We start from the raw sequence: 144179 nt of genomic DNA, 5'->3' as shown, positions 1-144179 counted from the left end.
AGGAGACCAAATTCCTACACATAAATCCACATTTCTGTGCCAATGGCCATCACAGCACCATTACATAAGGCGCACGTTGTGCTTGTGAGCTATAGCTTTACTCACTGTATGGAGGATTTTCTGGGCTGTTATGTCCACCCAACATCCTTTAGGTCTGCTCAAAGCCCAGGTCCCCAGTACTGAGACAAGAAGTCACCTTGCACCTGAAGTTTCTTGCATGTTCCTCATATCCATGTAGACAGTCCTGCATAAAACACACCAGCACATTAGAGAAAGGAAAATAAACTCTAGTGTGCAAAAGGGGCTGAGGCACAAATTCATTCAGAAAATACCACCAACCCCACAGCACTTGGGTTCCTGTCCTCACTGAGGGAATAGCTCTCTCTACACTCCAATCCTGCTCTATCCCAGATTTTTTTTCCCTCCCCCCTCTCAAAACAGCTCCTCAGAGCTCAGTTTTCAAAGCACTGAACAGGAGCACCATTTGATGGTGTTAATGGGAATTCTGTGCCCAGGATGCCTTTCAAGAGAGCACATGTGCTGAGTTTATACCAAGTCCCCCAGGACACAGCCTGTCTCATGTTGTTTGTGCAATGCCTGTCATGCTGACCTCCATCTCCATAGCAATCCACAGAAGCAAATACCTGACTAGAAAATGTGAGGCAGAGCTCCCCCTGCTCATCTCAGTGGGACAATGAGATGGACTGGGCAAGGCAATGTCCACTGTGGGCTGCTCAACTCATCTGGGGCAATGAAGTAGGTAACTGTGTCATAGAATCCCAGAACCCCAGACTGGTTTGGTTTGGGAGGTACCTTAAAGCTCAGCCAGTTCCAACCCCCTATAAAACGTCCCTTTATATTTAACAGCAGCTTTTGGAACAAGGAGCTAGATCTTGCCAACAGATCTGTGGAAGAGATCAGGGAATATCAGTTCAGGTGTCTACCATGAAATTAAATCTGTACTTTTGGTGTACTAGAACCTCAGTGATTTATTCACGTGACAAGAAACCATTAAAGTTTTGCCTCTCACACTTTCTTGTACAGCATCCTAGAAAACCATCCAGCTTCAGATTCTACAAGCAGTTGCAAATCGAATTCCTCAAAGCCAGAACTGTGTATCCAACGTGGTCGATGGCCATGGGTCAAAGATTCTATAATGGCTTTCACAGCTGTGAAATCCCAGTGCAAGGCAAACCGACGTCAGATCACTTATATAAATGGTTACCTAATGCTATGTCTTCCTGTATCTGCATCACGGGGAACTGATACACAGCAGAGTAGGCTCCAGTAACACCTTGTGGAAGACTCATCAAGAGGAATTAAGAATCCTGAAGACATCAGAGGTGAAGGTGCTGCCTCTCTGAGCCCCCACAACCAGGCCCAAAGGAGCATCTGTGAGGAGGCCAGGCAGTGAGCTGGTGCACTACTGACAGACACCGCTCTATGCACTTCTTACTGTCTTCTAGATTTGACCTGCCAACCTTTCAAAACACAGTCTGAACACATCTCCAAGGCTGTTTTTTTACATCAGCCCCACACTCTCCTGTTCTAGCATCAACAAAAACCCTGGTTCTCAAAGCAACAGCTGCTTTACATGATCTCAGTTTCAAGCCAGCTCCTTAACAGATACTTCCCTCCCCTTCTCCCCACTAATTTTAGCTGTGTTGCTGTTCCATCTGGTCCCCCTGTGCTTGGAGGATTGCCAGTACCTCCTAGGAAAAACAAAAAGCTCTCTTCGATTTGGGATTGTTGGGATAATGTGAGCAGAAGCGGTAGCATCTGCATCCATTTCCAGTTCCGACTCTGGACCATGCCAAGAAGCGGCAAGCAGCTATGAGGCTGAGCTCTTCCTCCGGTGGCAGTGCAGCATGGATGAGACAACTGCATGTTATGTCTAAGCATGTTTTCCCCATGGGTTAGTCTGAGGTACAGGCAGGGGCTGATGTCTGCAGCAGAGAGAGAACTGAATCACAGAAACATAGAATGGTTTGGGTTGGAAAGGACCTTAAGATCATCCAGTTCCAATGCCCTGCCGTGGGCAGGGACACCTTCCATTAGACGATGTCACCGTAGGCTCTGTCCAGCCTGGCCTTGGACACTGCCAGGCATGAAGCATTTATCACCTCTCTGGGCACCCTGTGCCAGTGCCTCCCCACCCTCACAGGGAAGAACTTCCTTATATTTAACCCGAACTTCCCCTGTGTTTCTGTTCCTAGATCACACAGTACATGAGCAGAGGTCCCCCTTCCAGTAACCACTACTATGGGGAATCAGTAAGAGTTAGAAACTTACATTTCAGAGCTGTCAGACCAGACAAGCATCCTGGAAACCATCAGGAAGCCTGGTCCAGGATGAAGTAAAGGCTCTTGGGCACTTTGCATTGTTGCTGGTACTTCCGAGGAAAAGTTCCTTTGTTTTAAGGACAATAGATTGCCTGCCTCCAGGGATCCAAGTGTGGGTTCCTTTCTTGCCTGTGTTACAGCTCAGGAATGAAAAACAAAGAAGAAATTGAAGAAAGAAGCTACAAGTAACCCCAGGAAAGGGTGGGTTTGTGTTCCCCTGAGCTCAGGCTTTGTTTGGGCAATGAGGGCGATGTGAGGTTCTGACAAAGAGGCTTTTCCCTGGTGATATCAACCACCAACCTGCATGGGTCCAGCCTGCCTGGTAAAGACCTACCACATATTAGTTAATTCCCTGTGATGCAGATACAGGAAGACACAGCATTAGGTAACCATTTATATAAGTGACCTGACTTTGGCTTGCCTTGCATTGGGATTTCACAGCTGTGAAAGCCATTATAGAATCTTTGACCCTTGGCCATTGACCATACTGGATACACAGTTATGACTTTGAGGAATTAGATTTGCACCCACTTGTAGAACCTGAAGCTGGATGGTTTTCTAGGACGCTTTACAAGAGGCAAAACTTTAAGGGTCTTGGTGTCTGGAGCTGCCCTGGTACCCCTATGGTAGGTGTGGGCTTGCTTGATGACATCCATCAAGCTGTAAGGCCAGGGCTGCAGGGCCATCTCAGGGAACTGCAGCCCTGGAAGCAGTTATGAGCTAGCTCAGCTCTGCTCTCTGCTCCTGCAAGTGGGAGGAGCAAGCATCCAGCTCCTGTCCTGAACTGCCTAATCAGAAGAGACAGCAAAGAGATTCATGCTGACAGCATCTGTCTGAGAGCATGGCCATACCTGCAAGGGAAAAAGCTCTGCAGCACTTCTGAGCTCTGGGAAGGCAGGGGATGCCCTAGAAGGTGAGGAGGCAGCTGGCTTATGCCTATGAACAGCATCTTCCAAAGGGAGACCTCCTGCAGCAGGCAAATGACTTCCTCACTGAGATTTAGGTATCAGGCTCATTCAAAAGCAGAAGGGAGCCTAGGGACTTCCTAAGACCAGCAAAGAAAAGGATTACCTTGTGCTTGGAAACACAGTGACATAAGGTAGTCTTTCATTAAAACCAATATGCCCCCAACCCTTCCCCAGTCACATTTTTAGGTCCAGTTTGAAGGGATTCACAGAATCCCAGCCTGGTTTGTGTTGGAAGGGACATTAAAGGTCATCCAGTTAAAACCTCTGCCACAGGCAGGGACAGTGAAGAAGCCACAGCTTGTGAAGCACTCAGCAGGTTCCTTGCCCTGTCTATTGCTCACCTCCAGTGTGTGCTCATGAGCAGGAGGGGGCAGGATGCCACTCTGCCACCCTCCCTGTGTAGGCCCAGCTTCCTCAGGAGCAGGAGTCACTTGAATTTTCAGCAGCTGGATAACAAAACTGCTGAACTTCTCCTGAACAAACTATTCCTTGGGGGTTTTGGCTGAACTGAGTTGTAAAGTGACTGCAGCAGGGCTGCAGGTATGGGTTTAGTGCAGAGAATTCAGATGGGCAGTCAGGCTTCTTACAAGGGGCAGATGAAAGCAAACTCACTAGTCAAGAGAAATGAAACTCCTGATGCACCGGAACAGTGGGGATACTTGAAAGAGGGAGAGATTATGTCAGGAAACAGGAATGGAGGAGCTTAGCCTGAATATACATAGTTGGGTGAAACATGACAGAGGGACATGGGTGGTTATAGCTGCAAAATCTAGCTGGCATGCTGAGAAGGTGCATGGCTCCAGATGCTAAATTCATGCTTCAGTCTCAATGGCCAGACCCACAGCCTGCTGAAGGGAACAAAAAGGCTCATATTGACTTCCACAAGCCTTGGATCAGAGATGAAGTTTTAACAGCCCTTTTCCACCACTGATAAATTGTTCATGGGAGTCAGTGAAATGAATTAGGAAGCTTTAGTTATGTTGCCTTTCTCCAAGAGAGAGGAAAGCATCTGAATAGTTTGGGGGTCTTGTGTCCTCTGTTGCCAGCAGTCCGGTTTAGCTGAGTTCAACACCCAAGTTACATCTGATCAACCATGCTGCTGTAACCTGGAACTCTGCTTCACTCTACAAGTGTGCTCCCTCACACTCAACGCACTGCTTAAATCCATCAGGACAGAGCTATTTTCTGAGTGCCAATGCTTTTGCTCCTAGTTCACATGCACAGTGAAGCTCAAACATGGCTGACAGCAGAGTCACAGAGGCTGTTACACTCCATCTGCTTCCCTAATAACCACTCCAAACAGTCATTTATGAGGACTTTTGCCTTGGACTATTGCATTTCTTCAATATATGTATTCCTCCCTCACCTCAATAGCTGCATTTCCTGCTTCCTTTTTTTGCATCTTCTCTCAGGCATCCCTGCTGATGCAGAGGCTTTAGAGATGCTGGTGTGTCTCCAGCAGACTCACCCTTTTCCTGGGCATCCTCACCCAAGCACATAGCGGAGAGTTATTGGGTTTGGTTACAAACAGGACATAGTAGAGGTGCTGTTTCAGCAAGGTAACAGACTTACTATGGACCCAGAGGAGGTCATGGAGAAGCTGCAAGGGCTGGAGCAGCTCTGCTCTGGAGCCAGGCTGAGAGAGCTGGGCTGGTTCAGCCTGGAGAAGAGAAGGCTCCAGGGACATCTTAGAGAAGCTTTTCAGTACCTGAAGGAGGTGACAGGACAAGGAGGAATGGCTTTAACCTGCCAGAGGGGAGATGGAGATGAGCTCTTAGGCAGAAGCTCTTCCCTGTGAGGGTGCTGAGGCGCTGGCACAGGGTGCCCAGAGAAGCTGTGGCTGCCCCATCCCTGGCAGTGTTCAAGGCCAGGTTGGACACAGGGGCTTGCAGCAACCTGCTCTAGTGGAAGGTGTCCCTACCCGTGGCAGGGGTTGGAACTGGATGAGCTTTAAGGTCCCTTCCAACACAAACCATTCTGTGATCCTATGACCCAGATGTATCAGGGTGCTGACTGGCTCTCAAGAGCAGATCACACTGCCTGTGTGTAGGCAGCACTGGTTTAATACGCTGGAAGCAACATGGCTGCTCCCCCTTTTATGCCTTAGAAGCTACCTTAAAACTGTATCTTTGCTCCTGTCAAACTCTTTTATTCCCTCTGCCCTTCTCAGCAGGTATCTGGCACACCTTGCCCTTCTCTCATCAAGGTCCCTCGTTTATCCTGTGCCAGCCACTCTGACCTGTCCTTTGTGGTATCCCTGGATGTTATTTATGTGCCCAGGTGCTCCCTCCTTGTCTCCCCTTGCAGGGAGGATTGATCCTTCTCTTCTACCATCTCCACAAGTCAAACCTTGACAGAGGCCACAAGAGAAGGAGCAGAGCTGAGGGTGTCTGCTGCACACACAGCAGTGCTGGGGGCTCACCGGGTGATAGCATAACAGCTACCCCAGCAAGGAGCAGCACTGAGTCCTGCTCCTGTTGGTTCTGCAGCTCCTCTGGACTGCAAATAGCATTAAAAAATGAAGTATATGCAGCACACAGGCACATTCCTACACCCATCCCTTGTTTGGAGGGTTGTGTCTGCCTTGCGTTCATGGCAGCTCCCTACAGACAACCTTAGGTCTTGGTCCAGTCTTTGACAACATCAACCTTTGGCTTGCTAGATCACCATGACACAAGTCATTATTCCAGGTTCCTCTTGCTTACACCTCACCCAAAAGCATACACTTGCACTGCACTCATCCAAACAACATTTTGCCTTCCTATGATCCATACCCAGCATCCACATGAACCAGATGCAGAAACGCAGCCCCAAATCTTGCACAATGAGACATTCAAGCAGCAATGTCCATCAGGGCCACCCTTGCTGCCTGCCTTCTGCTGCTCAGGTGTACAAGCTAGAGCCCTCCTTCCCTTTGAGCCACCTTGGAATATTCCTTCTGCTCCACATGAAGCATGACTCCTTAATAGATTAGCCTGGATCTGTCACACAGTGAAGCAATACAGCAGGCAAACAGAAGGCCAATGCAGTTGTGCAGAGACAGACCCCAGCCTGTGCAGTGAGGAAGTAATCCTTCTTCTCTGTAGGACCCTGGTAATTGCATCTGGATTTCATTGAGCTCATGGCAGGCCATTCCCAGAAAGGCTGACAAACCCAAGCAAGCTCAAAGCTGATTAACAACACACAGCCAGGGTCTTGAGGGATTGATTTATGTGGAGAGATTCACAGAGCTCAGTAGGGCTTGCTCAGCCAAGTTATGATTAAAGGAGATAAGAGTCTGGAAATACCTGTGGGCTAAAAAACTGATGACCCATCATCGTGGGGCTGCCCAGAGGTTAACTTGAAAGCCTGGAGATAATGAAATACACCGTGTACCAGGAGGAGCCTGCACCAGGCTAGGCCCTGCTGAGAACTGAACACACATGCAGCAGCACCCATGGGTCAGAACATGCCCCAGGGGACAAAGCAATAGGGCCAAGATGGGGAGGACCCCTTGAATGGTCCCAGAGGGGCTGTGGGTAGCCACTGGGGAGGGAAGGGTTGTCTTTTCCACTGAAGGGTGAGGAGAAGGGCATTGGCTGTCATGCAGCTCTGGGACAGACCATGACATTGGAGCTCTCCTTGCTTCTCCTCTTGGTGTGGTGTCCCCCAGATATGGCCAGCTGTAGACTGGTGCTGCCTGCTCCATTAGCATCAGCAAGGCTTGAGCTGGCCCAGCAGTGAAGACTGTGCAGCAACTGGACAATTCAGTTTGCAAAGTGATTCAGCAATGTATTGATTTAACTCTCTGCAGACAAATGACCTCTCTCTGGGCTCCAGTCATCAGCATTAATATCTTAATAGATTTACTGTGTAGTCACTTCTCCGCAGGGCGAGGGAAATGTGGGCAGCAATGGGGTGAGGCAGGAGGGGGCTTGGGCCAATCAACCCCATCCCTGGCAGTGTTCAAGGCCAGGCTGGATGGGGCTTGGAGCAACCTGGTCTAGTGGAAGGTGTCCCTGCCCACATCAAGGGGTTGGAACTGGATGAACTTTAAGGTCCCTTACAACACAAACCAGTCTGGGATGAACAGAGCACAGGCTGCAAGGTTGGGGTTTTCTGAAAGCAGGCAATGAAAAAAAGGGGTGTCAATATAAAGAGGCACCACTTCCTCCTGGTCTTCAATTAACATTTTCTTAACCACAGTCACAAGAGCAACCCACTTGGCTCAACTTCTCCAGCCTGCAGCTCAGAGGAGGATGAGGGACCAGGACTAAATGGTAGCAGACACCAACTTGGACTGTGCAGGGGGCACAGCCAACAGCATCCTTGGTGAGGATGGGTGAGGAGCACACCTCACCCAGACAGCTCACAGGCTGTTGTTCAGCAGCACAAGAACCCTGCAGTGGGGGTCCTACATTAATGCAGAACATGTTTTCTTGTACACATACAACCAGCACACAAGCCATAAGCCAGGATCTAAGCTGTTATCAGTCATCACAGCCCTGGAGAAATCCATGCTGATTCACACCAGCTGAGAGCATGCAACTTCATACTGCAGGTATTTCATGACCACATAGCTGCTGTGACAGTTAAAGATGCCATCTTGTACCACAAGGGATCAGCTGTATCCCAAATCCAAACAGTCTGTATTATTCTCTGCATCAGAAACCTATTGCTTTTCACTATGAGCTTTCAGACACCATGATTTAGCTCTCTCTTGCCTCCTGCCAATCTATAACCAGGATAGTACAACTGTTCTGCTCGGAGTAACTGTCATTAGGATACCATGTAGATGTGATACATCAGCCCAAACTCCCAGTCCAACCCTGACTCTCACTACATAACCACACATACACATAATTATACACAATTACTCTTCCAAGGAGCTCATTTCCAAAGTAAAAAATAGATGTTTGGGTTTTTTCAGACTGCTCTTTCCTGGGCTCCCACAAGCCTCTTCTTTTCCCTGGGATCACTCAACCTTTATCTCCTCCACACAATGGAAGGGATCCCAAGTTGCTTTTCTCCCCCCCCCCCCCGAATAGGAATCTTCCACAAAACTTAGGTGTAGCTGAGACCTTCTAATGTAATAACCTTCATTTTTCAGCACACTTATGGGACTATCTGCTGCCACATCCCCTGCAGGCTTGGCCATCAAGCAAATGAGCTTTGATGGAAGAATGAGGCGGGAGCTCTATAGTTATAGAAGCTCAAGTCACCTTGAGAGAGCTCTCTCCTAACCCTTTCCTTACATTGAACCAAATGTGTTTCCTCACACACAGGAGAAAACAACACCATCCAGCTCCATTACAAAGAATGCTACTTGGAATGTCCAAACTTCCTAAGATACTTGCAGCATCTCAAACCTGTTCAAGTCATCTCAGCTCTTTACTCAAAGCCAGTCTGTGTGTGAAGCACCAGCACAACTTGTTGTCCAGCTCAAGAACAAGGCAGTGGGGCCAGGGAATCACACCTCTCACCTGCTCTCCTATGCAAACCTTCAAGGTTTGGAGGAGAGCTTTAATAACAAAGCAAAAACCCCAAACCTGAAGTGAGAGTCACAGATAAACACTTATGGCTCCTTGGGAGTGACACAGACAGGTTGGAACGACAGCATTTTCACCTGTTACTCCAGCCTCATTCAAGGCTGCTGATAAGGCACTTACCCCACTCCAGGAGGTACAGGTAAAGCACTTTCATGACACAATTGCCCTGGATACACAACACCAGGAAGACTGCATTTGCTCACAGATTTCCAGGAAATAAGTCCATCAGCATATAAGAAACACTGGATTGAAGAGGAGAATGGGAGTTCAGAAGATTTCTTTTAAAGACAGCAATCGGAGAAAGCTGCAGAAGTTACTCAGTTTGCCCTTAGGCTTCAGTGAATGAGTAGTTTTCCTTTTCTCTCAGTATTAACATCATTCTTTAGTGACTTCACCTTCTATTGTAGTTTCCCTTTCTCTGCATAGCCAGAAGGTGAAGTGGCAGGTACTGTTAATAGACAGGGTTTTAATACAGTAAAAGGGCTGGTGGTTCCCTGTCAGGTGTTTATTATGACATGTTCCTCCTGTGTCAGGCACTGGGAGTGGAAGGATCTTAGAATCATAGAACCAACTGGGTTGGAAAAGACATTTAGCTCATCAAGTCCAACCTTTACCCCAGCACTGCCAAGTCCACCACTAACCCATGGCACTGAGGGCCTCATCTTCTCTGCTACTTTGGCTGGCAGGATGGAAGGAATGCAGGAGGACTTCCCAGCAATTCCCATCAACTTCATCTTGCTGATGCTGGCCTTGTAACCCAAGGTCCAGCTAAAAGATTTTCCCATCTAGATTTCAAGCATGCTTGCTTCCAACCCGGTAACTTGAATCATAGAATCATAAGATAGTTTGGGTATGAAGGAACCTTCAAAGGTCATCTGGTGTAACCCCCTTAAATGTTGATAACTAGTCTAACCCCCTTAACCTTTCTAGTGAGGGTCAAGTACCAGAGCTGACACAGCCTCCAAGTAACTCTGATTGTTGCTCGAGGTGTTAATAGAGATGCAGACTCCAGCTCTGGGTATTTTACAGCATCATCTCTCCCTTCCATGGCTGAGAGGTGTTTGCCTGCACTTTGGCTTCAAGCAGGCTTAATAACACAATAAGCTGATATGCAAAATGCGTGTCTAATCCTGGACAGTTTTCTCCAGCTGACTTTTAATGCAATGTGGTCACCCTCCCTGCCAAGCCCCCTTTTAGGTTAACTTTGTTCTCGCCTGACAGACTGAATCCCCTCATCAAACACATGTGAGAAGCTGCTGCTCTGTGGCAGCAAAGGAAAGGCATCCTAGAGAAACACACTTTCCCCTCCACATCCATGGCGTTCGCATGCAGAGCACCACCACAAGCAGAGGGAGGCAGGGAGAAAGCTGAGCCCTTTGCTGGAGGAATCACTGGGCACTTAATTGCATGCACTGATTTATCCCACGTGCACACAAGTACAGCTCCTGCTTTGATGCACCCGCCCAAGAAAGCAGAGCAGATGTGCCTCATGTTCTGCAACCAGCATTGGGAAGCTTTCAACACCATGAGGCCTGCAGGCAGGGAAGAAAGCTGCCTTTGGCTGAGGATGAAGGCACCTTCTTGCTCTGGACAATGACAGCTGGACCCAGCTCACGTTCCCTTCAACTGCTCTGGTCTTTCAGTCCTTGCCTCTCTAGACAAAGCAGTGTCTGACCTTACTTGAGCAGTGACTGCTGTTCCTCCTTCCCCTGGAGATGAGACTCCCATTTTAACTCCCAGCCCAGAGAAGCTGTGCCTGCCCCATCCCTGGCAGTGTTCAAGGCCAGGTTGGACACAGGGGTTTGGAGCAACCTGCTCTAGTGGAAGGTGTCCCTGCACATGGCAGGAGGGTGGAACTAGGACTGACATAGTGTCACAGCCACAGCTCCTCTAGACCCTGCTGGTGGATGAAAGAAATCCTTTCTCTACATGGCTATGAGCTAAGGCAAACTCTGCTCCTCCCCATCAATGTTCAGAAGGGAGAGAACTGTATTAAGTTTTGCAAGAAGGAGGATATTCCTTTTCCCCTGTTACTAAGACACTATTTCAGTATCTGGGGTGACAACACATGGGACATAGATATCAATGAAAACTTAGCTTCCCAAACTTTCTGCTTTGCTCAAAAAAGCATTTTCCACAGGGAGAAGATTCAGTTGACTCGAGCACAAGGTCTCGCATGCACACAATGTCCTTTCTAATGTTAACATCCCCTGGTTCCACACACACAAGGCTGCAGACATGGATGAACAGAGGTGGATGGACTCAGCTGCACGTGCATGAAAGGAACTTAAGAGAAACATCTCACAAATAAGTATGCAGGTTCCTTCTTGCCCATCACAACACCTAAGTGCAGCCTTGCTCCCCACCTCCTGGCTACCCAGCTCACTGCAAGAGCCCCTGCAGTGGACTGATTCAAGAGAAGCAGGAGTTGGCTTTGCAAGAGTATTTCTGACAAGGGCCTATCCTGATTTCCCCATCACTAGGTTGTAGTCCACTTGCCCCCTGTAACAGTTAAGGCTGCAAGTTCTCCAAGCCAGCCTACCTGAGCTCTCCAACACCAGATCCAGCTGTGGGACCCTCAGTCAAGACATGCTCACCTCAGCACCCAGATGTGCACTGCTCCAACTGCAATGCTATGGCTGCCCTCCTGGCCTCACAGAGCCACTGTAAGTGAAGGAGCAGAGCTTCTCACAGCACCAAGCAGAGGCAAGAAGAGATGTTCCAGGAGCTGCCATCAGAGTGCTGAGAAGTGGCTCAGGCACCAGTATGACTGCAAGCTCAAGACCTAGAGCCCATCTGACCTTATCTGCAGTGGATCTGTGGAGAGAAACACACAGGTTTGTATCTCAGAGGAGCAGAGAACAGGGGCTCCATCCCCTCTGTGCAGCCTGCTTGCAGCCTGGCTCTCTTTGAAACACAAAATACATGGCTGACCTTCATGTATAAGTATACAGACTCCTCTAAAAGTACTGTTTGGCCTGGCTTTTGCAAGAGTTTTAGCTACTGCACCAGCTTCATAACAGTTTTCTTTGGAGGGGAGAAATGCCTTGGTAACCTCCAGAGTAATTACAATGTTCAGCTTCCACGTCTTGCTTCCTAAAGGCTAAGGAAATTGCTAGGGGCAATAAATAGCAAAGGGTGGCCTGGCAGTCTGGTCCCCAGTGCAAAGTCCATCATTTGAAACTGGCAATGAGATGCTAATCTGCCTTTTTTTAAGGACCAAAGAACATGGATGCATTTGAAGTGGTTGTACTTAGAAGTCCCACACCAAACACAGCCCACTCTTTTCTTCAAGACAAGATCTTTTGGCTTTGATGTGTCCCTGAAAAGCTTCCTCCCAGCCACTGTTTCAGCTTGTGGGGGTAGGGGATCACTTGCTATCTCAAGAAGAAAAAGAATTGTCTAGGTCTGAGCTCTCTGTAACTAACATACACTCACAGGACCATCCACGCTACACCTGTACATGCCTTAGTACAAGACAGCTGCCCAGAAAGCTATACAGCTCCAGAGCCCACTTACCTGTGGGTTTCCAGATGCTGCTATATATAGCTCAATACAGGAGCAGCTCTCAGGGCATCCCTATTTTACAGAGAATGTGAAGGGCCAAGTGGGATTTCTCAACCTCTGCCTTACTCCTCCAGTTTCCAGCAGCACACCCTATCCATAATGCAAGGCTGGTTCCTCAGGAAGAATTAGGAAGCACCGGAGATTTCCTCAGCCACAAAATACTCTTTCCTCCATCATATTGTATCCCTGGGCTCCCAAGCAGGAAGATGCAGAGGCTGAGAAGCCCGCATGTGGTTTCCCATAACAAGCCTGGATTTCAGGCTGTGTACCCTGCAGCAGGTCAGAGAGCCCTGCCACATCTCCAAGCAGGAGCCATGTGTCCCCTTGTCACACAGCAATTCCCCAGTGTCAACAGGAATGGCCTGGATGACGTGCTTGGTGTTGGGGAAGGATTACATGTGGTTGCTGGCAGGTATCAATATAGAGCAGCCATACAATTACTGAACAGGCTGCACTGTATGGCACAGAAGAAATAAAAGATATTCACAAAGCCACTGGCAGCACAAAGAAAGCACTGAAAGGTGCCAAGTCAGAATACAGGCCCATGGAATTTGAACTTCCATTACAAAGGACCCCTCACCTTTCAGCAAGATAGCAGGATGAGCCAAGCAATTTGCTACCTTCGAGATTCTCCTGCTTGAAGATGTGGTGGCCACTCAGGCTGGTCAGAAAGCAAATGTACTTAAGGACATATGCTTAAATAGCTTTACTGCTCTGCCACAAGGACTTCTTTTAAATCACCTCTTTTGGCTGGAAGCAGGCCTGAAAACATGAAGGTTGCTCTTGTCCACCAGCCCTCTGTGGTTTAATGTCATGGGTTAGTGGTGGCCTTAGCAATCCTGGGGTAAGGGTTGGACTTGATGATCTTAAAGGTCTTTTCCAACCTCACTGTATGGTGCCAGCACTTGTGCTGGGTGGGTTTGCTCCTCTTTCTGAGGAGAAGCAGGTGCTTTAGAGCATAGATATCTTCCTCTCTTTCTGTTAGATAAGAACCACTTTCTTACCTTACTGAATGTGCATTCCCCCCCCATCTCTGTTCCTTTTTTTCCCCCACTATTGGCCTAATTCCATCATCACTCATTCCTGCCAGAGGTCACAAATACAGGATGCAACAGCGAGCAGCATTCTTCACAGATCAATGTAGAGATTTCAGCGATTTGCTGTAACATCTGACCATCTTACATTGCATGTTACCTGAGAAGTTTACACCAGTAAACACCTAGTAGTAAAAATAGCTAATACCAGTGAAGCACCAATAAGAGATCAAAACCCACAAGGAAAAGGCTAAACCATGCTCTGGTCTATGTGGAAAGGCTGGTCTGCCTTATAGCCTTCCAAAAAATGCTGCTTGTATTGAAAGTCTGACTGGGTTTAAAAATCACTTTAGTTGAATTAGTTTTAAGTAAGACAAAGTGTCTCACAAAAGTAAACATGACTCTTAGTGAAAAATAGGACCCTGTTAGTCTCCATGGGAGGGTTGTGCGGTCTCAGCATGCCCCCAGTGACTTGGAAGTCAAAGAAAGTCAAGAGTCAGTTCAGGTTTTGCTCCAACTTCACAGGAACATTTACTGGTACTCGGGTAGGAGTTTGCTTGCCAGAGTCACTCTCAGAAGGAACAGGCTTGATTAGACCATGCATCACTCCAGTGAGGACACGAGTCCTCCCGCTCAGAGCTTGTCATTAATCTCAGACAGCATCACCCATATGTGGCACAGAGCAAAGGACCAGGCTGGGGGAAGCACAAGCCTGTCTCATTAGCAAGAGCCATGGTTAAGCACAGCAGTCCCACTGCTGTGAGCACTTAAGGTTTGTGAGCACTGCTGTGACACTTCCCTGTCCCCTCAGCTGACTCTCCAGACCTGCAGGAGGCAAGAGGCCTCCTTTGGAGCCAAGCTGGCAAGTTGCTCTCTGCTGCATTCAGCATTTAACAGCCTCTGGTTGTTTATTGCACTTAAATGCGATCTGGGCGGGAGGACTCGGCCCATTTGCTCTCATTGTGCCTGCTCTTTGCTAGCCTCCTAACTGCAGCATGGGCAGAAACATGCCTTCAATGCAATTAAGACACAAACACAAAGCTTGTTTTATTTGAACCTGCTGCAGGAGAAATGCAATAAGGTCCCCCAGTGTTTCATGCTGGGCAGTAGCACTGGGGCAAGCACAGGAAAGACCCTTGCTGTTGAGATCTGCTTTCACAGCAGGAGTGAAGAAGGATTTACACTTGGTTAGGGATACCCAGGAGGCAGACAGCTTGGTTCAGTCCTACAGGGAGTCAGTCAGCGGCAGTGGATGGACAAGTGGGGCACTTTACAGTGGGGGATGAGAAGAGATGCTGTAGAGCAGGGCAGTGGTGGTATCTCAGGGATGGTGCAGTGTACTCTAGATTTAGGGTCCAGCAGACCTAAGGTGAGTACAAAGCAATACAGGGTCTTAGATTTGGGGCACATGCAGAGAGTAAGGCAGAGGCCCTTCACAGCATCCAATGCACCTAGGCTGTGTGATTAGCTAAGGTCTAGCATGAGGCCAGCCCTCTGCTTGCTGACAGCACGAGACAACTGCTTTTTCAGCTCCTTCAAGGACAGATACTCAATCAAGTCGTGCATATGAAATAGAAGGATCCCGATTAACTGCATCTTTGTGAAGGTAAGGATGTAAGGTAATCATAGTAGAGGTTTTGCAGGAAGATCAGAGCAACTTCCAATAAAATCCCTGTGCTTACAAATGAAAATGGGACAGACTTCAAGAGGAAGGAAAAATTTCTTGGGCTCAGTCTGGAAGATATTGACTTTAGTAGTCAACAGCCACTGTTGGCCAAAGCTGGACCTTGGGCAACAACGACAGAGTACTGGAGGGGTTCATAAAGCTGGGGTTGTAGTCTTGACTTCCCATGTATAGTAACAGTCAGGTTTTCTTTGGAAAGAAGCTGCCTCCACACCTCGCCTCAGAGGGTGCACCAAGACCCAAGAACATGGAGAAATTTAGTTCAACCAAGAGTGCTTCTACTTCTCTCGTGAGCCACCCCCCCCTTGCAGCACTGTGTGCAGTTCTGGTGTCCACAGCATAAAAAGGACATGGAGCTGTTGGAGCAAGTCCAGAGGAGGCCACAAGGATGAGCAGGGGATGGAACACCTCCCGTATGGAGACAGGCTGAGAACATTGGGACTGTTCAGCCTGGAGAAGAGAAGCGGCATGGAGACCTCAGAGCAGCTTCCAGTGTCTGAAGGGGGCCACAAAGATGCAGAGAGGGACTCTTCATCAGAGACTGTAGTGACAGCACAAGGGGTGATGGGCTCAAACTGAAACAGGGGAAATTCAGGTTGGAGGTAAGGAAGTTCTTCCCTGTGAGGGTGCTGAGGCGTTGGCACAGGGTGCCCAGAGAAGCTGTGGCTGCCCCATCCCTGGCAATGCTCAAGGCCAGGTTGGACACGGGGGCTTGGAGCAACCTGCTCTAGTGGAAGGTGTCCCTGCCCATGGCAGTGGTTGGAGCTGGATGAGCTTTAAGGTCCCTTCCAACACAAACCAGGCTGGGATTTTATGACTCCACTGTAAAAGAAGGCCAGGTCAGCTTATGGCCAAATTGTCATGAATGAACTTTGAGTGCCTTTGTTCTGAAATATGCTCAAGCCCTATGGAAAACTACAGATCTGTATAATTAGAGGGGACTGACAGACGTGCTATGGCTGATGGCAAGTTGAACACCCAGGAGTTCTCACTCATTCCTGCAATAATCAGCACAGCTACCATACTGCTGCAGGATTTCAATACGCAAAAGGCCAGTTTTTAGTGCCGATTAAATTCCCCCCTCCCTTATTTTTCCTTTCTCCAGAATCTCTCGAGGCTTCAAAGGCACCTTTCACATCACACCAGGATATTTTCTCATTACAGGGAACAAGCTTATCAAACAAGTGCTACTTCAGTCCATAAGCACTGACCCAGATTTCGGGTCTCTGTTAGGAGAAGTCGTCCCATAAGTATTTCAGCCTGGATAACAAGGACATGGCACAGAATAAGGCAGAAGCACATGCATCAAAGGAGCCCAGGAGCTTGGCCTTCATGTTGGTCGCAGCCAGGTCAGATGCATAGAGATGGGCTCATCTCCAAGCCCAAGGAAATAATGCCCCATACAACAGATGAGATGTTTTTCACATGCTGCTGCAAGCTCAGACCTAGTTTATAAGGGCTGTAGTAAAAGTGTGTGGTGCGATGTTTGAAATGGGCTGGGAATGGCATCAATTGACTGGTTGGCTAAGCCTCCTCAGAGTCTAGCTTCCAGGTTGCCAGGCTCAGGAGGGGAACATGGAGTGTGAAATAAAACATTGAGAAGTCATAAAGAAACCCAAGGAGATGAGCAAAGCAACAAGATGGGTTCCTCCCACCCCAGCTCTGCTAACTCAAAGGCTGAGCTACAGAGGACGAAGTGCTCCAAGAAGTCTGGGACTCATTTTCTCAGAGCAGTGGCCTTTTTCTCTCAAACAAAAGCAAAACCCACAAGAACATGGGGGTTTTGGCACTGGAATTGCCTCTTTTTATCCAGAGTCTGGCACAGGAGCACTTGAATAGATTGCTGCATGAGTGCTAAATAGCTCTTTCCTAGAAATCCCTGCTCCCTGAAGCCTTGCTCGAGATACTGACTGAGCCCAACGGAAAGGCTATGAGGAAACAGAGCTATAACATCTTGTGACTCGTAATTGCCAATGCTAACCTATCATTTAGGGATATCTGCCCAGGGCTGCAGGTCTCCTTCTGCTGCTCTCTCTCATCCTGACTGCCTGCTGGCTAGCTTTGCTTTTGTCATCTGCTGCAACTGAGGTTCTGCCCTGCCCCATCTCAGCCGGCACACATGAAAAGCTTCTTCCTAACCCATTAAAAAGTGTAAGACTGGAGACAGAAACTGCATATTTGGAGGTTTCTGGGGAAAGGACAGTTCAGACTTGCTAAATCACAACATTCAGCTACTGGTGAGCAAACTCCTGTTGCATCTCCTAAGGTCCAAGTGACCCACCACAGTGAATATGGCCATGGTTAAATCCTCTCCAACTCATCTGCAATGCAGCCCAGAGCACACAGACACTGCCACTGCAGGCAGCTCACCTCCCAGAAAGCAGGGCTTCAACGTCTGCCCAGTTTTCTTTCCACGTTACTCTGCATGACCCTAGAGCATCTTCTCTTACTTTGACAAGTTGTCATCAGCTCTGCCTGTCCCTCCAGGAGCACTTGGTGCTACCAACCAACCTTGCATTTTGCTGCATCTTCATCTCTGTCAGGCTGAAAGGGATCAGTCAGGACTTATTTGGAAGCTACTTACTCATAAAACACAGCTAGCACAGAAGCATTTACCATAGTCCTTCCTAAGTCACCACAGATGCAACACGACCTGGAGAGAGGACTGTATTCACTCTCCTCTCTTGCATGCAGCACTGCTGAGTGCAGCATTGGGCAGGGATTAGAGTGGGACCAGTGGCAGAAGGATACTGGTGTTACCTTGTGGGGCACTTGTTCATAGAGGGCCCCTATTCTGTCAGGTAAGGGCAGGCATCTTGAAAGAGCCACCCACAAGGAGGTAACAGTAGTAAAAGCCTGCCAGCACCCAAGGAGAGGAGAGCAGGGGTGATCAGCAGCTCATCACTCCCCCTCTCTGCTCCAGGACATGGCTACACATCTGTATTTCAAAAGGCAATGCAAGGCCCATGAGGTCTCATGGAACATGCCACTCCAGCATCCAAACCCATTAAAGCAACCACTTCATGGTCTCACCCAGCACATGGGCAAGTGCTAAACAAGCTGTTCCATGCATAGAAACACAACCACTGGGCTCTCCTGGTGCCTTTTCTACTTAGATGTCACTCCAACCAGTGATTCAAAAGAATTAAAGTCGAAATGAAAGGGGAAATACTGATCAAAAGAAGGAATATTGACCTGACAGGCTCTGTCTGCCACCCCGTCTTGAGGAGCTTAGCTTGGCTTCTTTGAGCTGGCTTAAGAGTTTCTCAGCAAAAGAAAATAGCTTTGTGCTTAAGGACCCTAAGTAAAAGTCCAGTCACTCCTGGCTTGGCAACACCTTTCCATGGCTTAGACATGACAAGTAACTTTGATGTAATTTCATGCCCCATGTCCATCCCCTGTATGTGTCCATATAGGGACTCTTGGCTGCAGAAGGAAGACTGTACCATCAGACAGAGCAAGCAGCATGAGACACAAGTGTCTGGGGGTGGAGGGACTGGATAGCATCCCCTGGACTCTCCTCTGTGGCTGCTTAACAGCCTGCAAATCATCTCCAAGTGCACCATAGCCTGCTGTGACCCTGAGTGAGACCCTGAGGTTTTCCAGCTCCTTGCACACTCTTTTGGCAGAAGTGGCACTGCACAATGTGGGCAACCAGCTCTGTTCAGAATGTCCCACATGAGCAGACTCATTTTGCCCAGACAGGATACTGTCTACACTAAGCATGTGTACACAGGGAATCATTCATGCTGATGCACAGTATCTGATGCTCCTGGCTTTGACCCCAGATCTGGAGAGCTGCTTCTGCCACCTGAGTCACCAGAGGAGCAGCCAGGCACAGCTGCCATCACCCCAACACACAGGCTGGAGACACTGCAATAGCAGTGACCCTGATTCTAATAGACCATGTCACCCAGACAGGCCAAATACAGTCAGATTTGTCAGCACAGCTAGAGCCAGGATATAAAGAAAACAAATCCTGAAAGTCCATGGTGGATCACAGCTGGGCCCTGCAGTGAAACAGATGTCCAAAGCTCAGTGAAAGGATAGGCAAAGCACATCAAAGCTTCAAACAGCTATTTTAATAAAGCCAGTCAGCTGCCTAATGCTGTAGCAACCCTTCTGAGGCATGGGAGGTGAAATCCACCTCCCAAGAGCCAGCAGACACAAGCTCCTCCATCCTCACTACTCATCATACTTCAGGAGGCAACATGCTGTTCCTTTTTAAGGTCAGGACAAAATTTGGGATGGGGGTGAGGCCATCAGGACTGCTCATGTAAAACAGAGGCAACTCTCCCTTGGCGTTGCTTACCAAAAGGAACATATTCCAGCCATGGGATCCATGAACCAGCAGAGCACACATCAGACCAGGCAGATAAGCTCCCAGCAGTGCATTCAAAGACACTAATGCTACTTGGCATTAGTTTTTAGGACTCCATTGCTGGGAATCCCTTGTATCAGCTACTGTTAAGAATCTGGAAGAGGGAAACTACACAGCAGCTCTGATTGCCCAGCTCAGTTTGGATGTGATGGTACCCAGGTGTGTTTGTATCAACAAGCCTTGGAGCTCTGCTTCAGGGAGAACCTCTGATGTATCCCAGCACTTCCAGTTCCCCGAAAGACACAGATACCAGTTTCTGACACCTCAGGACTAACTGCATAGGAAAGATGGATTTCCCTGTGAAAGAAGACATGAGAGGGGAGCAGAGCCCAGCAAGTGAAAGACAGGTCTCTGTCACTATTCGAGCCCCAGAGCATTTCATCTGCTTCCCTAATGGCTTGTCTACAATAAAGTTTCCTTGGAAGACTGCTCACTGAAAGCAGATAATTGCTTTAAAGCAGCCAGAATTATTCATTTTGAATACCCAAGCTATCCTCCTCCCTGCATCACCATGCACTTCTGACCACCCCCTGGAGCTGTCATTCCCTCTCCTGCCCCAGCAGCAGCAGTCTGCCTTTCCCTTCCCCCCCCCCTTTTCCTAGAGATACCATTCTCCAGGCTGAGGCCAGCAACCCAGAATTCCTCCCTGAGGCCACCTGGGGCAACTCCCCCATTGCACAGTGGTAGAAGACAAGTATCCAGATTGCTGGAGGCATCCATGCATGCCAGAAACAAAACCAGCCATGCTGGACCCATACTAGGATTTGTCATTCCAGCTTTGTCTGGCATGGGTCTCCAGAGACCTGGGGGAAAGGTTGGAGCAAGGAAGATGTACTTCTGATGGAAGAGGATCAGATAAAGGAATACTAAAGCAAACTAGACATACATTTGTCCATGAGCCCTGGATGGGATGCACTCATGAATGCTGAGGGAGTTAGGAGATGTCATGGCAGGGCCACTTGTTACCATCGATGGATCATGGTGACTGGAGAAGTGCCCAAGAGAAAAGAAAATGTCACTCCTACCTTCAAGAAGGGCTAGAAGCAAAACCTAGAGAATTACAGGTCAGACAGTTTCACCTTAAACCTTGGAAAGGATGGAGCAGCTAATCCTGGAAACCGTTTACAAGCACATAAGGACAAGAAAATCATCAAAAGTAGGCAGCACAGCTTCACCAAAGGGAAGTTAGCTTGACCAGCATGAGAAACTTCTACAGTGAACTTACTGGCCTGATAGATGAGGGTAGAGTAGTGAATATTGTCTACCTGGACTTCAGTAAGGCCTTTAACACCATTTCCTGTAAGGCATGTTGGGGCTGACATTCCACAAAGCAGCTCTGCAGATAAAGATCCGAGGGACTTGATAGACACCAGGTCGAAAGTGAGCCAGCGATGTGCCACTGTGGGCTGCATTAGACAACATACAGCCAGCAGGACCTACTGAAACACAGGAGGTTCCCTCTGAATCCTCGAATATTACTCTATCTTCTTCAGAATTAAAACCATGCACTAGCTCATCAGTCTTCATGCATTTAACTTGCCAAGCCACCAGCCACCCTCACTGCTGCATCCTGCCACTGATAACTGTTCAGAAGCACAAGTGACACTTCATGCCTGAAGATTATGTCAACCAGGACACCTGAATTGTCTTCATCATCTGATTTATGGTGTTTGCAGTGGTTGTGCTAAATCATTAATGGGAGGTTAGCACTGAATTCATTTGAGGAGTGCTGAGCTGAGTCACTGTTACTCTCCCACTTCACTTTATCCTTGCAAATCAGCTTCACTTGAATGGATTCCTTATTCTGCACCCAAAAATAACACACAAGTAGAGGTTCATTCGTGAACTTTGCTGAGCAAGTGCTGATTTGTGGCACCAAGTACATTCAAGTTGATAGGACACATTCAGCACTTCACAGGCAAAAACACTCCACGAGAAGCAAAGGTTTCCAAGCAAGACAGATTTGATATTGGGAATTACCTTCAGCCTCTGGAATTCACCCAGTGAGTCATACAACTCCCTCCTATCCCACTGGTGCCAAGGAAAGCGTAATTCTCTCTTCAAGGGGCTCCCAAAGGGTTTGCCATTACCCATCCAGACTTCATGGCCAATGAAGAGGACTCTCTGTAGGGCAAATCCACTCCTGATGGTGAAACAACTAGACATGCCCCAACAGCCATTATGGCGGTCACTTAATCATGCCATGTGCGTGGGGTCAGATAAGCTGACCTGGAGAAGTCAGCCACAGATCTGGAGACATGGTTTCACTGTGAGGTGCCAGAGTTGACACTGAACAAATAATCAGAATCCCAGCCTGGTTTGTGTTGGAAGGGACCTTAAAACTCATCCAGTTCCAACCCCCTGCCATGGGCAGGGACACCTTCCACTAGAGCAGGTTGCTCCAAGCCCCTGTGTCCAATCTGGCCTTGAACACTGCCAGGGATGGGGCAGCCACAGCTTCTGTGGGCACCCTGTGCCAGCGCCTCAGCACTCTCACAGGGAAGAACTTCTGCCTAAGAGCTCATCTCAGTCTCCTCTCTGGCAGCAACATCACCATCATAGACATAATCATCAATAAAACTATCACCAGTCACAGCAAAGAGCCCATCAGATTGAAACAGGAACTTCCTCCTTTCTCTTCCAGCACAAAGCTTGGTTGCAGCAGGCTGTGAGCAGACAGCAGGGCCAGCTGCCTGGTTACCCACTGCTGGCCTCCAGTTTGAACCTGGAATTGCCACCAAAGGTTCACAAGCTCCAGAGGCAACAGTTAAGATCTAGCATGTACCCATTCATTCACACACAAGTGGGTGCCTGCTTCTTGGTCAGAGAAAGATTAAACCCAAATCCCAATAGCCTCTTTCCCACAGAAATGACATTAACATAAGGACTTGTAAGAGTATGCTAGATCTATCCCAGAAACTCATGTGGTTACAAGGATCACCTTACATCAGCATCATTCTGAAACCCTGCTGGGGACCAGCTGGAGCTGCTTCAGTTGTGTTCAGAGCACACTGCGCACACAAGCTCCAGTCATTATGCCTCTAAATGACTCAAGTAAAGACTTGTTGCCATTGCTACTTGATTGGATCCCTGACCCAGCATTGGGCAACCACCAGTACATCCCACTCTTTCAGTGTCTGTCATGGACAAAGAGCCTTTGGAGGAAAAAAAGCCTTAATATTCCCCGCAAGAAAATCCTGAAGAGTATCTGCTGTGCAATCATTCCCTGCAGGGATGCTATTAGGAAATAAGTGATCATAACCCAAAACCTACTGCATGGAAATTATTGATCACACAAATATCCTGGCATTCTCAGGCAATACGTGCATAGATACTGTCACACCAGAGCTACTCCAAAGAGCAGCTTTGCTGCTTCCGTAGTTGCTTCACTTCTTTATTACAAGTTTCAGTCTTGTGTGTGACTATCAGAGCAGAAGTCTGCAGCAGGATGGAAGACAGAGCTCTGACTTCAAAGACTTGTAAGGACAGGAACCAGCCCAGCACTGGTGCAGATCCTGACTGCTGACAGGCAAGCAATCCTGCTGCAGACTGTTTTGATTGCAAGGCCAATGTGACTTCTACTTCTGTAAACACAGCTTATTTTTTACCCCTCTTAAATAAGCCGAACAAAAGAAACCTCTGAAACAACCCAAAGTAAGCAAGCTCCAAGTGATTCTGTCACCAGTTGATAGCTCTTAGGGCACATGAGGAGTTGCCAGGAGCCATGCAGCAGGATGCCTGTGGCTCTGCAAGAGAGCACCTGCACCCGGAAGGATGCAGAGGAGCATCCCAAAGCCAAACAGAGGACAATTCCAATCTGTCATTGCAAGGCCGGTAGAGCCTGACCTAAATGCAAGTTAGCAAAGAAAGAACTGCAATAGAGTCTATCTCCTCTGCAGAGTCCAAGAAACTCATGGGAAAGGAAAGCCTTCCAGGTTTCCTCCAGCAACAAGAGCTGCTGGAGAGACAGCACAAGCATGCTTATTGCTTTCCCCACATCCTGGTTCTTGCATGTTCTTGAGCACCATCTGCTGGCATTTGGTCCATGAGCTTTCCACACAGCTGGCACGCAAGGCAGGAGATTTGGGCTGAGGATAACCCACACCATGAGCAGTAGCCCTGACACGGCAGTGTGAGCACATCCCTGGCAGTGTTCAAGGCCAGGCTGGACACAGGGGCTTGGAGCAACCTGCTCTAGTGGAAGGTGTCCCTGCCCGTGGCAGGGGAGGTGGAACTGGAGGGGCTTTAAGATTCCTTCCAACACAAACTAGGCTGTGATTCTAGGCTATAGCTTGCTGCTTTGGAAAGCACAAGTGTTCCCTCCCTGAAACCCCTCTCCATGTAGTGCCCATGCTGCCCTCAGAGGGCAGGCTCATACCAAGAACACGCTGCATGCCTTGGCTGATGGATGGTTGCAGGAACAAAGGATACCAGTAATGTGCAGAGCCAAAAGCAGCCTGGCAGCAAAGCTAATTTATCACTGATACACTGCTCTGCACAACAGCTGGAGTTAAATCACAACCTGGCTCTTCCCTGTTACAGCCATACTACTGCTGCTTGCCACCAGATATATACGCATTTGCAGTAATTTTCTTTGAGAGTGACACTAGAAATTACATGCACAGTGCAGATAAGGAGCCCTTTGCATTATTATAGATAATGCAATGACAGAGATACTGGAGAATCTATTCTCTATCATTAACCAAAACAGCCTGGGAGAACACAAAAGCATAAGCACATTCTCTTTAGGAACAAGTTCTCTGTGCTTCAGGAACAAAACACCTTTGAAACATTACAGTGAATGAAAAAGAAATCAGATGTGCTGAAGGAGGAAGGGGAGACCTGCTTTCCTTTCCTGCTTCTCTGGGATATTTTAATGGTAACCCTCCCAGGGTAACTCAGAACTCTTCAGTAGGATAGTTCAGGACAGTGGACTGTTGAACCAGTAAGGCTTCTACTGCCATGGGTGAGCAGTGTGAGGACAGAGACACCTATGAGCATAAGTATCTCCTCCCCATGTTAATAATAGCCAGCATAGCCAAAGGGAGAGGAATTGCTATTGGGACTTAGAAGTTTCAATTGACTTTGCAGTCATCATATCAGAGAGGCTCATCAGAGGCTTGTCCCTGCCTTCTGAGCAGTGTGGTCCTTGCACTGTGAGCTTACACATCATGGGCTTTTTGCCATCAGCCTCTGGGTGACATCCTTTGTCTGCCACATGTGTCCAGAGACTCCATTCCTCTTCATGCATTTTTCCTCCTGGAAATACACCTTTGTAGGGTACGGCCTGCTATGCCCATTCCCCTGTGATCTGCATGTAGTGTGACCACAGCTAAGACCAAGGTGGATAAATGCACCTTTGATTTCCTCAGCCATAAGCAACCTCACATCTCCATCCTTCAGAAGGCAGAGAAGGTCTCCATCCTCCTCACCTCACAGACTACTTTGCTGAATAAAAGCATAGACATTTGCTGAGGCCTGAAGCAGCGTCCACAGAATGAGGAACACATCTAAAATCCCAGCCCAATGCATGCTGCTCCATGCCTAAGGCTCCCTTGCTACCACACAGATGCTGCTCTCTTGGTTTTTAACCCTAATTCCTCTTACAGATGCCATGAGGCCACATAGACTGGAGTGAAACTGCCTGTGCCACATTTCCCTTCACCTCAGCAATAATTCATAATCCTCAGCTTGTATCTTATGTCATGGGGGTTATGAAGAAAAGACAGGCAGAGGCACCATCAAGACCTCAACAATCACAGACCCTGTGTGTTTTACTACTGTTATTCTAACTCCCCAGGCATATACTATACATCCATGGCCAACAAGGTTTTGTATTCCAGTTCTTGTCATCTCTTGCTATTGACTTGAGGCAAACCCATGTGTGGATGAATGTAACCCAAGTAACTGAAACCCACTGCTCTCTCTTGCAGTGATTTCCACAAGATAGCTCTGTACTTCCATAAATAGAATAAATGAGTTCAAAATTGCAGCCATTCAGATGGAAATTACTGCTGGACAACGACTATGTTGTAGTTACTATGTAGTTGTTACTATGTGTAACCAAAGTAAAGATGGCAAAATTCCAATTTCACCAGAGCAGGAAAACCTGCATGTTTCCTCAGCTCTAGAAACATAAAACCCCTGGCAACATAAAACAATGAAAGCATATTGGGATCCAGACATTTACACCAGTCAAACCTGAGCCACATTTGCTTGAGTGCTCCTTTACTCTGATGCTGAGTAGGAAAATAACATCCAGCTGCCAATGGTATGAGAAACCTGGGAAGAGAACCCATGAGAAGAGCTCCACTCACACACTCCCTGATTAAACAACAGCCCTGAACAAACAGCCTGGGCCTCAGTTGCTAAATGATACATCTTGTTCACCAAATGGAAAGAGGACACGAGAGAGAACATTGCTTTGAGCTCATTATTTCCAGGCTGATTCAGCTGTCAAAACACTGTACAATATCCCTGTCATGTGAGGAAAGAGCTAGAGAGTTCAAGGTCCAAGTTCCCTAACCATGCAAAGTCAGAGTCCAAGACATCAGAAGTATCTCATCACCTAGGACACATGTACTCACCTACACACACTGAAGCACTAGGCCTAGAAATGCTCTTCAGTGGGATTCTTGATTTCCTGTCCCTGAGGGTCACTGCTATAACATTAGTCTCAATGTCTCAACAGAAACAATTCTCAGCAAGGAAAAAAAGAGAGAGAAAAACCCACAAAAGGATGTTAAGGATGCTTAACACAGGCTCTTCTTCAAATCCACCAAGTTATTTTTCATCTCTCGGTTAGGGTATGAGCACTACAGCCAGTTTCAGGATCTTGTGTCCTCATCTCTGCTGGGAGCAGACCTACAACACAGGCAAGGTAAATAAAAGCCTTGCGAGCCAAGGGCTAATGGAACTTGGGCTCTGAGAGATGGGTTTTCATGGTTACAGCTATAACAGCTTCATGTGTATGGGGTGCTTCTTGTCTCTTCTCTATGTGGATTTGCAGGCATGGAGAAAAACTGGAGAGAGTAAAGGATTTACGCAAGTGTGGTTGAAACTAGTAGCACATTTATCCTGAGCTTGTTTATTCAGGCTTTTGGCTATGAAGAGCTCTGTGGATGGTACTGGTTTTCAGCAGTCAGGACAGACCCACAGCCTTTTCAGTCCTGCGGCCTGGTGCTATCCCTAGAGAGGAACATCTCCATCCTCCCCTGCAGCTAAGCACTGAAGTGAGCACAAGCAAGGTGGCATTCCACAACTACCTGTGTGCCTGACAGGCCCTGCCCGCTGCTCTTCCCATCTCCCTGCACTTCTGGAACACATCTGAAGGCCCACGGGGTCTGCTCTGCTCCTCCGGCACTGTCTGATGAAATGCATATCCATTAAACATATGCACACAACAGGAGGAAGGTGTGGAGCAAGCAAAGCAGCTACCTGAGATGTAAAACACAGCTCAGCAAATATTTGCTAGGCTCGAAAAAAGGTGACTTTCTCCTAGCAGCAAACCAGAACTCAGCCAGGGAGAGGAAATGTGCTGCACTCGCCTTCATCAGCCTCCACAGGCTCAGCACTCTCGCAGGACTTGGAGGCAGCATGAGCTGCTGCAGTCCTCCAACAGCACTTGGAAGGAGCCTGGTTTTCCCAAGGACTGCACAGGAGAAAAGCAGGAGTGCTGTGGGATCAATGCTGAGCACGTCTCTTCCCCAAGCTATAAATGTGAATCATTTCTCTATTATCATGGCCTGGAGGAAGTAAATGCGCTCGCCTGAAATTTATGTCCCCAGATCTCTGTACCAGAAAGTCTCTAAGCAATTGTCTGCCAGGACACAAACTGGAAAAACAGACTTTAAGAGATACAGAAAGGGTTACATTTGATCAGTTGGTTGTTCTCCAAATCCAGCCTTTTCAGGCTGGGATAATAGCACTGGCAGTAAGATTTGGAAAGGATCAGGGAGATCTCTCCAGGGAAGCAGCAATGGAGCAGGATGTCCAGTCACACGATGGACACAAGGCCATAAAGAAGGGCCTTGGGATGGGAATTGCAGATGATTACTCTTCCCCACTGGTGAGAAGGGTGATGGTGGGCCACCTGGAGAGGGACAGCTTACAAATCTGTGTTTCTAGCTCAGAAGAAATAAGTTCAGGAGGTGTCTATATTTATTCACTGGGAATATAGGCCTGAAATTTACACCCAGAGCAGCTGACAAGGCTTGTATTAGCTTAGGGCTAATGTGCACCATCTGTCAAAGTCAGAGCAGAAAACAGCAACTTGTCTCTTTTTGGGTTGGATTGCCTTACTGCTGCTGTGGCTTCATTGCTTTGCAAAAGTGCAAATCATGCTCTTTATTGCAAAAAGCCATGTTCTTGACTCCCTAAGTGTATCTGATACCTACAGTGAAGAAGCTAGTCCATGCAATATCATGACAAACCCACGCATTTAGTGCAGCTCTTCTGGGCTTTTTCACCTTGGATTCACAAATGCTTCCACCTCCTTCTCTCACAGATATGTCCTTCCCTGAACAGTCCTGGCCATACTCCAGGATGTCATTCTGAACTGGAAATCAGCTGGAAGACCAAACTACCTGCATCTCCCTGCCCGTCACTGAACCATAGTCACAGCAGGGGCTGAATACATCCTTCAAGCATCAGTCAGCAGGTTACTCATCTCTGCACTTAGACCTGCACAGCATTCAAAGTAAGGCAGCCTCCAAACAGGTTCTGCATTCCCTGGCTGGAGCAAGAGCTCCTATTTCTATGCTTGCCCTAGCTGTTGGTCAGAATTCAGTGGTGCATTAAGATCAAGGCTGCTCTGAGCACCTGCATGGCATTCAGAAGAAGAGGATTTCTCCAGAGGGAGTTTTAAAAGCAACACTTGCAGTATTGGTCAAGTTGAAGATGGCCCTGTTCATTGCACAGGGTTTGGACTAGATGACCTTTAAATGTCCCTTTCCAACACAAACCATTCTATGAATCCATGATGAGTGTATACTAGAATCTGTTCGGAGCACTCAGTTTAAGATCCTGTAATCAGCATGAAGTACCACATCTCATGACAGTGCCCTGCAAATTCATTTGAGCAGGAGAAAGCAGGAGGAAGGGCTAGACAACCTGCTGGTAACTGCTGCTGCACAAAGGCACGCAGGTATGGGGTGGCGGATGACAGGCTGGGTTTGTGGGCTACTCCAGTCAAGCTGCATGAGGGAGGAAGGACTTTAAATACCAGGAAGCAAGGAATGAAAGTAGGGAGAGGAAGGAGGAGGAAGAGAATAGACAACCAACAACTATTTATTTAGCACAAAGAAACCAAGATGTCAAGAACAACATCAATCAAGTCATCAATTGATGAGACAAATTCTGTAATTGCCTTTACACCGATGTGAGAAGCTTGGGTAATAAACAAGAGAAATGGGAATTGCTCATTTACAGAGCATCAATTTGACCTAGTTGGTACCACTGAAACCTTCTGGGAGGAATCTGCATGATTAGAATGTATAAAAGAAGTCAGTGCCCATAACCTGTTTGGGAAGGGGAGGGATGACCTGTGATGGCACTATCCATATGAGCCATGGGTGGTTGGAAGGACATTAACTCCAGGACGTACCCTGCCCTGTGCTGGCTGTTCTGGAGCTGATGGGAGAAGGGGAATTAAGCTCTTCTCTACAAAACACAAAGTAAACTCTTTCCAGGGGGCAACCCAAGTGATTCATCCTGACATTTCCAAAGCCTCTCCCCAAGGCTGTAAGTCTTATCTAAGAAAAGCTGTTCAGAATTGACCACAAGTGTCTCTAAAGCTGCCCCCTGCAGAGCTCTGCCAACACAACCCTTTGTCTGTGAAGAGAAATAGGGGAAGCAAGCTGAACTGAAAGCCAGCCTTCGCTTCAGTGCAAGCAATCAAACTAATCTTTTAATGCACAGACAAAGCAAATGCCAAACTAATGAAACACTGGCTTATGTGTTCAAAGGGGGAAGTTTCAGAGTGAACATACTCAAGGGAAAATAGTTGTGAGAAGTTAACAAAAGTCAAACTGAGGATATTTCCCCACAAAACCCCTCCAAAAATAGAGCTAGACAACCACAAATACCATGAATCAAGACTGCTGTTCTGAAAAGCCTGGGGCTGAGAGGCCCGTTGAAGTGATGGGCAACATGTAATCTTCATGAAGAGAAGGAAAATTAAGGAGGGATTTGATGCAAATCAGTTATTTCATTCCTAGATCATAGTCATTGGGAAGGGAGGGGTACTCAATTCAACATCTAGGAAACTTCACAAGAGCTTAAAGAATCCTTGCAATAGAGATGCTATTTCTGGTATGCCAAGAATAATACAGGGATTAATGATTTGCTCTGCATTTGGGAACAGGCACAGGAATTGCCTTCCCTCCTTATGGCTGACATCCCTAGAAACAGCCACTCTATTCCATTTCTTTTGCACCCTCCAAAGAACAAGCAAGGTTTTCTACATGCTTTGGGGCCATATTCTCTTAGGAACCAAACTCACTTCCAGCACTGCAGCCTCACAGTCCCAATCTTGGTACTCCACATACAAACATTCCCAGTTCTTGTACCCCCATTCAATAAAGTCCACAGAGAAAACAAACTCTCCAGCCCCTTTTGGTAAATTCTTCTCTGTGAAGGTGCTGAGGTGCTGGCACAGGGTGCCCAGAGAAGCTGTGGCTGCCCCATCCCTGGCAGTGTTCAAGGCCAGGTTGGACACAGGGGCTTGGAGCAACCTGCTCTAGTGGAAGGTGTCCCTGCCCACGACAGGGGTTAGAACTGGATGAGGTTTAAGGTCTTTTCCCACCCAAAACCTATTCACTGAACGAAGGACTTGTACATTTATCACATGAACTACCCAGAGTGTAATCTATCTACTTTAAAATGTGTCTATACAGGCATGAGCTCTACATGGTAAAGCATTTCCTACAAGCCCAATGAAACTTTACAACTGCAAAGGATTTACACTGCTGCAGCTGCCTCCTCTTCTGCTTTCCAGCCTTTCACTAGAGCCAGGGTGACAGATCAGGGAAGCCCATCATGTTCATGGACTTCAGCTTGTGAGCTCGTCATGTACAGTACCATCTTTCTAGCTAACTGATGCCTTGGTGAAGCTACTTTGCTTCTGAAGCTTAAGACCAATCCAAGCAAAATAACACTGCCATGGTTAAATAATCCCATAGTGGTCAGAAATCCTTTGATGCTCAAATTCATGTAGGAAGAGCCTTAGAAAAATTGGTGGCTTTAGCTTAAAAAGAGTCTACCCAATATGCTAATCATCAAGTGATGAACAGATAGTCTTGCCTCTAAATCATGCTGATCTGAAGAGACTCCAACTTTATATATGAAGACTCTTGCCAGCTAATTTAAAGAAGCAAAAGTGAACACAAGCAGAAGTAGCTGCAGGAATGAAAGACTACTACACATCAATTCAAAGAGCCAACATTTTAATAAGAAAGGAAAAGCACTGGATGCAAGAGGAAACAATAAACATCGATCTAAGCATAATAAATACACCAAGTCATAAACTGCAGCAGAGAAGCATGGGTTAACGTTTCAATGAGTCTGGATCTCCCAGGATGCATAAGCCCTGCCCTGCAGACGACTTGTGAAAATCAGGTTGCCACAGGTTCTCAAAAGAATCAACTGTAAAAGAGCATCCCCATGAGAACTGAGTCCAAGTGTTGGTAGCTGGGCCAAAAGGGTCCCACAGCTGTAAAGGAGTAACTGAAGACAAGCACTAGAGAAGCACCAGGAATGACAAAGGAACACTTAGAAACATACTCTCTCACATTCAAGCACTTGCAGCAGGCATGACCAACCATCCACTTCGTCCTAAAACAGAGTTTGTCCCAAGACCAGCAGGAATTTACTTTAAATCAACCACAGCCTTTACACTCCAGAGCAACCACTCTGCAGTCATGTCTTGACTTGCTGCAGGTATTACTTGGTGACAGGAGCTCTGCACCTCCTGTTGTCCAGGGCATGGGACTAGATGGCTTACCATCTTCAAAACTGCAACTTAAATATCTTCCTGGCCTGACAATCTTCACTTTTGAGTCAAGAAAGAGAATGAAGAGAATATGTCAAAAGACACTTCAATTCTCTCTCATTATGCTGCGAATGCAGCTGCATGTTTGGTGCTTCATTATTCATCTCCAGAAGACTACCTACTTACTGTCCCTTCACATATACAGCCCATGACATGAAGGAGGTATATTACTTTAATAACTTGCAGAAAGAAGTTCCTATATATGCCCTTGACTACCCACTTTGCATTATGCAAGCTGTCCATGAGCTCGATAATTTTTCATCTCTAAGCTGGTTTAAAGGGCTCTTATCTCTTCCACACCAATTTCAATTCACTTTCAGCAGCATTGCCAAAGATGTCATCTCACAGAAGGCTTGGCAAGTGAGTTTTCTACACAGCTATGTGGTTTTCAGCCTCTTAAGCACATTTGTTCATTTGAAGATCCAGGGATGCAGTTATTCATCCAAATGAGCTATAATATTACATAAAAATATGGAACTTCTCTATTGACGGAGGACAGCACATCTGAAAATATTTGTTCCAGATAGTGACATAAATTTTTCATGATGCAAAGTAAATGGATTCACTTAAACACCTCAAAGCCAGGTTGGACGGGGCTTGGAGCAACCTGCTCTAGTGGAAGGTGTCCCTGCCCATGGCAGGGGGGTGGAACTGGGTGAGCTTTAAGGTCCTTCCCAACCTGTTATCCTGCTTGTCCTGGGAATACTTTACAACCCCTGAAGACAGATCCTTAAGTCTTGCAGTTCATCATCAGCAGCACGGCATCTCAGATCCAGACAAAGTAAATACACAGATTCTCTAACACCTTTTGCCACTAATGCAAGAAGGGTACAAGGATGAGGAGAGTTCTAGTTTCTTCTCTTTTAGTTCTTTAGTTTTACTCATAGAGTAAAAGTTTTATGCATAGAGTAATTCAAATTCATCTATACATCACCACCTGACAGTCCTGTGCCTTTCCTCCTTCCCAAGATGGTTTTCGGCTGTATCTTTACTTCTCCATTAAGGCATCTTAAAAGCTCACCATTTCATTTTGTAATTTATGCATGTTAAAGTTGCCCACCGAAATTCACTACTCTCCATCCCCACTGCTGTGGTGGTTTATGGGGCAATTGCTTTGATATACAGCAGCCTAGCACAAACAGAAGTTTAGCAAGCACAGCAAGGCACCAAGGTTTAGAAAGAATTAAAAGAGTCTCAACAAGAAAGCTCCTCAGAGGCAGGCAATTCATTTTCCACTTCTTCTACTACTATTTTAATTAATATTTATCCTACCTACTTACATGCAATAATCTGTGCAATGTTAGCACTAGAGTATTCAACAACTGATGCTGTTAATTTTACCCACCGTGGTGTCTCCCTATTCCAGATGCAAACTGAAGCAAACACCAGAGAACATTTATGTTTTTGCAGCCTCTCACTGTGCTGAAAAAGCAGCACCAGCTGTAATAGCATGCTAAAGCAGATAGACATTACAACACAGGAAAGCTTCCCATGTACATCTTTAAAGCATCAGCTTTGTCTTCCCTTCATTTGCAAGAAGTGCCTGCTGTCAGCCTAACAGCATTTCAGTAGTGCTTTGCAAAGCAAACAGCTAAGAGGCCACTGAAGAGCTCTTCAAAGATTCAGCTTGCAATGCTCCACAGAATCATAGAATGGATTGGGCTGGAAGGGACCTTAAGATCATCCCGTTCTAACCCCCTGCCATGGGCAGGAACAGCTCACACTAAACCATGTCGCCCAAGGCTCTGTTCAACCTGGACTGAAGCTGCGTAACTCCCAGAAACAAGGAGCTGGTATAAGTCAAAGCAGCTGTTCTCAGGGTTGCTCTGGCAGCCATCTGACCACGTAAGACAGGACGTTGGGAGGTGTCCCTGCCCACGATGAGCTTTAAGGTCCCTTCCAACCCAAACCAGTCTGCCATCCACAAACCTTGTTCAGGTTTCAAACTGTAGAGCATTAGAAGCAGAAGAATCCTGATATGTATCAGGGATCCCTATCAAGAGAATTATTTACTATCAGAAACTCTTCAGGCAGCGTGCAGCCTCTTCTAAATATAGATCCATTTAAAGCTTTGAGGGTACAAGAAGAGGAGGGGGAGGAAACCAAAGTTAACTTGGGATGAGAAGCGGCATGAAGACAGAGCCACAGCAGCACAGACAAGGCAAATTACTCCTCAGGATGGAAACTGCCTTGCTTAGGTGCTCTACTGATAACTAGCACATAATAGCTCATCACTTAGCCCTTGACCAAAACCAGTTTCCTGGCCTTATGCACCCCTACCAAGGTCTCTGCACTATAACAGTTCCCAAGAGCTGGGTGCCTATCTTTTACAATTGAAGTCAGCAAGAGCTAGATTTTGTGGACTGCAGCGTTTACCTCTAACATCACCTCAGGTGAGAGGAAGCCTGAAGGGCAGCTCTCTTTACTTACATGTACGCTGCTGTAAATATAACTCCTCTGTTCACATGCAAGTCCAAAGGACATCCAGAGAAGGGTTTGTTCAGAGTATACGCTTCCATAGACACCATGGGTATGAAGATCCTTTTGAGAATAGCCACTTTGGAAGCCAATTAAACTAAATCAAATAAAAAGCTACTCTGATTCCAAAACAGTGAGTTTAATCATGTTGGGTTTCTCTAATTAAAAAAGATTCATTTCTACTGCATACATAAGATACAGTATCCTTATGTCAGTGTATTACCCTCACTAGTCAAAAGATATTAACATGTCCATGGTAAAGCTCATTTTTTTCCCCATATCCAGCATAAGAGTTTAAGCCCTTCCTGGGTGTCAGGAACTTGCAGATAGGCTGTAACTGGAATCGAACCCCTTCTATACTAAACATCCACCCAGCTGGGTCATTCCTCTGTGTAACTACATGATGTTTAGTATCAAGTCATATAAAATCACCTGGTGTTCCAGCAGCCACTTCTCTCTTGCCTACCTATTTCTTGCAGAGGGCACTTTGGCTTTGCACTACAAAGTGAGCTGGCTTGCTTGCCTTCAGCCTAGGAGAGCTTATGGTGTAAAGCTCACCCTGAGCTGTACCCCAGGTAAAAGTGTAGTAAGAAGAAAATCCATTTCACCCAACACAGAACTGAAGTTCAGCAGCAAACCAAGTCACTCAGCAGCCATCTCTAAGGTGGTTTCAGTGAGAAGAGACTTGCAGCAGGGTTAGTGATGCTCTCTATAGGGCTGCAGGCAAACAGCTTCAGATTCTTCCAAGAGGGACAAGCAATTCTAATTTGGAAGATGCTTCGTAATACAGTTGTGGGGCCTTTTTTTCCTCCTGCTTTTTAGAAGTCTGGTTTGAGACTAAAGGAAGGCTTTGAAGCAGCACTGAATCTTAATTGGCCTTGCACGTGCAGAGGCAGCTGCTCCCTGCCACACTAGAGCTGCTAAGAAACATGTATATACCTTTTCCTTCAAAAGACAGTTAAAAGCAGCCTTAAATGCCTTTCTTTATTGCACACGGAACAACTGACTCTGCCAGTCCAAGACCATCCACCCCACTGCAATCTATCTCTCTAAAGGAGAATAAAACCACTGGATCAAAACTGAAGACAGGCATTAAATCACAGGAAATCCAAGCAGCTTTGTGGCAGAGGAAAACAAAGCAATAGAAAGGTCAGTACTGTTCTCTCACTCCAGGAGAGTCATAACTAGCTGGATACCCTTACCAGTCTTAGGAGAAATTATATAGCCTTATCCTGTACCCAATGCAAGGAACAGCACGAAGGTCCCTTCCAACCCAAACTATTCTATAATTCTACAATTCATGTCACAGATGAGGCACAGTGTGAAGTGAGGAAAATGCAGTTAATGAAACTCCTGGTTTAGGTCTGCCAGCAGGAGCAGAGGAGAGGTGATGCAGAGCTCCCGGAAGAGTAATCAAAGCTGCCTAGCACAGGATGTAGTCTATTTCTTCTTTAATGAGCTGCCCCATTCCCAAGGGATGTTTCTTTGCTGCATTAGCTGCAGTAACTAAAAATCAGCTGCCAGATGAAACCAAGGTCTTTCCAGAGTACAGGCATGGCAGAGGAGCTTGGAGAGGCCACCACACCTGCATCACACCCTGCAGGGATCACCTTGCCTGCATCCCCTGCCCTGTGTGAGCTCAGCCTTCACACTCCTGTTTTCCTAGGACAACTACGGCTACTGGTACCTCAGCAGCAGTTACAATGACCACTTGCCAAAGGCTCTGCAGTTCATGCAAGGGTGCCCATGCTTCCTTCAGCATGGCTGCAGAGCTGTAGGACCGGCTGCTCAGGACCTCAGCAGTCTCACAGGGAGGACTTGGGCTCCCAAGTTTTCTCTAGAGATGTCTGGTTTGCTTCCCAAAGCAGAAGCCACCCCTGAGGATGTTCCAGCTCTTGCATCCAAGTGCAAGAGCTCTTCCCTTGTGCCCAGTACTGAAGGGAAAGGCCAAAGCTTGGTGTTACAGAGTCATATGATGTATTGCAAAGTGAAGAGTAGCTGCTCTGACACACAAAGCAGAACAAAGAGGATTTCTCTTCACAGATGACAGCTATGAGAAAGCCTGGGCTGCACTCCACTGTTTGTCCCCATTCCCTAAGCACATCCCACCACTCATCTGGCCAAAGCATTTCCAGTAACCATGTGCAGAGTCAGCATTCCTGACAGCCATCGTAGAGGCAGCAAGCAAAGGGACAGCACCAGGGGCTGGGGACTCCACAGCAGAATGTGGAGCATTGCTCAGAAATGCATACAGAAGCTGTTGCTCAGGAACTGTTTGCAAGCTGGCATACATAGAGGTACACAGGACATACAGGTACATGTGATATACGCAGTACAATGTCAATTGAAAAAGTCTACAGATGTACAGTGGTGCAGCTCACTTTAAAACAAGATGCTACCAAATAAAATAGACCTAGGGAAGAGATCAAGTGATCCAAGAAATCCTTAAGTATTCTCTTCATGCTAAATGCAAATGTCACACATCTGAGAAGCCAGTGGCAGCTCAAGTTCAAAGCCCTCTGCAAATCATTTGTCATTTGAGTATAAATGATACTAAGCTCTATTTCTGAGCCAAGTCCCAGAGCTGGCACTGATGACATTCAATTAATCCTTAGAGTAAGAGTCTAATATCACATTTTAAACCCCACAAAATGAGATGACTGAATATTTTCTAATACTTGTACACAATACAATTTATGAAACAGATAACAAAACCCATCCATCTTCATTTCTAAGTCATGGCTTGTGCCTTTGTTAAATTTAATTGCTTCCCCAGTGGCTTTAAATCAAGGGCAGATTCTATTAAAAGTAATTACTTTGCTGTGCAGCTGACATAGCAAAGTTGCTTGATAAAGGTTAATCTACTAAGTGATGGCAGCTACTAAATGAGGATGATGATTTCCATTAATAACTTCATGGTAGAGATGATGCTAGAACTTCCACATACATTGATATGATAGCCACAGTGACAGCTCCAGAGCGTCTGCTTAGCTCTTGTATCCAGAAGTCTTCACCCCAGCTAAGTGGTGAAATGGGACACAAAAGACACTGCTACCATGGGGTCTTGCTGCAGATGCCAAGCTACTTGCAGAGGACAACCATGGACCAAGTGCTGGCAGCTTGCTTGTTGCCCATGCGGTTGCTACTCACACTTAATTCCAAGGATGTGCAGCCTGGTGTGTAGTCTTGCCAGGGTAAAGGGATTAGTACCTTGCTGCTAGTCCAGTGTAGAAGCATGTGATGAAGTTGCTCCAAGGCATTTGCTTTTTGGGGTTCAATTTTTTCCATGGGAATAAGTTTCTGCTGCAAGGAAAGCAGGGGCAGGAAGCTCCTAATGACCAGGAGATGTAGTGGGACAAAATGCAGGAGAAAGGAGGGAGTTATATTGCTTCAAAAACAAGCAAACACCTTCATTTTACTTTCTGTACTTCCTTCCACTTCATCTCTTTTCCTTACAGAGTAGCAGCCATAAACATCCAAATGCTGCAGCAAACCCTTTTTTCTAATACAAATTTCCAGCTATTTCCATGTCTCCTGGGGGATTTTGTCACTTCTGCCACTCCTGACCCAAAGGAACAGATAGGCAAAAGCACTGCCATTCACTCCAGACTAATTCTGCTTTTAGGCCCAGCATCCCACCCAGGACATGGCTGTTCAGTGCCTACTCTGGCAGGTTTTTAATAAAGCAAGTCTTGTCATGCTCTTAACAGGCAGCTCCTGGAAGCACAGAACCTGGTTGTAGAAGGAAGATGCAGAATGTCATAGAAAGCTAGACTAGCTCTCAACTGCAGGGAAGTTTCACACTGTAAGTCACAAACGACTCTGAATTCAGAAGCACAAGCAAAAAAGTAAGAATTAGAAGTTTAACACAGTAGCTATTTTTAACATAATGCTTAGAGTAACACCCTGCAAGTGACATGCACACATGTTCTATGAATACAGTCAAAATACAGCCTTCTGCACATGCCTGCCCCTCTGCAAAGGGAGCTGCATGTTGAAAGGATTCTTTTCCATATGTCATTGGGCACCACTGAGAAGAGTTTGGCACCATCCTCCTGGGACCTGCACATAACATCTCCAAGCTCCCTGACTTTCACAGAATCACAGTATGGTTTGTGTCGGGAGGGACCTTAAAGGTCATCCAGTTCCAAACCCCTGCCACGGGCAGGGATACCTTCCACTGGAGCAGGTTGCTCCAAGCCCCTGTGTCCAACCTGACCTTGAACACTGCCAGGGATGGGGCAGCCACAGCTTCTCTGGGCACCCTGTGCCAGTGCCTCAGCACCCTCACAGGGAAGAGCTTCTGCCTAAGAGTTCATCTCAATCTCCCCTGTTCTGGCAGGTTAAAGCCATTCCCTTTGTCCTGTCTCTCCAGGCCCTTGTCCAAAGCCCCTCTCCAGGTTTCCTGCAGCCCCTTTAGGCACTGGAGCTGCTCTAAGGTCTCCCCTTAAGGAGCCTTCTCTTCTCCAGGCTGAACCAGTCCAGCTCTCTCAGCCTGGCTCCATAGGTGAGAAAAGGTGTTTCAGACATGTGTTAAAGCCTCTTTGTTTCTACAGCCAGGACAGGGTACACCAAAGACAATGCACCTTCCCAAATCTCTCCTATGGTAGCAGGGACAGGCTGGAGACTTCTATAGCCACACATAGGTTTACACAACCGCATCTCTCGCAAAGCCCTGCAGTTGCACAAGCAGCACATCCAAGGCCATGCAGAAAAATGTGTGTTGCAGCAAGACATACAGGTGGAACTCTTATTTTCTCAGCATGCCCAGCATCATCAAGGGCTGACTAGAAACCAACTGCATGTGACAGAGAAAGAGGAAAGAAGTTCAGCAGGGAAACAGATGCAAATACTTAAACCAAACTACGTTATTTCACACAACAGCTCCATTTGCTGGCACAGTAACCCAGTTGAAAGGAACCTCCCTGGAGATAACATAACACTAATTGCAGCCCAGTATTTCAGGGTCTCAAACAGTGCCCTGAGGTTGGACCTCACCAGAGAAGCATCAACTAAAGATGACACTTTACCAGTGCCTATCTCAGGAATAAACAAAACACCCCAAAACAACCACCCTTCAGATCTTCAGCTACAAACAGCATATTAGATGGAAATTCTTCTGCAGTCTGCATAAATCAAAATGAGAAAGAGTACACCCAACCTCATGGTAACCCACAGAGTGGGATGCTCATGAACACGAAATCAAGATTTAGGAACTAACTCAAAAGCAGAGCCTCTAATTCATCACTCTTTAAATTGGTTTCAATCCCACAAGAAATGCGTCAGGAACAGTGAACTGAACCTGGCAGCCACACAGGGATAGCAAAGAAGCACACAGCACTTCTAGAGAGAACCACAGCACTAAGCCTTGGACACTTGAACTGCTTTCTGTGGAATAGCTGTAATGAAGTTTTATGTCTCCTTTACAGCCACAATAGGATTGGCTGGATTTCAGCAACCTTCAGTGAAAAACATACATAAACCAAACCTTTTTAAAGAACAAAGCTTTCTGCTTTACAGATGATGCAGTGAGAAGTTAAAGAGAAACTGGAAAAAAATGCCCTTCCCCTTAATCAAAGGGTTTTTTCCTCCCTTGAGGCCCCAGAAAATAAAGATAATAATGAAAAAGCTGAATGAAGCACAAGTTTGGTGGAGGTTCACATGTGGATTTGACCTACATACAGTCACTTGCTTGGGATTCATTTGTAGGTTAGAATGTTATAGCAGAGTGCTCGAACTCTGCCTCTAAAACAAATGGGACAGAGCGTCCGATTTCTCTCTCACACCCCTTGATAGACCACTCAATATCTGCATATATTGAACAGATCAAAATTCAGTCTTTTCCCTTTGAATCCTGTATGAAGATGGTTTTCTTTCATGCCCTGCAAATTGCATTTGACTACAAAGGGACTGGGATACTAAAGGAATATGAAACCCTTTGCCAACATGTGAAAAGGCTGTGGGAGGCACCAGGTGCTTATACCCACACTGAACATTCCACTCCACCTCAAAGATTGTGTAAAGCTCTTCAAACCAAAAAAGCAGGTGAAAAGGGTTTAAAAAGAGAAAAGAGAGCAAGTGAATAGAACCATAGAATCAGCTAGGTTGGAAAAGACCTTTAAGATCATCAAGTCCAACTGAATAGCGCTATTGCTTCTTGAGTTTCACCCGCAGGTGTTTTCACTAGTCCCAGAGCTCACTGAGACCCAAACACACAATACTTCCCCACTTCTGCTCCCACCCACAACTGGGTTTCTGCTTTTCAAGAGGCTGCTTCTAGTCTGTCACTTCCTTATGCCACCTTAGAAGAGCCCATTCCCACCCATGGGAAGGCAGCTTTTGTGGGTCTCTGGCCTGGCATCACCTCACCTCACTGGTAAGTGGAAGTTACAGCATTCCTTTAGCCCGCTTCAGACACTGGAAGCTGCTCTGAGGTCTCCATGTAGCTTCTCTTCTCCAGGCTGAACAGTCCCAATGTTCTCAGCCTTTCTCCATACAGGAGGTGCTCCAGCCCCTGATCATCCTTGTGACCTCCTCTGGACTTGCTCCAACAGCACCTGAACTTATTTGGCTCCCAATGCAGCTATATAAGATTGCATAGCTGGCTTCTCTTATCACCAGGACCAGCAGCAGGCCAAAGACAGACATTTGCAGTAGATACAGTAGGGAAGGAGTGAAGTAGTTTTTATTAGAAGAATTGAGCCTCCTTAGATATCTATTAATTTCCTATGAGACACGCTCTCCAAGATCTGAAAGCAGGGAAAATACTTTGCCCTCCCTGATAGGTCCCTGGTGATACATTCTCACCATGCTTTAGGCAACCACATCATTAATTTAGATGAAAAATAACAAATGAGAGCATCTCTGCCAGGGCAGAGGTAATCTAAGGCTGGTTTGAAGATTAAAACCCCTGCTTTGGCTTGACAGATGCACGCATCTCATCAGACCATGATTCTTAACCCTTCTTGAGCTGACTGCTGAGGTTTCCTTCATTTGCACCAACTAAGCTTTCCCGGCTCACCTATGATCATTCCAGGACTATTCTCCTGGTTCTAAGTCAGCCCTGGATACTCAGGTCATGTTCCACAGGTTTCTGCAAGCAATTAGTCTCTTGATGCCAGCCTGAACAATCAGGACACCCAAAGCCTGGCCAAATAAACCAGGTGCTAGCATCACAAGCATCTCTTTCTTCCTCCCCCAGTGCCTCAACACCCTCCTTGTGAACACAGCCTCCTTTTCTCCCACTGGCCACAATGACACTGTTTGTGCACAGTGAGAAACAGGGCAGGCAACTTCACTGGCAGATACCTCTTGCCTGGTGAGGAGTAAGCAGCTGTAGACAGGGCTCATCCCTAAGCTCGGAGTGGAAGACAGGAGGGAAAAAGTGCTATGAAAATTTACTTTATGTTAATCACCTTCATGGCTAAGGTTCAGTTACCATTAGTCTCACCTTCCAACTTTGCACATATTTGCCTGATCTCAGGAAGATGAAACCTCCCAATGGTCTCTCTGCTTTGCCAACATGCAGCCCAAGTCTCCCTTGGTGTAATTTCAAAGCTCAGATATCATTTGATTTGCCCTATGAAGAGACCCAAACAAGGGAAATCCACAGATTTCCATGTGAAGCAGTAACACGGAACTCTTCGTGAGCTCATGAGCTTTGCACCACTCTGAGGTTGCCTTTTGCAAGATGCCATTTGTGGGCACAGAACAAGGCTGTTTTGGAGAGAAGGAGGCAATATCACAGCAACAGGCAAGGTACATGAATACCTATACAGGTATCTATATCTCCCACATGCTTTGCAGGACCAGGTAGCACTGTTTAAAAGCAGGACAACCACCCCATTTGGCCCCTTCCTCACCTGTTTCCACCAACAAAACAAGATGGGACTCATTGCTACCATAGTCTGAAGCTCATCAGCTTTTCTGCACTATAGCCTGATTATTTGGCCAACCACAAACAGGAGAAGATCCTGAGCAAGACATGCCAAAGAAAGCCCATAAGCTCAGGGAAAACTTTTGCTCAGCTTCAGTACCAAGGCACTCATTGGCAAAACACAGCAGAAAGAGGAAAGGTGATATTCTCTACTGCTAAACCAGCATGGAAAGTTGCATTTCTTTCTCTGTGCTGTCTCCTGCGCTGCTTGGCTTTCTCTTTCAGCCAATAGCCTGGTATTTATGTGGGTATCTCCCTCGAGGTTCTTATGGAGAAGATTCTTCAACACTACTCTCACCCTTTCCATAGGGAGCTCAAAGCCTTTCTAATTCTCCTAGCCCACAACCTGCATGGCTATCCAGCTGGGAAAGCGATGTCTGTCAACAAACCACAGCAAAGGCCTATAGATCTGACCTTAAGGACAAAGGATAGCAATGGGAAGGAGACACTGATGTCAAAGAAGGCAGCCAACTCACATCGGCATCTTCACGCATTTCATGCTTTCACCTGGTATGGATTTGTCTTGCCCTAGAGAAAAGCATTTTGAATAGAATAGACGAGAAAGTTCCACTTCTTACTACTTTGTGCCCAGAAGGCCAAAATCAACATATCCCTGAAAACAGACTGGAACAGGTACTTAACAGCTGAAGAATGTACTTTCCCTTAGGCTATATATGTCTAAGTGACATTTGATTCAAGTAATGGCAGACTCATTAGTATTTAGAAAAGCAAGTGTGAAACATGAGCTTATTTTGAACAGAGTCAGCATTGTGGTAGCCAAAGCTCATTAATTATGAATTTTATCAACTGCTCACTGAAATTTGTTCTGCTAGCACAGTGTAATTGCCTGCAAAAACAATGGCTTTGCATGAAGACATACCATGCTCAAAAATAACACATATCCTTCCTTCTCCAATAGCTATCCCATACCTGTTCCAGAACAATTACAATGTTGGGAAAACCGTTGAGGTTCTTTAATCTTATCAGAGGAACCACAGCAACAAATACTGAAGTGCATAAATTCAACGCCAGGTTGGACAGGGCTTGGAGCAACCTGCTCTCATGGAAGGTGTCTCTCCCCATGGCAGGGAGTTGGAATGGAATGAGCTTTACGGTCTTTTCCAGCCCAGACTGTTCTGTGATTCTATGATAATCTGGCAAAACATGGATGCAGAGCACTGGAATGAACTTTCCTGATTGTACCTTAACTGCTACATGCATGTAGCACACACCAGGGTCCCAGCAGGCTGCTTGGCATGGTAATGTAGTCCCACCACTCAAACATCATGTTACGCTCACTCTTAAGGCTCCTGTTTAAGCACTGAACTAACAGAAAACAACAACTGACAACTCTGCAGGACACAGGCAGCATTTAACATTAAAGTTATTTATAGACACTAATTTTAATCAGCAAGCAAACTCTCACTAATTAATTTAATTTCACATGCACACACAGACCTACCTTTAGAAAGGGAGTTCAGCATTTTGGTAGTGATGAAGATCACTCTCAACAGAACAGCATTTTTACATTAGATGCTTTGGGAATGCACAAGTACAGCACTTGCAAACACCCCTAACTCCTTGAGTGATTTGATTTGAACAAGTTGCCATCCAGTTCAAAGTTGCTTCACTAATAAATTACGCCTTACACATAGGCTGCTAATTAGCAGCTTCTCCCTCCACGCCCTATTGCTCTCTGGGGTGTTTGCCCTTGCTTTAAACACCATTTACCCAGAGGCACCCCTCGTGCCAGCATCGGGGCACCAGGACACCTGCACCCAGTACAAATCACTTATAACAAAAGGATAAGTAAGTGACTCATCTGTATTCAAAGAGAAGCTGGTGGGCTAAAACAAATTCCTCCCATCTCAGAACTAATAAAGGGTATTCAGTGTTATCCCAACTGGAGTTAGTGAATTAAATCTAACCTGGGTAACAATGATGTCAGGAGTCTTGGATGAGCTGGCTGAGATCTTCATTACCCCCTTAGAACAGCAGGAAAGCTCTAAGTGTCTTGCTGATGTGGTGGCACCACTTCAGATTCAGATTCATCATGATTCAGATTAGGCTACTGAGATGATGACCTTCACAGTGACATTTCTATTAGACAGGGACACTGGAAATGTACAGTGAGGTTTAACTTGCCTCCTTTGTTACCCTAATGAAAGCGTTGACACAGCTGATTATTAGAGAGGCCTCAGACAGGAATGCTAATGACTATGAAAGAGTTTCTGTTAATCAGTTGTCAATGAACAATGATATTTCTAGGATCATTTCCAGGTGCAAAGCTGTGAAAGAATATTTTCATCGATGCTCTGCATTACATTTCTTCCTAATCAAGTTCCCAATGATATTTTGATTGGGATGAAAGGAGACATAGAGTATTACTCAAGCTGAAAGAGATCTATTTCTCTCATTAAGTGGAAACACTTCAAATAAAAGACATGTAAATGTCATGAGATGCAAGCCACTAGGACACACATCCCACCCAACATGGGAGAGAAAAGCAGTGGGGAACCAAATTTGAGCTGACAGTTCATAGAATCATAGAATCACAGAATGGTTTGGGTTAAAAGGGACCTTAAAGCTCATCCAGTTTCAAGCCCTGCCACGGGGGCAGGAACACCTTCCACTAGAGCAGGTTGCTCCAAGTCCCTGTGTTCAACCTGGCTTTGAACACTGCCAGGGATGGGGCAGCCACAGCTTCTCTGGGCACCCTGTGCCAGCGCCTCTGCACCCTCACAGGGAAGAACTTCTGCCTTATACCTAACCTGAACTTCCCCTGTTTCAGTTTGAACCCATCACCCCTTGTCCTATCACTACAGTCCCTGATGAAGAGTCCCTCTCCAGCATCCTTGTAGCCCCCTTCAGATACTGGAAGCTCCTCTGAGGTCTCCACACAGCTCAATGTCACTATAAAAAAGAACTGTGGTGAGAGCACTGGATATAAAATGTGCTAAAATGAGACAGATTCACAAAATACCACCAAGCTACAAATACTCTGTACTTGAAGGAAGCGACTGCAGAATGGGCAGCCATCTGTGCTTGGTTTCACATGCCCAGCCTGCCAAAGCCTGTGATTAATGCTGTCCGGACGGATCTTCTCCTGTCTGCTGTCAGCAGTGCTGTCTGTTCCAGAGCCTGCCCATGGCACTAACAACAGATGTCCTTAGCATTTCAAAAGCTTGCCTCAAACTCCAAGTTTGCATTACAGTTTCTACTGCGTAAGGTCTATCACTGGTAGAGATGGGAAACTTGAATTAAAAAGAAAGTAATTAGTTAAAAATCTTCTTCCTAGTGTATTAATAATTAAGCTAAAATTGTCCACTTGGCATCTTCTCCACGCTGGAGGAAACCTCAGCAGAATTACCACCAGGTGGGACACTCAAGAAAGCAGCACAGAAAGGCAGACAGGGCTAGAGCTGAGCTGTTAACGTGAAACAAGGATCTGACGTGTTGGATCCTCCTTCACAGGCAACTCTCAATGCTCCCTACTGCTATTTTGGTAAGATTACAAAGGTTATGCCTCTTCTTTTCAACCTAGGATTTTTTTGCAGCTATTCCTAGAAGGTACCATACACCCCATTGGCATTGCTGTTAAAACATAGGAAAGATCCTGAAAAGCATCACAGGATGGTTTTTACTAATTACACTGCTTTCAATTAGTGCTTTTCAATTTGTTGCCACAGCAGTGTATTTGTTGCCACAGCTTCAAGCCCAGCCAGGATAGATCTGACTTGTTCAAGCCCATGTATCAAGGCACTGATGTGCAGAATATGCTCTCCACTTGCACTCTCCCAGAGAGAATTCCACAAGTAAAGAGAACAAAGAAAAGATTCACCATAAACCAGTCAGCTGAATAAGAAATAAACAGGCCAGAGGTATGGCAATAGATAATGCATATCTGAAACACCCAACAGCTACAGGGTGTAAGCTGTGAGGCCAGGTCTCAGTAAAACCTTCTGGGAACACTCAGTTGTATTAGCTCAAAGGAGCAACCATGTCAGCAGCCTGACAACACACATTCATATGAAAAGCCTCTACAAACCCACTGATAGCTGTCAAGTTTGAAAGGAAGCAGGAAGCAAGCCAGGGGCAAGTTTGAGCGGATGTGCAAGTTGAGAGGTCCTGGGAAGTATTATGTTAGTAAGCAAAATACTCATCTTCAAATGCAATTGGTTGCTGCTATCGATTAATAAGTAGTGTACTTAATATTAAGGTCTAATTTGAGTAGCAAGTCAGAACATTAATAATTTGGCAAATGGAAAAGCATCTCTAGCTATGCGCATTACAGAGGGCTCACTCTCCAGGTACACAGGTAGGTAGCCAGGTTAGTCTCATCCCCCTAAGTGCTCAGGAGACAATATGAGTTTGGTGCTAAATTGATTTGAAGGGACATGAAGAGTCTCAGGGATGTCTCTCAGAAACCTGCTGCAAACTGTACCAAACCCCTGATTCCTGTCTGACAAAACACCCACAGGACACACAAAACATCTTCCCACCATTTGCAAGATACCACACTAGAACATGACTGTAGGTGGCAGAGGTCTCAGTATTGAATAAAATGAAGGAAAGAACAAGGATGTCCAAAGATCCAGCTGAAAACCGTGGGAGACTGGAGTTAGGAATGGAGTCCAGAGGTTTGTACCCAGCAAGTGCTTTTCCTAGTCAGGAAAGAAGCATTCTGGACCATAAGCTGACTTTGTTTCATGCTCTTCAGAAGTACTTGACCATGTACCTCAAGCATGCAACTCCCACTGGCATTTATTCCAGCCTACATGAGGTAACAAGAGCATACACCCTCCTGCCTGTTTGCCAAGTTCCTCTTGGGAAAACTGATGTCTCGGGCAGCTTTTACAACCTTCCATACAGAAGGAACCCCAGCATATCAAAGGTGATTTCAAGACTCCTGGCAGGCTGCTCAGCCTTGGATCCTGCAGAATCCAACTTCCCACAATTACTGCTCCAAAGAAAGCTTTTGAAATCCCTGTCCAAGTGCATTTTATCACCTTGGCTGAAAAGCGACAGGCAGCAAATCTGACCCTGCGTTTTGAAATCCCACTTCAGTTTGAAGTGTAAAAACCTAAAGGTAGCTTTTTTATTCCCACTTTTCTGTGACTTCCTGGAAAATCAGCAGACACATAATCCAAAATAGGGTTTACATGTGACACAAAGTGCTTTGCTTTCAGAAAGCTGAAGTGCAATTGGGACTGGAAGTGTAACAGGGTATTTGACAGTCACTCTTCCACACCATTTCCAGATCAGAGTAATGATGGGTAGTACAGTCAGACATGAGCCAGGAATGTCAGCAAAGGGTGGTGCTGGCTTTGTCCCTGGGAGTCAGCATCTCTATTGCCACAACAGCATTACTGTTTGCATTCAAAAGTCGCAGCACTTCTTGGTTTATATAAGGGAACCAAGCTTGGTTTTGCAGAGTTAAATTTTAGCTGGTATACAACTGGGTGGTAAAAACACTTCTGGAAATCAGGTTAATTAAACAGTGCCAGAAGCTTATGTATGCATGGTCACTCGCCATATGATCTCAGCACTTTACAGGCTCCTACAGAATAGGAAACCCTGGCTAGGGGTACTTTCCCCTACTTCCCAACATAATTGAATTGTATAGAGGGACTAGTAGCTTCAAGTAATGTTTTGCTCCATTTGACAGCCACTTCTGTTGGGGTTACCAGCATATGGCTGAAGGCAAACAGCAATGACTCCCATGTTGTGGGTCTGCTTGCTTTTACAAGGACAAAACTGATTCATTCTACAAGATAAACATTTCTCTCAGGGCAGAAAAATCCTGAAGGTTGCTAAAGACAGACAACCTTGATAGCTCTGGCACTATTTTTGCATTGAGCCTATCTCTGTCCCAGCTGTTTATTCAAGTCACACCATTTACAGTAGCCTCTATCACCCACCCCTAAAAGTCCAAGTCATACCACTACTGAAATGACTATTAATGCTACGAAGACTTTAAGAAATAGTAACCACTGCAGGAAGCTTCTGAGGGCTATACTGCTCAGAGCCAAGACCATCCTCTGCTGCACACATTGGGTGTGAAAAGACTGGAAATAAGAGAACGTGTTATCGTGCAGTTGGAGACCAGCAACTGATGCTTGGTGCCACCTGCCACTGACTCTCACTGAGGTGGTAAGTGGCAGTTTTCCAAACACATTGCTCCCACAGCATATCCAAAGCCACAATCCATATTGAAACAAGGTCAGCCCCTCTTGCTGAAGGTAGAGACACCCTACACATAGCCCAGCCCCTCCTGTGAGCACAGCAAACCCTTTCTCATCTCAGCCTGACAAAAACTAAATATTGGAGAAAGTGTGCAGGCAATGCAGTAGTAGATGCCAGTGTTCACGTTGTTACAATCACAATCTGTCACTGGTGGATCAGGAAGGATGAAGGGAAGGGAGAGGGGTTTTTCTTCACTTGTGACTCAAACAATCACCAAAATTTCCACTTCCACGCAGGGAATGTTCATCTTTTAATCCTGATGAAGGCAGAAAAAGTCAAACACGTACACTGAGGCTCACTTACTTCTCAAGTTTCTGAGCCACGGGTCAAATTTTAGTGTCTGCTTAAGTCATGAGGTAATGACTTAAGTCATCAGGGTAATGAAACAGGAGCCCTTTCTGGATGTGCAGGAGTAGCAACACTGCAGCAGCAGTTGTTGCTGCTATGGAAGGGCACTGATTGCTCCAGGGAAGCAAATGGGAAAAGGATGTGGATAGGCTTGGACTGTCACATTTTCACCCCTTGTTTTTGTATCAGGGTTAGGATTAAAGCAATTTTAAGGAGCTACCACAGTGCCACCAGCTCTCTCCTGCTTTGCAAGCACAGATCTCACTCTCTAACTTCTTGTTGTTGAACTTCTTGTTCAACAAGCTACTATTTCATTCAGCCTGAATAATTTAGAACCAGAGAACATGAACAGCACCGAACACACACATGCAAAATAGGAGAAATACTTCAAGCCTCTCTAATTGAGCAAAGGTTTTGCAAGCATGATCAGAAGATAAGACGGGAGCTGTTTCTAAAATGATCACTTCAACTCTCAGCTGCTTCCCATCCCTGCTCAGTGAGCTGCTCTGATCAGTGCCCTTCTTGCATGCTGCATTAATTCCAGCATCTCATTAGCTCCTTGGGTTCCACTTCTGAATTGGATGCGTGGTGTTCACATTTACATCTGGTGTGGCTAAAGGGTATTAGTCTGTTTTCATTCTCCAGATTCCTCCAGCTGCTGGCTTCACCTCTGCTTTTCTCACTCTGCCCTTACTCTCTGAACTGCAGAAGTCCCCAGGGGAGCTGCCTGTGCACAGCAGCTGTGACCACCCTCCTCACACAAGAGCAGGGAGCATTTTCCTGCAGAAACCCAAAGATATCTCCTTCCACAGCTGGTGCAAAGTGGAAGTGTCAAGTTTCCTCATGGCAATAAAACCCCAAACAAGTAAAACTGAAGAGTATTGAATCTGATATTGGCTCAGTCAGATGTTTTGAGGCCAAGAGGAAACTAAAGTGTCTCCATAAACAGAAGGACTGGGTTTAAAAGAGCTTTCAGAAAGAGCTGTGTTTAAATGTGGGAAAATGGTCAGAAACCAAGACTACAAATGGGCTCTATCCACGGTGTTTTTCTCACTGACACCTGCTGTTTCTAGAAATAAACTAGGAACTAGAGGAGTTTAAGGGATCTGCCTTAGAGTAAGAAAGGTACTTGCTGTTTCTAGAAATAAACTAGGCACTAGAAGAGTTTAAGGGATCTGCTGTTTCTAGAAATAAACTAGGAACTAGAAGAGTTTAAGGGATCTGCCTTACAGTAAGAAAGGTATCTACATATTTGCATCTATAGGCCAAATAAAGATGCTTACTGTGAGTTTTAGAACAACTGAGATGAGCCTAGATATAATGCAGTGTAAGAACAGATAACAGGGACAAGGGGAAATAGAGTGCTAAATACTTCTAAATACCGTAGGCAGGCAGGCAGGGGTTTGGGGAAGAAGTTCTCCTCTCAGATTAGCTGACAAAGGTGATCTCAGGCAAATTCCAGATAAGAAAATCTGCATGAACAGGAGCTCAACATCCATTCTGTAACAAAGGTCCTTTCTCCTCATTTCTTGGCAGGCAGAAAGCATCTCGAGCCCTGTGACACAGAGGTACACTGCATCATCATTTGGAGTGCAGCTTCTTCTGCAGTCCAGCTATGAGAACTCACAGTTCCTCTTGCCTGCAGTGCTTTCCTGGTCTCCTCCTCTCCATCATTTCAGCTGTACTACTACTGTCAAACTGAGCACTCACTGTCTCACCCAGACACCATCAAGATTTCATTACAAATCCTTTTTTCCCTGCTATCTAATATGCTTTAGAAGCCTTTGTGCAATAGGAGATGCTTGGAGCATGCATCTTGTATCACACACGCCTGGTTTAAATCAGGGCACTGTGGTTACTCAACATGTTCACAAATCTTTCAGGAAAGGAACCTCAGCCAGTTCTGACTGGCATAGCCAAAAACCTCCTTCCAAATAGAAAGCGAGGTCTACATCCAATATATTACAGACTGTTCTCTTAAAACACATCTTCCTGAGCAAATGTGTCTGCTGCTTTGCAAGCTAATCTGAGAGAACTTCTTCCCCAAGCCCCTGACTACCTGGCCATGATAGTTAGAAGTATATAGCACTCTGCTTCCCCTTGTCCCTGTTACCTCTTATTATGCTGATCGCTTATTAGGGAAAACAAATCCAGGAGGAGGATAAACAGGTTCTTTTTCCAGATACCCAGCTGAAGTACTGGCAAGTTCCAGAGACTTGGAGGCTTTGTTCAATGAGCCATCCATCTTAACTTCGTATGATGTGACATTTAACACAGATGATAAATAAGGCCCAGATTTCTCTGTTCTGGAACAAGATCTCAGCTGCCTGGACTGGAGAAACAGCTCGTACAGCAAAGGCCCATGAGCAGCTGCTAGTGCTGTAGTAGCTGCCAGGAAAGAAGTGGGAGGACCACAGACTTGAGTCAGCTTCAGATACACTAGCCTGGCTGAATCAGAAGCAGCCTATTTTTACCAGCATGTAGCTGCTCTGAGGTCTCCACGCAGCTTTTCTTCTCCAGACTGAACAGCCCCAAAGTTCTCAGCCTGTCTCCATATGCGAGGTGCTCCAGGCCCTGGTCATCCTCGTGGCCTCCTCTGGACTTGCTCCAACATCTCCATGTCCTTCTTATGCTGTGGAGATCAAAACTGCACACAGTGCTGCAAGTGGGATCTCACGTGTGTACATGCACATACACATTTAGTCTCCAGCCATCCCCGCCAGTCTGCATTAAATAACCACACTGGCCATGGGAACCCAGTGCATGTTTCTATGCTTCTGGAAATAAAGAAGTCATCTGATGGGCCCAAAGAGACTGGCTCTTCAAGCTAACTCCTCATGAACAGGAGTTTGATTGGCAGTATTTACACTGCAAACATCTGGACCTGAGCAACAGTGATGAATTTGTGTTTTTAACTGCAAAACCCCCCAACTTTGTGGGCATAGTTATGTCATTGCAAAGTCTGCATCTATAAATCTAACAACAGATGCAACGAGTTCCCACAAGCCACTCTTCCCTCTCCAAGAAGTTGGTGGGGGGTGTAAACACAGATCTCTCTTCTATTTAGACTACACTGACACAACTATCAGCATGACAGATTAGCTGTGATTTGTACAACTCACACCAACATTCCACTTGCCTGAAAGAAGTATCTGCCAGGAGAAAAGCAGAATGAGATCTGAACCTCCAAGGCTGCTACTGCTTCTATACAGAAAGCCACTGGAAGCCCAGGAGACCCAATATTCCTAATACACCACAAAACCTGCTCTGCCCAGGGGTTCAGTGGGTGACAGCAAAGCTAAGTGCAAATACCAATAAGTAAAATGAAAAATTGTCTTTGCAAGCAGCCTAAACAGAGAAGGAATAGCTGTACAGATGGTAAATCCAAATACCAAATGATGAGTCAACTCTCAGAACAGGGTAGTAGTGAGGAGACCCTGCAGTGCGCAGTAAAGCCAACACGAGGTTGACGTAAGGGAACTACTTGCCTTCTGGGAGATGCTCTTGCGGTCTTTCCTCTACATCATTCACTCCCACATGGCTCCTCTCAGTTTGTGTCTTTGAGATCCAAACAGTAATGCAATCCCGTGATAGGCTAATCACACCATTTCATTAATCATTTATTTCATCAATCATTTTGAGCAATTTCCCTAGGGCCACCCAGCCTTGCCTCCAGCTGCCAAATTTCAGGCTCGTTTCATCTCTAACCTAGTTTCAGAGCTGCCTTGTCTCCCTGCCTTTCATGTTTGCAGCTTGCATCTTACTTGCACATTTGAACTGGCTGTCCCTGATCAGTGAAGAGGAGAAGGAAGAGGGAGAAAAGAGGGGAGCCAGATTTTTATTGTTTTTTTTTTCTGTATTCAGTGTCTTGGAACCAGATGGTGGCTAACTTGTTTAATTCTACTCTAAAAGTGCACTCAAAATGAGCAAGTAACTTCAATCTAGGCAACACTCCACACCAGCAAGCACCTACAGGTCCCTAACAATTGCAAAGCATTTGTTCACTGTATCTTCATGCAACAGCATGTCTTGGGGTTACATTAAATGGGATTAGTGCAAGGGAAAGTGGCAAAGAATTTTGGTCCCTGCTAGGCTCAGCCACTCAGAACATTATTTACCACCTCCGTCATGACCAGATGCAATATTTTATTAACATATTAGTGGCTTGGGAGGTGTATTTTTAGCACAGCAGCCACATACTCTGAAGTACAGGGACAGCAGGTAAGAGGTAAGACATCTGAAGAAGGATAAGACAAAGTGCTTACAAGACTTTCAGCTTAGCCTTTACGGAGCTCTGCCATGTGTCATGGGCTGCTAAAGAATAAACTTCCCATCCTGGCAAATCACACATACGGGCAAAAAAAGCCTTCATCTTCATGCCTCCTTTTAGTTGGAAACTGAAAAGGAGCAATTCCATGCAAATACAGGTCTCTGCTGTTTCTCCTTCTCTCTAGAAAGAAAGAGGAGGTACAAGGACAAGAAACCCCCTTGTGCCAAATCAGTCCTTGGCTCTGACAGCTCCTAGGTAAAACAAGCCCACATCCTTCCACCACCGCACATACTGGGGCTGTATAAAAGATGTTAGACGTAAGAGTGCTCAGAGTTAGATGGAAAAACACTTAACGCCAGGTGTCACAGATGCCTTATTCTTAAATGAACAGCCCTAGCATCAAGTACCCCAGACACAAGAGATAGTTCTAAAACCCAGACATGAGTCTTGCAAATTCTCAGGTTGCTCAGAGGTGCACATTGCAGAGATCACGCTCCACTCCTACAAGTCAGGCTTTTGGGTGCATTGGCTTTTGAAGCCCAGAGCCCTTCAGTATCACCAGAGCATGGGTATGAATTCAAAACGGATGGAAGTCCCTCCAGCAGCATTCACATTCAAACCATGGCAGTTTCCAGCCTACCAGCATATCCCTGTGGAAATCCAGCCCTCTGCTCTAAGTTGCTCTTCCCCAGCAGAGCCAACACTGCAAATGTCAATGGATGACAGGCATGAGCACTATGCTGAGCATCTGTGCTTTTGTTCACAGTGGGTCCACACAACAGTTTCAATAAATAGTAAGTTCTCCTAAAAATAGGATTTTTAGGGAAATTCGATTATTGGCAACTTCTTGCAGACTTGTTTCAGCCAGAGAGAGACAAGAAATCCAGAAGTGTCAGAACATCAGCTTGTTGTGCAACAGTAGATAGCAACAAAACAGTGATTTAATGATACGCTATATGCTGTGGCAGTCAAACCTCAGGTTTAAAGGGTGGGGCCAGTTGTGCACAAGCTGCGCTTCACCTAAAAAATCCACTGTGCAGGCTGGAAGGGCTTACTCTCACTTGTCTGTTTGGACAGGCGAGGGTCGGTAGGTGACAAGGTGCATAGGTGGCTGCAGATTCAACCTTGCATGCGGGCGGACCAGCGCATGGGTAGCTCGAAATCGCTCAGATGACAGCCCTGGTTGGACACTTCCTGATTGTCTAAGCAGTCTTTTTTCCAACCAGATTTGCATATCCTACTTGCCCTTGGTCACTGTGCTTGTAGTAAGCGTGGTTAAAGTCCTTCCCAAATCTTCGCTTGTGAAGCCAAGCCATCATGTATTTCATTATATAATATTTCATTATATATTCAAATAGTCATAATGAATAGCCATTTTAAAAAGGATTCGGTCATGTAATTGGACAGAAAACCAAGGCCTAACATTTCAGCTTCAGGTTCTTGTTCCATCCTCTTTCCACGAAATAACTGCATGTGTGATACTCTTTAAACCATGGTCAAACAGCAATAAGCACCCAACCATTAAATGCCCCATTCCTGGCAGGAAATTTCAAGGCCAGGCTGGACAGAGGCTTGGGTGACACGGTCTAGTGGAAGGTGTCCCTGCCTGTGTCAGGGGGTTGAAACTGGATGATCTTGAAGTCCTTTCCAACCCAAACCATTCAATGAAACTACGATTAACTTCTGGTCTTCCTCCAGACACCCCCACTTCATTAAGTATATTTGCAATCTTTGGCACATAAGATTTTGGACAAAAGGTTGTGTTCTGGTTCTGAACACGTTGCAGCAGCACAAATGCGTTGCTCCAAATCTTTGAAAGAGGTAGGTTTCAAATGCTGCTCCTGTTCCTGTGACAGTCTCTCAAAGCAATAACTTCATCTAAGTCACGTTCATTCTGCTAGAAAGGATGCTGTGAGGCCTGGGCTATCTTTTGATACTGCCTGTTCCAGAAAATTCACCATCAGGACCTGTGAATCCTTTTAGTGGAACAGGCTGCCCAGGGCAGTGGTGGATTCACTGTCCCTGGAAGCTAATTTCAATTTATATTCTTGATGTGGACACAAGGCTCTAATTCCCAGGTTTCAATGTTTCTGGCCCGCATTCTTCCCTTTGTGATGAGATTATGGGCTTTTTTCCCCCCATTTATATCAACAGCCTTCAGTTTGGAAGGCTGTCAGTTTTTAATCCATTATTCATTCCAGATCCAGGGGCTCAGCCAGCAGCAGTACCTCCCCATTGCTCAGAAAGAGACTGTCTCCAAAAGCACATAAGATTCTTTTTAAGTCCTCATTAATCATGGCCTGTAATCCCTGGGATCCTGCCAGGCTCTGCGGTTTTCCTGGTGGTCTCCTCCTTCAATTCCAAGTCTCACAGATAGCTAATGCCCTAAAACAGATTGGTCTCTAGAGTCCAACAAGAAATCTCCATTTCCTTCTTAGGCTCTGTTTCTTCCAGCTTAACCTCCCCCTGACTTAATCTGCAGTGAACATCTAGACCACTTCCAGGAGCCTGACTTCCTTGAAAGAGTTAAGACCTATCATAATATTAACTAGATTGGAAAAGACCTTTAAGATCATCAAGTCCAACAATTTTTTTTAAGCCTCCCTCTCTAGCACTGGCTTTCTGCACACTCTCTGCTTGTCACAGAGAACAAGTAATGCCCTTGGAGGCATTGTGTCACCATGCCCATCTTCTCAGAAGCCTTCACCACATGGAGGATTGCCAAGCGCACTATGGGCCATCCAACATTACCTGGATGGAAGCTGTAGGGGAGATCCACTGCTGGTCCTCACAGCAAGTACCATACGTGTTGACAATCAGGCAGATGTGCAGATAATCCTGGCTTCAGCATCGATATGCAAAACAAAGAGTATTGGGAAGATGGGGAGAGTCATGAGCCCAGGTACTCCATGACCAATCTGATGGCTCCCCAAGCATTTTAGTGCTTGAGGGATTAAACAGGATTAGCATTCTCCTAATGCTATCAGCATCTCAGCCCCTCAGTAAAGGACTGACTTCTGTCTTGCTGCTTCCTCATGAAAGGAAAAGTGTTTGTTTCCCAACAGCTCAGTTGGGAAGCAGTGACAAAGTAAGGACTGGACTCAGGTGCTGCAGAGATCCCTGATGGTGAGCTCCTGATTCACCAAGGAAAGTGACACATGAGACGGTGTGAAGAAAACCCAAAGTAAGTGGGAAAGGAACATCCCATTCAGGGAGAAGGACCAGGTAAGCTCAGGACAAGCACACACATAGCACTCCCTGTCCTGAGAGATGTTTTGAGCCACCCCTGACTGAGACCATAAGCCAGCAAGAGCATGATAGAAATACAGAGGTATAGAATCAACCAGGTTGGAAAGACCTTTGAGATCATTGAGCCCAACCATTACCCCAGCACTGCCAAGCCCACCACCAACCCACGTCACTGAGAGCAAACTGATCTCCCCTCATGGCTGCCCCTCATGATCTCCAGTCACAGCCACCCCTCATCTCATCCCCATAGTGGCCCCACACTCCATAGCTGCCACCCCTACCCCTCATGGTCACCCCTTGTCTCCTCTGAAGATCTCCCCTGATGGCCACTTTTCACATACCATGGCCACCCCTCCTCTGTCCTTATGATCTCCCCTCACAACAGCCCCTACCCCTTATGGCCACCCCTCATGGCTACCCTCATCTCTCATCATCTTCCCTAATGGCTGCCCCTTCACTTCCCTCACCATCTTCCCTCACGATCTCCCCTCATCGTCTCCTCTCACCCCTCATGGCCACCGCTCATCCCTCATGGCTACCCTCATCTCCCCTCATCATCTTCCCTCATGGCTGCCCCTCCTCTTCCCTCATGATCTCCCCTTACAATCTCCTTTCACCCCTTGTGGCTGCCCCTCTGATCTCTGCTCATGATCTCCTCTCACCACTAATGGCCACCCCGCTCCTTCCCTCATGATTTCCCCTCACAATCTCCTCTCACCCCTCATGGCCACCCCTCCTCTTCCCTCACCATCTCCCCACACAACTGCCCCTACCCCTCATGGGCACCCCTCAGCCCTCATGGCTACCCTCATCATCTTCTGTCATGGCCGCCCCTCTCCTTCCCTCACGATCTCCGCTCACGATCTCCTCTCACCCATCATGGCCGCCCCTCCTCTTCCCTCACGATCTCCCCACACAACTGCCCCTACCCCTCATGGGCACCCCTCAGCCCTCATGGCTACCCTCATCATCTTCTGTCATGGCTGCCCCTCTCCTTCCCTCACGATCTCCGCTCACGATCTCCTCTCACCCATCATGGCCGCCCCTCCTCTTCCCTCACGATCTCTGCTCACAATCTCCCCTTGCCTCTCATGGCTGCCCCCCTCCCCTTCCCACCAACAGAAAGAATGGCCTTCCCCCACCGAAAGACAGCCACAGGCACAGCTCACCTTGGCCAAGATGCTCTGGGCCATCCCTCCAGGGCCACCCCATGGCTGCGGAACCCCACCAGCCACACGTGCAGATGCTCACCCAAGAGAGCTGATCCAAGCTCCCAGTGATGTGCTGGTGCCGTTTCTGGCAGCGGGGCTGAGGCACCTGGGAAGAAAGGGAAAAACAGAGGATTTAAAAGCCAGCAGAAGGTGTGAAAGGATAAAACCCATTGGCAGCTGTGACAGCATCTCATTTCTTCCTGGCTGGGCAAGAGCTCTTAGGGCACCTCATCTTTAGAGCCATCATGATGCCTGTGCTAATGTCCACCAGCAGCGGAGCTCTTGAATAAGAGATGGGAATAATGGGTGAGGGCAAAAGGTACAAAACTTCTACTATAAGATCAAACCCTCTTTGTAAGCAGTGTTTCTCTCACTTTCCTCTTGCCAAAGGCACCTTACAGCCTGTAGTGCAAGGCAAGGGATGGCTGGGACGTGTTATTTAAAGCCATTTTATCAAACAGGACCTCCTGACACACGGGAAAGAGCAAACCCAGATTTGTGCCTGGAGCAGAATTAAGCTCTGGGTTCCCAAGTGCAGAACAAGCACTCTAACTTGGCCAGGGTTTTTTGTCCTCATCCACTGCTCTCTTCACCATTGAAACAAATGACCTTTCCCAAAGGTCAACTGATCACACAGCATGCCAGGAATCAGAAGGGAAAACAAAATAATCCCCATCATCTGACGACTGGGGCTGTCTCCCTGTGCCAGCCTTGACTTTATTCAATTCTGACACCTAGTGGGCATCACCACTAGTGGGAAGCAGGAGCAGAAGGGGCCCAGCCACGCTCACCAACTGCCCCAGCAGTGATTAGCACTAACTCTGCCCCGAAGGCTCTTCTCCATCCTTTACACATCTGTGCCTCCTTAGAACCCTCCCAAGGCTCTGCGTTGAACTTGCACTTGCAGACATCCTGATATCTGCACGTTCCAGGGGAGAATCAAGACGGGAAAATGCTCAGGACTTGATCCCAGCATCTCACTATGAATCAGCACAAGGGTTTGGCGATTAAGGCCTATCTTTCATTTCTGAGAGATCATCCAGGGTTTAGTCTGGTTTGTCACCCACCTGAGGTTATGTTGCTGACAGTATTGTGCACACCTGGAAATCTCCGCATTCCTTCAGGATGAGCAATAACCTTTCTAACAAGGGCTAGGCTCCATCCAACTTTCACTTGAGGTGATCTCTGCTCTCTCAGAAACTTTTAGGGCTAGTTTCACATAGCACTGAGCCCTCCTTAGTTGCTGGTAGCTCTATTCCTTCCCAGCTAGCACCACATGAGCAGAATTGCTGTGGGGCTGCCAACACACCACACGCATCCTGTGGTGGCACAAAGGATTTGTTCATCCTGAAGAGAAGGCTCCTTAAGGGGAGACCTTAGAGCAGCTCCAGTGCCTAAAGGAAGCCTGGAGAGGGCCTGTAGGGACAGGACAAGGGGAATGGCTTTAACCTGCCAGAACAGGGGAGATTGAGATGAGCTCTTAGGCAGAAGCTCTTCCCTGTGAGGGTGCTGAGGCGCTGGCACAGGGTGCTCAGAGAAGCTGTGGCTGCCCCATCCCTGGCAGTGTTCAAGGCCAGATTGGACACAGGGGCTTGGAACAACCTGTTCTAGTGGAAGGTGCCCCTGACTGTGGCAGGGGGTTGGAACTGGGTGAGCTTTAAGGTCTCCACACAAACCAGGCTGGGATTCTATATGACACTAGTATGAGTCTATACTAGCGTCAAGCAGCAATTATCACTGAGCACGTATGGCATGATGCCAAAGATTGAGTTTAGGAAATGAAATGCTGTGGCACCCTGGAGCCCAAATACTACAGTTTCCCCAAGTGTTGACTGAAGGGCAAGAAGGGAACTGAGCCTGTTTTTATTGCAACATTACCACATGGTGTTGTCTTTCATCCACACCACACCATGGGAAGTCCTGCTCAAAGACTGCCAGCATAAAGAGGGATTTAGTTTGAAAAAAGGAGGGAGAAAACACATGTGAAGAGGATTAATTCTGCCGTGAGTGTAGGTTTTACTGCTTTTGAAAAGACAGCAAAGAGTCAGCAGTTTCCCACCTTCCACAGGGACAAACTGAGGTCCTGGAGGTCTGCATAGGACATGTTCACTATGCAGGGACAGGTCCCCTGACACTGCCTCAGCAGCAGCTGCAGATGCTCCTACTAATTCCTTATGTTATTGAACAAGTCCAAATCAATGCTTCTTCACTTCCTTCCTCATCCTGCAACTGCTCTGCATTGAAAGGTGACTACATTTTTACCTTCTGGTGTGGCAAAGCTCAAACAATCTGCACAAAGCCCCTGTATGCAGCAAGCCTCAGTCTAAGAATTTGTGGTTTTGCTGTCTCCCTTCAGACATAGCTCTCTTTTTTGCTCTCTCAGAGTTTCTGAACAACCTCAAAGTCTATGAGGGGAGAATTTCTACTCTGCACATTCCTTCCACTGCAAGTAGTATCTCTAAGAGGTGCAGGGAAAGCTCTCTCTGTCCCTGCTGCTGCATAAATCTTCACTCTCCAAGGAAAATCCAGAAGCAAAACTAGTGCTCTGCTTACACAGATCCTGCCTCCTCCTAGGGGTACTTTGCTCTGCATTTTGCTCTTGGCAGCATCCCTCCTTTCTCTGCTAAATGGAGAATTCTGATGTGCCTTGTACAACAAAGAAAGGTGGTACGTTACTTAATGAACTCCAGTGTAACACCCTGGTTTTGGGGGGACTCAGAGCTTGGGAAGAGTGGCCATGGACAACATAGCATGCCAATGGACAAGTCAACACATTTCTTGGTGCAAGACTGCAAGAAGAGCTTGATGATAAAGCTTTCTCCCTCTGAGGGAGGCAGTTTTGGAGTCTACATAAGGCTGGGAGTCTCAATTGTGAGGATGTGGCTGAATCCAAACAGAACCACGACTGCGGTACGATTCCAGGTTTCAGTCACAGTGAGGGTAGATTTGCTCTTGGCACCGCTGTGATGTTTCAGACCAATCTCTCAGACATGGGAGTCGGAAGGGAACATCCGTAGCAATTACCATTGTTATGTTGGAGCAACAAGTGCTTGAGTCAGCACAGAGACTTGAGACCACAAAAGACTTGAGTAATGCAGGCAAAGAAAATATTACTCCCTAGCGCCAGATAAGCATCTGCACAGCAGATGCTACATCAGCTTCTAGGTGTGAAGGTATTTGTTTCTTGGCAGCAAGGAGCTTGAAGTACTCGTAATCCCTTTTGCTGGGGGAAAAAATTGGGGTTTTCTTTTGGATGCTCACATATGATTATATTCTATGATTCTATGATTAGCATAGAGGTGTCTCAAGCAAGCTGGAGAGGGCTGGCCTTTGTTTCTGTCAAAAGAAGGTGTTAGACCCAATGCATCTGCTACAATGATGCCTGCAGACAAGCTCCTGCTCTTGTTCCCAAGGGACATGACTGCAAAGTCCTGCCGTCTAAGTTTTAGCTTGTTTTAGCAATGCTAAGAGATCAGACCTTTCCTATACAAGGGTCATATCTGGAGGTCAGATGCAAGCCCAGTTTTCATTCATTCTTTAACAGTAGTAAGTTGCTTTAGCTCAGACAACAATTGTGAATGCAGAATAATCTAAATGCCCACACATTGCCAGTGACAAGGTACTGGCAGCGTATCCTGTGAGTGATGGAAATCACTGTGGGGACAGATCCCTGCCACCAAACTTCTGTCTGCAGAGGGCAGAGAAAATAAATTGATGATGCTGAAAGTAGCTTCCTGAAGGAAAACATTGCTCCACTCTTGTTTGCTTACAGATGGTTATTTTCCCAAAGATACAACACCTGAAAGAGCTCTATTCTTCATTCCAGGGTCAGCTAGCCCATCCTTAGCTCAAAGACAAGTTTTCTACTTCACTGTTGTCGTGGTTTAAACCCAGTCAGGTAATTCGTTCCCCCTGCTCTCGGAGCTCCACGGGTCAGTTTAGTAACTTATAACACAAATCACTACTGCTACCACCAATGATAATAATGATAAAGGAAATAACAAGGGAAGAGAATACATCATTCACCACCAGCCGACCGATACTCGCAAAGCCCGACCAAGCTCTGACCGACACCTCCTCCAACCCTGCTGCCCTTCCGGCTAAAGTCACATCCTGGGCATGACGTGCTGTGGTATGGAATAATTCTTTGGTCTTTGGGTCTGTCCTGTCTCTGCTTCCTCCCGGCTTCCCCTCCTCCCTGGCAGAGCATGAGGCTCACAAAGTCCTTGGCCAAACCAAAACATCGCTTGTTATCAGCTCTGTTCCCAAGCTGAAAGTCAAAACATTGCACTGCACCAGCTACCAAGAAGGGGAAAAATGACTGCTACTGCTGAACCCAGGACAGCTGTCAAACTCAATAGGCTCTTCTGTCTCTTTTCCCTGATGTACAGAGCCACAAGATAAGGATTTTGTACAAAATGCTCCCCTCCTACTTCACTGATGCAGAGGCCTGACACTACCCTCCACCAGCAAAACACAACTGCTTTTATGCTGCCTGTTGGGAACTGGGAAAAGCAAGAATGAAATAGGGAAGAGCACAAGCACAGCTGAAGCTGGCTAATGTGTCAATCCACCTCATTCCATCCAGGAGATAAAGTCAGGTTCTGGAGGAACAGCCCAGAAAGTTCTGCTCACCCATACTTTGCCTAGGACAGGAAGATACTCATATCTACATGAGTATACGAGGTGCATGATCACTTGAGCTCAGGAGGTTCAGAAAGTAGCTAAGCTGGTTCTTTCCACCAGCTTTTAAATGAAGAGTCATGGGTCTACCTAAAATCAGCACAAAGGTGTGAAGTCACTGCTATTAGGAAGAAGATGCTCAGCAAAGATTACTTGAAGGGGTGATGTTCCCACTCCTGTTGACAGAGGCAAAGCAAAATCACCACGAGAAAGGAAAACAGCCCTTCCCCTGCTGGACCTCTACATGTTAACAGTACCTTCCACCTCCTTCTATTTCCTACTGCTAACCATTGAGGGCTCTGACTACATGTTCTTACACTTTTGAGATAGAAATTGGGTTACCTTGCAGCAGTCAGTACAGTCAGTAGGGAAAATGAACCGAGAGTCAAACCAGATGGGAGAGCTGCTTTAGTCTGAAAGGAGGGACAGTTACATAACTGATAAAGAGCTGATGATCCATTCTGCAGCTCCCATGACCACCACTTACTGAGCAAGAGAGCTGGGTACTAGCGAGTGCAGCAGCAAAACTGCAAACCAAGACAGTGTGCTGGGTGGGGGGAGGGAACAGAGATGGGAGCAGATCTTCAAACTCAGCTTTGTTATATCCAAGTGTTTTGAAGATTTCTACAGCACTAAATGGCACTTGTATTCCCACCAGACATCCAACTAATTTGCCTGTTTCTGTCTTAGGAAATTCACCTCTTATTTTGATCCAGTTTGCCACAAAGCCATCATGAGCATGACAGAAAACACCTAGCTGGATATCCAGCACTCAGTCAATGGGCATCTCTCCCAGAGGCCTCTTCCATTCAGAAGTAAAGAAACAGAGCTGGAAACAGGAAAGCAAAGACATAGAGAAAGACAGGGGGAAAAACATACTCAATCCAAGAACTGCAAGCTCCTCACCTGTTTTCTTTGCACTGCATCCAGGTGCAGTGGAAAGCCATTCTTCACAAGGTGCTTCGTAAGAGGAAAGCTATTTCATTGTGATCTCAGTGTCAAGTAACACACAGGGAATCAAACTGCTGGCTGCACCAAGAGCTTCCTGTGTGCAGTTTGAAGCAGGGCCTGCAGCTCAGTCAGGAAAAGGTCCCCTTCACCACAGGGCTGCTCAAGCTTTATAATCCTGCTGATACAGGTGCCTGTGCACCAACCCAGCATAAAGGTGAATCTTTGCTGTTACCCCAGCTACATACAAAACACCTCTTCAGTACCTCACTATGCACACAACAGCTTCTGTAGAATAGCTTCTGTTGCCTATTTACAGATGACTTGTGTGTGTCCAGTGGGGTCACATCTGCACTAGGTGAATTAGGTGTGCAGACCCCTAATGCCAGCCTGCACCATAACGAAAGAGCCCATTGAGGATTACTGAGAAAGCTGATGCATTTTCACTGCACCCAAAGGAAATTTTTAACAGGATTCTTTATATATACATATATATTTTTGCATGCATACATTTGTACATATATACATATATATCTTTGTGTGTGTGTACTGGTTTAGGTATTGGATTGCAGCTGTGTGTGTATTAGCTTTAAGTCAAGTTAGAAATCTTGTGATTCACCTTCAAACTGTGAACGAAAGCTGCACTGCTGCTGGACACACATATAACCTCTTAACCCTAGGCATAAACTGTTGACCAAGTTTGAGACTAAGACTGGATCCAGTCACAAGTTCAGAAAGCAAGGGTCCATGCTGAACCTTGTGACTCAACAGGAGGATCTCCCTTATCCCTTTATATCCCCAGTTTCTGTACACATCACATTACTTCAATTCTATATAAATCATCACCAATTTTGATACAATTTCCTTTTGCATGTTGTAGAGTGAACCTTGCCATCAAATTGTGTTGAATCAATAAATCTCTAACATCACTTTTGCTGGTATCTCTAACACTGATTCTTTGAGCAATTCTAACCACTCTTGTCATGACAATTAGTACAATCACTGTCACAGATTCCCTCAGCTCTCCACATGAGTCAAGTATCCATTAAAGCTTGATTACTTGTGGGCTAAAACTTGGATTTGCAGGAAGACACCTTGTCCATAGCTGCTGCACCCCAGAGAAAAAGAAACGGAGTGTTTATTACTTTGACTAAAGATTACAAGCAACCAGAGAGCAACGCAGAACAAACAGATGGAATAATGATCCTTTAATAGCATCATTAGAGGATGGTGTACCACATACTGGACATGTAACTGTGTCTAGGTGTCTGAGAGAGTCCTCCCACTGACATCTAATGCATCAGAAGGCAGCTATCAACTCACAAGTGTGGGCACTTAGCGTCTCACGAGCTTGTCCACTGGCCATTTGACATCACAGCAGAAAGTGAGCTTAGGGAAAGACTTCCATTATGGAATGGTTCTGTCATGGCAAAGGAAAGGAAATGGCATCAGCTTCTTTATTTCCATGCTCCATCTTTGAATCTTGATTCTTCTCATTCTCCGATCTACCTTAAGACAAGGGAGGGGGAGAAATGGCATAGCTCAGGATTTTTCTTGTACTTGACAGAAATAAACAAACATCCATGGCCTCAGATAAAAAGGTGCATCCAGCTTCACTGAGCTGCTTATTGATTGGTTTAGCATCAGAATCACACCAGGAGGAATCTGTCATTGTGCATCCACAAACCACTCCACATGTGCACAGATGAAATGTCAGCTGTTCATTGGTGTAAAGGCAAAAAAGAACCAGACTGATAGAAAAGATAACAGGGAAGTAAGTATAGGACACAGATCAATAATACTGCAAAGTCTCAAAGCAGAGCTGGCTGAGGCTGGAAGCTGATTTCTCAGATATGCATCTGAATTAAGAGCTACAATATGGGGAAGAAATCTGGGATGTGTTTTTCCAAGGGAGCATATGACTGCTTCCACAGCAGTCTGTAGCCTGCAGTGTATCTTCAGCAACTTTGTCACCATGGCAACCTGACATTCTTCTGTAAGACACATTGGTTAATACCATTTTAGGGATAGATTTGTGCCAGAAGGGAGCATCCACACATGACAGATACAGCATCCCTCTGAGAGGAGCTTGTCCAGGAGCACCTGGGTAGTGCCCAGCCCTGCAGATGGGGGATGCAGGCCAAAGAACCAGGACCAGCTGCAACACTCGGCACTGGGAACAAAGAGATGAGAAAAAACAGGAACAAGTGGGAATATGGGAAATTCCAGCTTAGTTTAAGAAAAAAATCTTTTGCTGAGAGAGCTGGGCTGGCTCAGCCTGGAGAAGAGAAGGCTCCTTAAGGGGAGACCTTAGAGCAGCTCCAGTGCCTAAAGGGGCTGCAGGAAACCTGGAGAGGGGCTTTGGACAAGCGCCTGTAGGGACAGGACAAGGGGAATGGCTTCAACCTGCCAGAACAGGGGAGACTGAGATGAGCTCTTAGGCAGAAGCTCTTCCCTGTGAGGGTGCTGAGGCGCTGGCACAGGGTGCCCAGAGAAGCTGTGGCTGCCCCATCCCTGGCAGTGTTCAAGGCCAGGTTGGACACAGGGGCTTGGAGCAACCTGCTCTAGTGGAAGGTGTCCCTGCCCATGGCAGGGGTTGGAACTGGATCAGCTTTGAGGTCACAGTATCACAGTATGCTAGAGATTGGAAGGGACCTCAAAAGATCATCTAGTCCAATCCCCCTGCCGGAGCAGGAACACCTAGGTAAGGTTACACAGGAATGTGTCCAGGCGAGTTTTGAATGTCTCCAGGGAAGGAGACTCCACAACCTCCCTGGGCAGCCTGTTCCAGTGTTCCGTCACCCTCACTGAGAAGAAGTTTCTTCTCAAGTTTAAGTGGAACCTCTTGTGTTCCAGTTTGTACCCATTACCCCTTGTCCTATCATTGTTTGCCACTGAGTAGAGCCTGGCTCCATCCTCGTGACACTCCCCCTTTATATATCTATATACACTAATTAGGTCACCCCTCAGTCTCCTCTTCTCCAAACTAGAGACCCAGCTCCCTCAGTCTTTCCTCATAAGGGAGATGCTCCACTCCCTTAATCATCTTAGTTGCCCTGCGCTGGACTCTCTCCAGCAGTTCCCTGTCCTTCTTGAACTGAGGGGCCCAGAACTGGACACAATATTCCAGATGGGGTCTCACCAGGGCAGAGTAGAGGGGAAGGAGGACCTCTCTCGACCTACTAACCACCCCCCTTCTAATACACCCCAGGATGCCATTGGCCTCCTTGGCCACAAGGGCACAGTGTTGGCTCATGGTCATCCTGTCGCCCACTAGGACCCCCAGGTCCCTCTCCCCTACACTGCTCTCTAACAGGTCGTTCCCCAACCTATACTGGAACCTGGGGTTGTTCCTGCCCAGATGCAGGACTCTACACTTTCCCTTGTTATATTTCATCCCGTTATTCCCTGCCCAACTCTCCAGCCTGTCCAGGTCTCGCTGGATGGCAGCACAGCTTTCTGGCGTGTCAGCCACTCCTCCCAGCTTAGCGTCATCAGCAAACTGGCTGATAGTACACTCAATTCCCTCATCTAAATCGTTGATGAATATATTAAATAATACCGGTCCCAGTACTGACCCTTGAGGCACTCCACTAGTTACAGGCCTCCAACTAGACTCAGCCCCATAGACTACCACTCTCTGGCTTCTCTCCTTCAGCCAGTTCGCAGTCCACCTCACTACCTGATCATCCAGTCCACACTTCCTCAATTTAGCTGTGAGGATGATGTGGGAGACTGTGTCAAATGCTTTGCTGAAGTCAAGGTAGACCACATCCACTGCTCTGCCATCATCCATCCACCGTGTTATTTCCTCATAAAAGGCTAAGAGATTGGTCAAACATGATTTCCCCTTGGTGAAGCCATGCTGACTGCCCCTCATAACCCTCTTATCCTTGATATGCCTTAAGATGGCACCAAGGATAAGGTGTTCCATCACTTTCCCAGGGATGGAGGTGAGGCTGACCGGTCTATAGTTACCCGGGTCCCCCTTCTTGCCCTTTTTGAAGACTGGAGTGACATTTGCTTTCCTCCAGTCCTCAGGCACCTCTCCCGTTTCCCAAGACTTGGTAAAGATGATGGCGAGTGGTCTAGCAATGACTTCCGCCAGTTCCCTCAGCACCCGCGGGTGCATCCCATCTGGACCCATGGATTTATGGATGTCCAGATTGCTCAACTGGTCTCTAACCCATTCCTCATTGACTAAGGCAAACCGCTCCGTTGACCTGACTTTATCTAAGGTCTCAGGGGTACAGGGCTCTTCCGGACTGCCTGCAGCAGAGTAGACAGAGACAAAGAAGGCATTCAGTAACTCTGCCATCTCTGTATCTTCTGTCACCAGGGCACCCATCCCCTTCATCAGTGGGCCTACATTGCCTCTCATGTTAGTTTTATCTGCCATGTATTTGAAAAAGCTCTTTTTGCTGTCCTTGACCCTTCTCGCCAGGTTTAATTCTAAGGAGGCCTTAGTCATGTCAGCTGCCTTCCTACATCCTCTAGTAGCAGCCTTATATTCTCCCAAGTGGCCAGCCCCTCCTCCCATGACCTGTAAACTCTCCTCTTCCACTTGAGCATACCCAGCAATTCCCTATTTAGCCACGCAGGTCTCCTGGCCCTCTTCCTTGACTTCCTATGTGTCGGGATGCTCTGATCTTGAGCTCAGAAAAAGCAGTCCTTGCATGTCAACCAACTATCTTGGGCCCCTTTTCCTTCAAGCAGCCTTGCCCATGGGATTTCCCCTAGCAATTGCTCGAAAAGGCCAAAGTTTGCCCTGCTAAAGTCCAGGGTTGCAATTCTACTTGCTATTCTACTGGTCCTACCACACAAGATCCTGAACTCCACCATCTCGTGGTCGCTGCAACCAAGGCAGCCCTCAACCCTTACTGCTTCAACCAGATGCTCCTTGTTGGTGAGGATGAGATCCAGCAGCACTCCTCTCCTGGTTGGCTCATCCACCATTTGCAGGAGGAAGTTATCATCCATACACTGGAGGAACCTCCTGGACTGCGGCTGGGTTGCCGAGTGGTCCTTCCAGCAAACATCAGGGAAGTTAAAATCCCCCACGACGACCACGGCCTGTGACTGTGAGGCCTCTCTCAGCTGCCTGTAGAAGGCCTCCTCAACTTCCTCACCCTGATCTGGTGGTCTGTAACAGACACCCACAACAGTATCCCCCCTGCCAGTCTGCCCCTTAATTCTCACCCACAGACTCAACTCGCTCGTCATCTGTCCCTGGACAGAACTCGGTGCATTGTAGTTGCTCCCGCACATAAAGAGCAACCCCACCACCCCTCCTGGCTGGCCTGTCTTTCCTGAAAAGGACATAGCCCTCCACGACTATATTCCAGTCATGTGAGCTGTCCCACCACGTCTCTGTAATTGCCACCAGATCATAGTCTCCTGACTTAACACAGGTTTCCAACTCCTCCTGTTTATTTCCCATGCTGCGCGCATTGGTGTACAGACATTCCAGGGAGCGAGCTGAGCACACCGATTTCACCCTAGGATTATAGGAGGCCTCCCAGTCTTCAGCAATTCTGGAGTGCTGCCCCACTGGGGCAAGCCCAGCTACAACCCCATCCCCCTTCGAATCTAGTTTAAAGCTCTCCAAATGAGCCCTGCTAATTCATGCCCCAGCATCCTTTTGCCTCTGTGAGATAAACCTTTCCCACTTGTCATTGTCCAGACTGGTGCCCTATAAAACCAGCCATTATCAAAGAATCCAAAGCCGTGCCTGTAGCATCAGTCTCGAAGCCAATCGTTTATGGACTGAATCTCCCCATTCCTTCCCACATCATCAGTGGAAGATGGAAGGAGTGAGGAATAGATCACTTGAGCCCCAGACTCTTTCACCATCCGCCCCAAGGCCCTGTAGTCTTTCTTCATCCCCCTCAGACTGCGGGAAGCAGCTTCCTCCCCACCTGTCTGGAAGACCAGCAGCAGGTAGTAGTCTGTCGGGTGCACCAGGTTGGGGAGCATCCTGGTGATATCCCTGATCCGGGCTCCAGGCAGACTACACACTTCCCTATGATGAGGGTCAACTCTGCATACCGGGCCCTCTGTTCCTCTCAGAAGGGAATCGTCCCTTCGAACCCAAACCAGTCTGGGGTATTCAAACCTCATGAACATGTCCCTGTTTGAACCAGTGCTGGGCTTCCAGAGGTCCTTCCCAACCTTTGTGATATTTTGACAAGCTCATTTTTATTGCTTGCAAAATCCAACATTAAGCAGTAAGCTGGAAGACAGTCCTCAGTCGGTCTAATCCTTCAAAACAGATCCAGAAGAGGTGGACAAAGAGCAAGGCAAAAATCACTGCCATTCAGAATAGCGATAAGAGATTATCACAGCAGCTCTCCTCTCTGCTGTAACACCTCTGCTTCAACTCAGCACCATGATCTGACCTGAGCATCAGGAAAGGTCCTGCCTCGGTCTGTTTCAACTTCAGTCCTTCATTCTGAGCAGATGAAAGAAGGGTGACCTCTCTGCTATAGAAGCCAGATGACACCAAGGACTTAGCTATCACAGACAGGCTCCAAGGCAGCTTGTCATTTCCTCCACGTTGCCTAAGTGATAAATTGCTCCAGCTTTCACTCTTAAAACTGATTGGATATGGAGCTCAGGCACTGTGCAACAGATCCCATTCTGCTGGGATTTTCCTTCCCTCTGATGCTTCACTTCTTTCCCCCAGAAAGCAATAAGATTATTTCTGAGAGCTGCAGAAAGTGGAGTGGGTGAATGGAGAGGAAAAGACAAAGGCAGAACATATGAAGCCATGAGAATACAAAACTGGAACTAAAATCGAGCAGCTTCTCAATGAGGACACAGGGGATAAAAGCCCTGCTTTCCACACCCCAGGAGGGTGATGCATTATTGTTTTTGTAGAAGACACCCCAACAAGCATCCATTTCACTCTGAAGGTTGGATCCTGGATTTCTTGGGTTTGACAAGAGGCCTGATGTTATTCTTCCACTGAAAACAAACCACTACTATTCAATGATGCCAGGCCATTCACTTCTGCTTCTGCAAGGCTGCTAATCAGCTTCTAACAACTGCCCTTGCCACATTCCCACCAGCTGGGGGCTCTGCCTGGTGAGAACTCAGCCGAAGAGCCATTGTCACAGTCCCTTGGCTTGATTCAGACAGAATTTGGCATTAATTATACTTTCCTTGTGTGATTAACAACAGTAAGAATCAGCATTCACAATCTCCATGCATATTACAAGCAAAGGCAGGAGCTTTCTTCTCAGTTTTCCTGTTCAAGGAAATGAAGCACTGCTGGCGAGACTCCCTACAGCAGTCATAGGTCAGACTCCACCCTGAGGAACATAACCTGCCTTAGGCAGTTGATTTTGGAAGAGAAGAGTGTTGGGGCCCTTTTCCTTTGCTTTCTGGGGTTCAAGGTGTTAGTGAGTTTGAGCCACTTTTCCAGCAATTCAGAGCCACAAACACCATCAAGCAGGTTCCAAACCAATGGAACCTACCATTTGCTCACACTGTGGTGACCAACACAGCTCCAACTAACTCTACACACACCTGGCAGGCCAAGCTAACTGATGACCTTAATGCCTGTTGAAGGCTAAGGCTGTGAGGGTGACCAGATGTTGTGCAGCAGCTGGCTCTCCTGCTATCTCTCGCTGACGTGCCTGAGCTCCTTGTTGGCCCACAGCACAACATGTGAATTTTACAGTTCCGGAGATGCACTAGGAAGTAAATCCAGCAAATCTGATTAGGATTTGTCACCGAAGTAAGCTCGTTAATCACTGATGTGGTTCTTTCCTATGCAGTTTGCTAACTCCAGCAGGCACCAGCAGGGTCTGAAGGCTGCAGACTTGGAAAAGTTCTTTATATAACCACTGCACTGATCTTTTTTTCCTCTTGAATATTAACATTCTAATAAATAAAGAGCCACAAAGCACTGGTGAGCTACTTTAGCCTCGCTTTTTTCATAGACTCAGGCACAGGATATTCACATTTCCTTACTTAATTGACAATTGAACTTGTCTTGCTTTGCCTCTCAACAACAGGTTCTTTGAATTACAGCTGAAAGTCACCTAGTATTAAACTGCTGCTTCCTCAGCCTCTGCCAAAATACTCTCAGATAAGCTGAGCTCCTGCCGTCTCAACACACAGCATGTATTTTCCATTACCCACCAAACACAGCCATCAGAACATGGCTTGTAAGGATGCCAGCCATGATCCCACAGGTGCCAAACAGAGGGGAAAAAGCCAGGAATAATACGAACTCATCTGGATATGTGCAGCTCCAAATTGAAGCCATGGATGAAACGCTCTAATTCTAAATACAAGTGAAACTGAGAAATAAGACTTCTTTCCAGACTTTAAACCTAATAAGTCAAATGAATAAAAACAACAGGAAAAGGGAGTTTTGAGGGGGTTTGAAATTCTCCCTTAATCTCCTGATGTATCTGTCTGAGATGGCCAAAACCTAGGACACTGATATGAAACACGGCTCTATAAATGACACAACCCATTTTCAAAAGCAAGCAGAAAGTATTAAAATCACAGAATATCTTGAGTTGGAAGGGAGCCATAGGAATCATCAAGGCCAACTCCTGCACAGGATTTCAAGAACCATAAATCCCTCCCCATTTGCTTCACATTCTCCTTCCAGGAGATTCAACAGCTTGTTTCTAGTGTAGAAATCTGTTAGACATTAGATACAGGAACACAAAACATTTGTGATTACTGCTTAAAAAGGTCAGCTCCCCTTGAGAGCCACAGAATTCATTTAAGATACCTGGCACTTTCCAGATGCCAAGACAAGGATATCTCACCATTCAGAGCACATGGATACCCTTGCACACAACTCTTCTGGAAGACCAGTTGAAGAAAACCCAAATTCACTCAGCCAGACTGAGAGATGCCACTCTTCAGTAAGCCTCAGTCTTTTCACACCATCTCCTTGGATGAAAGGTACCCAGAAAGACATAGAGTGCACACACTGCAATATGCTCAAGGAAGTTCAAATACACTTAGGAAAGCTAAAGGTTCTTATGAGAGGAAAGGCAGTGATTACAACAGCCTATCACCTTTACTGGCTCATAGATAAACTAAAATAGCATATGGTTCAATGAAATCCTTCTCACAAATAAAGACCTGCCTCAGCAGAATGACTGGGTTTTCCTTTCAGATCTACATTTCAGGAGAGTAGGGGTTACATCTCCTTCAGCACATACAGATATATCACAGATGTGCTTATGAGTAACATGTTAAGTTTTCGGTGAGTCATCTAAGGCTGTCTTGTTGCCAATGCAGCAGGCCTGAACTGAGCTCCATGCACATGGAGCATTAAGTTCTGGCACTTTCCGCAGGGACAGGGACCTGCTAATGAGATGTACCCAAGCGTGTGTGCAAGCCTTTTAATCACAAAGACATAGTGCTAAGTGATTTCGTCTTCATTTTCCAGCTACTTTAGAACTGGTTAGCATGCCAAAGAACATCCTCCATTCTGTGTTCCTAAAGCTCTTTCTTCCCTTTAGATTAACGCCATCAGACAGCAGGTGAAATATCAGCAGCAATTACAGCTGCTCCCACATAAAGCCTTAGAAGTAGAACAGCAAAGCTGGTTTGTGTAGGATAGACCTTGCCAGCTGCAATGAAGCATGAACACCATCTAATATCATTCCCATTAACTCAAACATCTCCTTCACAGCTTCTCTGCAACAAACATGTGCCCTGAGTAAACCTCATCTTGGTTCTCCCAGATACCATATTACACATTCGCTTTTTGTCTGCTGACCTGTGTAGCCTCGGTGCCCTGTTGCATTAGATTCAGCACAAAGATATGGCCTGCAAACGAGCTTGTTCACAGCCAAGAAGCACATTCTCAAAGAGGTCCTTTATCCTGAGTCACTTGCCCACCTTGTTGCAAAACTGCACAAAAGCTACCCTTTGAATTTTACTCACCCAAAGGGTATTATTCCATCTTGTCAGAGCTGAAGTAGCTGGGTTTATGCCAGTCTCCACGGCTGCTGCCTCTTCCCCTTGAAGGGAAAGCTTCAGGAGCAAATATGTCTTTGAAAAGAAGAATACAGAGACATACATGAGCATTACATACTTTCAAACATGCATTCATTCAGCACTTCACATAACATCAAAACAATCTCAAGGATGCCCAGAAGTACTCATTACAGAATCATAGAACGGTTTGTGTTGGAAGGGACCTTAAAGCTCATCCATTCCATCCCCTGCCATGGGTGGGGACACCTTCCACTAGAGCAGGTTGCTCCAAGTCCCTGTGTCCAACCTGGCCTTGAACACTGCCAGGGATGGGGCAGCCACAGCTTCTCTGGGCACCCTGTGCCAGTGCCTCAGCACTCTCACAGGGGAGAACTTCTGCCTAAGTTCTAACCTGAACTTTCCCTGTTCCAGTTTGAACCCATCACCCCTTGTCCTATCGCGACACTCCCTGATGAAGAGTCCCTCTCCAGCATCCTCGTATCCCCCTTCAAACACTGGAAGCTGCTCTGAGGTCTCCACACAGCTTCTCTTCTCCAGGCTGAACAGCCCCAATGTTCTCAGCCTGTCTCCATACAGGAGGTGCTCCAGGCCCTGATCATCCTAGTGGCCTCCTCTGGACTTGCTCCATCCTTCTCACGCTGAGGACACCAGAACTGCACACAGTGCTGAAAGGGGGGTCTTATGAAAGCAGAGCAAAGGGGCAGGATCACCTCCTTTGAGGTGCTGCTCACACTGCTGGGGATGCAGCACAGTTACAAGAGCACAAATCTGGTCATCCAGAAAACATGTACACAGACCACACAAGCCTCAGCATTGCCTGCTTCACACTTCCTCAATGAAACACCCCTCTGCAATGGAAAAAGCAGCTGGCTACGACCTGAGCAAACTGCTTTCCTGGTCCCTCAGATAGATGATCTTCAGGTGGTCCAAGCAGATGATCCAAAAGGCAAGCACATGGTAGTCCAGCATGGCAGGAATGGCTTACCTTCTCTGGGGCTGCTGCCTCGCCTGTTGGGGTTCTTTACGGGCATGTGCATAAACTGTAAAGGAAAGATGTTTCTTATCAGACCTTATCAGAAGTGTCCCTCTCCTCCATTTCCCCATGTACTGTGTGATCACTCCCAAACGTCGTTATTCACTCCTCTGAAAACAAGATCTCTGCTGATACTATTGCAAAGCACTGATGTTGCTAAGGAAGTCTGCAGGCTCTCCAGTCAAAACCTTTTGTCCTTCATACCTTACCTGACCTTCTCCAGCCAGGCCAGCAGAGCCTGCAGAGCAGAGTTAGTCTGCTGCAGTCACACAGGGCACCTTTGTGACTCATTTAGCCCAAATTACTCTTTTAAAAGCTCTCTGTACTCTTCTTTTGTTGCTCTCTATCCAAGTAAAATGTGCCCAGCCTCAGCCAGTCACAATTCCTTCTCCTATTCAAATGCCACCAGCCTACAGGAGCTACACCACATCATCTCAGCCAGGTTGAGTTACAGCTCTAGAGCAAGAGCTACAGTGCAATTGCTGCAGGTCTTTGCAGAAAGAAATACTTCCCTTTTCATGTGCAATAATTCCCTTTGGCATTTATTTCTTATTAACATTGCAGGAAATATATTCCCTAGCAGGAGTATTGGCAGCAGGACTGAATTTTAAGTGATAGTTAAAGAAGACTCGCAGAAAGATGCCTGCTTGTAAAAACAAGTGTTTATACTGAGTGCCCTATTAAACAAGAGTTATGCTTAACCCACAGAGGACAGACTGAGCATCCCAGACTATGTTACATATTTCAGTACTTCACATGCAGCCTTTCTGTTCTGCAAAGCAAGGCTTCCTGTGGTGCATTCACTCCATGGTTGTGAATAGAGCCTGAACAACAAAGATGTAAAAATAAAACTAAATGGGAAGCCACGTTGGCAATTCAAAGCAAGGAAAAGCGACACAGAATCCCATTTGCTGCAAGTTATTCATTCAGTTACTCACACTTCCCCAAAATAAAGGCTGTCCCTATCCTCTGGCACGTTGCTTGTGAAACTATCCTGGCTCCCTGTATATAATCCTCAAGGACAACACCCTCTGCAGAGCTCTGCTGCAGGCACCTAGGTTCATGTGTCAGTTCATGGAAAAAGTGGACATGAGCATGATGTGAAGAGCTCAAGGAATTCACAGGTTGGGTTGGCATTTAATCACACCTTAAACCCAAATAAGAGCTCAAAAACAGCATACAAATCTCAGTAGAGCAAATGTTCTTCAGTTGTACTGTGATTATGCTCAGCTGGGAGCTGGCTTTGGTAACAAAGCCAGAGACAGGGGTATCTGTTTCTGCCTAAGACGTGTCAATCACTTTTCTCCAGGCATTGTGTCAATGAAGAAGGAGCTGGTGGATGTGCCAGACTGCTGCAGAGATTCACACTCTCCCTAGGCATCCATCAGGCAAGGTCAAACCTCTCAGCTGATGGCAAGTGAAGTGTTACAGGAGACAGCTGGGTCTTGTGATCAAAACCTCAGCTGCAGCTGACCTCCTTTAAAGAGAATGAGCTGAATTTTTGCTCCCCAAGCAGTAAAACTGAGCTTTCCCCTCCCTTACCTCCTCACTGCTCAGTGATTCGGAGCTGGATGCACCTTGATGGCACTGCACAACAATGTTGGAGATGAGCTCATCGGAGACTTCCACAACACTTCTGCAGAAAGTGGTTGGCTGTAACAGATCAAACCAGAGCAAATCTCATAGAGCAAAGCCACAGGACAAACCCTCTCACGGGGCCTTCACTGGGGATGCGAACTTGTACAGGGATTAAATTCCAAGCGGAAGATCGTACACCTCTCACATTATCAGAGCAGACTCTAGTCAGGTAAATATATTCTGACAGCACATGACTACACCCAAGTCATTGCTCTACAATTACATGTCAGCTGTATGAAGCCTTCAGCCTGCTTGAGGTAGAAGAAAATCTCTAACTCCTTTTCATGGCTTTGGCATCACCAAGCACAAGCAGAAGGGCTGTCCAGGGCTATGCTGATGGGAGCTCCAGCTCTACAAGTTAAACTACCTTTAAGTCAGCTACCTTTAAGAAGCTCCAGCAAAACCTGCACCCAAGTTTGGAAACAGAATATGTCCTCACACTACCTTTCATACTGCATTTCCCCAAGAAGAAAAGCAGAGGGATGGTGTCTGTCCAGGATATAGTGATAACTTCACAGCAGCCAACCCTTGCATCATTGAAGAATATCTAGCAACAACCATCAGTTTCATGTTATCCCACCTACATGCACACACAAGGTGCTTAGCTCAAGAGCAGTGATACTCTGAGATGTTTGCTCCACTCTTCATGGAGTGGACTACCTCCTGAGGTAGTAGCATGACTCATAAGCTATGAGGAAAGCCTTTGCAGCATCTGTCCTGTGTCTTCCCAGAATCCCTCCTGCTTCCTAACCATTGTGCCCAGGAAGGACAGGTAAGGTTACAGATATTCACAGAGGAAAAATAGTGTTTCAACATCTCATAGAATCATTGTAGAATCAGGCTGATTTGTGTTGGAAGGGACCTCAAAGCTCATCCAGTTCCAACCCCTGCCACAGGCAGGGACACCTTCCACTAGAGCAGGTTGCTCCAAGTCCCTGTCTCCAACCTGACCTTGAACACTGCCAGGGATGGGGCAGCCACAGCTTCTCTGGGCACCCTGTGCCAGCGCCTCAGCACCCTCATAGGGAAGAACTTCTGCCTAAGAGCTCATCTCAATCTCCCCTGTTCTGGCAGGTTAAAGCCATTCCCCTTGGCCTGTCTTCACAGGCCCTTGTCCAAAGCCCCTCTCCAGGTTTCCTGTAGCCCCTTTAGGCACTGGAGCTGCTCTGAGGTCTCCCCTTAAGGAGCCTTCTCTTCTCCAGGCTGACCCAGCCCAGCTCTCTCACCCTGGCTCCAGAGCAGAGCTGCTCCAGCCCTCGCAGCATCTCCATGGCCTCCTCTGGCCTTGCTCCAGCAGCTCCACATCTCTCTTGTGCTGTTGCCCCAAGAGCTGGATCAGGACTGCAGGCGGGTCTCCCCAGAGCACAGCAGAGTGGCAGGATCCCTTCCCTGTGCTGCTGCTCATGCTCTGGGGGTGCAGCCCAGAAACCACCCGTGTCCTGTCAGGTCACTGGGAGCTTCTCCCCATCCAACACCCTCAAGTCCTTCATCCTACATCAATTTGGGTTTTCACATTCACACCACATTCACTTACCACAAAAGGCCCAATTCTGAAGTCACATGTGAACGGGTCTCTCCCCGACGCTTTCGTGCACTCTGTTTCACGGATGCTGAACTGCAGCTCCAGTCTATAGGCATCACTGTTCCACATGTCAACCTGGTCAAAGGAAGGTCAAGACAATACGTAATTAGTGCCTGTCATTCCTCTATGCCTGCTACATGGCAACCTTGCTTCTTTGTCAAGCAGAAGCCGACATAAGGGCATTATGGCTCAGTGCCCAATTTAGAGCCGATTACTGTGTGTGAGAAAGTCTCTTTTATTGTGCTCAGGAATTTGTCTCTTAGTCAGCAACACAGAACAGCTTTCCATGGGGGTCTCACTTGAATCCCTACAACCACTGCAGGATCCTCTTACTGCTCAGAGTCAGCTGGAGGGACTTAGAGCTCTCAGAGGTAGATAAGCATACCATTACCCAGTGTGCTACCCCATCTTCTGAAGGAAGCAGGGTGCTAACAGCTCTGCTTTGAATATCTAGACTGCTGGGAAGCCTATTGTGCAAGTAAATAGGCTTAGAAAGTAAACCCCACCACTGGAGGCAATTGAATTAACACAGTTAATACAGTCTTGCATTGTCTGCTCAGGTGCCTCATGGGCAGTCTAAGCAGTGTTTTAGCTCAAGCTGGGAGACTCACCCCACTCCCCACTGAAACCAAAACCCAACAACCAACAAATCCCCACTGCTTTCAAGTAGTTTTCCAAATTAGATCAATCCCAAAGTCATCTTGCCATTCATCCTTGCAGAGGATTTGATACATGCCATCTACAGAAACAGAATAGTTACAGCATGTTACTCCTTAATTCTGGGTACCCAACATCATTCTTAGCAATGCAAATTAAAGCAGATAAAGAATTTCCTCCCTGTATTTAGACACTAACAGATTTAAACCAGCATTGGTGCATGGAGACAGAAGACATAAATAAAGACTGGAGAAAGAAAAGAACATTTCAGTTCCCAAAGCCATCATTCCAGATAATGCCCCAAACCCACCCTCTTCCAAGCAGCATCAAAAAACTCCAACTAAATTTGGGGGTTCAGGGTTGGATGAAAAAGAGTTTTCCATCAGAACAAAGCATATTTCAGGGAAAGGAATGCTGATTCTCTGTGCACTTACTCTTGTGACGTGGCTCCTGACAACACCATACAGGTTTGTCCCCCGTGACTGAGAGTTGATCCTTGCAATGGAAGCATTGAGAGCCTCTTCTGTGACAGGGAGATCATAGTCGTACACTGGAAAGCCTGAGATGAAGGCACAGTTCCGTTAGAGGTTCACTGTGGTCTCCTAAACCACTGTAAGAAAGAGGCCACGGCTCCTCTGAGCAACTTACCTGAACATGAGAAAATGCCCAGTGTGAGGACAAAGATGAAGCTCCTCATAGTGTGCCTTTCCATATCCTCTGGCCTTTTCCCTTTCCAAGCAAGGATTTCCAGTGCATATTCCTCTGTCTTTATATAAATGCAGCCTTGATCCTTACACCTGACCTTCCTGTGTCCAAGCTCTGCTACAAACATTGCACTTTAAACAGAATTGATCTGACAGTAAATATTTGATGTCCGCTTTCCTCCCTTTAGCAGCAGCTCTTTGATAAGAGATGGGCTGCAGTGCCTGTTTCCCAGCACTGCAACTAAAAGGGAGCACTGAATTCCTGCTATCTCCATAGCCAAAAGCAGAATCTGGTTGTTTTGTTCACTTTTTAGCCTATAGTTTCCCCTGTGGAGAGTCAACTCTTTCCTTAGCACTAGATCCAGCATGTTTGTGCCTCAGCAGCGACTGGAAGCACTTACAAGCTGGTGTTGTCTAAGGAGGGGACAATTCCCCAGCACCAGACCACAATGGGGTGAGGTGTTTATTATACCCTCTCCAACACATGGCACTCAGCACTTGCAGGTCTTGCTTTCCAGATACAGGCAATGATCTCATCACTGTACCACAGCTACCCCACAACAGAGCCACTGAAACACTTCCAGTAAGGTTGAGATGTACCTGGGCTTTAAGTGTTTAAAGGCTGCCCATAGGGGTTGGGAGGGAAACTGCTGCCTTCAAACAAGGTCACCCATTGCTGACTGTTCACAAGGCAGAAACGTGCCTCAGCATTTTCACTTTGGAGATCCCATGTATGAATGTCCTCCATTAACCTTCAAATCACAGTGCCATGGGAACGATGCGGCATTTTAAGACCCTCCCAAACAACAGGCATTCGAGGAAGGACACGGGAGGCGTGCAAAGTACCAGGGGTCAGATTTAATAAGGAAGAGGATAAAGTGGCTTCTGCTTGTAAGCTGTCAGATTGGAGGATGGCAGCTGATCACAAAGTTGTACACTGGGGGAACAGGACTCCTTGGGCGACAGAAGGAGCTGGGTAAGTTTCACTCACGCTGCAAGTATTTAAGGGCAGAGACCCATAAAGGCAACACACCTGTAAGTCACAAAAGAAACCACTGCCCAGTTGTGGGCCCTGATGGTCACTGGATTCATTTCTCATGTTGCTGCAAGATCCTAGAAAAGGAACCTGATGAGCCATGGCACATCCCACGAAAGACTCTGTGTCCCGGTTGGCAGAGCTGCATATGAGCACAGAGCCTCTGCTGGGAACAAGCTGTGCCTGGAGGGTGACAGGTAGACGCAGCACCAAACAGAAACCTGCCTGAGGCCACATCACAGGCTAGTGCCACACCATGTGTGTGCCATCCCACCCAAGCATTGCTTTGAGAGAGGAGGAGGTGGGTGCCAATTCCAATAAAAGGGGTGGGCATTTTTTACCAGCCAACTTGGATTCCAGCATTGGGAACACACTCAAAAACACCGACTGAAACTTTGCCCAGTCAAAAGCCAGAGCCTCTGTGTACAACCATTTGCCTTGTTCACTGCAGCTGAAGATGCTCTTTCCTGCCTCTTGGACATGCTCATCTATAGCAGGGCCTGACCTTTCTGCTTCCCAGCTCTCCTTAACTGCTGTCTGTGCTAGGGGAAGGCTGGTAATATTCTCCTGTGGCTGCAGCCATGCCAGAACACCACAATAGGGAGGATTCAGACTAAGCTGGAGGTTCTCAAGAACAGAGTTTGCTGTGCTATGCCCAACTTCCCTGCAACCACAGCCACAACCATGCTGCCTCAGATCCAGGAGGAAACCCTCCCATTCACTGTTTGATCTGCTTCTACAGTGGTTTCTCTGCAATCAGACATGCTGCTATTGTGGTAATGAAACACAAGAAATGAGACTGCTTAAACCACTCTGGGAAGAACTTGGCACCTGCAGTCCCAGGGAGCTTGGAGCAACCTGCTCTCATGGAAGGTGTTCCTGCCCACGGCAGAGGGTTGGAACTGGATGAGCTTTAAGGTCCAACCCAACCTGTTCTATGATTGTTTTCCAGCACGCTTCACCACCAACTCGCTGCAGTAGTCTGGATAACATTTAGCTTCCAACTTCACCCCTAGAGAAGGAAGCATCTGCCTCTCGTATGCTGGGATCCTTTAATATTCCACCAGAACCTGAATATGTAAAAATGCTTCCTACTTGCCAAGCCACAGCGTTATAGCCAGTCCAACAGTCATTTTAACTATTGAACCCACTGTGGGGCTTCAAGATATTCCTTTTAGAGTAGCTACTAAGAAATGCTGCCAGCAGGACTGTAGTTAATGCTGAGTATTAAAAGTGTTTAATGAAATGAAAGTTTCTCTGCAGAGCTCTGTCTTTGCCTTACAGCATCCAGAGAACAGAGATGTTTGCTATTCCACCTCTCTGAATCCTGACTCATTACGTCTCTATTGAAACTGGTAAATATTTTTCCTCTCTTTACACAGATCCATTACACACTCTAGCAGATTCATGTTACAGCAGAATCTGCTTCCTCCACTCTCTGTGTTAGAGGCACGTTTGGGTTGAGGATGCTCAACCCAGAGACAGGAACTGGGGGAGAGTTAGCAACTGGGGTGGGCAGGATGGGAATGGGGTGAAGGGAGAGTCTCTGGGGAGAACAGGCTGGCAGGAGGAAACGCAAGTCTGAGCAGTGTTGTCCACCTCCCAGCGAATGCATCTGCATGGGTACCACCTGCCTGGTGCTAACAGGGCATGTGCAAACAAGAAGAGAAGGAGTGTTTTCCTTTGGGGCAGGGGTTGAGAAAACCATTCTTGGGAAACCTCAGCTTTGGGTGCACTTAAGCAGTGGAACCAAATTTATATTCTCAGACCTGAAGTGTTCTGAGTTCTGGGTTTCTGAGGGGCTCTGAGTCTTTCACCACATTCTCTTCACACTGGAGACTAGAGCTGAAGTATCAGGTTGCTTTAGTTGAAACACCACTGAATTTGTGAAGCCAAAGTGGAATTGAACCCAAAATTCCATCCTTTGCAAAAGATTTAAGAGGTCAAATTCCCAAACCCGAAAGACACTTCTGCTATTGGCATATTCCAAATGGAAAGTTATTGCCTCATCTATGCTAAGGAAACAACAGGCATGGTCACACAGAGGACAAAATCCTCTTGAAAGAGAAAAGCACCCCACCAATGAACCAGGCTGAAGGAGTTTGAGAAGACTTTTAGAGAGGGATGGTAGAGCAGAGAGCAAAAGCATCTGGGCACATATTGAGAGGGGGCAAGATGGAGACAGACTCTTCACAACTTAAGGACTCAACTTTGTCTCTACTACCAGCAAGTAATAGATGTCAAGCACCTTGGGGCAGAGGGAGGGGGTTGCATCCAGTTCAGTCTACACAGCAAACAGATACGTGTTATTTAAGAAAAGAGGAAATTGAAGAGCTCCTGTTAGAGGCTTATTTTCAGCCCACTCTCACTCCCTGCAATCAGGAGTCAGCTCTGTTCCCAGACTACTGGGAGAACAATCATTTCTTTTTGTGAGTGAAACATTGATAATTACAAGATGAGTTTTCATTTCAAATGTAAATCACACAGCATCATGACATGCTGAAAACCATCTAAACAGCGGCTAAATAGCACTGAGGATCTCTTCCTGATCCCTTGTTTCCTGCACATTCAGATGACAGACAAAAAGTTAATGGTCCCTTCAGATAAAAGAAAATCCAACTAAATTCAAAGCAACATGTTCCTTATTTTCCCCTAGCTCTTGCAGTGTGTCTCTGGCAAAACCAAAAGGCTACCTAAAAGTTCTTCTCTATGGGTAACCTCATCACACATGCAGAACACATCAGCTGATAGAGGTAGGAGAAAGGCCTCTAGATTTTGCTCAGTCTAACAGAGGCTTTGAGACTTGATCAGTAGTTCATAAACACCAACAGAGACTCAGCTTTGATTCCCTTCAGCTCTTGTCTGTGTGTCCCTTGAGAAGCTAGCAGACAACCATAGAGCCAGTACAGACAAATGCTGCCCATGGGCTGCTCACTGTTCTCCAGCCCTGGACCACCTGAGAAGGAGGAAACATCTTTTTTTATTCCAGTTTCTCTATTTGCTTTCATAAGATCATAGAATCACAGAATGGGGGGTTGGAAGGGACCTTCAAAGCTCATGTAGTGCAACCCCCCTGTAATGAACAGGGACATCTTCAACTAAATCAGGTTGCCCAAGATGTTACCCTCTGCCACACTGTCTGTGTTTCTCAGTGCCAGATAAAGCCTTCCACTGTGAAGCACTTGAAGATTAGGCGGTCAAAAGGAGGTTAAAGTGAAGTGACCACAGTGACACCTCAGCTTCCCGCATCTACACTATTAAGGATGAAACCAGGTGTATTTCCTAAGCCTGAAGTTTATACCATGGAAGTCTCATTGTCTGCAAGGTTTGCCATTGGAACTTATGTCTTAACAGTAATTTTCCTAAGATTAAAGGAAACATCTTTGTAAATGCACCAAGGCAGAGCCGAAACCCTTTCACTCTGCACTTCTGAAGCGCACCATACATGCAGCTCTAATGGAGGCAACCTAAACCTACACAAGTTCTACTGCTGTGGCAGGAAGTGGACTTTGGGAGTGAAGCAATGCAAAGCACACATTACAGCAGACAAAACCCAATAACACACCCTGCATGACTGCTCTGAAACATCACAGCCTGCAGCAGAACCTCAGAGCTCTCACTTCACTGCTTTGAGCCTTTGAAACTCTAAATATTTAGATTTGCTGTGCCTGCCAGGTCAGCAGTTACAGCTCTCAGGGGTCACTGGCACATCACTGCGGCTAATGCAAGGCAAACATTACCTCCAGACCCACAGACTGTTACCTGAAAAGCCAAGAGCTGTATCTGGGTTTAAATGTATTTATTTATTAAGCCTTGCTGACCATAATCATACTTGTCCAGGTTTTCTCCCTCCTCTCTTCTGAGACGTCAGTGTTTGAGTGTCTTGTAGTTATACTGGAAGTGTTCAAGTTGGACAGGGCTTGGAGCAACCTGGTTAACGCAAAATGTCAGGGTGCTGTTGTGGCCCAGGTGCAGGATCCAGCACTTTGCCTTGTTGAACCTCATCCCATTGGCCACAACCCATTGATGCAGTCTTTCCAGATCCCTAATGTCTATTTGGTCACTATTTTGTAACCAGAAAAGGAAAGAAAGATGAAGTTTGTGACTAAATGGTTCATTACAAGTGAAGCCCTTTCCTTTAGCATCTGAGTGCACTCCAGCCAAAATGGGGCATGCTGGAGAAACCAAGCAGCACTTCACTTCCACACAGCCGTGTGGTTACAGCCTCATCCTGCAGTCTTGCTCCTGCTAGGAGGAGGAAACCATCCTCTGTTTATGAACCTGAAATTTCACTGAAAGCAGATTTATTGCAATCAAGGTTTAATTATGGCCCATGATTAATTCCTCAACTCCCTAAAGCCCTTTTCCCAGTGCCTGCATACCAGGCACCAGCTTAGGCAAGCAGAACACTTTCAGCCTTCACTTACTCAGATAGCCTTTCTCGAGCCAATACTTTTAACTGTCATTTCATTGTCTCCTTGACTAAGCCCACACTGCAGATAAAACACAATGGCTTTCAGCTATTTACCATAAAGAGCAAATCTACATCTTTCGAGCAAAGTAAATACCTCTTCAAGAAAAGAAAGGGCATTTCATATGATCTCATTAAGATTCCTTTTCACCAGAAAGATTTCCTGATTGCAGAAAACTCATCTCATAAATTAACAGGGAGAATATTAGATTTACGTGTATCTTAGCTGACAGCTTTATAATGCTGGTACTGGAAACACATTAACATCCTACACATAAGAAAAATAGGAACGGCATAAAGCAAGAGCTACTACCCAGTTATATGGTGCTGCAGGAAAAGAACTCGACACAAATCTGCCTTGAGACAGTATCATATCAATGTTTTAAATCAAATTAATAATGGAAAAGCAGGAGACAGCCAGGGGCAAAAATATGTAAGCTACCTCCTCTGTGAGGAAAGCCATATTTACAACACCCAGGCACCGCTTTCATGCTGAGATCCCCACGGCAGGCTCCAGCAGCACACATATCCCTCCTTACCAAGAGGCAGGGTCATTCCTCCAGGAGCCTCAAGTATCAGCACTGAGCCATGCTGCATCCTCCCGTCCCTGTGGTTCTCCATCCCACACCAGGGCCTCCACCCCTGGGGACAGATGTAGGACATTTCCACAGGAAAACAACCTGCACTGTAAGATGTTGAAAGCATCCATCAGGTTAGGGAAGAGTCGTCCTAAAATCAATGCCCAGGACAGCCCAGTGTTGAGCAGCACATGGATGCAAGGTTGCCAGGAGGCTCTGATGGGACCCAGGGTGACAGGACTGGCTGCCTAAAGGCCAGCTTGTGTACACATAGTAGCCCCTCATACCCACAACAGTCCAGAGTCATCCTGAAACCAGCCAAGCCCTCACACGTCAAGAACAGCAGACAGCATTCAGCTCCTTTCAGGATGTCTGAAACGGATGAAAAGGATGTCAGCTCCTTTCAGGGCTGAAGCAGCTCTGCTCTGGAGCCAGGCTGAGAGAGCTGGGCTGGGTCAGCCTGGAGAAGAGAAGGCTCCTTAAGGGGAGACCTCAGAGCAGCTCCAGTGCCTAAAGGGGCTGCAGGAAACCTGGAGAGGGGCTTTGGACAAGGGCCTGTAGGGACAGAACAAGGGGAATGGCTTTAACCTGCCAGAACAGGGGAGACTGAGATGAGATCTTAGGCAGTTCTTCCTTGTGAGGGTGCTGAGGCGCTGGCACAGGGTGCCCAAGGGCAGGGACATGTGTGGGATGCAGGCAGGTGGTGATGGGATGCAGCAGCAGGCAGGGTCAGACACCAGGGTTCTGAGCTTTCAGAACATGGTTCCAAATGACGTTCACCATTTGAGAGAAGAACAGATCACCAGAGCTACTGGCGAGTACACTGCAGGCTTTATATATGAAAGGCATGAACTTAAAAGCACAGTTTTCACATTCAAGGCATACAAATAACACAGGAAAAGTAATTTCTAGAAAGGAAACTTGTCATAGTTTATCTTGCAAAGCCCAAGAAAGAAATGAAAGCCTGAGCCCTTTCTAAACCTTTCAACAGGAAAACACAAATATTTCCACATGTAAACAAGTAACAGTGCTATTGGTAGTGCAGCAGGGCTTCATACCCCAGCACTGAAGCAAACACCCAACCACACAAACCAGGCTTGTCTTCACCATCTTGGACCAATTTGTTGCCACAGGAGACCCAAACTGGAGCATGCTCTTATGCACACAGGCTTTTTGGTCAAGTGTATGGATTATGATAGCCCTTGCCAGGCAAAAGGAAACTACCTCAACCTTCAAGAATCTAGCACCCTGGGAGATGGTTCATTCATTGTTCATGGGGATGAAGACAGACACGATGCTTTGCAAGGTAAATAAGTGCTATTTGTAGCAGTTTCCCTTCAGTTAGTCATGCACCCAGCTCTACCACACCAAATGCCACACAATTCTGCTGCTATTTCAGACAGAAAGCAGGAAGAGCAACTGTGCCACAGAGAGCATCACGATAAAGTCTTTCCTCCATTTCAAAATGCAAACATCTGCAGTCACATGTTAAAATGAATTGCAGTGATCCCAGTATACAAATTGTCACTAAAGAAACAAGCAAGGGTTGCACATCAGGCCTTTGGAAACACTCTGTAGATTAACTCAGTCTCTCCCATGTGGGGTTGTAATAGCTGAGCTTCTGCATTGCTGCACAGTTCCAGGAAGAGCAGGAAGAAGTCCCCACTGGTCATGTAGAGTCAGAGCTGTGGATGCAGGGTTGGACCAAAGGCTGCCTTTCCTCCAGGGGATGATGCTGAAATACATTGTATTGTGGCATGCCAGCATTACAGACCTCAGCAGGTCTGACAGACAGGCCATGCAGTGAACAAGCTCGATCTGGCTACTACACAAAGGAAAGAGAAGGGAGATTGATTCATTAAGACAAGTAATTAGTGGCTAAAGGAAACCCATGAACAGGCCCCTTTGAGTGAAATTGAAAAGCAAAGTGATTTTGGCAGCAGCAACAGAACTCTTGGAATAAGGAGTGCTTTTTAACAGCAGCTGACAAGGACTAATTGCTGCCATTGAACATCAGGGGAAAGGAGGAAAAAGGAAAGCTTGGGCAGAATGGGAGCCCTGCCAGGAGATAAACAGTCATCTTCATGTTTTACCATCATCTTGCAACAAGCAAAAATGGCTGTTTGATCAAAAAAATGAAACCAACAAAAGAAATCCTAGTAACTCCTGCTGAGACATTGATGGTCTGGTGGGTCAGTTACCATTGGCTTGGTGGCTACTGCCAGCTCAGAGGAACTGTTCTTGATGAAGCTGTACCTGTATGAGCAAAAGAAAAGAAGACAGTTGAGCTCCTAGGCCAGCTCAACATTCTGCTTTCATCCTCATGTATCAGCTGAGAAAACTGGATGTCTTGTGCAGTACTTGGGATAAAGGAGCTCTTCGTAGCATCCATCCGGAATGGGGTGTCTTAGCAGAGTAGCAGGGATACTAACTGTCAGGAACTGAAAGCAAAAGGAACACCTGCGTGCAAAGGACCTGGAATGGCCAATCCAGCAGCTCATCCTGAAGATGGTCAATGCAATATAAGTACTCCCTTTCAGATGAGATAGCAGAATACACACATTTGCTTCCTGTGAGACACTAATGTCTTTGTTCACACAATGACTGTGTGACTGGGGACTGGAGCTGTGCCAAGGCTCAGCTCCAGAGCCAGGGCAGCTCACATGCAAACCAGTTTGATCACACCAGGATGCCATCCAGACAGTTCACCAGGCATGAACTGGAAAGGGGCTCCATCTTGTCAAGGCACTACTTAGCTATAATGAGAGGCTGTTTCCACAAGCTCCATCATAAACACGTATCTTCTTTCCCAGGCTATTTAACTGTAATTCATTCACTCCTTTCTATAGTTTATGTTGCTAAGGCTTCCAGTTCCTCTTGGCATTGTTCTGAACTCTCTGCAGCCACTCCATAATCTTCTTTAAAGCTTAGTGCTAACACTGGATGCTATACCCAACAGAGGATTCATTGCACTATAAGCAGCAGGACTACTTCATACATCTCACGGACAGCAAAAGATTAGCTATTTACTATCCCATTCTATGATTTCAGACCCTTCTCTGTGCAACTGCTGCCTCATCAGATTTTCCCCCATTCTGTGCCTGTGTAGCCAGTAATTCCCAGGGAACTGTAAAATGTGCATTTGTTCTTGCTGAATTATAACCTATTTCTCAAGCCAAACTGCAGCTAACTTTCATCTGAGTTGGTGCTGTTTGGAGCAGGGTTGCACTAGATGACCTCCACAGTTCCATTATTCCCCTGACTATTCTCTAGGTGACCTGGAGTTTACTGCATTCAAGAATAAGCCCAGTAACTGGGGTTCCTTACAGCTTTTATTATGTGGCTGCAAGTCATTCGTAAAGAATCTGAACTTCAGGTCAAGGGAATATAAAGTTATCCCTGAAAAATGGTAAGACAATGGATTCAGGAATGTTTGGAATAGGTATAAGCTGTTTTGCAGGAAAACCTCCTATGGGACAAGGAGCCAGGCTCTGATGTTCAGGCTGATCAAGTCATTCCAAATTATCCTTGTGAACAGCTACACTTGTTAACCTGTTGTCTTTAAAGAAGTCAGCATTCTCCACATTCATCAATATCCTGTCTGGCTTTCATGTCTCACTGGAACCTGTGGTTCCAACCAAGTTCTTCCGCAGAACTTGATGACAAAAGACACAAGGCTCATGACTGCAGCTCTGGAGACTTTGGGTCAACTCTTCACTCTGTGGTTTATTGTATAGGACACAGGCAGGCTCTAGTCATCCACCATAATGCCCCAGCGTGAGAGTGGGAAAATAAACCTCTTCCTACCTACAATTCTGTCCTCTCCATTTGGCTTTTATGTTCTTCAGACTTAAAATGAACCAAGAGTAAAGGATCCAGCCCAGCAAATCCAAATTTTCCAGAGGGCCACTAACACAGAGACAGCCCAACCCTGGGTTATTCACACTTATTCAAAGGCAAGGGAGCAAAATAAGATGTTTCAAGCTGTGCCAAAAACTGCTAGAAACACCATCTGGAAAACGATGGTTTTCATAAGAAACAAACAAAGAACAGAATTTAGCTCTTATTTCTTTTCTAATATTAGACAACATCAATACAAGCATCAATAATTAATACTAAGTCTTCTTCCAGAGACATCCTGATTTAACGTCACAGATACTGATAACTTATTCAAGTCAGAGAATAGATTTAAAGAAGGCTTACCCTGCTCAGGTGGGTGCTCTTGGGTTTCAGCTGCCTTCATTTGATTTTGCTGGCAATCTCTTTGAGAAGGCCTTTCAAATCAGAGAGCTTAGAAAGGAAAACGAAAGAAGCATCTTGGGTTATTTAAAGTCAATCTTACTCATTCCAACAGATGATGGCATCTTAGGATGAAGGGAAAGGAAAAGAACAAGTAAGCAATAGTAAGTTCCTTGAAATACCCTAGGAAATACCTTACAACATCAGCAAGAGCAGGCATTAAACCCCCTTATTAAACTCTTGCCTCTCTGACCACCCTGTGTAGATGCCAGTCACTACTTTTGAGCACCGTCTGCTTCTTGTATTCAGTAGTCACAGCGTGGTGTCAATGTTGTTCTCACAGTAAAGCAATGCTAATAAATCACATGCTATGAGTAACTGCCTCTCCAAACGTTACACAAAATGCAACAGTGCTCGAAAGGACACTCCCAATTGCCACTTTCATCATTGCAATTAATGCAGCGAGCACTACTGCATGTGTCGCCTAGTTAACAAGCAGGCACCAGGCTCCCAACTGTACTCCAACTCCTTGTACTCCTTTTTAAAGCAGAAACTGCATATCAGTGGAATTCCATGGACTATTCACATGGAGCTGACTCAAACCCTTTCCCCTTGTCCTAAATGAACTCTGTTATTCCTTGGGTCATCAGGTTTAAAGACAAGTTTACCCCACGACCAAGGCTCATGCTTAGGACTCAGATGCATCCTCGGAGCTGCTTTTAGGACATCACTTCAAGTGAGAGGTGGTGAGATATGCCTGGAGTGCCTGGCTCCCAGGGGCGCTGCTCCTAAGCACAGGCCTCAGTGTCTTTCTCTCGCTAAAGCTGAAGGCATGGATAGACAAAACAACTTGCTGCAAGATATTCCCTCAGAGAATAAAAAGCACCATTTAGGGATTACCTTTCAGCAGAGAATTAAGGTTGCTGTATTACACTTTCAAGAGGAGCATCACTAGACACATCCTCAGTGACTCACCATTTCCACTTCAGTCTTGAAAGCAAATCATTATCTTGCAATCTAAATGATTTGACAGCAGTCAAAAGCAGTATTCTGAAGTCTATAGGGGCCTTTTCACCCTTGGACTTCTAACAAGTCTGTTTTTCACACCAAAGCAGCTCCCCAGCATCTCAATCAAGTCTCAAAGAATACCCATTGCAAAGGTCTTTTCAGTATCAGTCATAAAATGTATACTTGTATGACACTTTTGATAACAATGTGCTCTCCAGTAGATTGGTAGCTTTATATTGCTTCAGCACAAGATATTTCTCTGAATCAGATAAGAATTGTTCATTTTAATTGTAATTAAAGGTCTTCCTGCCCTGCAATATGTATGGAGCATCCTTTGTTTACCTAGAAGATGTTGCCTGTGCTATCTGAAGCACCACCAAAGTTGCCACAATATAGCTGAACTACCACTTCATTTTATAAGCAGACTTTAAGCAACATCAACAACAACAAAGTTGGGTTCATCACCTCATGTTTTCAGCACTGGAAGCTGAACTTGACAAAACATGTTTGAGAAGGGCATACTCTTAAGTGTGTAATGCCCTTTCTTCCATCAGTGCTTCATGGGACTGTTACACAGCAGAATACTGAAGTTTTAACAGAGAGAGGTTATTTTTAATTCTATTCTATTCAATAAGGAATACCGAGAAACACTTTAGTACCAGGCAGCTATCTTTCTACTTCATTTTCCAGCACAGTTTGCAGCTACATTGAATCCCAGACTGGTTTGGGTTGGAAAGGACCTTAAGATCATCCAGTTCCAACCCCCTGCCATGGGCAGGAACACCTTCCACTAGAGCAGGTTGCTCCAAGCCCCTGTGTCCAACCTGGCCTTGAACACTGCCAGGGATGGGACAGCCACAGCTTCTCTGGGCACCCTGTGCCAGTGCCTCAGCACCCTCACAGGGAAGAGCTTCTGCCTTATCTCCAACCTGAACTTCCCCTGTTTCAGTTTGAGCCCATCACCCTTTTTCCTATCTCTACAGCCCCTGATGTTATTGGAAGGCTGCTATGAGGTCTCCACAGAGCTTCTCTTCACATATGGGATCAAAGGTGCGCATTCAAAAAAGCCCAGCCCAAACGGTGTCTTGGTAATAGTAACAAAGACTGCACATGACTCTCAGTGCTTGTCCTCATGAATAATACATGGATACTACTTTACTAGATAGAAGTGCATACCCCAGAACAGTCTGAAACACAAGTACCTTTGCATCCAGTTGCCTAAATCGATGCACCATCCTGAAAACAAAGAGAAAAGAGAAGAAAGGGCTGAGTCCTGGTAATGGTGATGCCTTCGCTAACCCCCCTCCACCCTTTGCAAAACTGTGCAGAAGTCTGTCTGGAGCTAAGAGATCTAGCCCTCATCTCTGGCCAAAGAGTGGAGCCAAAGCCACTGGAATCAGTTATCAGAAGGCTGCCCTCTTCACATGTAGTCAAAGCTCAGTAACAAACCAGACTGCTTGGGAACACCAGTGTTTCATCCTCCCAGGAAGGCAGGGCTCCAGGAGGCTTGGCGTCAGTTTCATTACAAGTATATGAGTTAACATATGAATTACCATTAATGCTGTGCTATTCCATTTTCTCTGAAAAGACACTTCTGCTTCCAGAATCAAAGCTATTTTTTGTGTATTTCTTTGACTTCTGAGTGCCTCTGGGTAGTCTTAACCTAAACACTTCACTGTGAACAGCAGTGTCTACAGCAAGGCCAGAGGAGCATGAAAGAGTCTGGTCTTTCCTGCCCATTCTTATCAGCTCTTCCATTACATTCAATTTAGAGGGTCAGGCTGCTATAAACTCGCCACAAAATTAAGCCATCAGACACAGACGTTACTGTTCTGTTTCCTAGATTTCTTTATCCTCATCCTATTACTTTGAAAACACCAAGACAGATCCCAAAGATAAAGTGTCATGAGAAAGCAGCCAAAAATGAGTACTCCAAGTCACCATCATACCAGATAGCATCTTCCCCTCCTGAGGTCTTTCCTCTCATGTTATCAGGTACAGATCCATAGATTATATACATATCCATACAGATACACAGATTGGTGATGTGGGAATGCTTGACATTCCACATCTCACACTAAACATTCTCTAACTGCATAATCCTAGAATCATTTAGGTTGGAAAATACTTTTAAGATCGAGTCCAATCATAAACCTAACACTGTCAAGGCCACCACTAATACATGTCCCTAAGTGCCACATGTACATGCGTATTAAATAGCTCCAGGGATGGTGACCCAACCACTGCCCTGGGCAGCCTGTTCCAAAGCCTGATCACCCTGTTGGTGAAGGCTTTTTTGCTAATATCCAATATAAACCTCTAACGGTACAAAACCAGTCAGCTGATAGCACTACTTTCCACAATGAGACCTCGAAACACTATAGGAACATTTTCTCTTTTGGTGAAAAAACAGGACAAAAAACCCCATCAACTTCCTTGGAAGAATAAAGGGCACATTTATTCTGAGTTTATTTATTACTCATTAGTTTGTAAACATTTAGAGCTGCTGAAAACTTGCCTGCACTACAAATATTCAACAGAAAGTTAAGAGAGTGAAGACAAACAAGGGCAGACATACTCTTCTGACGAATCATTTGCTTTGGTATTGATTTTGACAAGGTAATTTTCCTTCATGACAGCTTCCCATGCCAGAATCTCATTGTCCTCATTTTTTGAGCCTGGGAAATGGATGTGAAGAAAAACAACAACACCAGATTCAGTTAATTTGACTTGCCAATGCTAAGATGCAAAAAGGCTGGGTTAGTGCTTGCATTCCGAAGCTAATGAGTCCCTTCTCTGCATCCAAAGCATTTGCAGCCCCACTTCCCACCTGTGACATAGCTCTGGTAACAAGAACATTAACACATTTCACTGTATGCTCCTGACAACCAGAGTTGGTTAAAACAAAAGAAAATATGAACAAAACCCCCTAAGAGGATCTTTTTTGGGTCTTGGTCAACACCAGTGAAATGGCAGCCGCTTCAACAGGTATAGGACATTCCAGAAAGTTCCTATCTGGGTTTGAGCTTTCCAGTTGTTTCTACATTGCCCTATATTAGATCACTAAGAGTAATGTGTTAAGACCTGTGGTGTATAACTTATCTCTGAACTAAAACAATCCAAAATGATGAGGTGCTGTCTTCTCTACAAAGCATCTCCTACTGATGTAAATTAAGGAGTGACACAGAGCAAACCACTCCGAGGCAACAAAGCCCTCCAGGATAATATTCTATATTTGATCCCGTCCCAACAGGACAGCACAAACCATGTGGGATTAATAACAGAAAGATAAGAAGCCCACAGCTAGCAACTGACTGAAGTTACATTTCCTTCACCCAGTGCTTGTCTGGTTTGAATCCATCACCCCTTGTCTTATCTCTACAGTCCCTGATGCAGAGTCCCTCTCCAGCATCCTTGTAGCCCCCTTCAGACACTGGAAGCTGCTCTGAGGTCTCCACACAGCTTCTCTTCTCCAGGCTGAACAGTCTCAATGTTCTCAGCCTTTCTCCATACTGGAGGTGTTCCAGCCCTTGATTATCCTCATGGCCTCCTCTGAACTTGCTCCAACAGCTTCACATCCTTCTTACATTGAGGACACCAGAACTGCACACAGTGCTGCAAGTGGGGTCTCACCAGAGCAGAATAGTGGGGCAGGATCACTCCTTCGACCTGCTGGTTATGCTTCTTTTGGTGTAGCCCAGGATGTATCTTTATTTCTTTTAGAACTGCAACATCAACTGTGCATCACTCAAGCAGAAATACCTGCTGTTAAACCACCTCCGCAGCCAGGAAACCAAACAGTGATTTGTACATCCAAAACAATTTAGTCAGTGTTAAGGAATTTATACCCCAAGGCAGGCATCTTTCTCCTGAACTAGTGACAAAACCAGCCTGTGCTGCAGGGCAACAGTCAGGTTGCTGATGGATGGGAATAAGTCTGTCAATTAACTCAACTTATCCTCTCTCATCTGCTTCTAAATGGCTCTTAAAAAAGGGAGAAAAAGAGAAAACACTCCATGTGTTGGAGGTAAAGCTTGTTAAAACAATTCATCTCTTTGCTCTCTGAGAGAATAAATAAGGGGGAAATAGCTGCAGGACTGACAGAGCCACTCCTGCATTTTTGAAGCAGTCTGCCTATTTGGCCATGCCCAGAGGGTCAGAAGAATCTCAGTTCTCTTTCAGTGACCCACTAACTAACAAAGACAGGGGAGCCTCTGAAAACGACTGTCCTCCAGCAGGCTGCCCTAGCAGGTACTGCAATGGGAGGACAGAAAGAAATGCAACTCCAGAAGGCAGATTGGCAAGCAGAGACTAAGAGCACCTCTTGTACTAGTTACTAAACATACAGAGCCTGCAAGATCAGGGATCTCTGCCACCAGATAACAGTGCATGAGGACACCCTATCAGATGTTAATGGCAAAAGGGATCATAGAATCCCAGACTGGTTTGGTTTGGAGGGACCTTAAAGCCCATCCAGCTCCAACCCCCTGCCACGGGCAGGGACACCTTCCAACAGAGCAGGTTGCTCCAAGCCCCTGTGTCCAACCTGGCCTTGAACACTGTCAGGGATGGGGCAGCCACAGCTTCTCTGGGCACCCTGTGCCACTGCCTCAGCACCCTCACAGGGAAGAGCTTCTGCCTAAGAGCTCATCTCAGTCTCCCCTCTGGCAGGTTAAAGCCATTCCCCTTGGCCTGTTTCCACAGGCCCTTGTCCAAAGCCCCTCTCCAGGTTTCCTGTAGCCCCTTTAGGCACTGGAGCTGCTCTGAGGTCTCCCCTTAAGGAGCCTTCTCTTCTCCAGGCTGAACCAGCCCAGCTCTCTCAGCCTGGCTCCAGAGCAGAGCTGCTCCAGCCCTTGGAGCACCTGCATGGCCCTCGTGTGGCTGGTTTACATTTTCCATGCAGACCATGAAGATGACTTTCACCTGCTGCTGGCTCTGCATGAACTTATTCAGTGCTTTAATCCAAAAAAACCCCTCCCAAACTCTCAAGGCACAGGCAGCCCTAAACTGATAGGATTAATTTGATTTACATATGTGAGGTAATTCTGCCTTGAAATGGCTTGGACAGGACAGCACTGGCAAAGTCTGCACAGTACACAAGTATGATTTGAATCTTGCTGAAGAGATTTCTAGCAACCCAGTGGATTTGCATTTGATAGAGAACACAATGAGCTGCTCTTCATTTTCAGTACAACCACCTCCTCCAAGGTCCACATTGCCCTTGGGTACTTCCTATCAACACACTAACCACCTGGATTAAGCACAGAATGCCATGGAAGAGTTGCAATGCCTTGGCCACAGAGCTGACTTTTAGACAGTAGGGAATGATCCAACTCACAGCAAATAGACGGCTCTTTACTTTCTTTCTTACAGCAGATTTTGATACACTTCCTCGTCACCATGAATATGTAGGCAAAGATGACGAAAGGGAAGGGGATAGTCAAGCGACTGCAGTATTCTTGGACCAAGAAGTAACGCTGGAACTTCCATACCTGGTCGTTGTTCTCTTGTACTGATCCAACAGTGTAACTAGGAGGTGAAGAAACAGAAAACACATACAGCATTATGAACTCCATCAGAGCCAAGTAGCACAGTGTTTCCTTTCATTATACCAGCACTTAGTTTTCTAAAGTCATCCCGAGGCTGGAAGAGGGAGAAAATACTGCACCTACTTTCAGTACCTTCGCTCTAGGCAGTTTTCTTCCAGCCTAGACACATGAGAACAGGATGCTGCTTTGCAAGGTACTGTGTCTCATTAACTCATCAGCTAACTTCTTCCTAAGCAAAACAAAAAGGCCCTAAAAATAAAACATTTACAAGAGAATTAAAAGCTCCTGAGACTTTTTTAGAAGCATTAAGAATGCTTCAGGCATGGAGCAAACCTACTGTAGGAACCCGGCAAAGCAACAATCACAGCTCAGACTGCCTGACCCTTCATCACTGACACTAAATGGCAGATGGATGCTTTCAAAACATCTGTGCTGAGATCCTAATAGACCCTTACACAAGAGAAGCTGAAACCTTCACCTGGTGGAAGCTGTATTTTGGTTTAGAAGATAAGTATGATCCTGAATTCCAAAAATGAGGCACTGGTTGGACTGGTGTCTAATAGACACCAGCATGGTTAAAGACTGACAAATACTATGTACACACTAGTCATAGAAGGAGATGTCACAGATCTCACACATTTCTAACTGCAGCAAGAGAAAATGAGCTGGGACTGCTGTCTGCCCACTGGGCTTCCTGACTTCAGTACAATCCAGTGCTCCTGCTTGATTTAGTTGCTCAGTTTGTCATTAAAATGAACTATGGAAAGCTTCCAGAGTGTCATTAGCAAATTCATGCTGGGTCTTTCCACAAAATAGGCTGAACTGGCAAAACTGAGGGGTTTACTGACATAAGTATCAGCTAGAGCATTTACTGTGCTGTTAAAGTAAGTGTTCTAACACATATCAAAGACTTCTAGGGTACAGCTGGCTTACTTTGTTAATTGCTTTCACCCTTCCTAGGGAGTATAAGCACTGTCTCCGGTCCGGCGCAGGTTAGCAAAACACATGTACAATAAATAGATATACTGCACCAGTCCCAGCTGCCTTGCCAAAAATCACTTCTCTGAGTGTCCCTGGAGTCCAGCTCAGCATGGGAAGAAAGGTTCAGAGCAGAGGGGAGAGCAGACCCCAAAGCTGAGGCATTCTCCACTCACCACACTAACACATCTCATCTCAGGCCAGGAAAAACTGGCACTGCCATTCAGCAGAGAGAGCCTCTTGAGGTGGATCAAGAGTTCTCAGCAATTCTGTAAACAATCCTGTTGCCAAAGCAAATTCCTGCTAAGCCTGTCACTGCCAAGGTCCCATCAAAATACACAAGTAGACGTAGTGGACCTCAGGAATATGTCCAGGCTGTATTTGTGTTATGCTGCAGGGGAGTGTGAAGCAGAACAGAAGCAGAGATGGGCTGTAGAACAGAGGCCCAGCACCAATACAACTCTATTCACAAGTAAGAAGTGAGGCAGGAGAGCAACACACTCCCAAAGTCTGGTACCAAGGACTTGCCACTGTTAACTGTGTGTCAGAGCTTGCAGTGCAAATAGCAGAGATTCCTGACAGAAGGTGGAAAGATTTTTCCCTGCTCTTGCTGGTCCCAGTGCAGTCAATATATATTAGATAATGTGCACACCAGCCACCATCTTTATTTGCAAACCACTGCTGAATACAGTCAGCAATTTCCAGCACCACATTTCAGATGCCTGATTACATGGTGTAACATCTCCCAAGATGCCAGAATAGGCCTCCTGACTGGTAGACCCATAGACAAATTACCATATCAAAATGGTTCACACAGGGGGTTGGTTTCATGCTTACAGAGGCAGTAGGAGGGGCAGCCATCCCTCCCCAGAACGTAACAAATTTGATCAGGCTGCTGTGAGAAACGTTGCATCACTTTGCCTTTGCTCACCTCCCCACAGCAAACCCTTAACTTGAGAGGTCTGTTTCAAGCTGGGAGCCCTGTCCAGGCTAGTCCCAGCAATTCCTCTGCAAAAGAGCCAGGCACAGTGGAAACACTTGCTTCCTGGTATTTTCCAGGACTTCATTCCCTTTCTCAGAGGGGTACTGATTGAGAATCATAGAAACAACCAGGTTGGAAAAGCCCTTTAAGCTCACCCAGTCCAACCGCTCCCCAGCACTGCCAAGGCCACCACTAACCCATGGCACTGAGGCCTCGTCTCCACGGTGTGTGAGCACTTGCAGGGATGGTGACTCCAGCCCTGCCCTGGGCAGCCTGTTCCAATGCCTGAGCACCCTGTGGGGAAGGAATTGTTCCTCAGCTCCATCTAAACCTGCCCTGGTGCAGCTTGAGGACGTTTCCTCTTGTCCCATCCCTTGTTCCTTGGGAACAGAGCCCAGCCCCTCCTGGCTCCATCCTCCTGTCAGGCAGTTGTAGGGAGCGATAAGGTCCCCCCTGAGCCTTCTCTTCTCCAGGGTGACCCCCCCAGGTCCCTCAGCCGTTCCCCATCACACTTGTGCTCCAGGCCCTGCACCAGCTCCGTTGCCCTTCTCTGGCCCCACTCCAGCACCTCAGTGTCTCTATTGTACTGAAGGGCCCAGAACTGAACACAGGATTCAAGAGAACACAAGCAAGTGATCGCTGCTTTGTTACATACCCAAACATGGCCACAAGCAGGTTCACAAGGAGGATGTTAGTTGAAAGCATGTAAATGCAGACCAGGGGAATGGTAATCCACTCCGGGAAGCGGGGTTGGTTGTTGGCATCCAGCTCCACACACAAGGGCTTGGACTCATTCCCAGAAAATGTGCAGCGGTCAAAGTTGTAGGTGGTACCTCAGAGGGCAAGAGAGGAGAGCAAACAGTGAGCCCGCCCTCTCCTCCTTCTTCTGCTGGGTCTAGCCCCAGGGACTGCCACTGACCACAGCACAAACGGCCTCTTCCTTCCCCACCTCCCCATCAGACATCAAATCTTGCCCCAGTGCTTGGAGGAAAGGAATCAGCACAGGAGTTGACAGCCAGGGAAGCCTTCCCCTGCCCCCCAACCCCGCCAGGAGAGATTCCCACCCAAGACAGCTACCGTCAACATCATCAGGGTACTGGCCAAACATAGCCAGGTACGGCTCATAGATGACAGATCGAAATATCCACTCCCAGCGGTGCTCGTTCTTCCTCAGGATCCCTTGCCTGGCCACCCCAAAGGCCACCATCCACACAGCAAAAAGGAAGAGGAAGAAGAAGACGTCTATCATCTGAAAAAGAACAACAAGCAGTTGCATCAGCGCCCCAGTGCATGCCTGTTCCAAGCCACACATGGCTTGCTTTCTCTCCAATTGGATATCAGGGTGGAAAAGAAACAAATAGTAGAAAGCACACAGGAGTTAGCACCACCTGAATGCAAGTTTTCAGATCACTGCTCCATGAATTCACAGTCACCAACACACACATGCAAATAATTGACCGTTCCCACTTAGGGAACTTCAAAACTGCTTATGTAACCACAACACTACCAGGGATGTGTTTGATAGGAAGAGAGAAGCCCACTCTCTTCCCATTACCTTTCCTTGTCTGCTGGCAAACACCCCTTCCAGCTACAAGGACAGAATTAGCCACTCCATTAGGCTCCTCACCACCCGCCTCCCCAGTTACTTGTGTGATGGATGCAGTGGAAGACAGAAATCCTCCTCCTATAGCATTTACCATCCATCATGTCTTGTTTGGGGAATGCTCATGTGAGTAACAGGAGTGATGGAACATTGCTGAAACATGTGAGAAGTGGAAGACAAAAGCTATGAGGAAGTATTTCCTCTCCTGATCTTCAGCCTGATCTTTATCCTTCCCCTGTGCAGAGGGATAGAAAAAGGCCCTGCACTTAATTAGGGCTTTTTAAATCTTAATTCATTCTGTTTAGCAGATTTAAGAAGAGAGAACTTGCTGCTCTCATAAGAACAGTGGCAATTTTCACTTTTGAGGAGCAAAAGAAAAGGTGTCACATCATTTATTCAGACTCTCTTGAAGAGCTGCCAGAATCTTACCATCCTCTGCAGCATAATGATTTTGGGTCCTAGATTTCTGCTAACTGTGAAAATATGGATCAGCCTCAGAGTAAAAACTATGTAGTCCAAACAGAAAATGACTCTCCCAGAATACCAAGAGCTTTCATCGGAGTGAAGCCTAATGGAGACAGCAAAAGAGAATGAAGAGAAGCATTGTGTAAAGCATGAAGAAGTCAGACATAAATACACCGAAAGGAGGAGTGGAAAATGAGTAACTGGAAAACACAGCACAGCTACCAAGGGCCCCATGCTCTGCCACCCACTCCCACCTGATGGCACTGGTTAATGTACATGTTTACACCCTTCCTATCTTAACAACATCGCTGCTGCGTCTCCTCTACCCCTCTAAAACTAGGATCAGCATAGAAATCTTGTACCTTTGCTCCCACAGCCCTCCAAACACATCAGTGCAATGAGCACTCTGCTGCACAGAGACAACAAAAACTAAATCACACAATTTAGTAATTTACATTGGCTGCACAATTACACTGTAAACCCTGTTTCCATCGTTCCCTTGTCATGGTTGTTAACTCACCCATTCATGTAAAACAGCTTACATGAGCTATTGATATGCTGTTAGACTGCTGTGAGTACAGCTACAGTCTCCTTACATACAACACACTAAAGCTCAAAGAGTCCAGATTGCCACACTCAATAGTCAGGAAGAAGAGTCATGGAAAATCCCAAAGAACTTCTGACTCTCTCAGCTATTAAGCATCTCATCCTGCAACTCTGATACAGTCTATACAGCCAGGCTTGAAGGCAGTGTCATGAAACCTAAGTTTACTTCAGTCATACTCTTCTAAACATGCTCATCCAAACCTAAGCATTAAGAAGGTCTGTCCTGCTGGCCCAGAAAGATCTGAGCTTAGAAAAGCCATCTTTGAGTCCAGGGATAGACTCAACTTCCATTAAACGCAGAATAAAAAACAGCACATGCAGATGTTCCCTAATGACTTTATTCTCTGTATTTGCTTTTACAGCTTTAGAGTCAAGACTTGGCAGTATTTATGGTCTTCAAAAAGAAGAGGGAGCTTCACGAACACATCACTTCCCAAAATCTCATTACAGATTGTAATCAAAACCCAGAAAGGAAGCAAAGCATAACATAACCATAAGAAAAGACACTACTCACCTGAACACAATCCCTGCTATGAAGTAGAAGATTGCCAGTGTATCCATAACATTCCACAGATCTGAGAAATACTTACTGCCATTCATGTACCACTAGGAAGGAAAAAGAGCAGAAAGTAATGACTATAGAGCACTGGCCAGCAGGGAGGGAGCTCATCCTTCTTTCCCTATCTCTCCCCACTGGACATCCTCAGGGGTAAATACTCCACTCACTGCAATAGGAAGGATTGTTTCCTTGCCCATTTGATTTTCTGTCACACACAACAGGTACAGGAGAGATCAGATTGTTTTTAACTTTCCCTAAAAGAGGGAGTTTAATCTACCCAGGAATGGCAGAAATCATGGTCATTGAAAACATATTGTCACTGTTAACTTCTAGTAAGACTATTGGTCAAGATTTTGTGTGTTTAGAACTCCTTAACCTGGATGTCCTAAGTTACTACTGCTCTTGCACTGGGAGCAGTTAAGCACATGGGTGATACATTACACCACAGTGCAGGTTACTGTGCTCAGAGGACATAACACAACCACATGGGTGCTTCTGAACGGGGAGAGGAAGAACTAGTCCTGACAAGAGCTGAGATTGATGTACTTGGTGCTCACATGTGTACACCATTTGAACTCATGGTGGATCATGTCATGTTCAGCAAACTGCTGCTAGGTATTACATTTATTCTTTCCATTACCTGACTTCCTATTTCTGAATTGCAAGTCTAGGGGAAATCTCTCCCCATTCTCAGTCTGATTGGTACTGCACCCTGGACCCAAAGATTGGGCAACTTCTGGATCCAATTCAGAGGGGACTCATTAAGACAAGTAGCTTAAGTAGGAGAAACCTCTGCCAGGCCTGAAGAAATAGACTAAGTCCCTGATCCTAATTCTTTTAATTTCCATTGAAATCAAAGCTTAGTAGAGTACTGACTCTATAAGCAGTGAGCCTCTGGAACTGTCACTTGCTATTCCAGTTGCACAACTGTTGCATTGTGTTCACACAATGGGATCCACTGCTAAAAATGGACAGCCGTGGAAGTGACTAGGGTGTCAGGCTCAAGGTATTACCAGACACTGTTTCAGCATCTTGAGACTCACACACACACACCTTTCTTACTACTGAAGCTACCAGAGGCTGTGCACTGAGTAGGGACAGCATTTCTGACACCAATGGCTTTGGGTTGTCTCTGTTTAGTAACCCCTAAATCAAACATAAGCTGTCTTGCTATAAATGGCAGCGAGCAGTTTTGTATGAACAGCTGGATGCATCTGGTCCAAATGTCCTTCACAAAGCAGTAAGTATATCGCTGCACCACAGCTGTATTAAATGCAGCAAGTTTAAGCCTGATCCCTCTTCTATTAAGGACACAATTGTGGGTGGAGGAAAGAGATTTTGGTCTAAAGCAGAAACAGAGATAAAGCCAAGGTAGGTGTGTGTAAGGAGATGAGAACAATCAGGGCTGCAGTGCTGTTCAGTCCTTCAAATATCAAGCACTTGCCATTGCTAAAAGCTTAATGTGCATGGAGGTTTGGTCCAGACTCCTTCTCCATTTGAGAAAATGGGGCTTTCCTGCACATCCTGTAAGTTTTCCCAATCACCTCACTGGAGGCTACATCCATGTGGCTAAGAAGAGAGCAGGAAAAAGGCATCTCCCATTTCATTATTGTCATGACAGCTCTAAACAGGACACGAGAAAGTAGCTCCAGCTAGTTAAAATTCCCTTAGAACTTCCATCAGAAGTGAAAACAGGGCTGAGCCAGTCAGTGCCTTATGATTCAGATACAGCTCAGTCCCCCTGAACAGTGACACAACCTGTTTTACATTTGGAACCACGTCTAGCTGTCACTCCCCCAGACACCACTCTAATCAGAGGGCTGATTTCTCCCCAGTTACCTGAATGCAGCAGCTACAGCGCGACTCCAGGCAACATCACTCTTATGGGGACATTGTCCTGCATCTCGCCCCTTAGCAAGATAGGTTTGAATCCAAAATAGGCTTAAGATAACTTTAAACCCTCAATAAAAATCTCTGTTTTGACACCCACTATCAAACTGGTACAGTTTGGCCACCAACTAATGGGATTCCTGGGATCTGAAGCTGTTCTACCTGCTCAGGGTACTGACAAATAGTGACACTGGGAGGAAAAAAAGGGTTCTATCCCTAAGGCTTTCCCCAGGACTTTTGCTGGGTGCACACAGGAAATGCAGTGACAGATCCAGAGACAGAGCCTAAATCAGCAGAAACAACACTCCATTAGTGTTCTCATTGCTACAGTCTTTGACTTTTTCCCCCATTTTCCTTAGCAAAGAAAGCTGCCTTAACCAGGGTACCCACCACCTTGACTACTGGAAAGGAAAAAGACCACACAGCAAGTTAAGCACAATAACATCAACACTCAGCAATGTCATTTGATCTCAATGTAAGAAATGTTATTGCAGGGTGGTCTGATCCAAAAACACTCATATGGAGACTGCCTTACAGGACAATGGGAAAGCAGCTCTGCACTGAAACCACACATCCTTTCTCTTCTAAAGAGGCAGAAATCATTTGATCTAGAGGTATGCACCAAGATAAATGTGTTAAATCTAACTTCCTGAACTCAACTGCTTTGGAAATTGAAGCCAAGCATTCCTGAGAAATATCTCCACTGGCATCAGTTTAATCCACACAGCTTCAAAGTCAATACAAATTCCTCTCGGTGCATGGACTCTGCAGCTATTGGGGGACAAATAGGAGGGTTAAAAAAGAAGTTAACTGTGCCTTGAGTTGCCTGAACATATCTACCAAGAAGTGGTTCCCCTTTAACTCCGAAGCAGCCTGCACTTCCTCATGCTACTAGGAGGGTAAAAAACACAAAGCACTAAGTATTTTTGGGTTTAATTTAACTTTATAATCTAGCACTAAATGGTTTTGGGTTGCAAGCACTGCCTACTTGTCTCACTTCATCACAAAGCAGAATGAAGACCAGGACGTAAAGGATGATCTCCAGGGCGGTAGGTTCCTTCTGGAAATCCATAAGCAACACGTAGGCGAAGAGTAACAGGAAAGCGATGTAGAAGATGACATTCCAGGAGAAGACCACAAAGGGGGAGGTGAAGAAAGACACATAATACAGTAAGAGTTTCTTACTCTTCTCCACAGGCTTTTTCCTGAGGAATTGAAAGAGGGAAAAGGTGTCAAAGCAGAGCTTTTACACCTGGAAACATTTGTGTTCTTCATCAAAGTGAAAATGAGAAAGGCTCAATGTCTACAATAGGGCATTACTTTCAAGGTGAATGCATGCTCTGACTTCAGGCATGCAGTGAAACTGGCACATCTTAACTCCAGAGCAGAGTGAGGACATGATCTGTCAAAATCCTATTCAGCTATTAAATATCTGTTTGAGAGTGACTGAACACCGAAGCAGGTTCTCCAGAGTGGATTTAGAGTATCCATCCTCGGAGATACTCAAACCTCAACTGGACACAATCCTGGGCAACCTGCTCCAGCTGACCCTGCTTTGAGAAAGGGGTTGGACTGGATCATCTCCAGAGGTCCCTTCTGACCGGAACTGCCCCACGTTTCTATAACAGACTTGTATTGCTTCTCATAATGAGAAGCCAGTTGATTACCTGAATGAGATGAAGCCACAGCCTATTAAAGGGAAAAAGAATAGACACAGTATAATCTTCCAGTTATTAGTATCTCTTGAAATCTCTCCATACCACTGCTTGGAAAGGAAATTCTGTAGGGAAAAAGAAAATATCCTCATTTGTTCTAACAGCAACAAAATAACCTGGGAATGCTATTAGATTTAGGAAAAAAAAAAACCCAAATCATTGAGATTTCAATCAAAATACCTGGGATTCCTGTTTCAAAAATACAGCAAGCTTGGTGTTACTAACAGTGTGCTGGTTCCTCAGTCCAGCCATCTACAGCCTACACAATGAGGGGTTAAAAATGAGGTTTGATCTGATGTATAAGGTACTTCACAGTGGGTAGCACATCCACACTATGCAGACACAAAGCTGTGCAAGGGAGAAGTCCCTTCAGGTGGTCTTTATCATCCACCTCATCGTGATTTACAGCTCTTCATCAGCTCTTCCTCTCCTGACTTAGCATTTGTGGGCAAATCAGCCACCTTCTATTTCCAAAGAAGTGTATTTTTAAGGTATCCAGAGTTACAGTAATCGATGCACCTTCCTTTCTGTGCCGTTACCTGCACTCCTGGCTGTGCGATGAACTGCTGGTCTCTAGCTTCCACTGCTAGTTTCAGACAATTGCTCCCTCCCCAGGCTTCACAGGAGTAAGTCATCAGCTGCTCAGCCAGATCTTCGTCATTGCTGTAGCACTCAGTGAACAACTCTAGAGGGAAGAGGCAGCCCCACACTGAGCTCTGTGCTCAGATTCAATTTCCCACCAACTTGGGTGCAATTGTCTTCAGTGATTTCCAAAGTGTAATGTTCATAATACTAAAGCATGCAGACACAAGAACTCTTGCCACACTTTCAGCATGGTAAAACAGCTTGTGTGTTGCTTTACAACCCCACTTTCATGTATGAAGAATTCACGTCTGGATGGAAAACTGAAATACTAAACCAGCCCAAATTGAGCTGCTAAAAATTGAGTGAGAAATAGGAACTTCTCCTACTCAAATGACTCAGTATATCTGCTTGTTTCATCTTCTCATTCATTTAGCATTGATCTAAGGCCAGGCTGGATGTGGTTGTGAGCAACCTGATCAAGTTGAAGATGTACCTGCTCATTGCAGGGGGGTTGGACTAGATGACCTTTGAAGGTCACTTCCAGCCAAAACCATTCTATGATTTTAATGACCTAGTCAGTCTCAGTAGTCCCATATTAACAGTAAGGTTGAACAAGGTCAGAACCTTAATCTTTTTCACTGGGAAATGCACTACAAATATAGTTGAGTTTAGAACAGCCCCCGTCATCTTATTCTGCCCATATATTTTTGCCACTAACATGCATTTAGAGTAAAAATATTTCTCTTTCCAGCTCTGAATGTTTCCCACTCAAAGGCACCGCTCCGTATTGGTTTATCTGTGACAGCACAACTGCCCTCAAGAGTGATCCAGCCTCTCCTAAAACACAGCGACTTTCACTAGAAGCACTTCTCTCCAACAGCACATTTCCCCAGGCATTTCAAACAGCTGCATCACCATAACAGCAAGGATGTACACACACAGCAATGCTTTTGGCTGGTGTTATCACATACCCTGCAATATGCAGACAGATCTTGATAGACAGACTTCAATGGGATGTGTTATTCGCAGTGTCTTGCTAAATAATCAAGGCCTGAGGGATGTATATAGCTTTAGGAAAATCTACTGAAGCAGTTTTTGCCTTGTGAAGGAGGAGAGACTTTCTGGTAACAAGCAAGATATTTTCAGTGTGGCCTCGAGCCACCCCTCAGTGAATGGTGAAATACCTTTGCTGACATGTACACTCAAATGAGGCTTAAGTTCAACAGGCCAATCTAGTCTCCACTAGCCCAGAAAAAGAACAAACATGGTCTGCTTTTAGGAGCAATAAACCAATATCCATCTGTGGAGACTATTGTGACCTTTCAGTTTGGAAAAGGAGCCCGTAAGAAAGATGGGAAAAGGCTTTTTAACACGGCCTGTTATGACAGGATGAGGTGTGATGGTTTTGAACTAAAAGAGGGGGGATTCAGGCTGATGTAAGGAAGGAGTTTTGTACAATGAGAGTGGTAAAACCTGGCACAGGCTGTCCAGAGAGGTGGTGGATGCTCCATCCCTGGAGACATTCAAGGCCAGGCTGGATGTGGTTCTGGGCAACCTGATCTAGTGGAAGGTGTCCCTGCTCATTGCAGGGGGGTTGGAACTGGATGAGCTTTGAAGGTCCCTCCAAACCCAAACCATTCTGTGATTCTGTGATTTCCAAGATTTGGCTAAATGAAGCCATGACTGAACTGATCTATTCCTGGGGGTAACACCACCTCAACAACAAGATTGCACCTGAGACTTCCAGAAGCTGTTTCCAGCAACATTTCTATGGCTTCGTATTGAACCTGCAGGACTGCTACAGTTTACCTGTCACCTAATCTGATGTATGGTGGTGACAGCAAATTGCTGGGCAGCAGCACAGTTACAGAGATCCACTGTTTTCTGCACCATGCAAGAGAACAAGGTCATAACCTGCAATACAGCCCCAGAGGAAACACCCTGTTGTATCTCCCTACGAGTTTAGGAACCCAGGTCCTGCACCACAGGGTTCACCACAGATAAGCTTGGCTTTGTAAGTTGTGGGTGCTACAAATGGATCCCTGCTACGGTATCTGGTTTTCATTAGCATGGTTCTCTGAATAACTTGCAGAATAACTGGACACTGAGGAAACATCAGCATTATTGCTCCAGAAAATGGAAGTGCTAAAGCAGAAGAACATCCCCCTGCTCTCCTGTCACCCATCACCCCCATTAAATAAGAAGCTACTGGCCACTCAAGCCCAGGAGATGCAGAGCTCCATTCTGAATCACTTGCAAATGGGGAAACTGAAGGTTATACAGAAGAAAAAAGATACCAAAACCTCAGATAGCTCTGAATTATCGATTACCAACAATATTACTTCCCAGAATAAGGAAGGTATATGATGATTTTGCAGCTCAGAATTGAGGAATTCAATACACTTTTTTACTGCCATTTCTTCTCACTCCCCCAAATAATACCTGAAAGGTGGCTTTTCTCAACCTGAAATTACCAGCACTCACACAGAAAACTTCTCTTACTCTATATTCTCCTATTTCTGGCAACCCTGCCATTAAAGGTAGGTAGCTTTTCTTCCCAAGGAAAGAAATTCTCTACCCAAACCTTCCCCCACAACGCCCACTCTTAGAGACAAGCTGTTCAGACAGGACACACAGTTTCTGCTTGGAACAGATGGTGTGGAAGAGATTTCCAAGCAGTAAAAACACATTAAAAGGAAGCATTTAATGTTGGATATCTAGTTTTCTAAATAAAGCTTTCTTTCTACTTCCTTTGGAGATGCCATTTCTCTTCTTTAACATCCAGGCTGGATTTCTAGGCAGCATTTCAGGCGAAGTTCAGCATTTTTGCTGAACAAAACAAGCAGGGTTATCAATTTTGCCCTGCACAAAATCAAACCAGCACTATGCAACCACTGATAAAGCACCAGACCTGGAGAGCATTAAAACAAGTTGTTTTCCTGATCTCTGCCCCCTCATATTACATTTCTAAAGGACTTAAGGAAGGTACTTACCTACTGCTCTTGTTTCATACTCATTAGCAAGTTCCTCAGACTCCCCAGCAGCATTTATATCATTCTTCACCTTTGCCATGCTTTTGAGGAGCTTACTGGCCCCAAGGGCTGCCAAAGTGCAGCCTCTGGTCTATGGAGAGAGAGTTCAGTCATGCAAAGCCCTCTGCAAAGGGAATGTGACAGAGTCTTTAAAGCCATACTCCTTTCTTTGCAGCTGCTCAATTCCCAGTCAAGACTGGCAAAGGAAGATCATGTCCCACAAAACTAAGGATGGCTATCTGACTTGATAATAGCACTGTGAGCAACTGGAAAAGGTCTTGTGTTCAACAGTTAAGCATCAGCTTTGCTGATATCAGTATCTCCAGCTGAAGAGTCACAAAATTGGGTCTGCTTTGTTACAAGCTACACTACGAATTCCACTGTGCACCCAGCTGGACTAGTTAGGTGTACCCAGAACTGCCCTAATGGACTACATTAGTCCATTCCATTCCATCTACATGTGCAGGGAAGAAGCACTTTGTTTTGGACACATGCAGTCACTTGTACAGGGAAGAAACAGTTTCAGACATGAAGACCAATGTGATCAGGAGCATCCATTAGCTTTGCTTGCATTAGCCTCGCATTTTCAGACTGGAAATATGTATTTAATACAGTAAATGTAGTGTCTAATCAAGATTAGAAATTGATTTAAATCAAATACCTGGAATCAGAACACATCCATAGTGTGGAATGGGTGGGAGGTCTGCATCCAAGTTTGAGCACAGACAAGAACACAGAGCTATGGGTAAATACTAGCTTGGACTGCTGATTCAAACATGACATTGGGAAAATGTCATCCAAAGGAAATCCACACTCAAACACAAAATTGATAATATTAAACCTACTTACAGAGTCAGCTAGAAATTATCTCCTGTAGTTTTGTGTTTGAAGATGGATCCAGAGCCTTCAAAGGCCTATAAACCAAAGACAAGGAACACCACTGTGCTGTTTGCTAAGAGGGATAGAGGAGAACTCAACTTACTTGCTCCCAAATGACTTTAGACAACTCTTTCTTGTTCTGAAGAACTGACCAAATAAACAGAGCCTGCAATGGGTGCCTTGTGATAGGACACTCATCCTGAAAGAAAGAGCAACAACTCCTCAGACCCAGGCTCAGCAAACTGTTCTTAACAGGAGCAAATCCTAGGCTGCCACTCTCCTGCTTTCATACTTCCTTGCTTTCACAGCCAGATCCCATTGATCCTCTCTCTTGGCTATCTAGCACTTATCACACACTTAGGTTATATTACATGAAGTGCAAAAGGACACTCCTGCAACAAGCAAGGTTTAAGATACTAGAGTCTGTACTAAACTATGAGTGCAAATTCCTCATGCTCACCTGGCACCTCTGTATCAGCCTCTGGATTGACACTGGTATAAATTATAACTAGAGCACTGATTGCTCCAATAGGAAATATTTCAACTCAACACCCAAACTCACCCATTTTTATTGTGCTTAAATGACCCTTACATGCACTTGTAAAATGGGACAGTATATTAAATGTAAAACAAGGCTGATACAAGGCCAGGCTGGACAGGGCTTGGATTAACCTGCTCTAGTGGAAGGTGTCCCTGTCTAGGGCAGGGGGGTGGAACTGGATGAGCTTTAAAGGTCCCTTCCAACCCAAACCAGTCTGGGATTCTATGATAATTTTAATCCCTGTTCATCACTTACTGAAAGCTGTATCTCCATCTCATCCTTGCTATTTTTGTCATCTCTTTTGAGACCCCTTCGGAAGTCTTCAACCATCTTCCACACGAATGTGAGGAGTGCATCGTTATAGGAGTTCTTTGCGATCTGCAGGTTCTTGAAAACCAGGCTGCTGAAGTTGTTGGTGTACAGCTCTCGAAGGACCTCTGTGGTTAGGAACTTCCTCAGATTCAAACCATTTTCCAGGAAGAGTCGGACAAATTTGGGCCTGTCTTTCACTAGGGCTGTGAACATGACATCCTGTAGGTCAGCAGACTAGGAAGAAATGGAAAAGCAACTATTAGGGAGCATGAGAGACATGTAAAGCTTACTAAGGGCCTGACACATGTGGCTACCTGCCACATTTTCCTTCATGCTGCCACATTTTAATCAGTTTGTTCTGTATGAAACTGCCTTTGTTGGGTGGCCTAAAGTACTTCTGGCATGGGCAGATAACCTTTGCAGTCAGTGATGTCAGTGCAAGGAGGAATGGACGCTTGTACTTATCAACCTCAGACGGTGCTGAGATAGGGGCTGCTGTTACGATGTTCCTCTTCCCCCTGCTCCCCCTTCCCAAGTCTCTGACATGACATAGTCAGACAGAAGTGGTCTGTACCTCCCAGTTTCGGTCATTGGTGAAGATCTCATCACTGGCCAGGTCCAACTGGTTCCACTCCAGCAGCAGCTTCAGCTGCCCATTCCAGTTATCCCTGTCATGTTCATTGGTGCTGAAAGCTGCAGAGAAGAAACAATCCTCCAGGTAAAAAAACAGAGGCAGAGGAGCTTCCTGGTGTACTTGTTTGTCTCTGCTTTCACAGTCTGCCTGACAAGACCCATATCAAGTGTCTTTCCCCAGATTGATGCCCATCTTCCCGACTGGGTATTAGAAGATGCTGGCGACTTATAGGCATATCTGTTGTCCAACATAGACCACAGATGAACTGCAAGGAGCACATCATTAATCACAATCAGCACAATGTATCTTTCAGGCTCCTCAGTATCCTGCATCCCCTACACATAAGAAATTCTGCAGGAATTCCTCTCAGTCGGGCCCTATGCAAGAAACATTGCGAGAAGCTCCAGGGTGGACAGGGCCTTGGGTGACATGGTCTAGTTTGAGGTATCCCTGCCCATGGCAGGGGGTTGGAATTGGATAATCAACATATATACCAGAAGATACTTGTTTTTACATTGGAGGATGCTGAGTAATCCATTTACAGGATAAACAGTATAACTAGAGAAGATCCTTTGCTTGGCTTCCTGACTCCCTGTTGTCTTGCATACTTGTGTGCTGCTCTCAGAGATGTCATACCAGCATTCTAAAGGCTCTGCTAAATGCCTTCCCAATTATCTGGACTGTGTCTCTATCTCACCTGCACTAACACATCCCATAATGCTGCTGTAACCTGTCCACACCACTCCAGATGAAGACAAGCTCCACACCGTGTCAGAAGCTTAAGGAAACCTGTTCTAAAAAGCAAATAGCCATCTTTGTTTCATTTATTTAACAGAAGAAACTCCCCCTGAAAACCAACCAACAACCAAACCAGAGAACCAATCACTTGCCTTTGTAGAGAGCGAAAGAGATGGCATTGCTCACAATTTCATCTCCAGCTTCTTCTATTTTGATAACTGTCAATAAATGAGGGCTCTCAAGGACTTCTTTGATCTACAAAAAGCAACAGTTCCATTTCAAAGCAGTCTTGGCTGTTCTTTAAAGGAAATTTCCCATCACATCACAGCAAAGCTGCTTCCCATCAGTCCTATTGCCGTGTGCAGTTAAAATTTAATCAAGTGCAGATAGAAGTAGCTTATAAGATTTATTTTCAAGTCACCAAAGTACAAGATTAATTCTCCTCTGAACATACAGCAAAGAACTGTGAATTGCCTATGCGGAATGTCATAACCAAAATGATCTAATCTCAGTAATTACAAACTGCTCATCAAGAAAAAACAGATTGTAACAGCATAAGCTTCAATAAAGGTCTTGTTTGTTAGCGAACAGTTTCTACATCCTCGTGCTTTGTGAAAAACAGAGGACACTTCTCACATAACCAGCCCTTATAATGTTCCTTCCATTCGAGCATGTAGAAAACAATCTTAGACAAGATTATTTCAAGATTTACTAATCTTGGACAAGATTATTTCTCTTATTACGAACTTATTACAAATTTGTTAATCTTAGACAAGATTATTGATCTTCAACAAGATTACAAGAGAGACATTGAGGTGCTGGAGCGGGGCCAGAGAAGGGCAATGGAGCTGGTGCAGGGAAGCAATGGAGCAGGTGCAATGGTGCAGGTGCAATGGAACCTTCTGGAAACCAGAGGCTCAGGGGCTGTTCTTCCTCTTTGGGGTTGGATGCCACAGCCCCCAGGCTCAAAGTGCAAGTTCAGATGTGGTTTCTGCAGGACTGTCTCTGCAAAAGGCCATTCCTACCCTTTTCCCTGTAAGTTTCCTATTAAAGAAGCAGAAAATTGCTGAGATTGGAAAATAGCTCTGGAGATCTAGTCCAAGCCTGTTGCTTGTAACAGGGGCAAATGGAGCAGGTTCCCCAGTGGAACTTGCAGGTTGTCCCATGGACTCACTCTGCCAAGCTCTGACCAAGAGATTTGAGTGGAGCCTTGCCAGAAACAACAGCTGCTTGAACTTCAATAGCTGTTCAGACTTCAATTCCAGCAGCTTTGATTGGTTTATATCAAAGAAAATACAGATGTTTCACTGTCTGAATTCCTCTCTGGTGCCTGCAAACAAGTCACAATGGTGCAGTCATGAAAAAAAATACAGGCTGGGGTGCAGAAAACTGAGAGAAGGGGCCTTAAATGCAATATTCCCTTTTCTACCCCCCATTATGAGCTTCAACTGAGATTTGAATGTTCAGTGACTCCCCACTGTGAGCGTGGGTAGGAGAAAATTAACCAAGAGAGGAAAACCAAATCAGACGCCAAGCTAAAGCATTGGGCAGTTAACTGAGAAAGTCAATTAGCTCAAGTTAATGGCTTGTTCACTGAGCTGAGAAGTTCTTGGAACTAACACCTCAATATCAAGAACTCCAATGTTTTAAAGATTGCAGAAGCATATCTAAAACGAGGTTGTCCTGAAGGTCAGGTAGTCAGAGAGTTACAACAGGATTGACACAAGCAACCTAAGCTAGCAGATGCTCTCCTTACTTCTCCAGTTTTCCCAGTCTCCAGAAAACACTCTTGTAATGAACAGTTCCATATGGGTGACTATATCCTGAAAGCACTACCTCTGCTCAAAGAGGTAAGGAAGAGTAAAAGAAGATTTTGCTGATGTATATGCAGTGTTGTACCTTCAACTGCATTCCACGTACACAGTGTAGTAAGTCACTGCTAACAAAGTCCTGATGGAGATGGCAAAGGGATGCTGCTGTCGTGAAATCCTGACCAAGAAAGCCTCTAGTCCTAAACATCCCACTCCTACTCTGGAAGGGAAATCAGTATCTTAAGGGATGCAGGAAGACGGGAACTTTAGCAACAAATGAAAGAATGCCAAAATAGAATCACTCCAGTATCAAAGTCCATGGGGTAGCAGCACTAACCCTTTGTCTCTGAGCAGGATGTAGCAGCGTGAGGCCTGATTGAGCAAACAGCCCATTTCTCCACGTTTACAAAGCACACAAAATAGCAACCCCAACCAGCACATCAGCCAATAGACACCTACAGCAGACATTGCTCCAGAGCAATAGCAAGCATCCAGGGAGCAGACAGTTACAAACCATGTGGTTTTGGCTCTCCTGTGCCTGGACATGTGCTGCCCACCCAAAAGATTGCAGTCCCCACTCTTTTTGTTCCAATCCCTGTAAGTTATAAGAGTTTGGGATTTTTCTTTTTGGCATCTCTATGGATATACCATGGCAAGGAGCCCCACACATCCTATAGGTGTATCACCAGATAACAACATCACTGATTTGGAAGTCACTAGCTGCTCCTGACCTCATGTTTCCTCTATCCTCCTCCCACTTTCAGGTCCCTGAAGTAGCCTACACTTACCCATTTGATCCAGCTTTCAGTCTCCTCTTCGGAGAGCCTTGAAATGGTACGAGGCAGATACCTGAGCAAGCTCTCCTTGACGCATGAAGAAGCAAGAGTGCCTTCTGCCTCCATCAAGCTAGCAATAACATCAGCAATCCGACCAGAGCCTTCCACCACAACACAGGGAATCTTACTCTTGATGGCCACATTGATAGACTAGGGAGCCAGAGAAGGACAGGTGATCACTTGAAGCATGACTGTGTTAGGAGCTTACTATTCAGTAAAAAGACTAGAGATTGTAGAGTTAGGTGAGAAAAACAGGAATCCATGGTCCAGAGCAGAGCATATTTAACATTTCATTTTCAGGTTTGCTCTAAAACCTGAATGGATGCTTCATTTCATCTTGGGACCTCTGATTAAGACACTGAACTCTGCATCTGTATTCACTTACAATCTATCTGGGGGCAAAGCTGAAATTAATCATGTGAATGGAACCCAAAGACCCAGGGAGCATAGAGGGAGGCTGGGATAACGGCCTGGTTCAGAGTAATTGATTAATCTTAGCAGTGAAGCAGTTACAAAGACTGTCCTTTGAATTCCCATTATCATCTGACAAGCCAATCTGAAGGGCATAGCTCTGGGCACAAAAGGTAGTACCAAGATCACCCAAAAGAAAAGATTATAAGTATCACCTGTTTCAGTTTTATTGACTCAAGCACTGACATACTCTTTTCAATTGCAATTCCAGCCCATTTGCCAGTTTTTTCTCAAAGTCCTGCAGCCCAGGCTACATCAGCTCCTCTTCTTGCTGTTCATTAGAGCCATCTCATCCTCACAGTTACCATGCCCTTCCCACACAACCTGACTGCACATGACCTTGGTTTGAATTCCCTGCTGCCAGGTCCCTTTGCTCCCTCAGTCACACCCCCTCTGTGTGCAGGCCACTCACCTTCACTCTTGCAAGGTTCATCCTCTTCCAACTTGTCATCTATCTGAAGGTGATGCCTGCTCCCTCCCTTTCTAGGCTTAGAAGGGTCAGAGTCAGCAGAGCCCTCCTGCCTTGCTCAGCTGCCTACATCTAAAGTAGGTGCAGACCACAGTTCTCAGGAGCAGCAACCATGAGGCAGTTCAAGCAAGCTCAAAGCCGGAGTATCTCCAGCACAGCTCCTCCCTGTGTATCACAAGGGAGCACTCATCTCCACTGAGCATGAGCAAGCCAAGTTTTCCCAAAGCTAAGTTCAGGGAAAATGGTACTAAAAAGCTTGATACCTAAATGACTGACAAAGACACTTCTGACTGCTGCTCAAATTAACACAGGAGAAACATTTCCATGCTGGATTTGCTATGGAAGAACTGAACTGTCCCAGCCAACAGTTCCCAAGGATGTCAGCCTGAGGCAGAAACTTCTTGCACAGAAAATCTTAACTGAAACAAACTTCTTCAGCTTCAATCCAATTGCAAGCCAAGTCTTTCCACAGCAAGTGCTGGGCAAGCTTCAGTAATAACAGGACTGTCTACTTGATAAAGTTGCTTGTGGCATAACATCTCTTAACTCCTAAAGCAATGTCCCGGTTGTCACTCTTGGAAATGGGTAAAAGAAATAAACTTACTTTCAAAGTCTCTTTTCCTCCACCTTGGGCAAAACACACGATTGGAATCTTCCCACCATAATTAGATTCTGTGAAACATGCCAAGAGAAAAGCAAGAAAGGAAAAGAGTGAACCCATTGATGCAGCTTGAACACCTCCTTTTTCCTGAGTACAGTGAAAGATTTACAAGCAGTTCATGCAAACACTTCACTACTGGATTACTGTTGATTTTGCCAAATCCATTAACAGTTCTTCCTGGTTTCAGTGGAGAGTTATTTTTGCCTGATGTTCTGCACAGCTCCCTTCAGACACCCTTCCAACAGGTGATTGTTTCCTCCTATCAGGTATCACTTTTAGTAGCTCCAGAGTCCCCCAAATGTGATTTTACTGTAGTTACTTATTGCTTTGACCACGTTGTGGTTCTTATCCCAAGCCAGAACCTCTGATTCCACACTTCCAATAGCAAAGGAAAGCGAGGAATCCCATAACTCTATGAGCTAGTGTTTAACAGACATCCCAATTTTTGTCATGATTCTGGGTGCTTAATCATGACTAACAGCAAGGATGCTTCAGCTGAGGTACACAGTAAAAACTAACCCCAAAACCTCTTTAACTCAGAATTTCCTTTCAAGGTTTTGGGTATTTTTTACCCATTTTGGCAAAGAAGGACCTGAAATGATTCAGGAGCAGTTTGCAGATGGATTTCACAAATGGATTTCTTCAGAGAAGCCTTATTTCAGCTCCTGCAACAAGTAATTGTGCTTCAGCTACACGGAATTCAGCACCAAGGTAAGCTTCCAACAGATAGCAGAAAAGGAGGGAAGGCTGTATTGCTAAACAAGACCATTTGCTGTGTCTCACAAAGGATTACTATCACATAAAGGAAGGAAGATAAAGGGAGGGGCATTTTTCTGAATAGCACTGGGTGTGCAGTTACCACATCTCTTCCAGCTCAGCATCCAAACAATGCTATCACTACCCTTTTGTCCCCAGGAAATTACTGTACATCAGCCCCAAAGCAAGGACTAAGGAGAAGGAAGTCTGCAGCCTCCCATTCACACGTACCTGGGATAACCCGCTCTGAAATGTACTTCTCTAACTGAGTTCGTACTTTGGCTTCTATCGCTGGCTGTCCATGGGTGCCATTATCAACCAGTAAGAGATGGGTGTGATTATTATCCAGGCAATAGAGAGGGTCTCTCTTGAGATCATCCATTATGTAGTGCGCCAAGTAGTACCCCTGGAAGCACAAGCACAGCGTTTGTTTTAACAGACCCAAGGGCAGAGCATGCACAAGCCTTCAAGGACAAGCTGGTGGCAGCTGAATCCCCCAGCAACCAACTATTCCTCATTAGTGGTCAAGACCAGGTTGGACAGGGCTTGGAGCAACCTGCTCTAGTGGAAGGTGTCCCTGTCCGTGGCAGGGGTTGAAACTGGATGAGCTTTAAGGTCCCTTCCAACCCAAAACAACCTGGGATTCTGTGAGAACTGTTTAGTTTACTCCTATTCTAGGAAGAACTTCTGATGTTTTGTCTCACTGCTACATACACTGAAGAAAAGCTGGGCCCAGGTTGAATTGCTGAGGACAAAGTAGGCCTGTTCAAGTACACAGAGATGTGCTTCTACACAAACACTGCACTGGAAAGCACCCTCCTGAGCTCTGCTTTCCCAGACATACAAGCAGAGCTTGACTGAGCACTGAGCTCAGATATCTCAGGGCTGACAGCACCAGCCTAGCACAGATACTGTTAAGACCATAGCAGCAGTCAGTCAGGGACATAACCTGTATAACTAATGGCCAAGCCTCCCCCTTCCCACCGACCCAGACATGGTTCTTACGTCAGTATCACCACTGCGGATCAGACTTTCCCGGTTGGAAATCATGCCCCAGGCTGCTATGCCAATAGCCACCACATTCTCCTCTGAGCTCCGACTGATGGTGTTGTCTCTGACCACCTCCCCGATGTACTTCATCAGCCCATAATGCGTGCCTCCTGTGAAAATCCAGGCCCCTGCAGAAAACATCCAAAAGCCTGGAGAGATGCACTGGAACACCCACCCTCCTAATGCAGTACCTTTAGGATACAACATCCCATATCCCTCTTAAGACCTCAGAAGAGTCATTTATTCTTCAGTTAAACACAAAAGATATGCTACACACCTTACTTTATCTGGGCAGCTCATGACTAGTTCTCAACCCTGTTACTTCCAAACCATTAGGTCACATTTGCCCCAGGTGCGCCAGCCAAGCAGAAACAAATTCAATGCCCTGCTTCCCTGCTTGATCCTTTGAGCTGCTGCCTCTCCAACAGTATTATGCAGGAATACATTCGTGCAGGCACACCTGCAGGTCTTTACCTTTGGACTGGGCGATGTAGATCAGCCTGCTGAATATCTTGCGCATCCGGGGCTTGAGGGCAAAGTTCTTTGCACCCCCAGTGACAGAGATTACAAGGTTTGGTGTCTTCAGGTTCCAGTGCTGGGTCATGAGATCATAGAGTGTTTCAGAGTCTGTGTCGCATGACAAACGGATGTACTTGGGAGAGAGAAAAGAACAAACATAGCAAGAAGTAAATAGTGATAGTTGGGAACATGGTGCTCTCTAACAAACAGTCTTATGCCAACAGCCAGCAGACAAAAGGTGATGAAGTCTTCGTTTCTTCTTCTAAAGTGTCTTTATCTCCCCCAGGCATCCAGCCCACCTTCCTCTAGAGGAAGGCAAGAGCACTGACCTTGGTGTTCAGAGGAACATTGGAAGGATGAACGTAACACTGAAGAAGCTTATGGTGTAACAATTTTAACTGTACCAGTGCTAATTATAGCTTAGATCATGGATTAGTGGTAGCATTGTTCCAAGTGATCTAATAATTACAGTTGTATGTTGATTACACTACTAAGCCTTTATTGAATGAGCTATAAATTCCAGGCTCCACGTGCGTGGTGTCCCTATTGTAACATATACCCACAACAGCATCTTAAGTATAACCCATAACTTCATTAAATACGTAGTAAAGCTTGAGCACTGTATGTGAGGAGAAAATATTCATATCTTGAGAGACATTTAACTTCACTGAAAGGGCCTATCGATGTGTTCCAGGACAGGCTCCCAGGAGTACTTATTGCATGTGTCTCAGAAAAGCATATCATGGAGGAAACCTAACAGGCTCCAGCAGCTGCACAGGAGAGCTAGGGGACTCCCACAGCTTCTGCTCTGAGAAGCATCAGCCACATGAAGCTTTAGGTGTTTATCAGGAGAGAAGGGCCTCTCTCCCCATAGAGCTTACCAGCAGAATTAAGTGCTCCACAGGGCCATCCCCACAGCACATTCTGTTAGCTCTGTAGTTAGAAGGCATTTCTCTAAACCTTACTGATAAACAAAGTACCTTGAACCTGTATGACTACCTCTGTTGCACCAACAATTAAGGTTTCCAATTGAACGACATGTTGTTTTCATCTATACATGCTGTTTTCATCCCTATAAAGCAAGTACCAAACAAAAGATGCTGCAGACGAGTTGCTTGTACAGCTTCCCTCATACATCATCACAGTGTATAACTGAAAGCACACTTCAATTACACTTAAGTTTCATACAAGGTACTAGCAACTACACGTCTGACGCTTAAGTCCTTGGCAAGGCTCTACTCAAGCAGCTGAACTCCCCCCAGTGCAGGCAGTTTCTTTCTCTGAGGTACAACGGTGCCATCTCCTGGTGCACACCAACCATGACCGATCCAGCCCTCCAACACAGACGACGCCAAGTGTTTCAGCGCCTGAACTCAGAGAGGTGTTCAGAGAAGCATTTATCAGCTTGAGGGTACCAGAACATAAAAGACAGCAACTGCAATGCTCTTGGATGTTACAGGAGCTGAGCTACACTGCAGAAACAGTGAGCATTTAGGCAGAACTTACAAAGTGCAGAGATTTTATTGGTCTGTTCATATCCAATAGATCTGTCCAGAGCCTTTTAGGACTCATCTGTCCTAAAAAACTTGATGCAGGGTATAAAACTTCCCATCCCTCACTGATAATAGTCGGCGGTTCCTAGGTTACCTTGGGTTTGACATCCTCCCCATCGCGGAAGGGAGAAAATACTTTGCCATGTTTTAAGACATGCCTTAGAGTAAGTATAGGGAATGAGAATGGAGAACAGAGATGTAACTCCAGCCGGCATGTTGATGGGATAAATTAGGAGACTTATCTGCAGTATTTGAACAAAGTATGCTTTGAAACATGCACGTGGACCTTGAGAGTCCTCCTGAAATAACTATAAGCAAACTGATTTGCAATGTGGGAAGGGGAACACAGCGTAAGGAAAGAACATTTAAGCTTTGAGAACTCTGAAATGTGGCAATAGAGAAAGCTATTTCTCCTCTCAGTAAGGTACACAGCAGCGACAGCAAAGTACTACGAAGCTAAAAGAGACGTATCAAGAAATATGTGAAGTACTTGGATATGGTTTAATCATGATTCAAAACCTTCAGTCTTTTTTTCACACCAAAATACTTCATTTCTGCTACTTTGCATAAACCAAACTCAATTAATTTACATAGCATGTTCTCATTTCCCTCATTTATTTTGATTGTCTCAAGCAAGCTGCACTGTTGGTAAATACCAGTCATTTAGAAGAGACAGATGAGCTCAGCCACATGTGACTCCTCACACAGTACCACTATAAATCATCACAAACAGCAACGCCAGCTCTTTACTTCTTCCCACCCCTCTACTCCTGTCCCCACACCAAGGAAAAACACAGGAAAAGATTAAAATCCAGCAGAATAAAACCTCTGAAGTTCCACTGATCCCTTAGATTCCCAGTGAATGTACTGTCACTGTAGGATCTCCACCCTGTATTCAACCAGTTATAGGGCTGAGCAAGATGGTCTGTGAGGATATCCTCTAAGCAAGAGATTTGGCTAGAAAACCTTGCAGAGCCCTTCCAAACAAAATTACCATAGGAAGATGTGGAACACCTGTCCCAGCACTGCACAACATCCTGCAGAGTGGCCAGACCAAGACCTAAAATACTACTGTATGGAAAGGAGCACAGTACATCCACAGACTACAATGACCAACACACAGAACAGCTGGAGAAGAAGGGAATATAGGTTGACAAGCTCTGTAGGCAGACACTGGATTGACATGCTGCACCATGGTAAAGCCATTACAAAGCATGAATAATGACTTTTTAAGCAGGTAAGTGCAGCTTCTGCACTGAACAGTGCAGATCCTCCAAAGAGAGGTCTTACACCACCTACAGATATGAAAACCCTATGATTACCATCTCCTGGATCCTGCTGCACCTTCGAAGGCAAAGCATGTTACACATACTCCTCACCCAAGACTTGCACTAGTGTACACCCTCACATCATTTTATTTCTAAAGCATAAGTTAGTCCACACTGGAAAGGTGCAGTATTCCCCAAAAACCCCAGACTTGTAGTGGTATTAAAGTCAAACAGTCAGGAACAAAGTATCTTGATCAGGAGCTTGATCATTCAGGTACTTCAGCTTATCCTGTTAGGTTCACCACTAAAGATAGGTAGAAGGGTGCTAAGTTACTCTTCAACACCACGACATTTCCATATAGACAGGGACCACACACTGGCCACTGTAACCACACACGGACATAATCAGGGTACACAATTCCAGTGAGACACAGATCTAGTTGAAATTTATTTCACCTAGCCCAAGACCTTTACAATTGTATTCCAGGCCAATTGTAATAAACCCAGCTACTAGGAAAAGCAAGCAACCACCTCATCCCCCCATTCTTCTGCCCTGCCTGGAAACAGAGAACCTCTTTTCCCTCCCATCGCCAGCCTATGAAACAAATAACAGAAGAAATTATTCTTTCTTACCTATATTCAGGGCTTGAGAAAGCAGCTTGTCTCCTTTGTAGCCTAACACCTTCCATTTCCATTACAATAAAATCAACTTTGTCTTCCCCTTCCCTGCTTTTCAAGAGTTCCACTGGCATAGGGTTCAGGACTCTGGATACAGTGCTCCCAACAGGCGCCTGACATATACCCTTGATACTCCCGCTTACCTTTCCTCTTTTTCCCATGTTTTCAAACTGAATGTCCCCAAAGGCATCAGTAGGAAGTTCCTTAGTGTGCTTCTTGTAGTTCCATTTTTCATTGGTATTAATCTGAGTGCCCTCTATGTGTTGATTTTCAGGGTATCCACATTTACATAAGTTACCCCTGAAAGAAGAATGAACACACATAGAACCCCAGGTTATCATCCTGAGCACGGAAAAACAAGTTCTGACATGTTTATTAACAAAAGACAGAACATTTTCATAGTTTCTGCTTAATAAAGAAATTCCCAAGAGGTGTTATGCCCCATCCCTGGCAGTGTTCAAGGTCAGGTTGGATGGGGCTTGGAGCAACCTGCTCTAGTGGAAGGTGTCACTGCCTGTGGCAGGGGGTAGGAACTGGGTGAGCTTTAAGGTCTCTTCCAACCCAATCCATTTCAGGATTCAATGATACTGCAATGAACCCAGAGCTTGTAGAATAAAGGGTGCCTAAAGCAGCAGTCACATGAAGCACAAAGTCTGGGAGCAGGGTTGTACCAACACAACTCAAGCCAAGCAGCAGGTGGAGCTGCAGAACCAGTTGTACGAGGGACTCTACTCGGATTTGCTGCATGACAAGTCAACAGCTAAGAGACCAGCTCCTTGATAATCAGCTTCTATATAGCACTGGGCAATGGAGTGGAGCATTATCTCAGGAAGCAGGCTATGTAGAGAGATGAGCTGACACTTCTGGATTGCCTTGCATATATGACCTTTTTCCTTATCACAAATAAAGTTCGGTCACCAGCTGCATATCTGAAACTACAACTCTGCATAGAAATGAAGAACATGAACCAGAACATCAGACACCATCAGAAGTGACCTAATCTGCTGCTAACCTGATGGATACTTATGATTTCTTTCCCTTTTTGTGCTCTCATCCATATGAAGAGCTCACTAAGATGACTACCAAGAGTAATCATTTTCAATGCAAACTCTGGGCATGACTGATGGCTAAGCATGCCTAAGACACATTCAAATCAAGAAGCAATGGGAATCTGGTCTCTGAGCAGATTTCACAGGCAGTTTACTGTGTTCCTAGCATATTTCCACCACCACCACCTCTTATCTGATGCACGGCACGGTGTGCAGTCACTACCAATGCCCTCCTCACCAACACTGAAATTGCATCAAAGGTAGGAAGAACTAGGACTTCAGTTGTGCAGGACTAGGGAAAGCTAGGAAAATTCAGATCTTAGGCAGAAGCTCTTCCCTGTGAGAGTGGTGAGGCGCTGGCACCAGGTGCTGATAGATACAGCTGAACATGAGCAGCTTGTACCCAGGCAGCCAAGAAACCACCAGCATCCTGGCCTGTATCAGCACCAGTGTGGCAGCAGGGCCAGGGCAGGGACTGGCCCCTGTACTGGGCACTGGTGAGGCTGCACCTCGAATCCTGTGTTCAGCTCTGGGCCCCTCACTACAAGAGAGACATTGAGGTGCTGGAGCAGGGCCAGAGAAGGGCAATGGAGCTGGTGCAGGGCCTGGAGCACAAGTGTGATGGGGAACGGCTGAGGGACCTGGGGGGTTCAGTCTGGAGAAGAGAAGGCTCAGGGGGGACCTTATCGCTCCCTACAACTGCCTGACAGGAGGATGGAGCCAGGAGGGGCTGGGCTCTGCTCCCAAGGAACAAGGGATGGGACAAGAGGAAACGGCCTCAAGCTGCACCAGGGGAGGTTTAGATGGAGCTGAGGAACAATTCCTTCCCCAGAGGGTGCTCAGGCATTGGAACAGGCTGCCCAGGGCAGGGCTGGAGTCACCGTCCCTGCAAGTGCTCACACACCGTGGAGACGAGGCCTCAGTGCCATGGGTTAGTGGTGGCCTTGGCAGTGCTGTGGAATGGTTGGACTGGATGAGCTTAAAGGGCTTTCCCAACCTGGCTGATTCTATCAAGGTACTTGTGTATTAACCCCAAAACCTGTTATTTCCAGTTTTTATACAAACCCCAGAGTCTGGAGCAGTGAACTCCAAAGTGAAAGGTGTGTTAAACAAACTTGAAAAATGTAATATCAAAACTGTTGTTTATTTCATCTTTCTCTCATCCTTTTTTGATTGCTGTGTTTATGTCTGGTTTATTAACGTATTATTACTATAGTAGATATATCTAGTTCATAAATAAACACATACTGGGGGGTATGCTCAGCAAATTGTTACTGATGGGTTGTGCAATGAAATTGTTTGGAGATCACTGGTCTGGAGCTGGCAGAAGCACCCCGGCATGCCCGGCCAACCACCAGCCTTCCTGTTATTTTGACTGTGACTGCAGAATACCCCAGGCACATGCAAACAAGCCAAGCAAGGAGAGAAGTTGTCCTGAGGTCAGGCTGCATTGCTGGGTTCAGCCTCTTCATAAAGCCCTGAGAAGTTTGCTTCCCATTTGCTTAGCAATAAGAATTATAATAATCATGATACTATAGAATTATACTATACAATTCTAATTAATCATTATAAGAATCACAGAACATCCTCAGCACCCCCATGCCCATAAAACATTAGAATATCTGCTTACATTGACTTGGTGTCCTTTGTAAAAAAGACACATTCTCTCTTCTTAAAGTTCTCTTGGATGAAGCTGACCAAATCCTTGAAAAGAATTAAAGAGAAAAGTTTACTTACAATAACTCCTAAACCAGAAGAATAGATTTCATGCCCTAAGAATTGCTGGAGAGCCTATTTTAATGTCAGCTTTTAATCCAAAAGACCCACATAGAAAATACGTTACTTGATTTCAGTAGCACAATCCAGGTAGCTTTAAACTATGGAGCATTTCCATTTGCATGCACTGCCATGTTTGCAATAACTTAGCACTACCAATATCTTTGGGGTTAAGTGATGCAGATACTGCTTAAAGACTGTGGCCAACACTGTTTCTTCCCAAGGAAATACAGAAGTAGATTTTAACACCCTCTAGGGTAGGAGCTATTTTAATTCAAAAGACCCCAGCAGGAGACCTGAACAACTTAAAAGTGGAGCTTTATGTGAGCTCAGTGGAATGCCAAGTCTCTCCAGCTTGTTTAACCATTAACCTGGAAACCACAAGCACAGGGGAAGCTTTCACATTTGGGAAATGCAAATTCATTCCTAATATGCCCTTGCAAGGTAGGAAAGCAATAAAAGATTTCTCACTTGATGATAAAGGTTTGGGAGTTTTGTATTGAAGAACAGATTTAGCTCGGGATGAAAAGGGAAGATGTACAACTATTGTTAGTTTCCCACTTTGACAGAACCCTAGTAGTTAAACAGCAGTTCAATTCCAAACAGAAAAGCATTAAAAGTATAAAATCCAAAAAGAAAATGGAAAAGAACATAAGCAGCCACAATGATTCAAGACCAGAAAAATAAAAGGGAGGGGGAACCACTTGCTAACGACCCAAGAGCTTGTCATTAGGCCTTCAGAAGCAAGAAAACTGCCAGACAATCGCTGTGATCAGCAAAGCATTGAGGCTTGAAAGGGATGTTTAACATAATGATATGTTGTCTGCCTTTGCCATCAAGTTGCATGAAGAGGTTGGGGAGTTCTTTATAGAAACTTCGAGATGAGAGGATTTGTTTCTGAAATAGGAAAAGGAATTGAAAACCAGAAGTGACTAAGAATGTACATAAAAGTTACAGGGATCAAAAAGGAATGCAATGCATCTTAGACTTTAACCATGCTAACAAAGCACCAGTGCTACTGCTGCAGGGTCACTGGCTAGGAAGACTTTCTCCATAAAGGGAAAACTGACGAATCAATCCCTCTCCTCCTGACATGACCCAGTTCATAAAGGGCTCTGGCTCACTCCCAAGACAACAGGCAAGCTTAGCAAGGAAGGAGCAGCTACTCACAGCGTCACTGCAGGACACATCGATGCTTCGAGACATGCTGGAATAAAGGAGTCTGGAGCTCTCAAAATTGCCATTTCTTCGGTGCCGCATGGTGCTCATCGAGACCTGAAAGAGCACAGCGGAGGAGGAGAGGTACCAGTATCCTAGGAAGGCAAAGGAGAGGTTAATTTGAATCCAGCATAAAGAATGAGGAGGAGTATTGATCCCTAAAAGGTGAAACTAACTTTCAGAGAAAGTACTTTCTTTCACACTACAAAGACACTTTCCTCTTTCTTTCCCTGCATGAAAAAGAACTCCAAGTCAACATGCTTTGAGAAAGGAACATACCTTATATGCCATCCCATTCAATTCATTGCCATATCTCAATTTGCCTTCCTTTCTGATGGGCATGCTTGCTATTCAGTATTCATATACAATAAGCAATTCCTAACGTAGTGTATTTACAAACTAAAGGGGATGTTAAGGAGGAACAGATCCATCACAGAGAAAGCAAACTGCAGCTCACATGGCCTGTCAGTACACCAGAAGCTTAGAATAGCTACAGCACCTGAACACTGATCCTTCAGGACTATTCCTCTAACAAGGATAAGCGTCCATATGTGTGATCTGAAGAACAAGTGGATTTTAAGTTTATTGGGTCCAAAAAGTTAAGAAGTTACAACACTTCATTACCCTTGAGAGCAGACACTGGACTGACTTCAGTGTCTTCGAAGGAGCATCCCTTCATCTGCACCAAAACACAGAACAAAATCCTATTTATGCTAGCAGCAAATACTTCAGTTCCCTTCATGTTCCTTTGTGAGCACTGGTGTCGTGGTTTAAACCCAGTCAGGTAACTCGTTCGCTCACTTCCCCCCCTTTCTTGCCCTCCCCCTGCTCTCGGAGGGACGGAGAGGAGAATCGAAAAGAATGCAACTCCCACAGGTTGAGATAAGAACAGTTTAGTAACTAAGGTATAACACAAATCACTACTGCTACCACCAGTGATAATAATGATAAAGGAGATAACAAGGGAAGAGAATACATCATCTCACCACCAGCCGACCGATAACTCGCCCCCCCCAGCCCGACCAAGCTCCGACCGATACCTCCTCCAACCCTGCAGACTCCCAGCCCTTCCGGCTAACTCCCAGTTACATCCTGGGCATGACGTGCTGTGGTATGGAATACTTCTTTGGTCAGTTTGGGTCAGGTGTCCTGTCTGCTTCCTCCCGGCTTCCCCTCCTCCCTGGCAGAGCATGAGGCTCACAAAGTCCTTGGCCAAACCAAAACATCGCTTGTTATCAGCTCTGTTCCCGAGCTGAAAGTCAAAACATTGCACTGCACCAGCTACCAAGAAGGGGAAAAATGACTGCTACTGCTGAACCCAGGACAACTGGAAAAAGTCTTGCTCTGAAAGGAAGGCTGGAAGCCAGGTAATGTGGTGACCTCAAATCCTACTTTTCCTCCCCAAACTGTTCTCTCTCCTTTTCCCTCTCCTTGGGCTTGCCTCTCAGGTGGTCCTGCTGCTCTATGGACTCCTGTCCCTCTCAGACACAGGAACACACACTACACTCTCCAGGTCTGATGAAGCATTCCTGTATAAATATATAGTTTCTGAGATCCAAAAACTAGTGAGTGTGAAACAATTTACTTAGGGCACTTGACAAAATAGGGATGGCACAGGCAGTGGGAAGCTGTAGTCATAAATAGAATGATGGAGTGTCATATGAGCAAGCTCTAAAGCAAGAAAAAAAAGGCAATTCTCCACAACAAAAATGTACATTTCTACTTCACAGCTATTTTAAAACCACTTCATTTTAAGGTGGAACACAACTGACTCAGTGTTGCTCTCTGTGCATGGTGGAAGTCCACAGCTACTTCCCCCACGTTCTTCAGCACACCTGGGATCACAATCACTCTCCCACTGCTAAGTAATGGAAGAGCATGGAAAAATCCGCCTTCTTCCTTCCCACCTTCTGCACGCAACAGGAATGACTTAAACCCAAGAAAAGGCAAAAGTCTAGAAAATGTATTTCATCATGGCTGCGGCCAATGGGATGAGGTTCCACAAGACTAAGTGCCGGGTCCTGCACTTGGGCCACAACCCCCTGAAACGCTCCATGCTTGGGGAAGAGTGGCTGGAAACTGCTCATGGAAAAGGAGCTGGGGGTGCTGGTTGATGGACCTGAACATGAGCAGCTTGTGCCCAGGCAGCCAGGAAGCCATCCTGGTCTATATCAGCACCAGTGCGGCAGCAGTTACAAATCTCATCTCAGGCCTCCCAAGACAATACTGAGCTAGCCTGCATGCCATGTGAAAATCATGTAATAGTGTGATTCAGGCACAAACCCAAATACCAGGTACATGATCTGGCTATTTGGTTACATTCCATGTGGACTTCATGGGTACCTTGAGCTTCTAAGCACCACACCACCTTCCACAGATGCCCACCACAGCTATGTCCTCTTTCAGCACTGCAGAAAGTTGATACACTGCTTCTCAAGTAGAAGCTGCAGCAGGAAATAAAGCACTCTCCCTGCTTTGAAGCTTGTGATCTCCTTTGCATTACTAACTCCATCAAACCCTATCTTCAGAGCAAGGACAAAAGTCTGACAAGCTTTGCACCAGATTCAGGAGAAGACTTTGTAGAAAGCTCACTAAAGCAGCTCATTATCAGCAGAACACAAGAACAAAATGCCCTCCAAAGAGGCCACCAGCCTGGTCATGCCCTGCTTCAGAAAAGCAGCATTTCTTTATTTACCCAGAAATTGCAAGAGTCTGTGGAAGGAGAGAGCGGATGTTCCTTTATGGGCATCTGCTCAAGGGGCTTTTCAATGGGAAAAGGGTTAAGAAAAGAAGGAAGCCACAAACAAGAACATGCAGAGAGGAAAACCTGATTGACAGACAGTAAGGGAGCAGACCCTAACCTAGTCGACCACATTAACTGGTAAGCATATGGGAAAGGTGGGAACGCTTATTCCAGGGAGGTTATCTGATGGGGCAGGCTTGTCAAATGACACACACTAAGGAAAAGGGGGAAGCCATACACATGTGCAGAGGCTTCAAACTGACAAGCAAGGATCACGGAACTGCAGAGAAGCAGTTCCTCTTCTACAAGGACACACTGCTAGAGGAACTGAGATGCCTCCAGCTACAAAGAAATCATCCTGCCCTTGTGAAGTGCTAACTGGTAACAACTAAGGTGATGCTGAGAAAGTAGTGTCCCTAAACCCACCAGGTTCTTTAAAACAAAGAAAAACCTCACAGGCACCCCCTCTACCACATCACTTATTTCACTAAGACTGGCAGCTGTGCATTGAGAGACATATTTCTTAACCCAGAAAGCAATTCTTATTATTTCATAATATTGAGGTTTGGTGTAAAGAGGTTTTTAAAGCTGTAATTCAACATAAGGCTAATACATTTTGGTCTAGATCTAAGCAGCTTATTTACTGATAGGGCTTTACTTTAGTTGTTGATTTGTTTAATAACTTAACACCAGACAAGTCACTATGGACACAACTGTACAGAGAGAAGATGAAAAGGAAACAAGGAATTATTCATTCCAAATATGAATGGATTTCAAGTTTGCCTCAGTGTTTTTGTACGTAATTGATATTTGCTATAACTGCAGCAAAGTCAGCAGGAGTGCAAAGGAACCCTGAAAATCCTGGCCTTAAACTTCAGCGTTAAGTTCTCAAGAGCTGCATTGATACCACAGTATTCAGCTGGTGTTTGTAAGCAAAGCTCACGAGCCCCATGAGTGTTAGAAACAGCACAGCAGTCCCATACTTTAAAAGATGTGACACAGCAGTGGTTTATGTACAGGCAAACACAGTTCATTTTCTATTGCATTTCCAACCTGTTAAATATATACAAAGACATTTATAAAGCACAGACTAGTGCATTAAAGCATGACTTTAAGCTAACACAATTCGAGAGTAATAACCATTAAATAAACAGCAGAATAATCCTCTAAGGTATAAGACTAATACTATGACTTCCACAGCAGTTGAAGGAGCATACCCCCAAGGAAGTCTTCAGCTTAGAGATGACTAGAAAAAAAGCAAAGAAGTGACAAAAAATAACTAGTTCTAAAGACACCTCAATAACTAGTCTTTTAACAAGTTGGCCGCAACTGAAAAGCAAGAGCAGTTCCCATCCTCAGAAAGCTTTCAGATAAATCTAACCACTATTTGCATTAACACAGTTCTAGCAACTGGCTTTATGTGAAAGCTCCCAGAAAATACAAGGATGCTGCCCAACTTCAGCTGCACAGCTACCTCAATTCCAGCATCTCAAAAGTATCTATTCCTAAGTACAGAAATCAGCATCTGAGAACATAGCACCATGGAGCACTTACCAAAGTCTCCAGAATGTCCCCCTGCAGTCCTACTGAAATCATGACTCAAAGAGGAAGGGTTTGATATAGTTCAGCTTGCAAAGCCCCTCCTTTTTTAACAGTGTCATGCTTTCCTTTCAGGGGAGGGCAGGGAGGAAGAGACAACGCACCAAAGCAAGCAATGGCAGGATTATCCACCAGTTAAGGCAGGCATAATTGCACCAGGGTGCAGGAAATAACAGTTGCAGGTGATGGGGAAGAGCACAGCAACACTGCCAGTGTACCACAGGAACTGGTAACGATGCTGCAGCTAATTTAGGCAATCAACAACACTATTAAAAAGCCAGAAGTATAAGAAAATGCCTGTGGGAATAAATGATTAGGTTTTAATGTATCAGAAGATAATGAAACAGTTCTAAAATCAACACCTATTAATCTAATTTAATGCGAGGTCGTGGAAACACTGGTGGTTGCAAACCAGGGTTTTACAACTGATATTTTGACTCAATAAAAAAATCTTGCTCTCTGTTCCACAGTGCAAAGTAATCTGGTTTTCTTCTGCCTTTAGATTAAAGCTATTCGCTTTAGTAAGAGTAATATCTGTTGGATGATATTCAGTCACTCCTTGGATGATATTCACAGTCACTCCTTGGAGAGCCAGACTGTTCCTGGTCCTCTCTCATTGCAGAAAGCAGACCTCTTGCTGGAGAACCTTGTACATCATTTCAATCTCCCTCTAAGGGGATATATAACCACCTCACAAGCTCAAGCACCCCCCCAATCCTACTTTAGTTTGCACTGCAGTGGATGAGCATGTAAGGAGAAAATACATCTGGCTCTTGAGGGCAGAAATTCCTGATCCATAAGTAACTCCAGAACAAGAGGGAAAGAATAACACCCAAGCCAAAACAAACAGGTTGGAATTAAAAATCTGCTGTTGGAAACACAACCATTAAAAACAAGCTGATGTGGTTTGAATTTCTGCTGATGGTCAAAAGCCCACAGTGCTATTTCTTGGAATGACGGGTGTCACTGAACTGCACAAGTGCTTTCCAAAGCATGATCCCAGAACATCCAGACTAAAGAACCTGATGCCATGCACTTTGCTCCCTCCACTCACCCAGCCCCAGGCTTTACTCCTCTTGGAAACCAGGTGGAGGGAATGATGCACATAGGAATGTGTTCCCAGCACACAGCCAGTGGGCCAGGACATCTAAGTGGATAACCAGCAAAAAAACCCCCTCGCATTACCTTGCCATATCCACATCTGTATTTGCACAACCCTTCCCTAGTCTAAGTTCTCCCAGCAGACCACCAGGAAGAACAAAATGCCAGATCCTGTCATGGAACAGCCAGGGTACTTCCTAACTACAGAAGCTAAACCAAAACCTTACATGGAGATTCACAAAGAATATTTCTATCACAGAAATCCCTCTGGATTTAGTTTTCTTTGGCTGCAAGCTGGGAACAGAAGCAGAGCCAGATGCAGACCCTGATGCAGTTGTGCATAGAAGCTCATTTACTGTGTGTGACCTGCCTTCTGTACCCTCTTTTATTGCTTGCTACAATGACCAGCTTTTCCCCTTTATATCCAAACTGCAGAAACTCACCTTGAGCAGAGGTACAGCTTGCATGGCTCCTTACCCTTTTTATGTTGTGATTTTGGATTCATAACCACTGGGGAGAACAAAGAAACACCAGCTTTCCAGCTTAGAGACTGAATTTCTCAACAACATTAGAAAAGGAGGAGGAGAAAGCCATGAAAGTTATTAAATGGGAACTGTGAGAGAATACTTTAGCACTTCTTATCCTCAAAAGCACCTTGAATGCAATTAGCATGAACACAATAAACCTGGTGAGAGACAAAGCTCATTAGCTGCCATTTCAACTCCATGCCCTTTGGCTCTCTACCTCACCTGGCTCCTTACATACCCAACTGCTCTCAGCAAAGCTGAGAAGTTCCTTGCTTGTGGCTTTTATAATTTCCCAGCTCTGGCTAAGGAGAAGCAACCCACAAAAGCACTGAAATAAAGCAGAGGAGACTCTTCAAATCAAGGACAAGGACAGATGTTGTCTTCTCCTCTTCTTCCCTCCTCCCCTCTTGTTTTTTTTTTTTAGCAAAGAAAGGGAGATCTGATTCCTTTTTCTGTGTGTGTAATCCACTAACATGCACGTAACTAGCCACTGCAAGTTTCTTTCCTTTCAGATAATACAGGAAATTTGGTGGCTTAACTTCTGGGTTATATTTACATATATTTATATTATATATCAAATGAGGAGCTGCAGAAGGTATTTTTCTTTGCAAGAAAGGTCAACCAAACTATACCAAAGTCCTACCTTAAGCAAAGGTGTGGCAAGGCCCATTCCAGTACAACTTTGGCAACAAAACCACAGACAGAGCTGATTTTGAGCTTTAGGAGTGTTGGCAAAGCCTAAGGAGCACTTCTCTGTGGAGAGAGCTGCTCAAGAGACACGGTTCTTTACAGGCACCACTTTCTGGTTACTCATTTCTTCCTGTATTCAGGAAGACAAGTATGCTGCTGGAGATAAAGTTTCATAAAAGATACCCAGTTCCAGAGATTCTTGCTCATTTTGAATAGCAAACCTTGTAGGACGGCAGATTTCCAGCTGGCTGCTCAAGTCACAGGGATTTAACATGAATTACTGAAACAAATGTAGTTATTTTTAGCCATTTGCCTTTCCAAGGTATTTAATAGAATATCCCATCAAGTCCGCAATGACACACCACAGGGCACCCTATGGAGACCATAACCTAGTGCAAAATGGTAATATTTCGGCATTTACAGATATTTCATTTGTAGGGATTACTGACAGAGCCCAAATCTATTAGAAATACCTCTATTATCCTGACTGTCCAGCTAGTCTCACTTAGAGAGGACAGTCTCCTATACAAACCTGTGACCTTGCACAGATACAGAAACCTAGAGTTAGGGAACCTTGAAAGCTGATTATGACAGAGCAGGAAACTTGGTCCTACCCTCCCTTCTTATCTGCTGCTTCACATGCATTTAAAAACCTTTTTAACAACTTCTATTCCTAAATGCAGACACTTAAGTGTGAGAGCCCACAGCATTTGGATAACAACGGGTGAAGTCATTCTGAGAAGCATGTTAGCCCAGAAAGCTTTAAAAGTGCATTTTGGTGTGAAATATTAATAGGCCTGAACAGAACACTGGCACATTCTTTCTGTAAAAGCCTTAAAAAGAAACGAAAGCCACTAAAAATAAGTATGCAATTTGCAGCTTCTGAATGCTCAGTGACTAGAGCAATTGTGCACCTCAGGCTCTTACGCACTTCATTTGACGGAAGTGTTCTGAGAAAGTGTTCAAGCTTCAAAACTGAAGAGGGGTGAGGGGATGAGATTAAAAGTTTAGGACACTTTAGATCAGCTTCCTCCCCAAAAAAAAGAGAGACACAAACACACTCTTAGCCTCAAACATAGCAGCTCTATCAAGAACTGCAGCACACAGAGAGAGGTGAGGAGGAAGAGATAGTCAATGGAAAACAATCCCCTGGAGGCTGAGGTCAGACTGATTAAGATAGTGTTTCAGGCAATATCCGCTGAAAACCAGAGCTGAAAGCAAACAAACACTAAATATACTTTTCCCAGAGTCTTACAAGGAAAAGATTCTCATGGAAAATGTATGAATAAGCTTCCAAGCAATTCTAGATTAGCAAAGGTATATTTCTTTCATTGGGATTAGTTTCATTAATTATTAATCAGCTGCTGCTGTCAAGCCTGTGTGCTTAAAACCCCTCAGCGGTCTATTCTTTACAGGGGTGGCTTCTAAGTTTGATTTTATGTCCATCACGCAGCATTAAAATGAAAAAGAAGCAATTTAGAGTAAACCATGAATTTGATCCTCTCACTTATACATTTCATTGCTTTCCCAAGACCATAAGGAGCTTGGTGTCTGGGGACTTTAGCAGACTTCAAGGGGAAGAGCAGCATAAGCCCAAGGTCAGGCACAAAGGTGAAGTGTAGTCTGTAGTTACACCCCTGGAGTGCTTCTGAGGCATTCCCTGCACTTCCTGAGCAGGATGGATTAGAATATGAAGCACCTCTTCCACCAAAACCAGAGTCTCTAGCTGCCAAAAGGGGAAGGAACCCCTCTCTTACTTTCCCTCCTTCCCCACTCTGAACATACAACCTCAATTCTGGCAGTAAATGTCTCTCTAAAACGCAATAGCATTGCACACACTACGCATTTCTGGCAGGGCTGGCGATTCTGGACACACTTGCCTTTCTTCCAGCACATCCTCAGCAAGTTGGCAGTACAAAGCATTCACTCATTTTCTCCCTGACACTATTATTCACAAGGATAAAGATCACTCAAAGTCTGAGGACCAGAGGTTTCCTCCTAAGAACAGCTAGTAGGTTTAAGTGTGCTGTAGCTATTCTGGTCTGTAAGTAACCTTCAGTGGAGCTAGAACCTCTGGCTTCTGTGCTGCCATTAACCTTGGACCTAGCTGAAAGCATGCCATGAAAAAAGCAGTTTCACAATACAGCCATAACACTGAAAAAGGTAACATGGTGACCAAGATGAGAGCTGAAAAAAAGCCAAATATTACCTTCACTTCATCCCCAGCATTAAAAATCCAACACGGTCACTTTATCAACTCTGTTCTTGGGGACAATGCAGTTTCTTTTGACACTCTCCTAAAGTTTCTTACAATTGTAGTTACTTCTACAATTAGAACAGGTTTTAACAGAAAAGATTCACAACCCTCAAAGTTGAAGAGGAATCAGAAGTGCCTTCAAGCCAAGGATCTGGGCTACCTGACTATACAGCTCTGGGGGAAAGTCAGGGACATGGGGACGTGGGCCATGTTCTTCTCTTCAGTCTTGCTGGTGAGGAAAAATGGCATGAGGAGAAAGGCACTGATTTGCGGGTCTACAAGTGATTGTAAGGTTGATGTTGGCTGGTGTTGATTTTAGTTTCTATGACCATAAGACACCAGTTTCCCAGCAGCATGGAGGAATTGGTAAATCGAGCTTTAAACTAGGAATGACCAGGGAGGGAGAGAATTACCAGCAGCACTGAGGCAGTGATGGACAGGGTAACTGAGCAAAGGCAAAAGAACATGAATTAAACTATGAGCAAACCTGATCTGCCACACCAACTGATGAGGGCAAGCAAGCTCTTGAGGCTTGGCCTGCCTGAGAGTAGATTTGGCCTATAGATAAAGAAACCATATTCCAGGCCATTAAATACCACACTAAGTCTATGAATCCAAAAATATTTTAAATGTAAATAGGGCAAAGCTAAAGATCTGAGCTCTTTAAACCAGAGTGAGGTTTTAAACGGGTGTTTATTCAATTCTGCAGAAATCGCTGCGATTCCTAATACATAGTGAATACCAAAACCAGAGATTGAAAAGTACCAGTTCTGGACCAGCTTGAACAGGGCTTGGAGCAACCTGCTCTAGTGGAAGGTGTCCCTGCCTGTGGCTGGGGTTGGAATTGGTCCCTTCCAACCCAAACCAGCCCGGGATACTATGATCTTAAAGGTCTTTTCCAACCTTTCTGATTCTATGATTTGCAAGTCTTCAAGCTACTGGCACCGGTAACGTATTTTTGGTCTCAGACTCTCACCAGAACATACACACCCCAAAGACCTGGCCCTGAATTTGATGAAGGCTGTGAGTACACTGAAAGAGGGGGACCACTGAGACAATTCTAAACAGAGCTGTAAGAAATACTGTTAAAATATGAAAAGGATATTAAAGACAACTTCAAATACCTTCATTATCAATGCATACCGTCTGCTAGCAAGCTTTTAGCATCTAAAAACCAGCTTCCATCAAGTTAGCATAATTCTGCTTTTCACACTGTAAGTAGCAGTACTAGGAAGAGCCATCCTAAACTTTCACATCATCTTCAACTCTCCAGCTTCTCCAACCTTCCAGATGGGCTGAAACCACAAAAAAATCAAGTATGTGCTTGGAGCTGCCGCTCCCTAATTTGTGAGAGAACAAGTTCTTGATCAATTGAAACAATAATGAACATATTTCTGACTCCCAGCTCCTCTGAAACGGCAGAGAGAGGTTTTCACTCTGACAACTTGTATTAGCAAGCCCGGAGTCTGCAAGCAGCAACATTTAGAAAGTAATTTGAAACTGGAAGAGTACTTCTGGGGGAAGTGTCTCAAATGTCAGCTCTATTAAAACAGCTCTCTGACAGCCTCATCGAGGAGCCTTTCTTTTTTAGTGTGATATTTGTATCGATTTTTAAAATAGCAATCCCATTACTACACATTAACAGCACAGATAAGCATCTCTTGGAGAGTATTTAGTATTACAACAGGACGAAGAGAGAACATGAGGGCAGTAATTTTCCACCACATAGAAGGTGAGGTTAAATGTTGAAAGGACCAGCTTAACACTTGGTATCTGAGAATCAAGTCAGTCTCTAAAGCAACTTTTCAGCACAGCAGCATGTGCGCTGATATTTTTTGTTACCCGAATCCACTCCGTGCTATTCTGCTCCCTTCCCAGCAGTGAGCCCCAACGTCCCTCTTAACCTGCTGTCCTGCTGTCAGTCATGGAAATTTCCTTTCTAATATGTCTAATTGACACAGTTTAAAGCGCAACGGAGGAAAACCAAGAGCAAGTGTGCATAGACACAGGGCTCAACCAACATGACTACAGGAAAAAAGACACTCTGGCAGAAGAGGGATGGGAGAGGCAGGCATTGGATTTCCACAGCCAGAAAGACCAGTTCTTACCCCTCACAGAGCACACAAGTTCCTCTACAGACTTGCCCCAGTCATTAGAACTGTAAAGTTGACCAGATTCCCAATAGCACCATTGGTTCAGCCGAAAGAAACATTTAATAGCATTAAATCCTGCCATTCTCCAGCCCAGATCTTGCCTGCTCTAGTGGAAGGTATCTCTGCCCATGGCAAGGGGTTGGGACTGGATGAGGTCCCTTCCAACCCTACCTGTTCTATGATTCTACCTCAGATGTCAAGGAGATGCTGCTAGCAGAAATATGCATGACTAGTATGGGTAAGTTACCAAAATCTCAAGGTTCCTCTCTCAAAAACCAGTGTCCACATTATGTCACTCTTCCGAGCCCTCCCCAGTACACATGCGTCTAGAGCTCATTTTCAAACCAGTCTTCAGAACTATACTTTGGATGATGCTGAAATACAACTTGCATACTTACAGATGTCCCTGGATATCAGCACATCAGACAAGGTGTTCAGATGGGCACAACACACCAAAGGCAGTCAAGTCTTTGGTCTTCCAGCTACCAGAAACGCGCCATACCAGAACCACATGCAGAACCTGAACCTGCCATCCACTGTTGTGCACCGTCTTCATGGCGAGGTGCAGTCGTGGGCTGTTATTCACTCCGACTGATGAACTGCTGGATGGAAGGGATCAGCTGAGCATCCAAAGGAGAGCAGAAAACAGTCTGGTATCTGCTTCCAAATTCAGTCACCGTGAGAGGTCATGGTCTCACAAGCAAATGGTGCACAACATGGAAAGACCTGTCTGCTTAGGTAAGGGGACATGAGGGGACAGCAGGGGTGGCCATGAGGGGAGAAGTGGAGTGATCATGAGGTGTGAGGGGAGATCATGAGGGGACAGGAGGGGCAGCCATGAGAGAAGATCATGAGGGGAGAAATGGGGGTGGTCATGAGAAGAGATCGTGAGGAGCAGGAGAGGCAGCCATGAGGGGTGATGAAGATCGTGTGGAGAGAGCAGGGGCAGCCATGAGGGATGAGGAGAGATTGTGAGTGGACAGGAGAGGTGAGGGGAGATCATGAGGGGAAAGCAGGGGCAGCAACGAGGGAAGATCAAGAGAGGAGAGATGGGGTGGTCATGAGGAGAGATCGTGAGGGGCAGGAGGGGTGGCAATGAGGAGTGAGGAAGATCAAGATGGGAGAGCAGTGGCAGCCATGAGGGGAGAAGTGTGATGGTCTTGACGCCTGAGGAGAGAGCATGAGTTGACAGGAGGAACAGCCATGAGAGGTGAAGGGCGATTGTGAGGGGATGGCAGGGGACAGGGGGCATGAGGGAAGATCATGAGGGAAGAGACAGGGTGGTCACGAGTAGAGATCATGAGGGGACAGGAGGGGCAGCCATGAGAGAAGATCATAAAGTGAGTGATGGGGCAGTTGTGAGGGGAGAGCAGGGGCAGCCATGGGCCACAAGGGGCAGCTGTGAGGGGTAGGGGCAGCAGCTACAGAGTGTGGGGCCACTATGGGGGGGCAGATGAGGGGTGGCTGTGACTGGAGATCATGAAGGCAGCCATGAGGGGAGATCAGATTGCTCTCAGTGACGTGGTGGGTTGGTGGTGGGAGATCAGATTGCTCTCAGTTGACCTCAGTGGGTTGGTGGTGGGCTTGGCAGTGCTGGGGTAATGGTTGGGCTCAATGATCTCAAAGGTCTTTTCCAACCCAGCTGATTCCATGATTCTAAACAACTAGAAAAAGGATCTTCAGAGAAGCCCATGGAGGTCTGTAGAGGAGGGATGCTGCTTTACTCAAGCAATTATGTGGCAAGATTTCCTCTAAACCATGAAAACAGAAGACAACCCAAGTGCTTCAGGTAGGCACAAAGCTGTCTTTTCCCTAGCTTTGATACAGATGACAGAGGCAACAGTCCACTATAGGCTTATAAAGAGAAGAAATATTTGCCCCAAAGGGATCTCCATGAAAATCATTCCCTCCTTTCATCAGAACATGCCACAGTATCATACAGTTTACACTTGTACATTCACAACCAGGTACAAGGATGGGTACAAGGCAGAAGGCATGCAGAAGCAGCTAGGCTGGCTACAGAGAAGACTACCCAGTATATCCAAAGCCAGGCATGTCTCTGAGCATGAAGTGATGAAATGAAAGGCTTGAACGATGCCTGAAGCCAGTCTAGAGTAAGTTACTGTTCATATCAACAAATCCTGAGATTCCCAGTGTGAGAATGTGTATCCATTCACAGGACTAATGACAAGCCCTCATATTCTAAGTGCCTCAAGCACCCTCACTTCAGAGATAATGGTGCCTGCTGACCATCATGCTGGCAACATGATGGTTCATGGTGCAATAGCCTAGGTTATTCTTTGGTTTAAATATTGAAACACACAAGAAAAAATTGCTATTACCAAAGTATGATCTAGAATTGCTACAGGATTAACTAGAGGAGGCAGAATAAGTTGAAATAGAAAGGTTTACAGAGAAGTCTCTCTCCTGACTCACAATGGGGTTACCACCTCTCCAACTCCAGCATTCTGAGTAACAACAAATTCCATGGCCTTGAGTCTCTCCAAAATGTCTTGTGATGTTGGGCTTGGGTGAATGCCTTTGAAGCCCCTGCCCTTCCCTCCTGAAGCCTTTCCAAGTTATGGGAAGGAAGCCCTGTGTCCATCCCCTCTGAGCTCTGGGAGGCTCCTCTGCACATATGCTCTGTGGCTCTATCCCACAGAGCCACACCAACTCTCCATGGGGCTGAGGAGGACAGTCTTCCTCCGTGATGTTCGAACAAAACAAGTATACAACATAGAGCCACAAACCATGCAGACAGACTTGGTGTCTCCATCATATTGACTGAGAGGTGAGAATATATCTTGAGGGCCCACATAAGTGCAGTAGATATCTGGAAAGAGAGAAACCAACTCCCAGACACATAAGCTATGTTCATCAAGGAGAGTTGCCTAGCTTTTCAGTGTGTACCACCTAAAGTGCAGGATGCCATGAAAGCCCAGAATGAAAAGAGCTGCCATTCCCTGTGTATATTCCTAGCTAAGTATAGAGCACCACACTGTGCAAGCACCTATGGAGGTAGTACTGCATCAGCCACTTGTGATCCTATAAGCCTGCTGTCTCCCAGGCACACAGCATTCCTATGTGCAGTTCCCTCCCTTATCTCTTGGAAAACCTCTGCTTATGTCCTGCAACTGCTTTTCCCAAATCCACTCTTATAGAACTGGAAAGAAAGTAACAAAAAATGGAGCTCATTGCTGCTCCATCTTCTCTTGGGTGGCAAATACCCTTGAATATCAAGCTGAAAACAGCTTCCCACAGAGACTGCCTTGCATTGCTCTACCACCTCCCACATTGTTCCTACACAGTTTAGAAGCTGGAGTGGCTGGATTGCCTCAGAGCCCACGTTGGGTCTGACTGGGATGGAGGTAAGATACCAAATTAACCAACTGAATTTGATACCTAATCTTCGTGTTTCAAACCTGAGCCTGCAGTCATCAGGCAACCCACTTCAGAGGCAGGGAAGTAGGACACCTACTGCTGATCTGAAGATGATAAGCAGATAAGGAGCCCTCTGAAAAAATAGTAGAGTATGGAGAAAAAGATAAATTCACCCCTTTAATCATGTGAGGTGCTGCCATCAAGGCTCAGTTGGATGGGGTGTGGAGCAACCTTGTCTAGTGGACAGTGGCCCTGCCCGTGGCAGGGGGCTGGAACTGGCTGAGCTTTCAGGTCCCTTCCACCACAAGCCAGGCTGGGATTCTATGTTTCTATGTGATGCTGTGTTCTGAAGCAACCAGAGCAATAGTTCATACCATGTAGCATCACGCTTAGACAAGAAAAAGAAGAGGACTCTTTTGCTCTTCCTATTTTGTTCCTTATTCTGTTGGGAGTTGGAGGGAGGGGAAGGGAATGAACATGCATCTTCATGGTGCTTAGATGCCTACTGGGGTGAATCAACAGGAGTGTCACTGGGCTCCCATGTCTTCCATCCCCTCTGAAGATGCCAACTAACATCTAAATGCACATCAGCGCATACTGGGGCTGAAGAATACAGGGATGTTGCCCGGGAAGCTAGGGACCAGGTTAGGAAAGCTAAGTCCCAATTAGAATTAAATTTGGCTAGGGATGTTAAGGATAACAGGAAGGAATTCTACAGGTACACAGCAAATAAAAAACAGACTAGGGACAACGCAGCCCCCTATGGAAGCTATTGGGAGAACTGGCTACACAGGATTTGGAGAAGGCTGAGGTTCTGAATGACTTCTTTGCTTTGGTCTTCACTGCCAAAGGCTCTGACTGCACCACCCAAATCTTGGAAGGCAGACGCAGGGAGAGGATCAGGTTCAAGACCATCTTAATAACCTGAATGTACACAAGTCCATGGGACCTGATGAAATCCATCCGTGGGTCCTGAAGGAGCTGGCGAAGGAAGTTGCTAAGCCACTGGCCATCATATTTGAGAAATCATGGCAGTCAGGTGAAGTTCCCAACGACTGGAAAAGGGGAAATGTAACCCCCATTTTCAAGAAGAGGAATATAGATGACCCGGGGAACTACAGACCAGTTAGTCTCACTTCCGTGCCTGGCAAAATCTTGGAGCAGATTCTCCTGGAAGGCATGCTAAGGCACATGAAAAACAACAAGGTGCTTGGTGACAGCCACCTGACCAATTTGGTGGCCTTTTTACGATGGGGCTACAAAACTGATGGACAGGGGTAGCGCAGTTGATGGCATCTACCTGGACTTGTGCAAAGTGTTTGACATTGTCCCACACGACATCCTTGTCTCTAAATTGGAGAGACATCAATTTGATGGATGGACCACTCAGTGGATAAAGAACTGGCTGGATGGCCGCACACAAATGGTCAATGGCTCAATGTCCGGCTGGGGACCAATAACAAGTGGTGTCCCTCAGGGATCGGTGTTGGGACTGGTCTTGTTCAGCATCTTTGTTGCTAACGTGAACAGTGGGATTGAGTGTGCCCTCAGCAAGTTTGCCGATGACACCAAGCTGTGTGGTTCGGTTGATACCCTGGAGGGAAGGAATGCCATCCAGAGGGACCTCGACACACTTGTGAGGCGGGCTGATGCCAACCTCATGTGGTTTAACCATGCCAAGTGCAAGGTCCTACACCTGGGCCGGAGCAATCCCAGGCACAGCTACAGGTTGGGCAGAGGAGAGATTCAGAGCAGCCCTGCGGAGAAGGACTTGGGGGTGCTGGTTGATGAGAAAATGAACATGAGCCAGCTTCAGTGTGCACTTGCAGCCCAGAAAGCCAGCCATATCCTGGGCTGCATCAAAAGGAGCGTGACCAGCAGGTCGAAGGAGGTGATCCTGCCCCTCTACTCTGCTCTCGTGAGACCTCACCTGGAGTATTGCATGCAGTTCTGGTGTCCTCAACATAAAAAGGACATGGAACTGCTGGAACAAGTCCAGAGGAGGCCACGAGGGTGATCAGGGGACTGGAGCACCTCCCATAGGAAGACAGGCCGAGAATGTTGGGGCTGTTCAGCCTGGAGAAGAGAAGGCGGCATGAAGACCTCAGAGCAGCCTTCCAGTATCTGAAGGGGGCCTATAGGGATGCTGGGGAGGGACTATTCATTAGGGACTGTAGTGACAGGACAAGGGGTAACAGGTTCAAACAGGGGAAGTTTAGATTGGATACGAGGAAGAAGTTCATTACTGTTAGGGCAGTGAGGCACTGGAATGGATTGCCCAAGGAAATTGTGAATACTCCAAACCTCACAGCGTTCAAGGCCAGGTTAGACAAAGCCTTGGGTGAGATGGTTTAGTGCGAGTTGCCCCTGTCCATGGCAGGGGGGTTGGAACTGGATGATCTTAAGGTCCTTTCCAACCCTAACGATTCTATGATTCTATACTCACTGGTGTCATGTGCTGGTTGCAAGGGGAAGAGCCATGACCATTTGAAGTGCAGAGACCTACCGAAAGAACTCGGAATTGCTCAGAGATTTCCATTAGGGCCCTGTTACATCAATCCCCAAAACTTAGGGTCAGAGGAATATCAATTTACTTTCTAAATGGATTCTGTGCCCTTAAGGCTACAGAACATAATGGAAAAAACAAGAAGAAATGCTCAAACAGGTCATGTACTAGAAAGGTGATAATACCCACACCATTAAAGCAAATATTTAAGAGCAGTTACATTACAGATCTGATTGTGCTCTGAAATATCTGAGGCTGTTACGGAAGTTCAGATTAGCCCTTCCTACTCCATCAAAGAAGATGATTTGTACGGGTTTTGCCAAGAGTGAAGAGTTATAAAAAAAACAAGAGGCAAAACGGAAGAACATTCCACTGTTTCCTCAGTTATTTTTACAGAGCCACAGGAAAGAAACTGAGCAGCTGAAAGATGACCAGGAAACTCTTTGCTGCGTAAGCTCAGTGCCATGCAGAACCCTGGCTGCTGGTGTTTAGAAGACACCTTCTGTATCCATTATTTTGGGATTATATATTATTATGGAATTATATAAGATTATTATTTTGGACTGTGCTATATCTCTCCCAGGCCTGGAGAGAAGAAACCAGAATGGAAATAGGAGCTGCCACATCCCATATCGTACCTGCTAAAAGCCTTCTTTCTGCAGAGACTATCGAGCAATATGTTGGATAACCTGCAGGTGCAGCAAGACTTATAAACAAAACAACTTTTCCTGCCCGCTGCCTTGCTACTCACCTGTATTCCCACAAAACAGCCAGGCTGAAGTCTGCTCCAGCTGCTCAGGAGCCTCACATTTGCTCTTAGAACCTTATGGCCATAGGATATACCAGAGAGAAAGCCCACCAATATATAATAAAAGGTATAAACAGCTTCTGGATAGAGCAGTTGAGTGTCATGAGACAGAAGCTAGCTGGAATAAAGATAAATCTTTTTCAGGTAGAACTGTTTCACAGCAAGTCTTGAAGCTCTTTCTCAGTAGAGCAACATTAAGGGAACAACAGCAAGCTGCAGTTTGTCCTTGCTGATTCCACACAAACTGCTCATATATCTAAGAGCCAGCAAGGTTTTCAAATACCACTGTTTAAAGCCCACAGAATTCTTTCAACCTTACAAATTAACATGCAGAGAAAAAAAAAACAAAAAACAACAGAAAACAAAACAAACCAAGTTTCAGCACCCTTTTTATTGGTTTTCTAAATACCCTTTTGACTTCCAAAACAGAGTCTCCTTTCTGCCACTAGATGTCCCACGAGTAAGAGGAGTACCCAGCTGGGTACCACTGCGAGCCAGGATGCTCAGCAAACCTTGTCTACAGTAATAACTACCACACAGGGAAACGTGCTGCTGTGCTTACACCAGCTGAATAATTAGCGGGTCAGGCACTGCAGTAATGTTGTGGAATCAGAATGTGCGATGTGAAATTCATAGAATTATAGTAGTGTTGGAACGTTAAAGCTCATGTTCATAAAGGAATGTATTAAGACTTTTTCCATATTGATATATTCATTAACAGTCACTTTGGTGGTATAATATTAAATATCAATCCTGTGTTCAGGTTGTTTCTACTGTTGGGTTATGTAAATTTTAAATAGAACACAATTTGAGTAGGAAAGCGTTTTAATGAAGGCACTTTCCCCATGGGAACACTGTGTTTGGTTGATGCTTGCTCCAATACCAAAATAAATTCTCAGGGCCTAGGACTCTAAAGTATTTTTCAAAAAGCTATTTACTTGAGCTAACACTGTAAGGAGAGAATAGTCTAGGTAAGTGTATGTCCCTTTAGATATGGTGAGGTGCTGGCACAGAGTGCCCAGAAAAGCTGTAGCTGCCCCATCCCTGGCAGTGTTCAAGGCCAGGTTGGACAGGGCTTGGAGCAATTTGCTCTCGGGGAAGGTGTCCCTGGCTGTAGCAGGGGGTTGAAACTGGATGAACTTTAAGGTCCTTTCCAACCCAAACCATTTCACAATTCTATGCTAGAAACTGCAAGTGGTAGAGCATTAAACAGGCCTCCAAATCCCACCTGAATGCTTAGCACACCCTGTCCGTCAAAAAGATTCTTCCAGTTCAATTATTCAAGATAAGATTTTCTGACAAGAAAACAACTTTATTCATTGCTTCTATAGTCAGACAATGACAGGCACAGAAGAACTTTCTGCACTGCAAGATAAAGGTAAGGG

At 45.8% G+C, this 144179-nt stretch overlaps 2 protein-coding genes and 1 long non-coding RNA gene across 14 annotated transcripts in view; all 3 read right to left on the bottom strand.

The window, feature by feature from the left end:
* LOC134155152 (uncharacterized) overlaps positions 1-43623 on the bottom strand; it is a 53828-nt gene extending 10205 nt beyond the window's left edge. Inside the window, exons 1-5 of the long non-coding RNA XR_009961445.1 lie at positions 43422-43623; positions 37242-37362; positions 3194-3387; positions 2293-2482; positions 106-244 (exon numbers count right to left, since the gene is read on the bottom strand). This is a non-coding gene — a long non-coding RNA (uncharacterized LOC134155152). The remainder of the gene's footprint in view (positions 1-105; positions 245-2292; positions 2483-3193; positions 3388-37241; positions 37363-43421) is intronic.
* A 20492-nt stretch (positions 43624-64115) lies between these two features.
* On the bottom strand, positions 64116-78620 carry SPP2 (secreted phosphoprotein 2). Of its 2 annotated transcripts, XM_062601998.1 has the most exons (7): positions 78459-78620; positions 78245-78369; positions 77106-77228; positions 75476-75586; positions 73886-73940; positions 72847-72954; positions 64116-64427 (listed from the first exon to the last, which is right to left on the bottom strand). In XM_062601998.1, the coding sequence occupies exons 1-6, from the start codon at positions 78520-78522 to the stop codon at positions 72857-72859; spliced, it is 576 nt and encodes a 191-aa protein (XP_062457982.1). In that variant the 5' UTR covers positions 78523-78620; the 3' UTR covers positions 64116-64427; positions 72847-72856. The 2 variants fall into 2 exon arrangements, with proteins under 2 accessions (XP_062457982.1, XP_062457993.1); XM_062602009.1 differs by lacking the exon at positions 72847-72954.
* A 6791-nt stretch (positions 78621-85411) lies between these two features.
* On the bottom strand, positions 85412-136793 carry TRPM8 (transient receptor potential cation channel subfamily M member 8). 11 transcript variants are annotated; one of them, XM_062642619.1, is made up of 26 exons: positions 136498-136780; positions 124982-125086; positions 123666-123739; positions 121130-121286; positions 117443-117620; positions 116924-117096; positions 116150-116324; positions 115106-115173; positions 113514-113711; positions 111067-111169; positions 110117-110235; positions 109486-109776; positions 108793-108888; positions 107772-107901; positions 104733-104878; positions 104146-104258; positions 103467-103683; positions 100544-100635; positions 99388-99526; positions 98433-98604; positions 98011-98188; positions 95185-95375; positions 92425-92524; positions 91049-91082; positions 88803-88889; positions 85412-86855 (listed from the first exon to the last, which is right to left on the bottom strand). In XM_062642619.1, exons 2-25 carry the CDS (start codon positions 125078-125080, stop codon positions 88839-88841), a joined length of 3294 nt encoding a protein of 1097 aa, XP_062498603.1. In that variant the 5' UTR covers positions 125081-125086; positions 136498-136780; the 3' UTR covers positions 85412-86855; positions 88803-88838. The 11 variants fall into 11 exon arrangements, 8 of the variants coding, with proteins under 8 accessions (XP_062498603.1, XP_062498611.1, XP_062498623.1 ...); XM_062642627.1 differs by having other exon boundaries at positions 103476-103683; XR_009969228.1 differs by lacking the exon at positions 85412-86855 and having other exon boundaries at positions 88804-88889; positions 95339-95375; positions 136498-136784.
* Between the last annotated feature and the right edge of the window lie 7386 nt (positions 136794-144179).

This window comes from Pezoporus occidentalis, unplaced genomic scaffold, assembly GCF_034315485.1.
Source record: "Pezoporus occidentalis ecotype Australia unplaced genomic scaffold, CSIRO_AGI_Poc_V1 ctg118, whole genome shotgun sequence".
NCBI classification, from domain to species: Eukaryota; Metazoa; Chordata; class Aves; order Psittaciformes; family Psittacidae; genus Pezoporus; species Pezoporus occidentalis.
This window is presented reverse-complemented; position numbering and strand designations above follow the sequence as displayed.

Coding starts and splice junctions, on each gene's coding strand:
- TRPM8 (XM_062642619.1), bottom strand. CDS start 125,080: ATGAGCACCATGCGGCACCGAAGAAATGGCAATTTTGAGAGCTCCAGA. Junction 100,636..103,466: donor TTTGTGATGAAGTGAGACAA/GTAGGCAGTGCT, acceptor TTTCCTTCCTAG/TGGTACATGAATGGCAGTAA. Junction 98,605..99,387: donor TCATTATGCTGCAGAGGATG/GTAAGATTCTGG, acceptor GTTCTTTTTCAG/ATGATAGACGTCTTCTTCTT.
- SPP2 (XM_062601998.1), bottom strand. CDS start 78,522: ATGGAAAGGCACACTATGAGGAGCTTCATCTTTGTCCTCACACTGGGC. Junction 78,370..78,458: donor GGGCATTTTCTCATGTTCAG/GTAAGTTGCTCA, acceptor CCTTCATCTCAG/GCTTTCCAGTGTACGACTAT. Junction 77,229..78,244: donor TCAGGAGCCACGTCACAAGA/GTAAGTGCACAG, acceptor TCCTTTGACCAG/GTTGACATGTGGAACAGTGA.